Raw genomic sequence first — 144179 nt, forward strand, 5'->3', positions numbered from 1 at the left:
CTTCATTCTTCTCCTTATTATCTGCGACATCAACCTTTACTTTCTCCGGACTTCCAAAAAAAGAAAAAACCCTCTGCACCCAGTCAGATAAAAGGCAGTATATAGTGTCCTGACCTGTATAACGTATTCTCTCTGTCCTGTGTACTCAAAGCTCTTGATGCCACGTCTGTAATGACACCATTCCCCAATTTCTGTACAACACATACAGCATACACACTTGCATCCCAAAATGTATAACATTTGTGGACATTTATACCCGAGGGAAGACAGTCAAGCTGTCACAACTGATGAAGTCACAATCCAGAATTCGCTCATATCATAGGATTCTAAATGTATAACCTCTAATAAATAATTATATATATTATCTCTCTCACTCTCTCTCTATATATATATACCCATCCATCCATTCTCTTAACCACTTATCCTGCTCTCAGGGATACTGGAGCCTACTCCAGCAGTCATTGGGCAGCAGGTGGGGAGACACCCTGGACCGGCCGCTGGGCTCACACACACACACACACACACACACACACACACACATACATACATACATTCATTCATTCCTATCGACAATTTAGTACCGCCAATTCACCTGACTTACATGGCTTTGGACTGTGGGAAGAAACCGGCGCCCCTGGAGGAAACACACACAGACATGGGGAGAACATGCAAACTCCACACAGAGGACGACCCGGGACGACCCACCAAGGTTGGACTACCCCGGGGCTTGAACCCAGGACCTTCTTGCTGTGAGGCGACCGCACTTAACACTGCGCCACTGTGCCGCCAAAATATATACATCTATATAACTATATATATAACTATATCTATATATAGTTGTATATATAGTTGTATATATAGTTGTATATATATATATATATATATATATATATATATATATAAAACTTTGTTAAAAGAAACACTCAATGCTAGGGAAAGTGCTCAACAAATAAGGAGCAAAATAATCCAGTGAGTTGTCAAGTAAATTCTTTATGAGACAGTACAAGCCTGTTTCATGCCATAAGCAATCATCAGCTGTCAATAAAGCTTTATTGATAGCTGATGACAGCTGACATTTCACCACGACCAGTGGTAGGATTAATTATTAGATTATTGTGATTCACACATTTAGGAGAGGAGAGCTTGGGAGCAATACAGCAGGGTAGGGAGACATTCTCAATGTTGTAGACCAAGCTATCAGTCTCATAATCTACACTATGAGAAATTCCCTGACTAATCATATTAATTAAACTACTTGACTCCACATCCGCACTGGATGTAAACCTAGTTGTTGGTTGTAATTCGGCTCTTTAATTTTGGACTCAAGGGAATTTATCACTCATGCAATTTATGGATATGTGCTGTGTCATTTTCTTAGTAAACGTGCATTGTCTTTTTGGTAAACTTATGTCGAACTTGTTGCTTCACAATTGGTCTATTCTGTGTACTCCTTATGTCCTGTAGGTCAGTTCAGGGCCAGCTCAAGTATTTTTGGGACCCTAAGAAGAAACACAATATTTTTACTGACCTTTTTCATTAGCCTAACAGAAATGCATGCTTGTCTGGAATGGTACGCAGTGTTGTAGTCTTCTCAATAAATCACATTACTTTTTCTGTTATAATCAACAGTAGGTTATTTCAGACACTAGTTTTTGCATATTTGAAAACTTCTAAGTAGACCAACATATGTACAAACACAATAGGGATTATTAGCCTTTTATTTTATCCATGATGTTTTACAATATTTGCAGCATAGTTGAAAGCAAAACATGATGGCGCTACCTGTTTTGCCAACTTCCTTTGTTCCGTTGTATTGCTGTACATACAAATGTCTCTTGATTTTGTGTTCAATCGCAACTGTACTGTTAGAGCAATTTGCAATTAAAGCTATCCTGAATTAACGTTTGCGGCATGGCTTACTCTCTGTCACCTTTCGTGCAAGCCCTTGGGCCTCTCACAATATGAAAATATCACCGCTGCTTAAAAAGGACAGCTTAATTTGACTTGATGCTACATTTCACAAACAAGACGAGTTCAAAACCAAAACAATACGAGAAAAACGTCTCCACCCAGCCATTCTTAAATTACACACCAACTGTTACATTTTTTTTAAGAAATAGACTGAATTAACTAAACACTGTACATATTTGGCGGTACGTTGAGACAATAAATTAAGAAGGAGAGACATCTTAGTAAAGCATGGCTTGCTCCTGTAAATATGATTTGCATTGCTCTACAGCCAAGTGACTTTCTTCCCAGGTTAAATTTTGCATCCCTGTTTCAACAGAGCATCAGCAGCCGTTGCATAGCAACAGAGGAATTGTTCAAAGGGCTGACAAAGAAGGTTGTTTCACAATTAAACTGCGATGATTTGCAGACCAAGGACACAGGGACAAATAGATATTCTTGTTTTGATCTAATCTCAAAATGTTCCTCACAATTGTGTAAGAGTCTGGTGTGGTGCATGTTAATACAAAGGGAATCTAACAAGGCCAAATTACTTCTGAGTTGGATCTACGTGTTAACCAACAGGGCCTGCATATCTGATGGATTACAGTATATTCCCATTGTTGTCGAATCGAAGTCTGGTAAAATTTAGCAGTAGACACTATGTGTAAAGGTAGGATCTCTACTTATGGTCACATGAAGGCTTTGGTTAGCATTTCTTCTTGGAGATACTACAGCAGCATAGTCCAGTCTACAGCCGAAGGACTCAACAGGATAAAAGTTTTAATACTCCAGTCTAGGAAATTTCAACTGAATCTCTGCAATTGTACCCTGAATCACTAGGAGCCAATAAATGGGGTTTCTCTGTTAAGAAGCAAACACTAAGGGGATGTTTGATACAATGACCTTTAACACCACTCCTAATAAGCTCATTATGGGCTTAACATGCATGTCAAGTAAAATTGGATCCAAAACCTATTTTCTATTTCCACTTACAGTTGATGGTGTTTCAAACTTGGCTGTTATTTTCATTCTGGGAGATCACCTTAATGGAAGACACCACATCGATAGCAAGAGGCACTCACAATAACTGTTATTGAATCAATAAAACACTTTACAATGCTGCATATATGTATTAAAATGCAGTTAACACCTGAGATACAGTGGATAACTCCTTGCATGCTGTTACAGGGGATGACGATCATCTTGTATTTATTCAACAGGTATGAGTTGAAAGACTTTTTTTTTTACATCAATAATTGATTATTTACAGCTGGTCCTGCCCCTTGAATAAGATACCCAACACGGTACCGCTGTTTGCTGGACCAGAATCAATATGCTACTACATGATTGTCGATATTGCATTTTGTGCTATTGTTGCAACTGTTTCATTTTCACTTACTGTATGTGGATTATAAAGGGATGATAAGTTGGACTCTATAGTGTGTGTGTGTGTGTGTGTGTGTGTGTGTGTGTGTGTGTGTATATGTGTGTAGCCCTGGGAAACTCCTCGAGTGTGAACTCGGCATTCCCACCCCAGTAGGAATCACAACAACTATTGTGCCGTTTCTCAACCTTTCATCCGGCCTTGAGACTCAGAAATCAACAACCCTTGTGTGTGGTACTGAACATGTATGAGGAAAGCTGCTGTGCTGTCAAGGCAGTACTGTTCTGAATAGGCTAGCTTAGCAAGACAGATAGCATATATAGTCATACTCCAGCAATATATAAGAACAAGGTATAATCCAACAAGTTTTTACTTACAGGACACTTTACACCCTCTCATATTGCCTAGACCAACATTCCTCAGTTCTTTGTTCTCCGTATGCTGCAATCACACTTGATAGGAATAGTTAATGATAGTTTAAGCATTGCAAATGATTTAAGATAGCTCTTTTTCCCAATCCTTCGTGGACCCAGGAAAAGCTCCAAATCAGGGCAGGCAGCTATTTATTTGTCATGATGAAGCTGCCAAAATGTGTATACATAAGGTGACACATGTGAATGATCCAGTATTCGGAGGCTGAAAATCTGTCATTGCAGTCTGTGGGAGGGGGGTGGGCACATTATGGAGATGGGTGAGGGGTGAATGTCATTCCTGAAAAAGGGTTTCTCTCCAGTCAAAGCTGTGGTTAGGACCATGGGTGAGGGGAAGGATTGGCGGGTCCACTAACTGCCACACCCCTGTGTCGCCTTGCTCCTCGCACGAGCAAAAGCCCAGGTAGGGGACCTAAAGACAGACATTGGGAGGTGTTAATGTCACGTTTTCCTATTTAAAAAAATGTTTTGTGGCTTTTTCTGCCTCTTTATTAGTCAGTGATAGTCAAGAAAGGCAGGGGATGACATGCAGCAAAGAGCCCAAGCTGGACTCGAACCCAGGCCGCTGCGGTAAGGACTCAACCTTATGGGGTACATGCTCTACCAGGTGAGCCACCGGGGCACCCGAATGTCATATTTTTCTGACGAGGATCCCATGGGAAGTGATGCAGATTTCCTGGAAGACGGGATATATGCTGACAGAAGAAACTACTCAGGGTATGGGAAAGGAGCACGTCCTAAGGGGGCATGTGAAATGGGACAGAAGTCTAGCACATTTTTTTAACCGTTTTGTTGGAATGCTCCAAAAAAAAAAAATTCCACTTTCATCAGCATGGTTAAAGCATTTAAAAAATGTCCTACATGTGGCTTGTAGCCACATCAGAAAACAGATTCAAAAGAAAAATTGAGCATTTTAAGGATTTATTACCTTTAGGAAAGCTGTTATTGCTCTGTCATGTTAGATATGCAGGCCATACTTCAAACTGTCCAAAACTGAAGCAGTGCTTACATTATTTTCAGGAAGTTGCGGTGGACAGTTATTTTATGGACAGCCTTAAGTTACAAATTTCCCCCCCATCATTAATTTGACAAATGTGTATCCATTGCCGGTACACTGCACAATTTCTTCTCAGAAGGGTTTAAAGATTTTATGATTTGTCATTTTCCATTCAGCCATTCTCCTCTGATGTGTCAAAATTCGCTCTACAATACTTGAAAGGAGAGGGAGGACCATGGAGGAAACCAGAGAAAAATGGCAATGGAGTTAAACCCTGTGAAGGCATGTATGAGGGCGTACATCAGAGGAGAAATATGAGTAAATGTGTCCGGCAGACCTTTCGGACGACTTGGATGAAGTCCTTAGAGCTCTGTGGGCTACGGCCCTGGAGCTGACGTGTGCAGGCCTCCAGGGAGGAAGCATGGGCCACAATCAGCACATTGTTTCCTGTTGGGAGTCGGGGACCAGGGTACAATACAACATTAGCATTTGTCAGATAGACAGACTTATCAAACATCAACATGAATGTAATGGTGCACCCACACAGGCACTATGACTTCTACTAGAATCCCTCTCTGTTTCTGTCCTACCAGTGTTTTTGCAGTCTGACAGGATATCTTTGGTGACTTGGTAGCTCCTGCTAATGTAGTTCTCATAGGACTCAGACACAGTGAGCTTGCTGACTGGGATGAGAGGTCTATGGGGAAACAAACAGAAGTATTTAAGAGAACCAACAGCTGGTGTGATGTGATAACACTTATCTCAACTGTATGCTATAGTAAAGGCTTGTTCACTCAATTTCGCTTTTCAGTTCAAAAAGTGGTGCTTCAACCACATTTGGTTCATTTGAAAAAAACGAAGATATGGGTCATGTGACATGGATTCAGTTTTAATCTATTGCTGGCGATATCGTTCAAAATTAAATCTGCATATTAAAATTTAAGGATGGTTACATAAACGAACAAGAGATGCAAGTTGTTTAAACCACGGGGTTCACCTTTAGTGTACTTTGCTTGACTGTGCCAGTAAAATGATTGCTTTTCGCTGGCTTTGAGGATGGAGGCAAAGAAACCAGTTAAACCACAGCTATTACAGGAGATTTACTGCTTTAGCTCTCTAACAACTCGTCATTGGTTCACCTAATATAGTTTTTGGAGTCTTTCTGTCTGGTTGGCAGAGAGACTTCCATCCCATGTTGGTGAGTGGCATCAATATTATCAGTCAGTATTAACATTACAGAGTTGACCTGGAAAGTAGTTTTAAGTGCTGACATCTTCTCAAGGTAAATGCATGGCAAATATATACAAAGGGATGGATTCTTGTTGCCTTGTTCTGCTGCAAACTCATACTTTATGCATACTGTGTCCACAGTTGTGGCTGAGATTAGCTCTTGAATAAGTAGTGGCCATGCCATTACTGGGAATAAAGCTGATGGTTAATATTATATCTACACTCATTAAGTCACAGACAAACGTGATCTTTATCGAAAAAAAAACCAGATCAGTAAGTACTAACCATGCTGTTATATACAATTCAGTAAAATTCAATCCACAAGTGAATCCCTCACAGGACACACTTCACACAAATTGTCCAGAGTCCCATTCAGTCTGGTCTCTGTCAGTGAGAACACTACCATATTTGACCACAAGGAGCAGAATGTGGGTTTGTTTATGTGGCCTGCCTATGCATTTATACAATCTGTGGTCACGCTACCTTCTGCAGAAGTGTAAAAAAAAATCTTCCTCTCCTTCATCGTGATAAGCCTACTCACTAAAATACTTCATTTGGTTTGGACCTGTGAAAAGATCAACTTTTGGGAATGCTCAGTTCCCTCCCATAATTGTGCAGACACAATTCTGTTTTTCAAAAGATGCCACTCTCTGTGTTGCTGCACAGTGCTCTCAGAGTGGATGAGCATTCCCTGCTCTGGACACTTCGTTTTGAATTTAAGATCCTCACAAAAACACAGTGCTTTTGGAGAAGTCAGGCAAATGTGTCTTCCAAACAGAGGGCAGTGAGACGCTAGTATCACCTGTATGTTGTGTCTATGCTGAAGTGTGCTGTGGCCAGGTCACTAGGAGGTATCCATGCTGGCAGGGAGTTCCCAGATACCCACTTAGTCCACTCAAACAGCCCTGGTTCAACGCGCATCTTCAACTTGCCGTCCTGCTGCATACCTACATGGGGGGTAATGGACGGAGAGGCTTGACTGGTAAAGACAGACCCTCTGAGATGGATAAATGAATGCTGAAAATTCTAACGGTTAAGCAGTGATGCTGTGTCTGGTGGGTCTTTGCACTGTATAGCACAAACACGGTCTACTGGAGACTTGAGACTTGAGACTGTCCCTACCTTTGAGGATGTTTTGTGCAGTCTGAACACATCGAAGCGAGGGAGAACAGTACACAAATTCTACCACTGCGTTACTCTCAAGGAGGGCCTCACCTGGACACACATACACACACACACACACACACACACACACACACACACACACACACACACACACACACACACACACACACACACTGCCTGTGACCTTCAAGTCAATGCATATTTCTTTATTTAGATCTTGCGTTCATCTATCTTGATGACATACCCACAAGCTGCGCTTGTGCCGATCCAAACACAGTGATCGGGGCATCCATGTCGTAATCCCTCTGCCCTCCGCTCCATAGAGGCAGGCTGGTCGGCATGTTCAAATTGGAACGTATATATCGTCCTGTGGGGCCAATGACAAGCACACACATCCCAAACAGAAGGGTTTCATTGGTTAGATAACGTAAACTTTAAGCATGCGTAGTGAGACAACTGTCCATTTACAGTATCGCAGTGCTTTACTGATGATCCGGCGGTTAGGGAACATCAGATCATGGTCCGATGAGCCGTCTAAATAAATCTGACGGCAAATTGGCTACGGAAACCTCAGCTGATAAGATCTGCGATCGGCTGCACTCACCCTTGCTATCTGAGCAGAGGGACAGCCAGTGTTTGCCAAAGACCACGTCCATCCTCTCGCCATGACGGCAGACAAACAGTCTCCGTTTTGGTGATCGAGAGTGATTACTGCTGATTCGCAGCGCCTGATAGAATTTAAAAAATCATCAGTAAATTAATCATAAGCTTCAGTTCCATAAAATATTTGAATAAAACTTAATGGTCTAGTTTTAAACAGAATAACCAAGGCCCATGACTCAGGACAAGGTAATTAGCAGAAATGCAACAATCTAGCCAAAGTGTCAATTACATGAACACATGTGCTCGCGCGCGTGCGTGCGCGCGCACACACACACACACACACACACACACACACACACACACACACACACACACACACACACACACACACACACACACACCCCTCCGGTAAAGTACCATCTCTCATCATGACAAAAGTGGACACATTGAATGGAAGCATACGATCAAACCTCCAGCACTATACCACGGTAACGTGATGATAGTATGATTGTACTGGTTAAGTAAATTTGTAATGTTCAATTTTTACAATGGTTTTGATTTGGCTTTGCCGTACCACCATGGGGCACTCTGCTTACCATTGGTGGCACGCATACCACAGTTTGAGATTGACTGTTCAACCCATACTCTAAAGTAGGCACATTTATCCATTAAAATGTCTCATTTCAAACAGTTGTGAGAAAACACAAAATGTATATTAAAAGAAATCTGACAAGGCCTTTACTCTGAGTACCTGCATTGGATGGCAGATGAGACTGAGGGTGGGTGTGTCCCCGGGATTTGTGCTATCGGGGCGACGGCTGTCCAGCAGTCCGTTGAACATCCCTCTGTCCCTGCCGGCCTTGTCAAAGGGCCCGCAGCTGAAGAATGAATGGGATCTGCAGACAAGGAGAAAACGGTGACCCTACAAGCTACAATCGGCTTATTGTTAACGTCAGTCCTGGAGACGGTGGAGGTCGCTCAGCTCACCCGTGGAAGACCCAGGTGTCAGACTCGTCGGCCCTGCTGACGTAGTTCTCCGGCAGCAGGCCGGAAAGCCCCGTGGTCAGGGAGGTCCCATTCACCCAGCCCTCGCTGGCGCTGCTCTGGTCAACAGGAGACATGAAGACAAAGTCCCCAGGTACCAGCTCCAACTCATCGTCATTCTGGGGCATGTAGGGGTACATCACTCGCAGGGTCTGGATGTAGTTATGTATCGTTATTAGTATTTTCCCACAGTAATCTGTCGAAATGCTAGTGATGCATGATGTAACTCAGTACTGGAGGAAATTAATAATGGGAGTGATCGGGAGTAATGGCGTTTTGATTAACCATTGGTTGATTCATTGCACAAGAATACAAACGGTACACAGATTTCAGTGGTTTATGAACATAAATCCCTTTTTTTGGGGGGGGGGGGATTTTCCCCCCCTTTTCTCCCAGATTGTACCTGGCCAATCACCCCCTCCCCAAGCCATCCCGGTCGCTGCTCCACCCCCTCTGCCGATCCGGAGAGGGCTGCATACTACCACATGCCTCCTCCGATACATGTGGAGTCACCAGCCCCTTCTTTTCACCTGACAGTGAGGAGTTTCACCAGGTGGACGTAGCGTTTGGGAGGATCCCGCTATTCCCCCCAGTCCCCGCCCCCCCAAACAGGCCCCCGACTGACCAGAGGAGGCGCAAGTGCAGCGACCAGGACACATACCCACATTGGGCTTCCCACCCGCAAACACAGTCAATTGTGCCTGTAGGGCCGCTTAACCAAGCCGGAGGTAACAGGGGGATTCAAACTGGCGTTCCCTGTGTTGGTAGGCAATAGAATAGACCGCTATGCTACCCATATGCCCTGTAATTTATTTTCTAATGTGTATTATATAATTTTGTCACTGTGTATGTCCTTGTTTAATTAAGACTGTGTTGGAGGGGAGGGATGGGGGGGGGTGGAGTCAATCATGTGTTCTGTATGTAAGTTAAAGGTACAATACGTAGTCACAGCCACAGCTGTGTGGAGTACTGCAACTGCACGAGAGCTCTGTTGATAGCAAGGAACATTACATATCTCACTGATGGGTCAACGTTGCATATTTGTTTGTGAAATGGAGACAACTGAAAGCCTCAAAAGGAGTTGAAAGCAATGTGGAATTGGCTGGTTTTCTCATTAAGGACTTACTTTCCTTGCAATTAAGATTACCTCATGGTTTGCAAAGCGAATGTCCCGGGAAAAAAGGACGGCCAGCCAATCACAGCCTAGTTTGACTTCGATGCCCTTGGCCAGCTTCTCCAAGGAGGGCAGGTGGTCGGAGGGGAACTGGTAGGCCAATGTTACATGAAGCTGCTTCTTGTGAGGTTCAACATGAACCTCTGAAGGAGACAGGGTAGATGGATTAGTGAATGCTGAAGGACCATCAGCTGTTGTTTTCAAAATCCATTTTCTAGTGAATATAGTACACCCCAAACTTCATGCACTGATGTGCAATCTCAGTGGCTAAAACTATGTGACCTCAGCTAAAAATTATGTACAAGTATGCTATCTCCAGGAATGAATATATGATTTTAAGCTAAATTCCCAATTTTCCATGTCTTCCATAATATATCCTAGACATTTGATCAATTTGATAATTTTCATGTGTTTTCCATGACTGGCAAACTAGTCTATAAATTTCCAGGTCTCCAGGATGCCTGGAAACCCTGATACCATTCTGTTTTTTTTTCTGCTATCAGGGTATCAAAGGGAATAGTTTGGGGGAAAGAGACAAATCATTTGGGAAATAAAATCTTTTTTTTTCAATTTCCTTTTTGTGTAAAAGTGCAAAAAGCATTCCACCATGACTTTACAGTGGGGCTTAAATGGATAACATTAAAACTAGTAGTGATGGTGGAAGTTGCGTGCGATAGCTTTAACTCAGCATCATCAGGATTTTCATATCATATTCTGATAACATGTTTAATCTGTCTCTCGATGTGTCACTTTACTGTAAAGCTAAAAGCTATTTAAAATAACACATCATTACAATGTGCTAACGGCAATCCCAATCTGCCGTTTGGGATTTTGCATTTAGCCGCCATAAATACCTTTGGCAGCCAGTCTCAGTTTGCCCGTGTTTAACACTAACGGCAAAAACATTTGACAAAACATGACCACTATCAACACACACTGCATCATTTAGCTGTACAAAAAGATATCATTTGGTACACAGTAAAATCCTGGATATGACTATTGCTGATCCACCCTACATCACATATATAGTTATGATGCTAAATTTTGTTCCATGCTAGGTAGGCTACTACAGATTTCATGTTTTGATGGCATATAAATCCACATTACTTACATATAGTATATTCAGACTTGTATACTGCATATAGACTTTTATACTGATTGAAGTTAAAGTCACTTAACTTGGTGTGTACTGTTAAAAGCTGAAGTATACCTTAATCTTTTGGTGGTTCCCACCTGCTTTCCTTGTGGCCTCAGTGGCAAAGTCTGCCGCAAACTGCTTGAGCACGTCGGCTATCTCTTCCTCCACGAAAAGCCCGATGAAGTTGGAGGATGTGTAGAGCTCTAGGGGGAGAGGAGAGGGGAATCGACCCCTCCACTGGGCCACGGCACTCTGCAGAGCCTCACAGAGAAATTCCACTTTCTGGTCTTCACACTACAGAGAGGTGTGGAAAGTAGGGGGGTGCAGAAACACTCCGGGGTAAAAAAAAATAAAATTGATGGACATCGTAGAGCGTTCCCATTTTAGAAAGATCTAAATCTGACTAATCCTCAAACATTTCATATTTATAACCACAATGACATGGCAATCTTATACTGTATCTACAGTGTAGCTGACAAAGTGATCAGGATAATCCACGTGTGAACAAGGGCACGTGGAGGGGTTAGCCAAGGGCGGTCGAGGCTACTACCATCAATAAATACCCGGCCACCTCTTTTGCCATCGCACCACTGAAAGTAAAAAATAAATAGATACTTATATTGTGTTATGTTCAGGTCACACGACAATAAGCGCTTCATGATGATCTTACTGGTCTTAGATCAGCATTCATACAACTCTTACAAGGGACCTTACAATTAGAGGCCCAGGGTTTGTCGACATATTTCATTACGCCACCATAAAGCTGTCTGCAAATACTATAACTATCATACAGTAACGAGTACATGAGTACACAGTACGTTGTTACTGCAAAAATGTCCGGAGCACAATATTTTCAACTCTCTATGACTTCAAGCAGGTTTCTTATACGACTGTATCCAAATAGTCATTTGCATTAATTCACCTTTCATCAATTGCATTAATTATTTCAGCTCACCCAATTGTATCCGGCCAATCACCCCCTCCCCAAGCCATCCCGGTTGCTGCTCCACCCCCCCTGCCGATCCGGGGAGGGCTGCAGACTACCACATATCTCCTCCGATACATGTGGAGTCACCAGCTGCTTCTTTTCACCTGACAGTGAAGAGTTTCGCCAGGGGGAAGTAGCGTGAGGGGAAACACGTTATTCTCCCCCTGTCCCCCCATACAGGCGCCCCGACCAACCAGAGGAGGTGCTAATGCAGTGACCAGGACACATACCCACATCTGGCTTCCCACCCATAGACACGGCCAACTGTGTCTGTAGGTACGCCCGACCAAGCCAGAGGTAACATGGGGATTCGAACCAGTGATCCCTGTGTTGGTAGGCAACGGAATAGACCGCTACGCTACCCGGACGCCCTCTATACTCCAAATCTTAAAAGCAATTTGTGTCCCTCCCTCAAAAAAATAAATAAATCACTTGCTCCTCTTTGGCCAGTTCAAAATAATTTGGATCTGCATGGTAGGCACTCAGGTCCAGGACGGGGGATTCAGTGCAACATCTTTTTCAACTCACCATGAAGAACTGACAGAGAGTGATGTGAGGGAAGATGTTGTGGGCCTTGTTCTTGCCACAGGTGACCCGACTCTGCTGCCAGAAATGAGAGAGCTGATTCTGAAGGGGACCGCTGGGTCGCAGATACAGGACATACTCCCTGGGCAAGGGGTCATCCAGGAATGGGTCATCTACATGGGAGAACAGCCTGTGGCCAAGGTAAAATTCAAGTTCAACTTTAATGTTGTGTATTTGAATACAATGATATTCTTATGCTCTGGCTCTCTGCTTTAACACAAAGGACACATGGACACACGCCATTAAAAAAATAAAATAAAATACAGATCTACACAGACTATGTACACAGAATTTATACGACACGTGAGGTGTGTGGTCAAAGAGAGAAGTTGTTCATCTTTGTTTTCTCCCAGCTTCCACAATATACACAATATAGAAAAGTACATGATAACACAAGAGTGTAAGGTGCATATGGGTGCGTCAGCTGTTCAGCAACTTGACTGCCTGTGGGAAGAAACTATTACTGAGACAGGTGGTGTGCGATTCGATGCTCCGGTAATGTTTTGTAGAGTGAGGAACAGAACAGGAGTGGGGTGGCTGGTGTCCTCAATGCTTTTTTTGGTTTTTCCTTTTGCAGTGGGTGGTATAAATATTATGAAGTTGTGGTAGTTCAATGCCAATGATTTTTGCTGCTGTCTTTACAGTCCTTTGAGGCGGTCTGCAGTTCTGAGCGGTCAGGTTGCCAAACCACACTGTGATACAGCCTGTCAAGACACTCTCCATGGTACTACCATAAAAGTTCATAAGGGTTTTGGTACTCATACCAAAACTCTCGAGACACCTCAGAAAATACAGTCTCTGCTGTGCCTTCTTCAGGATGCAACTGGTATTGAGAGACCATGTGAGGGCGTCTGTGATGTGTAAACGGAGAAATCTAAAACTGTCCATAATTTCAACAGATGACCCATTGATGGAAATAGGAATGTGATTTCCGCTGATCTTTCTTTAGTCAACAATGATTTCTTTTGTCTTATTGACATTTAGAGAGGTTGTTATTCATGGCACCATATGGCTAAATCTCCCACTTCCTTCCTATCCGTGAGTGTCCTGGGGAGGGGGGGGGGGTCACTGGGGAAACAATTATGGGTAATACTTCCGGTGTTGGGCGGAAGCAATATCACAGACCGGCGGCAGATTTGGCTGAAGAAGTGTTAGCTATTGCTGTTCGTGTTTAAAAGAAGACGATAAAAGTTGCTAACCTACATACACAACGTCGTTACGGAGCTCGGGGACAACATGCGCTGTTCGTGGTTGCACTACATACAACCAGACGAAACTTAATGAGGGGCTTAAATAGGAGTGCTCCGATCATAAGCCTAATAAAACTAAATCAGACTTCCTGTCAGTGACGGTACACTTTCCATCGCCTCACACAAGACGACGAGGCAAAAAGAAATTGGCTAAAGAGCTTAAACTTTAAAAAGCCCCCTCAAACTCTTTGTTTGCTCGTTACACTTTGTTGGTAAGAAGCCAGCACTGGATAACCCTTACCCAACACTTTCCTGGGTTACGAGAGGCCACCTGAGGAGAAGAGACGCCGACTCATCAGGACTCATCAGGACTTATCAGGACTCATCAGGACTCATCATGTCACAACAGGTAAGTTAATGTGATGTCGACTAGTTTGCTAGCTTTGTTTACGCCATTTTTTTTCAGTTTTCAGAATCTGACTGTCCCTGACTATTCTTAACTTAAGCATTGTTTTCAAAAATATTATTAGTATAAGAAAAACCTGTCTGCCATGGTGACAGGCAGGTGACCTGAAATGTTTACTTGCCACGGACATTTAACATTACCCTTTATTTGGCAGGTGTTAATTTCATTCCCTGTTTTAACCAACAGATGCAGAATATTTATCTTGAAAATATTAAACCTAGACTATGTATCCTGATTTCTTTGTGTAAGTTAGATTCTGATTAGCTAACCCTCGTCCCCCATAAAACACCACTTGGTTTAGAGTGCTTATGTGCAGTAGAGAACAGTCTGACAACAGCTAGAAATAAGGCACAGTGTTAAAATTTGTTTATTTAAAGTAGCCATAATTTGTTATTATTATTTGCCTTTCTAGATCCGAGGTTTCCAGATCATGAACTAATCATTAATTCATATTATCTGAACATTGCGCTTTAAATTTGTGTACATTTAATTTCTGTAAATCTTTGTGCACTTTTCCATCTGCTTGAATTGCTAACTACTGAAGCAATACATCTCATGTTTTTTTGTGTTTTGTACTAACCAACCTGTGTGTCTGTAACTCAGTGTTGTATTTTATTGTTTATGTTTGTTCCAGGACACGTCTCTTGAAAATGAGACCCCGTTGTCTCAATGGGGATTACCTGTATAAATAAAGGTTAAATAAAAAAAAATGTCGTAACCTAAATATGCACTTTATGTATTACCCGCAGATGAGTCTGGGGAGATGGAGGTTTCTGAGGAGCCAGGTCCTATTTCAAAGACTTTTCATGATGCCCAAACACAGTGGGCAGACCCAGCAATGGAGGACTACAGCTACTCCAAAGGAGCAACCATCACATGTGGCTTGACAACAACACCATCCCCTGAGAGGTCGCTGTCTGTTGCAGATGTTACACTGAAAGATGATGCGGACCGCCTGCTTTACACAGGGATTCCCCTACTAGAGTTCAACACTCTTGTGTCTTGCTTACAAGGTTTTGCCCCCACATCATCATCAATGCCAGTTGTAGACCAAATCCTGTTGACGCTGATGAAACTTAGACAGAACTTTGTCATAGCTGATTTAGCAAGACGCTTTAAAAGGTCACTTGGTAAGGTCAGTAAAACACTGAGATTCTGGATAGATGTGATTGCTGAGCACACCAAGGATCTCATTCCATGGCTGCCTCGTGAAACGATAGAGGCCACCTTGCCACAGATTTTTAAGGACAATATTCCAAACACAACTTGTGTAATTGACTGCACAGAAAGTGTTTTGCAGAAAGCTGAAAATCTGGACTAAAGAACTGAATCTTACAGTCACTACTATGCCAATAATACTGTCAAGTATCTTGTAGCAACTGCTCCATCTGGAATTCTTATGTTCATTTCAGAGGCTTACGGTGGCAAATGCAATGATGGTTTCATTACACAGAACTCAGGGTTTCTTTTTTTCTTGCGTGCTGGAGATGAGGCGATGGGGGGCTGTGGCTTCACGATTAGGGACTTACTAGAGGAACAGAATGTATGCTTAATCATGCTTGCATTTACGCGCAAGAAATGCCAGCTGGCAAATGAGCAGGTCACTCACACACGACACATTGCAAATGTTTGCATTCATGTTGAACGAGCAATAAAGCATCTTAAAGTGTACAAGATCCTCTCACAAACTGTGTCAATTAATTTGGTCCCTAAAATGGACAAGATGCTAAAAATCTGTAAAGCTCTTGTAAATCTGAGAGGAGAGCTTATTTCTAGGATATAGACACAATGACTTAACACAGTCAACATGGCTAACCAACAGTGGTGTAAATTAACTAACTACTAAGTACAAATTTGAGGTATTTGTAATTTACTTGAGTATTTCTATGTTATGCAACTTTGTACTTCTACTCCAATACATCTCAGAGGCAAATATTGTAGTTTTTACTTCACTTCATTCGTCTGACAGTTTTAGTTACTAGTTACTTTTCAGATAATTGTTCATACATTCCTGCCCAGTGAAAACCAGATGTGTTGAATTTGAGTGTTTGTCATATACTGGAGGGTGAAGTGTTCCTTTATGGGTTGAGAAAATTCTTCTACTTCTTAATCTGAATAAACTATTTAAAACCCATATCAATCACAAAGCTGAAATAAGGCTGTTTTTCTGATTTTTTAGAGATACGTGATTCTCACAGGACAGCCATGCTACAAACATATGATGATCTTATAGAATATGATGCAATGCTGTAGATTAAAGTAACAAAGAGTATATAAAGTAATTCAACTGAGCTCCACTTTAAACATCTACAGCAGTAAAATGCAACATACACATTAATGCAGCAGTAATAGTAATCCAAAAACATCAAATATAATAGTAAAAACACAGACAGGGAACATTTTACTGTACGGCGTGTACTTTTACTTTTCAGACTTTAAGTAGATATTACTGATTATACTTTCTTACTTAAGGTATTCTTATTTCACCCTTTTTTAGCTCTGTGAGGTTGTGATCCCGCATCATTAGCTAATTTGGCTTGTTAGATCTTCATGAATGAATGAGACGCCGTACAAATCGCTCGAAGAAAGACGGTTAGCGTACTGTTGCCATGGAAAATGCTGGTGCCGGTTCAGTGACAGGACCCGCCAGAAGTCGCGCCCATAAATCACACAAGGTATCATGGGGGTTAGGAATAAGGTGGATAGGCCCTCTCATTACTGTCGCTTATTAGTCCAATCACTGTGGTGTCATCTGCGAATGTAATGTCATATTTGACAACACAGTTATGTGTAAACAGGCTGTACAATAGGGGGCTGAGACACCTGCCCTGAGGTGCACTGAGCCTAAGAACTAATGGATGAGTATATGTCTTTTTTTTATTTTTGGTTTTTTGTTTTATTTATCCCCTCCCCCCTTTTTTCTCCCCAATTGCACCTGGCCAATCACCCTGCTCTCTGAGCCATCCCGGTCGTTGCTCCACCCCCTCAATCCGCGGCGGGCATCAGACTACCACATGCCTCCTGTGATATATGTGGAGTCACCAGCCACTTCTTTTCATTTGAAAGTGAGGAGTTTTGCCAGGGGAAAATAGCGCGTGGAAGGATCACACTATTCCTCCCAGTCCCCCCGCCCCCCTGAAAAGGCGCCCCAACCGACCAGAAGAGGTGCTAGTGCAGCGACCAGGACACATACCCACATCAGGCTTCCAACCCGCAGACACGGCCAATTGTGTCTGTAGGGATGCCTGACCAAGCCAGAGGTAACACAGGGATTCGAACCGGTGATCCCTGTGTTGGTAGGCAACGGCCTAGACCGCTATGCTAACTGGATGCCCTGGGGATGAGTATGTTTCAACTATTCTCACAGTCTGGGGCCTGCCTGTCAAGAACTCAAATAGGCAATTACAGATAGAGCTGCCCAGACCAAGACCTCTGAGTTTCTACAGCAGTTTGGATGGTATAACTGTATTAAAAGCAGAGCTGTGATCAATAAACAACATTCCAACATCGGTATTTTTCTTTTCAAGGTGTAATAAAGCAGTATGCAGAGCAAATGAGATGGCATTATCTACAGATCTGATGATGGCAGAGGAGGCAAACTGTAATAGGTCAAGGGTAACAGGAATGTTACATTTGATATATGATGTAGCCAGTCTTTCCAGGCACTTCACAGTAACATAGGTCAAAGCAAACAGGTCAGTAATCATTAAGGCAAAAGACAGGTGTTTTCTTAGGTACAGGCATAACGGTAGTTTTCTTCTGATGAAGATGGATGGAGCAAAAGAGAGAGGGAAGAGGAATATCTTTTGTGCAGCATTTCATTAAAAAAAATACACACAATTTTTTAAAGTAGCTCAATGTAAAAAAAGGTATTTATAGTAAATATCTTCTTTTTTTTTTGGATGTGCCTTGGTACAGCAGAGGGCAGTGTGGTACATCTGACCTACAGTGTATAATTTGTGTGCATGTGTTTGTGATGGAGGGAGAGAAAAAAACCCAAAACCTTACCAGTCACATGCTGCCTGTACACTCCGACCTCCAGTTGATACCAGTGCTTTCAGTCTGTAAGACAGGGACAAAAATGTTTCTCAAAACGCAATTCAACCTCTTGCGAATGTCTTTTCATATTATATTCAAGGAATATTTCATGTTCATTTACAAGCTGCTGAGTTGTATGCCGTATTGTACTTGATGAAAAGGCACGACACAATCATGAATTTTGAAAGAGCCAATAAAGTATGACTTGCAAAGAGAAGTAATTTAATTTAGATTGTGACTGAGAGCAATATTTTCTGCTGCCTCGAGTTTCACTTCTCTACCCAAAGAAGCTGAGTGGCATTGGGTCACATTATTTTCTGTTTCAGTAGAGATCATTTATCCACAGGCGTGCATTTGGTGTGCATGAAATTTAAGAAAACAAAGGGATGAAAGCCGATCCCCACAACACTGTTGGAACAACTGACCATGAACAGTGTCAAACAACGATGTACCCATTATAGATGCACCCATATATCTTAGAAATATGAGGAGAGGAAATGACATGACATGAGTTCAGAGGTGTGGGTTCCAGTGATGCAATGTCGTAAAAGGAAGGTGTTTTTCTTTTGCTTTTCATTGGTCAGAGTCTTGAGATGAGCGTATGATTTCTGACAAGAAATCTTGATGTTGTGCAATGGGATAGATTTGTATCAGTTTTCGAAACTACAGAATCAGCAGAACTGTCCCACCATTGCTGTGAGCTCTGAAACGACATGCAAAAAAAAAAAATTGTATGACACAAGGTTTGATTCAAACAGAGATGACGAGCAAACATAGCTGTTTGGGTGAACAAAGGATCTTAAGTGAGACGAGCGAGAGGACGCATCAATTTTTAACAAACTCCTCCGTGGCCGTGTGGGGGAAGTTAAAGTTGTGCATAGGGGAAGATTTCAATTAGTTATTCTCAAAAGAACACAAACAACATGTGAGTTGGAGTAGATCATCAAAGGATGAGTCTTTTTAACCACAGCAAATGATTTCCAGCTACTTAGCTTGAAAAAGTGATTCATCTACAGTAAACTCTGCTTTGGAGGTCAGTCTGTCCTTCTCAGTTATGTGAATAAGTCTCAGTATGCATGTAGTGGTGGTTTTCCTGACTGTCCTGCCCTAGTCGGACCAAACGTTTGGCTTCCACTCATTAGGAAAGCGGGTTCATTCAGAGAATAAACTGAAACTACTGATCAGATATTAGAAATGAGAAGAATAATTTTCGTTAATGAATACTCAAAGCAAGCTCTCCTGGAACTGTTCTTTTTAGGTACAATAATGGGTTTAGTGTACACCGTGAACTGACATCTTGCTGCCCTGCCTTCTAACTACATCATCATACAGCAAAAGAGAAAAAATTAGTGATCTGCTTTCTAGAGCAAAGCTACTATATCATAGAGTTGACGCCACCCCCAACATACACACATCCCGCCACACCCAGTCTATATAAGTAACACCTGCAGACTTGGCTGACAAGCAGGAGAAGGAGCAGATTGATTACATTAACATGAAACAACACAGTGAATCTAATTACTGACTACTAATAAGGTCAAAATCCTGCATGCTGATGCAATTTTTCTCACGAGGGGTCAGTTGTTCTTCATGGCGTGCTCAGCGGCACTTTGATCTAGAACATGTTGGGTGTTGAGGTGCTGCATACACACACTCGCACATGCGAATGTGTGTATGCATTTTTGCAAAAAAAAAAAAAAAAAAAGAACCCCCTGAACACACGAGTTGTTAGCAGCAGCAGTTCACACCACAGTGGAGACACAAGTCAGCTTCGTGAGAGCTACTTGTTTTTTACATAAAGCGGTTGCCCACACAGTAAGACCTATACACCATGCATGTCGTGCGTTATGTGTGAGGCATTTCAAGCTTGTTGCCAGTGTGTGTGTGTAAGCAAGAGACAAGGAAGAGAGACCAACCCGAGGGGCAGTGGAGCGGATGTAACGTAAACCACCTCACACACCCACACAATTCACAGCAAATCAACCCATAGACAGAGCAAATGCATGAGAAACAACAGGGCCAGATCAGGTGCTTAACCAGCTGCGTCTTAACGAAAACAACGATACGTGACCAAAACACAGTGGGTCATCACAAAAGTGACAAAGGGCACCACAAGGCCATGTGACATTATGTCAGCCACAGGCCATATCTCAGCCAAGTTTGTCAGCTAGCAAGGCAGCGAGGTAGGCTGTCTATCAGCTCAGTAACTTACTCCAGTCAATTTCTGCTAAGGCCAACTTGTCACTCGAGCATCTTTTCAGGAAACATCACATCGACTATCCCACATTTCCATGTACGTGGAATTAGTCACTGGCCATTGTCCATGTACACCCGCCTACATGAAAGACCTTTGCCCTGCTTTTCTTTTGGAACACACTAATGAGGAACAGATTTCAGTGGGTTTGCAGGAGGCAGGATGTACAATGTTGGTGCATTTAGGAGGAAGATAGTCTGGCTTGTTCAGAAACAGAATAGTGTTATAACCTGCTCTGTATTACTATGTCATGGGGACTGGCATTGAGTATATTGGTAGACTGGCTGGACTGAAGCTATATCTATCTATAACATTGCATTGCATATTTTATATTACGAGATGTTGTTTTTCAAAGCACGGATGAGGTCGAGTCATTCAAGGTGATGAGAAGCTCATGTACAGTCTAGTAGGATCACATGCATAGAGTAAATCTGTGGAAACAATCAAATATCTCAGTTCAAGACATGAAAGAAAACAAACATAATCCATTCAGACACACACAGAGCTAGTGCATGCCCTGGGTCCGAGGTTTGTGGATCAAAGAAAGGACTGATGATCAGCCTGGTCTGGTGGGACAACCCTCTGTTTTAGCCTCAGATGACAAGCTATCCATCACGCTGTTCATGGCAACTGCAGTGCTACAATGCTGTGTTTCATCTCTACAGCTTATGTACGTGTTTATGTCTGCTTTTCAGTCAGTCCTCGGCACTCTGCAGTATTTGATTTCAACTGTGCTGAGTAGAGCCGAGAGTCTCTGTGCTGTCCAAACCAGAGCTTAATAAACACACGTCGGTGTTGTTCATGCTTTGCAGGGGTCCTAACGATATGTTTAACTCTCTGTGACATAACAAGACCAGATTTCTCTAGATAGTTTGATGAGTATGAAGCTTCTGTTGTTGGGAAAACTGACAATTTCTGTGTTTTGGGATACACCAAAATATTATTTTTAGCCGGTCCAATAGAAAACACTTTTTTTTTATCAATACCAAATACATTTTCTTCCCCACTTGTTTCAAACTTCCTACCAATGTATTGTAACCAGTGGCATAACCAGGAATATTTTTGTAGGTGGGCCTGAGTGAAAATGGGTGGGCCAAAATTTTCCAGTAATAATCCTTCAAACAAGACGCAAATTCGAACACATTACAGCAGTAAACACATAACACAGGTTTTTAGTACGTGACCAAGAAACATACTAAAACTTTAATAAAAACCCACTTAAACAAATACCACCCCAGTCATTCTCGCCAGGCTCTGCACAACCATTTAAACATCACTGAGGAAAACAGTCTAAAAGATCATGATACAACATGTAAGCTATAGGCCTATAGTACACGTTTTAGAGCACAATGTGTAGACGCCGAGGGCGAGCGTTGAAGATCGAGATTATTTCATCATAGTCCAAAGAGTCAGTAAGTTCCCTTTCAAAGGACAACAGGGATAGATTGTTGAGGCGTGCAGTTAGCATGGAAGATCTTAGACATGTTTTGATACGGCCTGTAGTGGAGAAGAGTCTTTCAACAGTACATGAAGTCAGGGGAATGGTGATCTTTGCCCTAAACAGTCTGTTAATGTTTGGGAAAACGTCAGAGTTGCAGCTGTCCAGCACTTCAATGAGGGATGGGTAACACTGACCCCTCTCCACTTTACGACGCAGTGCCTGAATGAAAACGGTCCATTCCGAACCCTCAAATTTACCAAGTGCAAGACAATGGGGTTTGCTAGCCTGATGTTTCGAGCATGCCTGGCGGAGGTGCTTCCAATCTACAAACCCGCTTCGAAAAAACGTGTTTTCCATATGGGGCTCGGGGAAATGCCTACACATTTTACAGAAAACAGCGTTCCTTGCTGAGCTGTATTCAAGCCACTTAAATTCTTCATACCACTTATGGGAAAAAGAACGTAATTTTCCTGAAATGTTGGTTGCGGGGAACACTAATTTAGGCTGCGTGGGTGGCTCATCCACAGCAGACAAATCTGACGGTGGCATGGTCAAGGGAATCGTGTCACCGTCGTCAGAGGGGGGAGGAGAAGCTGCCTGCAACGGAGAAGCTGTAGCCTCCTCTGTCGTTCTCTCCGGCGGTATCTCACTCTCATTGGGCGGCTCAGTCGGTGCTGGAGCAGGTGTGCTTTCCTCCTCTCCATCCGTGGCTTTTTAAAAAAGCGGAAGATCGAACTTTGTTTCGCCATTCCATAAGTTATGGCTAACTGTTGGCTATTGGCTAGCTAGCAGCAGTGAAAAATACAGAGCGTGATGGTATGCGCGCTCAGATTTCGCAGTTCTACGTACGTAAAAGGGGCTGGCCTACGTGCTTGTAAGCCAGCGTGATTGGGTGGGCCTGGGCTTGAAATGGGTGGGCCTGTGACAGGCCAGGCCCACCTGTGGTTACGCCCCTGATTGTAACGTGCATGGATTAGTAGACACGCTGGCCGCTGGCTGGCGAGTCTGACCCTTTAGTCGAGCGGTTAGCGATGTCTCCTGCGGTGCGGGCGATACGGGTTCGCTTCCCGGCCGCGGCAGTTCCTGTGGTTGCGTTGTCCCCGAATTCGCTACATTGGTGTCAGAAGTGGGATGGAGCGACCGTAAGGCCATCGGAAGCGTATGCGCCCTGAGGCGTGAAGGAACTGATATGCTTAAGCGCTTCGCGAAGGAGGGGGGTATTGTAACGTGCATGGATAAGTAGACACGCTGGCCGCTGGCTGGCTGGCGGGTCTGACCCTTTAGTCGAGCGGTTATAGCGATGTCTCCTGCGGTGCGGGCGATACGGGTTCGCTTCCCGGCCGCGGCAGTTCCTGTGGTTGCGTTGTCCCCCGAATTCACTACAGTATACATTTATTTTGGTTTGGATTTATGCTTTAAATGAAATCAAATAACTTAAACTCCAGGATTTTAAAAAAAACCTCGTAACATTATTGTATTCAATCCTTTCCAATGACATGGCCACGCAGGTTTGTTTGTTTTTGGGTTTTTTTTTGCATTTCTAAAGACTGAGCCCATCAACGGAGTGGCAATGGTGAAATCTGAGGTGACTGCTGTATCGTAATGAGGATGCTGATCAAAATGTCTTCAGACAGCAAATTAAATTTGTTGTGGAGAACCTAATTTGGCACTGTACCCCCGTCTTGATATTACGGTAGGATGCAGCGGACTCTATGCACATAACTTCCCATAATCGGTTCTGCGCTTACAAAGTGTTTCCGGGTTAACAGGGCGAGCTACGATGATGATTGGTTGGGGCAGCGCCATGTTGCTTGGGCTGTTGGCTTTGGCTAGAGAAATAAAAGACACACGCGTTCGTGTATTCAGTGAGAGAAATTGTCCGTCTCTTCTTTCCTGCAATTTCCACAAGGACGACTTTTACATGCTGCTGCTTTGTTGCTCTTACCGGAAATGTAAGAAACACCCCCGTTATTATTATTATTATTCTGCTGCCATTTACGCTATTGTTGGGCCTTGACAAGTGTCGTCATTCATTTACAGTACGTGTGACGCAGGCTAAGCAGGAAGCAGAAGTAGCGGAGAAGAGCCACGAAAATAAAAGTCCCCTCTAACAGAATAAGTCATTATTCCCATCGGTCACATGACCTTATCATTGCCGCCATGTTGGATCAGAACCTAGCTGTGGATTCGTGTAGCAACCTGCAACGTGTGTTCTCGCCGCTTCGTTTTTGTGCGTTTAAAAGTTAAGAAAAGTTCATTCTTACTTTGTAAATTCTTGTCTGCTGGAGGGAACAGTTTTTTTTAAAACTTTATAAGTACCTTGCTGGCTCTGACTTGCTAAAAGAAGTTTTGCTCTTTGCTTGCTATTTGAGATTCAATTATTTAGGCCTATGATGACATATCTAAAGAACTATTTTGATTCGCTCTAGCCAAAAGCAAAAAAAACAAAAACGATATTGAGAGAAGATAAGCTTAGTGAATGGCATGGATCCATATGCTGTTCCTAAAAAGAACTGGACCACAAGCCTGGCTGAATATCCTACAATAACATGTCCAGCTATTGTGAACTACCTGCTATCTACAGAGTGCCTACACCCATGAAGAACTTAAGAACTTCAAGAGTCTAGAGGCCTACAATCAATTTTTGTGTGGATGGGTTAAAGAAATATCATTGTTTAAAGCCTCTAATGGGAACATCCTTGTTCATTGCAGGGTAAGATAACTTGAGAAAATATTTCATTCTTCTGTACTATGTGTTCATTTGAAATGGACCCTGTCCAATAAAGCAGGGGTTAAAGTTATTGTCCAAACTTAAGCACACTTTGCTTTCATTGTTTATTTTGATATCATTTGCTTTATTAACAAGGAATGTGAAATTCATTTGATACTTTAGATGCCTACTTTAAATGCTATTCAATTATAATTTCTTATCTTAATTCTTTATACCACTCACAAAGAATGAATGAAACAGCCCTCCACCCCTGGATAATTTCAAAAAAGGATGGGCACATCTTAGCTGGACATTGCAATTGTATGGCAGGCCTTGGTGAGTCATGTACTCATGTTGCAGCTCTCCTGTTTGCCATAGAAGCAACAATTTGAAGACACGCACAGAGAAGAAGGCATACCGGACGCTTCCTCCATCTTTGGAAAAGGTACCCTACAGTACGGTGTCTGAGATAAGACTTCACTGCCCCTAAATCTAAGAAGAGAAACTTGGGCCTTACAGTCGATCAAAGGGAATGAGGCAAAGAAATACCCGGCCATCTTCCACTACTGCAGTACCTCCTCCAACACATGATGAAATTACAAAGTCTTACAAAAGTTTCAGTGGAAACACAGAGAAACCTGTTGTTCTTTCACTGATTGAGCCATATTCAGATAGCTACATCCCAGCGTCATTGAATAGATCGATGCCAAAGGTTTTATCAGAACTAAATGATGAAGAAACATATGCCATGACATATGAACAATTAATTGATCATTGTTGAAAGACTGACCTGAGTGCAACTGATGAGCAAATTAAATGTGCCAAAGAGCTAACTCAGGAACAGGAAAAATCTAAGCTTTGGCTACAATTCAAGGCAGGACGTATTTCCTCATCAACATTAAAATCTTGCTGTAGGACGAATATCAAGTGCCCTTCTCAAAGCCTCATCAAGAGAATTTGTTACCCTTACTTATATAGTTTCACTACTGCCTTCATCTTGGTTTGCCTGTTGTTGCTTCCATTTTTGACCTCCAATGATTCTTTTCAGTGATGAATCTGCAGGAGGCCTGAATTTGTTGTGTCCCAAGTTTAAAGTAGGTGCCCAGTCTATGTTCGCCTTGTCGAAAAGAGCAGCTGGTTTCCTGGAGACAACGTGATCTGAACAAACTCTGGTGTTGGGTTTGCTTCTCCGTGGTCAAATCTGATCTGCAACTACACAGCTTGTCTCTCTTCTGAAATTAATTTTACATCTTCATCTTGATGTGTGATAGCTTTTGGTAATCTGAAAAAAAAGATTTCATGTCCCTTCCAATTCTGTTTGAACACCCAACGATTGCACAAAAGTTAACCATGATTGATGAACTCCTTTTGATCGAGTAGGCTTATGGCCTAAAACAGTAGGCACTAACCTGAAGAATTTTTCCTACTTATGTCAGAGCCGGATACTTATCAAGTTTTAAAAAAACTGTTTCCCTAGATAACAAATGGCAGCAGGAAATAATTTTACGAAGTACGAATGAACTTTTCTTAACTTATAAACGCACTTTCGAGCAAAAACAAGCAGCGAGAACGCACGTTGCATAGAATAAACAAACGGTTGCTATCCACAGCTAGGTTGTGATCCAACATGGCGGGACGAGAAAGTCACGTGACCGATGGGAATAATGAATTGATCAGAAAAATATTTATACTAGTTACATTAATAGCTATTTGTTTTTTGTTTTTTTCATGTTACTTTGATATTGAAAGATGGAGGAAATTTAGTTGCACCTCTACCCATGTATCCTAAAGACAAAGCTAGTAGTTACCTCGTTTGTGGTGCTGTGAACTGTGCACCAGAGGAAGACAGACTATCCATAATACATTAAACATCAGAGTGTGTGGAGTTTGTCACTCAAAGGCAACTGATCAAAGCAGGAAGTCTTTGGTCTGCGCCTCTCAGCAGAGTGAGGAAGTTCTGACCAAAGTCTCGGGGTCAGAAGCTAATTACCAGTCCATGTGTCTCTATGATGATCTAGCTGCTACACAGCAGGGTCTTTGCCTGATAGTCCACACAAAATCTCTCAGAGACCGCCGGTATAAATTAGTCATCTCAGCCTGCAGACAAAAAAAAAAAAACATCCCTACTTGGTAATTATTCAGCATCAAAAGAATGAAAACTAAATGAGGCCTATGAGATTTTTCACCGGCCCTCTGCCTCAACCCTCAGACTGCAGGCGAGTACAGAGGATTTCCTTCTCCAGACCTTTATGACAGACACATCTGAGTCATATCTAAAATAAGGGTTCACCACTTCCAAACATCATCTTCTGAATGAAACATTCTAATATATATTACACATTCACTGACAAGTAAGGCAATGATTTTCCATTAAGAGGATAAAGAAAGTATTTAATATATGGTGGCTATAAAGTTTTCTTTATCAGATGGTCATGTGTTAATATTCTAACTCATTAACGTGAGAAGCTTAGAAACTAGTTTCTCACCCACAGAGATGTTATAATGAATTTTCCAACCATACAGAGATCCTCTGAGATGCTCAATACGCAGAAACAGGAAGAGGAACAGACAAGGCTATAACCAATACACCCACACAGTGTAACACTGCTTAAACATCATACATGTGCTCCTCTATGTACTACTGAAGGTGAAGACTTTCTGTGTTGACAGTTTGTTCTGCAGCAACACTGAAACATCACCTAAGCTCACAATAGGTAAAATGTAGATGAACATATAGCCAAGTCAATTTGTTGTAGTCAAGCAGGTTTACACCATGTGGCGTGAATGAGAGCTCACTTAACCAACAACCCGAGGAGAGAGACCGAAACTGCACACGGGCAGAAATGATACCCATCATCTTAATAAACGACCTGCCGTACTTGCAGAACATCTGCAAGGGTGGTCCACATAATGGGTTTTTTTTCCTACTTTCGTAATGTTTTTGAGTCAGGGTTTGTTTTTCATATTTCTAATTCAAATAACTTTAAACAGCTTAGGATTCGTGAACAAAAGATAAATTGGTGAATACAGTCAATGATGGTTCCCAAACACTTGCAATCATCTTATGCATATCGTTTCATGTTAGATACTTAAAGTTCTCTATATGTTGTAGGGGTAGCACTCCATTAGCAGCCATAATACTGAGCAGCCAGCCCTCTGTGGCCAACGCTGCCAAAATTGTGTTGAAAAGTGTCGGTTTTTATTTGCATTTTGAGATACAATGCAGAAGGTATGTCTTCACATTCATGGATTGTCTACCGGTGACATTTCAGCAGCAAAAGGAAAAAAAATACGGGGTGCTCACAGTTGTAAAGTAGTAAACTCCAGGTAAATGCAAGGTGCCCTTGAAGTCAAAACGGTCGACTATAGAAAAGGGAAGCCTCTGGGCTTACTTCAGGCACACTTGCACGAATCAAGGATGTAGTTAAAGGGCATATAAAAGTAAAAAAGAATATGAAATCACCAATGGAAAGTCAGGAGAACACTGACCGGTTTCGACCCACACTGGGTCTTCTTCACGGCGTGGCTAGAAAGAGGCGTCGACCAGCGTGGAAAGTCACGATTCCTTATACAGACAAATAGTGGCCAAGAGGCCAAACTGCACCTGCATATCATGCAGTAAATATACAACAAAGGCTATATGGAAAACAGATTAATCGTCACAGTAATAATTATAACCTTAACAATAAATGACCTCACTAACACCGACAACAATAATAAAAGGAGTAAGCCTGTTAAAAAAAAAAATCGTCTGAAGTCTTATTTCCTCATTGAGACCGGGTGTGCATCACCCTCTTTTGTGTAAAGCCTTTGTTGTATGTTTATTGTGTGGTGTGCGGGTGCAATTTGGCCTCTTGTTTCCCTTGAAGAGCATACACATGCAAGTGCATGCCAAAGGCTTATGCAACTATAATTTGTGGAAAATGTACGTAGCTACTTTGCATTGCAGGTGAGGGAGAAACTAATGTGATGTATGAGGGTACTCGGACCCTGTCCCAGTATTGTATGGGCTGTGAGACACTGCATTGTTTTGTATTGAGCCTTCGACCAGGTCAAAGGGCAAACCTCTGTTTCTGATCGCATTGGCGTATAATGTAGCTTTGATTTCCAAATCTGGTTTTGTTTTTGAAATTCCTAATCCCGTTTCCCCTACTTGGTATGTTCAATTCCCTCTCCTCCCAACCTCCCACGACGCATAACCCCTACAGTGGTTGGGGAGGGCGTAGACAACCATGTGCATCCACCGATACACATGGTGCCACCAACTGCTTCTTTTTATCGGCCAACTTCCCAGCTTTCCCGGGGGAAATGGGACGCATACCCGCGCTACCCATACTGTTTTCCCTGGCTCCACCCGTAGCTGGCGTCCCACCACCTGCAGGAGTCACTATTTACAGTGGCGAGACACATTAGCTTGGCATACAGGTTCCCCACTAAGGAACACAGCCAAATAGCTATATAGCCATTGTAAATATTGAAATATATCCATATATTATATGAATATATTATATCCTGTGACACCCGGCTGATTCCCAAATCCTTACCACTGAGAACTAAAGGGATCATACTGGCTTATTCTCAAACCTGTCTGGGCTCGCTGGCAGGTGGGCCTTCAGCACCAGCTCTACCTCACTCATTTTCAGTGAAGATGATATGACATCGCCATGCTACTTTAACCTCACAAGTGCGAAAATATCACTGTCAATGCAATGAATGAACCGATTACTGAAGATTTAGAGTTCAACACTCAAACGTTGTATGCAAGACATATCACTCAGTATAATGTATTAACTACTACTACTAGTACTACTTCTGGCTACTCCCGTCAGGGGTCGCCACAGCGGATCATCTCTTTCCATATGCTATTCATCCAAACCTATATATATATACACTACCGTTCAAAAGTTTGGGATCACCCAAACAATTTTGTGTTTTCCATGAAAAGTCACACTTATTCACCACCATATGTTGTGAAATGAATAGAAAATAGAGTCAAGACATTGACAAGGTTAGAAATAATGATTTGTATTTGAAATAAGATTTTTTTTACATCAAACTTTGCTTTCGTCAAAGAATCCTCCATTTGCAGCAATTACAGCATTGCAGACCTTTGGCATTCTAGCTGTTAATTTGTTGAGGTAATCTGGAGAAATTGCACCCCACGCTTCCAGAAGCAGCTCCCACAAGTTGGATTGGTTGGATGGGCACTTCTTTGAGCAGATTGAGTTTCTGGAGCATCACATTTGTGGGGTCAATTAAACGCTCAAAATGGCCAGAAAAAGAGAACTTTCATCTGAAACTCGACAGTCTATTCTTGTTCTTAGAAATGAAGGCTATTCCATGCGAGAAATTGCTAAGAAATTGAAGATTTCCTACACCGGTGTGTACTACTCCCTTCAGAGGACAGCACAAACAGGCTCTAACCAGAGTAGAAAAAGAAGTGGGAGGCCGCGTTGCACAACTGAGCAAGAAGATAAGTACATTAGAGTCTCTAGTTTGAGAAACAGACGCCTCACAGGTCCCCAACTGGCATCTTCATTAAATAGTACCTGTTAGAGCCTGTTTGTGCTGTCCTCTGAAGGGAGTAGTACACACCGGTGTAGGAAATCTTCAATTTCTTAGCAATTTCTCGCATGGAATAGCCTTCATTTCTAAGAACAAGAATAGACTGTCGAGTTTCAGATGAAAGTTCTCTTTTTCTGGCCATTTTGAGCGTTTAATTGACCCCACAAATGTGATGCTCCAGAAACTCAATCTGCTCAAAGAAGTGCCCATCCAACCAATCCAACTTGTGGGAGCTGCTTCTGGAAGCGTGGGGTGCAATTTCTCCAGATTACCTCAACAAATTAACAGCTAGAATGCCAAAGGTCTGCAATGCTGTAATTGCTGCAAATGGAGGATTCTTTGACGAAAGCAAAGTTTGATGTAAAAAAAATCTTATTTCAAATACAAATCATTATTTCTAACCTTGTCAATGTCTTGACTCTATTTTCTATTCATTTCACAACATATGGTGGTGAATAAGTGTGACTTTTCATGGAAAACACAAAATTGTTTGGGTGATCCCAAACTTTTGAACGGTAGTGTATGTGTGTGTGTGTGTGTATACATATATATATTTGTTGATATTCCGCTCCTCATTAGTTGAGCACTTGTAACACCATTGACGGTTTTGGGAAAAAAAACGCTCTATATATTTTTTTTTCTTTCTTATTTGTACATATAGTACAGGCCACATAATAATCTAACTGATAAGACAGAATCCTACACATGAGTCTTCTACAAAGTAATATATTGGATTTCCCACATGGCGGGACTTTGTTGACCAAAACAAAAAATACAATACAATACAAAACTAGAGGTCATATGTTGCTGTAATTTACTCCATCGGGGTGGGAAAATGAACCTGCTGCCCACCTTGGGCTGGATTTAGTCACAATTTACACCCTCAGTTTCTTTTTTTCGCTTATAATGCACAAACCCTCAAATATTCCACTGTCAAAGCAAAAAAAGAAGAAAAAAGAAAAGGTGAATCACATGAACAGTGGAAAATGAACAGTGAACAAATTGTGAATAAACGGTGAGAAATGGGGGTCACTCTGTGAATGACATGGAAAGCAGTGGGCACACACACACACACACACACACACACACACACACACACACACACACACACACACGCACACACACACACACACACACACAGATGGGCAGCTAAGGCTGAGAAATCACAACCAAAACCCAGCTTATCATATGAGCATGCATAAAGACAACTTATCACACGGGATGAAGAATATCGCCTAATATAAATAAACAAATCTAACGTAATTAAGTATAATGTAATTAGATTAAACTATTCTACTGTAACGGAATAAAGTCTAATTTAACAGTGTAACAACAACGGATGTGTAGACTCGCTAGCCCTTGGCTAACGGGTCGGACCCTTTAGTTGACTGGTTAGCGCAGTCGCCCACATGGTGCGGGGAACCCAGGTTCGATTCCCGGCTGCCCCCTGAATTCTTGCTACCCTGGTGGCAGCGGTGGGATGCATATGCACTCAGAGGCGTGAGGGAGCTGGTATGACTGCACTAACATATAAAGTGTTCCTGATTCCTGACTCATAACCAGTCAGCTAAAGGGTCCGACCCATTAGCCAAGGGCTAGCGAGTCTACACATCCGTGGTCGTCACACTGTTACACTGACTCTAAACCCTGAAACCAACCCAGCAACAGGATGGCAGGAGTTTGTAAAGAAAGGTGATCCTCCAAAACACTTATTTAACTCACTTATTTATCCTATTATAATAATAATAGGATTATAGTAATATAATCAGCATTTGAGAGCTTTAATTTTCACATGGCGGATATCCTCTTTTTTTCTTATCCTGCACCTGAACCCTCATTGGGCTGGGTGTGCACACTACTGCCTTTTCTTCTTCTTGTAAAAGAAAGCTATCGCCCGCTGGACGGACAGACAGATGGACAGACACGGCTCTCCCTGTTTCGAAGCCAGTAAGATAGGAAGCAGATGGACGCAACATAGGCACAAAACACCCACACACAAAGACACAGTCATCCTCCAAAACATACATCGCAATTCTTGGTGGGGACGTCTTCCACTCCCAGTAAGACTACTGCCCCCTCCCAGCCAACACACACACACACGTTTCACTATCCATATGAGGACCCCTCATTGACTACATTCATTTCCTAACCCTTAACCTAACCTAACCCTACTTCTAACCTTAACCCTAAAACCAAGTCCTAACCCTAAAATAGACCCTTTTACTTGTGAGGACCTCTAAAATGTCCACACAGGGTAGCGTACACACACACACACACACACACACACACACACACACACACACACACACACACACACACACACACACATCAGCCATTCTTAAGAATTCTCCCATTCATCCCATGTGAGCTTATCAGCAGACAGTTGAAGCAACTACTTATGGGCCCACCCATGTAAGAAAGAAAAAGACACACACACACACACACACACACACACACACACACACACACACACACACACACACACACACACACACACACACACACACACACACACACACACTAAAAACACGCCCCCACTCGGGAAACCCTCCCCTCCTCCCACGCACAGCTGAGTAGCTGTTAGCAGTGAAAGGTCACTGTGGGAAATCCCACAGCTTTAGCGCTTCTCGCTGTGCGCATCCTCACACATCCTGTTTACAAACCTGACAGCACACACACACACACGCACGCACGCACGCACGCACGCACGCACACACACACACACACACACACACACACACACACACACTCCAAACATACACTCATGTACATCAAATGATCAAACCTCACAGACATACAGGTTTTCTATAGAAAATACAGGAATATTCAAAAATAGAAAAGCACCCGCATGCTGCAGTGGAAACCGTATGAGGGACTAACGAGTGTTAGTGGAATGTTGATACAGTGTTACACACCGTGTTGTCTCTTACGCGCACTTGAAATTCTACATGTAATCCATAGGAAACCGGTTTCTCAGTGCTAGATCAGAAACATCCGTCACATTAATATGACATCAGACAGCACAAACTACCAATCACCAATTTCTGACTCATACATACACACGCACACGCACACACACATATATAGTATAGTGGATCCACAAACTCTCCTTAAATGTCTTAACTTTTTTTTAAATTGTACAACAACTCTCATTAAAAGAAATTTGTAAAATGACAAAATGTCTTTAAATCAAAGAATAAAGAACACATGTTGTCTGTTTTGGGGTGCGGGAGTTTCAAGGGGAGCTCTGTACAGAATATGAAATAAGATGGCACAGCTAGTTTAGGGCAAGCTTTAATCAATGCCTCATCCATCCCCATTCATCAACTACTAAGAAAGTCAACTGTAGTAACGTGTGTGTGTGTGTGTGTGTGTGTGTGTGTGTGTGTGTGTATATATATATATTTGTGTGTGTATATATATATATATGTGTGTGTATATATATATATATATATATATATATATATATATATATATAGTGCTTTTTTCCGAAACCGTCAATGTTGTTATAAGTGCTCAAACAGCGAGGAGCGGGATATCAACACAGATACAGGAAAAACAGTAATGATTCTTTGTTGAACCACATTAGCAGCTGATGAGTGCGCAACGCATGAAACAGGCCTGTACTGCAATGTATTAAAACTTTTTTTTCCTGTATCTGTGTACACACACACACACACACACACACATATATATATAGATATAGTATATATAAATAATGTGTGTGTGTGTTCGTGCGCGTAGGGACACACACACACATCTGTCCGTCTTCGAGCGGCACACTAAATGGGTCATTTTCGAGGTTTGCGCCTTCTGTAGCTGCGCTGATTCTATTGGAGGAACTGTGTGTTTGTTCTCAGAGACTTTGTGTCTCGGCCAACATTGTGCTGCCTGTGTAGGACACAAACTTCCGCCCACACAATAATAGACCTGATAGTCTTTTTCCTGTTCCACTGTGCATTGTTCTATGAATTTCCCAGCTTAGCCAGGCGCGCATGCGTGCACACACACACACACACACACCCACACACACACACACATGCGTGTGCGTGTGTACATACACGCACCCTGACACACACGTGAACCTGAGTACCAAGTCTCCGTTGTAGCTGTCTCTCAGATTCTGCAGAGAGAAAAGAGACACAAGGGGACCAGTGGCGATGACATCTAAACTGAATTCCTAATCTAAACTCTCATTTCAAGCATCCGAATGTTAAACCTAACCAACCTTTCAAGGCGTGAATGCTGTGAGGACCCTCAGCACAATGGCTGCAGCGTGCACTTGGTGTGTGTGTGTGTGTCAGCGCTGAACACTCTTGAGTGTGATTTAAAGTAAAATGGTCCACAAATGGGGCCTTCGCTTGTAAACCACACGATATGTTCGTGCGAGTGCCGGGAGCTTTTCGATATCGTGTTTTCACCACTGAAACTGACTGCGAGCAACAAACCTCAAGTGTTGTCCCATTCTGCTGCTCACTTTTACTGAGCACTAGGTGTACAACAGTGAATGGATAATTGATTTCTCGCTGATTGCTGGTAAAATGGTGCCCAGCCTCCAATCACGTTCTCTCTCCGTTCTTATTCTGTGTTTATCTTATAGGACTGTAGGGTGTAAATGTAGGCCAGGAGTGTAAATGTAATAGGTTTCGGGGTGCACGGGGTCCATTAATGCTGAAGCTTTGGATAATGGGAATGATACTAGAGAAAGTCCAAAATCTCTCACACACATGCACACACATACACACGCACACACATGCTCGGCACACTGTGAAAATAATGGTGGAACGCAGCATTTAGCTACCCATACAAACACACACACATGCATGCACACACACTCACGCACACCAAATTCACATCCGTGCATGACATGTGAACACACAAATACTCTGTCTGTCTTTCCAGCAGTCATCTTATTATTCCTAGTTGGAGCTCAGCTTAAACCCCTGAGAGGATTGGGCTGACAAAGCTTAACATACCACTTATCTTGTGTGTTTTTTTTTTTACAATATATGGTATTTTTAAAGGACAAAAACTGAGTAGTCTCGACTCCAAATTTTAAATGTGAACCCCCCCCCCCAAAAAAACCCCAACATGATCATGGTTTATGCCAAAATATCACACAGTGAGTCTACAGACAAAGGGGTGTTATTAAAAATGCATCGCCCCACTTCCTCCAATTCTACTTAGGTAACTCCTCAGTTAAATGCGTGCACGGCACAAAAGCTTTTCTTACACAATACCCTTCGGTAAAATGTCCTGTAACCAGCGTCTCTAAATACTGTTATTCGAGCCAAGTAGGGCAAGTTTTTTTTTCCTCCAAGGACAGAGGAATGAACTAGTTCAAGAAACAAAAACAAAACAAAACCAGAAAATCATCGCATGGGGGGTTTAATAAAAATCCTACATTTTCTCTCGTCTATGCATGTGTGAGCAAGCCGATGAGTGCTAAATTATTACCACTGCTGATTTCTCATTTTCTATAATCTCCTTTTTCTTTCTGCGTTCCATCCATAATGGAGGTATACCCTTTGCTGATATACATGCAGACTCTTCAAACAGTCGTGAATTAACAACACGGACATAAGTAATGAACTGAATCTAGCCGTAATTCATCACTGACTGCCCAGATAGTAAAATCGCTGTGGCCCGGACCAGTCCCACACCCGACACTTTCATCCGGCCCACACACCGCGTGGAACGATGGCACTTGAGCGGTTTGTTTGCCAGATCTGGGCCAGAACCAAGCCATAGCAATGCCGCATGTGCAATATATTTGCCAAAGGTGGCCCATATTTGTTCTGTGATATTTGGGCCATAGTCACCATTTACCACACGGGCCACTTCAGGGTCAAATCCAGATTACAAGTTGCCGAGAGCACCGCATCTTTGCCACAAAAAAAAAGGCCCAGTGTTTGATTTGGCATAATTGGGCCATATTTGCTATTAAATATGTGGGCCACTTCAGGCTCACATCCATTTTGTCAGGGCCAGAAGAAGACCATCAGTGCCGCATCATTGCCTGAAGTGGCCCACATCCGGATGCTACCTGGGTGTCATGTGTCACAGTAGGCTTCCATAGTGAGAAATTCAAGACTGTTATCAATACTTTAAAACTATATACATTCTGGGGCATTTGGGTAGTGTAGTGGTCTATTCTGTTGCCTACCAACATGGGCATCTCTGGTTCGAATCCCAATGTTACCTCCGGCTTGGTCGGGCGTCCCTACAGACACAATTGGCCGTGTCTACGGGTGGGAAGCCGGATGTGGGTATGTGTCCTGGATGCTGCACTAGTGCCTCTTCTGGTCGGTCGGGGCGCCTGTTCGGGGGGGAAGGGGAACTGTGTGGGGGGATAGCATGATTCTCCCATGCGCTACATCCCCCCTGGTGAAACTCCTCACTGTCAGGTGAAAAGAAGTGGCTGGTGACTCCACATGTATCAGAGGAGGCATGTGGTAGTCTGCAGCCCTCCCCAGATTGGCAGAGGGGGTGGACCAGCGACTGGGACGGCTCGGAAGAGTGGGATAATTGGCCAAGTATAGCTGGGAAGAAAAAAAGGGGGGGGGCCTACATAAATTCGTGCAAACAGGAGTTATCACTGATTTATTATGACTCGGCAAATTGAGGCAATGCAGAACATCCATGTTGGTGAGCTCACAGTTACCCGCCTGGAAGTGAATTTTAATTTCATTTTCACATCAGGGTAATGTGATGATTAGTACACTGGGGAAACCAAACAGATGCTAGCCAAGAGGATGGCACAACACAGAAGAGCTAATGTGTCAGACCAGGACTCCACAGTCTACACCCATCTACAGGCCAGTGGCCACTCTTTCAAGGATGAGGATGTGCACATCCTTGATAGGGAGGAATGCTGGTTTGAATGAGGAGTCAAAGAAGCCATCTATGTGAAGAGGAAACAACCATCCCTGAACCAAGGGGGGGCCTGTGTTTGCAACCATTCCCCAATCCTCTGTGACTAGTACACATGGCCATTGTAACTCGAGTTAATGGTCACGGCAATCTACATATAAAACTGATTGTAGGTTTTCGTCATTATGCCACTGTATTTTTTATAAGGGTTGGGGATAGCTGCAGTCAAGTTTAGGCTCAAGAGATCACTTAGATGAGTGATGAAACGTATCTCTCAATAAACGCTGTGTCCAGATGAACTGATTCAATTTTCTGGGATGTCCTTCACTGAATTATTGAGCATGCACCAAGACAATTCATCCATCCATTATCTGAACTGCTCATCCTGCTCTCAGGGTCCCGGGGATGCTGGAGCCTATTCTAGCAGTCATTGGGCAGCAGGCGGGAAGACAGGCCACCAGACCATCACAGGGCCCACACACACACACACACACTGAGGGACAATTTGGTATGGCCGATTCACCTAACTTTTATGTCTTTGGACTGTGGGAGGAAACTGGAGCCCCCGGAGGAAACCCAGGCAGACACGGGGAGAACATGCAAACGCCACACAGAGGACGACCCGGGATGACCCACCAAGGTTGGACTACCCGGGGCTCGAACCCAGGGTCACCTGCTTGTCAGTCTGGAACTTGAAGTCCCACAGGATTTAAGCTCTCCCATTCTCCACCCCCTTTTCCGGTGTCTCCCATTTGGACTTGGTGACTTCCAGTCTGTATTCAGTGTGCATGTGTATATAATATATATATATATATATATATATATATATATATATAGCATTTTTTTCCGAAACCGTCAATGGTGTTGTGAGTGCTCGACTAATGAGGAGCGGAATATAGTTTATATATATATATATATATATATATATAATATGTGTATGTGTGCGTGTGTATATAAAAGTGTGCAACAGTAAAGTAAGCCACTAATTTACAGAATGATAAAACTCTTGACAGAAGAGGGGCTCTTTATTTTAGAGACAATAAATAGACAAATATGAAATTCAGATAATGTTCCCATTTTTTCTGAAACGTATCATATTGAATAGCTTGATCATTTCACTTTATATTTCTTGTTTAAATAAGGAAAAGGTATAACCTTGTACACGCTATTCTTATTCAGCTTTAACAACTGTATCATAGAATTATTATTGTTTTGCTTCAAAATAGCCCAGAAACAGTAGACCATTTGTAGGTGGTGTAAACTGTTTCATACATAGTTTACATAATTCCCGGCTTTTCAGCCAAAAATATGGAAGAAAGTAAAAGGGCAGTCTGCGTTTGGATTTGCAATAGCACAGAAGAAGAGGCGATGGTAACAGGCCTCAGGAAAAAGTACCGTTTCTCCATTTTGTGTTTTGAGAGCGCTCTTGCAAAACATGACTATGTGGAAACCCTCTAAGATGTGCCTCGGCATGCCTTTTCTAGCTCTCCGATCAGGTTTGTTGGTTCAAATAGTAAAGGCAAACATGCTAGGACTGAATATTTCTACCGTTTTCTCCGGATCCTTCTTGATTTGCCTACGAGTACTACACAAATTTTGAGGGTGTAAAGTTTCCATTTCAGCCGGGCATGACATTACTTATTGTTTCCTTCCTTTAAGTCACCAAGTGTTTTAATGGCAGGCTCCAGACTTTATGTTGGAGTTCAGCTCTATATTTGACATGCAAGGCAAAAAATGTTGGCCTTGTCATTAAAGATCTGCAGCAAACTTTTGCAAATTAGTCCTTACTATATTCTATGGCGACTCCAGTGTGAGAATAAAACATTATGTAGTATTTCATATTCATAGATATTCTCATGATATCCCACACATTAAGGACTCATTCCAGTGACTCGTTTGTTCATTTGACATGTGTTTCCGATGAGTAGGTAGATTATACCCACATACGATTTCACCACATCTAGCTGCACTCTCAGCAAAATTGCTGTGACATTTTTTTTTTAAACAGATCTTTGTCAATAGCAAGTTTAACTCTGGAGGTGGCAGCATCTAAATTGCAAACACAGTACATTTCCCATGTACTCTCCATTTACTAAAATATAGATGCATAGAATATTGATGCATAGCCTTATCATGGGGGGGGGGGGCTATCAACTTCAAAATGCATAGCCGTGCGGTGGGGGCTCCAAAATGGTGACCCAAGTGAGAAGACAAAATGGCAAAAATATGTTTCAAACATGCCCACAAGGGCGTCCGGGTGGCATGGCAGTCTATTCCATTGCCTACCAACATGGGGATCGGCAGTTCGAATTCCCGTGTTACCTCCGGCTTGGCCGGGCGTCCCTACAAACACAATTGGCCATCTCTGTGGGTGGGAAGCCGGATGTGGTGGGTGTGTGTCCTGGTCACTGCACTAGTGCCTCCTCTGGTCAGTCGGGGCACCTGTTCAGAGGAGAGGGGGAACTGGGAGCGTGATCCTCCCCTGCGCTATGTCCCCCTGGCGAAAGTCCTCACTGTCAAGTGAAAAGAAGCGGCTGGCAACTCCACATGTATCAGAGGAAGCATGTGGCAGTCTGCAGCCCTCCCCGGATCGGCAGAGGGGATGGAGCCATGACCGGGACGGCTCAGAAGAGTGGGGTAATTGGCCAAGTACAGCTGGGGAGAAAAAGGGGCAAAAAAACCCACAAAAAAAGCATGCCCGCGTCATGTGGTTTACATGATAATGGCTCTGTGGTAATGCCTATTCCACAAATGAACACAGCATAGGATGAGCTGTCCACATCTGAAAAAACTAAATTCATGTTTGAAAAAGCGGATTGTTGCTCTCTATCGTTAGAGCCTACTGAAGGGAAATGCCCTGTGTGAACCTTACCCGCTTGGCAAATCCTAAATAAAAGTTGAGAATGCAATCCTTGTCGAAATAGAAACGCAGCATCTGTCTCAAACACTGCAGTCCCGTGTTTTCCAATGGAAGAGACCCGTGTATTCTATAAATCATCTTCTGTGGGATATTGTGCAAATTGACCTGGGGGGTTGGCTGACATGCAGGTATTGCACAAATACAGACAACAACAATGTCTAGTGAATGGACTATGAAAATACAGGCAGACTGCATCATTGAAAACAAAAAATATCCTGAGAGTACAGAGGGGTAAGGCAGGAAAAAAATAAAATGAATCTTATTATATATCAAATTTATGGTGTGAAAGATGTTGCAATTTTATAGAGAGAGAGTATCGATACCAGCCCACCATGCTTTTGGCAATTCCATGGTTTGTGGCCTGTGGATGTCGGCAAGCTCACTAAAGTGGTCTGGTGTTGTATCGCTACTCTTTAAAGAAGATATGTAGAAAATAGAAAATAATAATGATAATATTTTTGATAATAATGTCATGATAGTGATGATAGTGGTTCATAAGGTGCTTTGCATCTAAAAAATACAGAGGTCTGGACTATATCACTCAGTACATATAGCATGCATATATATATAGCAACCCTGAGAGCAGGATAAGCAGTTTGGATAATGGATGGATGGATGGCTATATACACACACATACACTGGGACACACAAAACCCCAAATTTTGATTTTAAATCACATTAATATACACTCATAAGCCCCCAAATTACTCAGATAACTAATCACAGGAATTGACCTTTAAATAAATTTGTGAGTGTCTTCTTCAGTAACTTGTCCTCTTGTGAACTGAAACACCCTCTGTTTGTTTCTGCTGGGGTAAAAAGGTCAACAGATGGTATCGGGAAAATGTAAAAAAGATTTCTTGATTCAGTGATCGGGGTAGTGTGAAAAGGTCTTAAAGGTCAAACTATTTTAGATTTTCACCTAAATCTCACACAAAATCCCTTCAGTAAGTCTAAAGGCATCCTTAAATTAGCATAACAAGTATGGACAAGACACTGTGGTAAACCCCCATCTGTTTGCTGTAAACTGGTTGTCCTCCAAATCGATCACCATCATCACATTTAGGGCTGTCTACGAAACTCAACAGGGGTGGATTTAAACGTTTTCCTCTCGCCCTTTTTTTTTTTTTTTTTTTTTGGTGTGTGTGTTTCTAGAGTGGTAATCCCCGAAAATCCCAGATAAAATGAAATGGCACTGAAACAAGGGGAGCTTTCTTCCTTACGTTACACAGCTTCTCTAATTTAAATGTCCTCCAAGGGAAATAATTATGAGTTAGGATTTCATATTCAAATACAAATTTGTGACTGCCAAATGATGGTGGGAAAAGATGCCAAATTATCCATCCCGCTGTGCCAGTATTAAATAAAATGGGATTTAGTGATTCTATACTCGGTCATGTAAATTTCCCACGGTGCATCTTTATCTAAGCACATGCATTTAGACTCACCACCCAGTTATATTGCAGCTTATTTGCATGGTTTAGTCATTTGGATATGTAATTTCATTAGACTTATATTTCTGGATCGATCCATCCATCCATAATAATAATCATAATAATAATCATAATAATAATAACAAGTGAAGCAGAAGGCAGAACACCATGGCCAGCAGCAACTGCAAAAAAACTGGGAGGACAAAGCAATGCATGGGAAGTACAGAAAAAGAATGAAAGACGCAGATGTGGACCAACAAAAGACACACCAGTGGCAGAGGAGCACTGGACTAAAAGCAGAGACGGAGGGCCTGATAACCACTGCACAAGACCAGAGTCTAGCAACCAGATCCTATCACCATCGCATCATCAAAGATGGAACAGACCCAAAATGCAGAATCTGTGGAATGTACGAAGAAAGCATCGACCACATTGTCTCAGGCTGCCCGGAACTGGCAAAGACCGAGTACATATACAACAGGCACAACAAGGCAGCAGCATACCTGCACTGGAAGAGCTGCAGGAGTTACAAGATCAAGACAACTGAGAAGTGGTACAAACATCAGCCAAAAACGGTCACTGAAAACAATGATGTCACCATCCTCTGGGACATGCCCATCCACACTGACAGAGAGATAAAAGCCAACAAGCCCAACATCGTTATCAAGGACAGGAAGCAAAAGAGGTGCGTGCTAACTGACATGGCAATACCATCCAAAAAAAAAAAAACACCTCAGTGAAAGTCACAGAAAAGCTGACCAAGTACAAAGACCTGGAGATTGAAATCAACAGGATGTGGGGTATCGGAGCTCTAGGACTCATGAAGAAGGGAACAGAAAAGTTCACCAACTGTATCCCAGGCAACATCAACATCCATGCAGTCCAGAAGATCACCCTACTCGGAACAGCCCACATATTACGACGAGTACTGTCAATCAAGTGACATCTGCCCTATAGTGCCTCAGGTCTATAGTTTGGACCCGGCTCTACAGGATGTAAAACAGGAAACATGAAAGAAATAATAATAATAATAATAATATTCATTCATTCATTCATTCATTCATTCATTCATTCATCAGCTGCTTCTCCGGGGTCGGGACGTGGTGGCAGCAAGCTAAGTAGGGCACTCCAGACGTCCCTCTCCCCAGTATCGCCCTCCAGCTCCTCCTGGGGGATCCCAAGGCGTTTCCAGGCCAGACTGGACATGTAGTCCTTCCAACAAGATCTGGGTCTACCCCAGGGTCTCCTCCCAGTTGGCCATGCCTGGTAAACCTCCAAAGGAAGGCGCCCAGGAGCCATCCTAATCAGGTGCTCAAACCATCTCAACTGGCTCCTTCTGACATGAAGAAGCAGCGGCTCTACTCCGAGCTCCCTCCGAATACCTGAGCTCCTCACCCTATCTCTAAGGCTGAGCCCAGACTCCCTACGGAGGAAACTCATTTCAGCCACTTGTATCCGTGATCTCACCCTTTCGGTCACTACCCAAAGCTCATGACCATAGGTGAGGGTTGGAACGAAGATTGACTGGTAAATTGAGAGCTTTGCCTTCCGGCTCAGTTCCTGCTTCACCACAATGGTCTGGTACAACATCCACATTACTGCTGATGCTGCACCAATCCGCCTGTCAATCTCCCGCTCCATCCTACCCTCACTCGTGAACAAGACCCCGAGATGCTTGAACTCCTTCACTTGAGGCAACAACTCATCCCCAACCCGGAGGGAACAATCCAACATTTTCCGGAACAGAACCATGGCCTCTGATTTGGAGGTACTGACTCATCCCAGCCATTTCACACTCAGCTGCAAACTGCCCCAGTGCGCGCTGGAGGTCACGTTCTGGTGAAGCCAACAAAACCACATCATCTGCGAAGAGCAGAGATATAATTCTGAAGTTCCCAAAACAGACACACTCCTCACCTTGGCTGCGCCTTGAGATCCTGTCCATGAAAATCACAAACAGAATCGGAGACAAGGGACAACCTTGGCGGAGTCCGACACCCACCGAAAATGTGTCTGACTTTGTGGCGAGAATGCGGACACAGCTCTCACTTTGGTTATACAAGGTTATTGGTTATTATTATCCTTGTAATAATAATCCATCCATCCATTATCTGAACCGCTTATCCTGCTCTCAGGGTCATGGGGATGCTGGAGCCTATTCCAGCAGTCATTAGGCAGCAGGCGGGGAGACACCCTGGACAGGCCGCCAGGCCATCACAGGGCGGACACACACACACACACACACCCACCCATTCATAGCTAGGGACAATTTAGTTTGGCCGATTCACCTGACCTGCATGTCTTTGGACTTTGGGAGGAAACCACAGCACCCGGAGGAAACCCACGCAGACATGGGGAGAACATGCAAACTCCACACAGAGGACGACCCAGGATGACCAACCAAGGTTGGACTACCCCGGGGCTCAAACCCAGGACCTTCTTGCTGTGAGGTGACTGGGCTAACCACTGCGCCACCGTGCCACCCCCTTGTAATAATAATAATAATAATAATTAATAATAATAATTGTTACATTAATATAGCGCTTTTCTAGACACCCAAAGTGCTTCACATTGAAGGGGGAGCCTCCATCTATCTATCTATCCATCCATCCACCTACCTATAAATACTATATTTATTTGGTCACTGGGCTCATTTGACTGAAGTCAGAGGATGTCCAGTTTTTCCTCTGATGTCAGCATTTTGCTATTATCAGGTCTACGGTGATTAAATCAGAATATTAATCTGGATTTTTCTGGTGATCCAAACAAAAATTGTATTTTTTTTTTACTAAGTAAATAAACTACATGACCAAAGAGGTAATACTACTTGAGGATTAATTTTCCTATCACATCAGAGTAAAGGCTGCTGTATGCACGTAATAACTAGTCAGATGTCTTTAAATATTAGAACGACCAGCATCTGACTCAGGATTAAGGGTATTGTTTTCTCTCTCTGTATTCAGCACAATCCCCCCCGACTCCCCGTATTCAGCAGATGGCTTTCATGAATATGACTTCCTTTCACAGATTTCATCTTGTCCTGTTTTGTTTGAAGAGAGATGTATGTGATGTGTGTTGTTCTTTGGTGGAAGAACAAAAAAAGTACTCTTGAAACCATGAATGGTTCCCACAACATTATTGATAAAACAAAAACAAAAAAAACAAGTAATAATGCAATGTCCTCACCCAGTGACCCCAAGCAGCGACCCCATGTCTTAATCAGTAACAATTAAAAAACAAGTTATCAATATAAATGAGCAGACCTTAACGATAACATCAGTGCAATGTGCCCAAAACTTTGTATAAATTAGCAGAAAATATAACTAGACAGAAATTAATGCATCTAAAGACAAAAATGTTCAGACAGCGGAAATGCATGGAAATGCAGGGCGCATCATTCCCCCGAGTTTTATCAAAACCGGACCAGTGGTGTCTTGGATATCATGGATGTGTGGACGGGCATAGGCGGATGGTCAGAGGCCGATCCATACTACCCCCTTTGATTGTCTTGATAAAATGACAATGAAATACATGAGGTGTGTGGAAAAAGAACGATGAAAAATGAGAGTTATGATCAGTAGAATGACAAGAGGACCATATTGTTCTCCATTAATGCTTCTATACTGTCTACTATCATTAAGTAACAGTCTTTTAACACCACCAGTGTCCCCATCAGTTGAAGCCTGTGACTAATGTCACGTCAAATCTATTTTCCTCTTCAATCTTTTAAACGAAGTCATCCAGAAAGTTTACTGGCCAGCAATCAGAACCCGTATTGAGAGAGAAATAGATCCAAGATGGAGTTGCTACCCATAGTTTCTTACTGAGGAGTATGTGAGGGAAGACAGCAGTGTGCTGGAAAGACACTGGCTTTTGGATCCAGTCCAGTTCTCTTTCTGGCAAAGGTAGTACAGTCACAGATGGCTCAGCCATCACTGAAAACACACACACACACACACATACACAAACACACATGTACACAAACACGCACATAGACAAACAGAGACTCAGAATTCTGCACAAGCAAAGATGTACACATAAATTGATGCACATTCACATACAACTACACATTCTTTAAAGAAATCCACAAATGGGTGCAGCAGCCTTGTGGTAGAAACCTATAAATGAACAGGCAGGCGTATATGAAAATGTGAATAAACAGACACACATATGTGCAGTTTGTACACTGTGCCTGCATTAAGTATTGCACGGGTTTGAATGCTACATAGAATCTGCTTTACTCACTATGCTACCCTCAATTGTCAAAATCAGGTGAGCAACTGTGTGTGTGTGTGTGTGTGTGTGTGTGTGTGTGTGTGTGTGTGTGTGTGTGTGTGTGTGTGTGTGTGTGTGTGTGTGTTGTAGGCATGTGTGTGAAACAGTGACATACAGAGGATCTGCAGAACAGGAGGGGCTCCATCCAATCATTTGGAGCATGCAGGCAGGGGGCTGAGGCTCCCATGACACTGACATAGGGCCAGTGATCTACTAGTGCAACTACTTTCAGCTGCTCCCATTAGCGGTTGCCACAGCAGATCATCCGTTTCCATCTCTTCCTGTCTTCTGCATCTTCCTCTGTCACACCAGCCACCTCCCTCACCACATCCATAAACCTCCTCTTTGGCCTTCCTCTTTTCCTCTTCCCTGGCAGCTCCATATTCAGCATCCTTCTCCCAGTATACCCAGCATCTCTCCTACACATATGTCCAAGCCATCTCAATCTCGCCTCTTTTGCTTTGTCTCCAAACCGTCCACCCAGAGCTGTCCCTCTAATATAATAGTTCCTAATCCTGTCCTTCTTCGTCACTCCCAGTGAAAGAAAATCTTAGCATCTTCAACTTTGCCACCTCCAGCTCCACCTCCTGTCTTTTCATCAGTGCCACTGTCTCCAAACCATATAACATAGCTGATCTCACAACCATCTTGAAAACCTTCCCTTTAACTCTTGCTGGTACCCTTCTGTCGCAAATCACTCCTGACACTCTTCTCCACCCACTCCACCCTGCCTGCACGCTCTTCTTCACCTCTCTCCGGCACTCCCCGTTACTTTGTACAGTTGACCCCAAGTATTTAAACTCATACGCCTTCGTCACCTCCACTCCTTGCATCCTCACTATTCCACTGTCCTCCCTCTCATTCACGCATAGGCATTCTGTCTTGCTCCTACTGACTTTCATTCCTCTTCTCTCCAGTGCATACCTCCACCTCTCCAGGCTCTCCTCAACCTGCAATCTACTCTCGGTACAGATCACAATGTCATCCGCAAACATCATAGTCCACAGACTCCTGCCTGATCTTGTCCATCAACCTGTCCATCACCATTGCAAACAAGAAAGAGCTCACAGCCAGTCCTTGATGTAATCCCACCTCCACCTTGAACCCATCTGTCTTCCCAACCGCACACCGCACCAGTGTCACACTTCCCTCATACATAACCTGCACCACTCCTACATACTCCTTTGCAACTCCTGACTTCCTCATACAATACCACACCTCCTCTCTCGGCACCCTGTCATATGCTTTCTATAAATCCACAAAGACACAATGTAACTCCTTCTGGTCTTCTCTATACTTCTCAATCAACATTCTCAAAGCAAATATCACATCTGTAGTGCTCTTTTGTGTCATGAAACCGTATTGCTGCTCGCACATAGGGCCAATGATAAGAGGGCTATCAGACTAGCACCACAGATTTAATAAAATACCACATTCCTCCATGACTTCATATGGATTCACCTTCACAGCGCTATATAACAAAATACCAATTAATTTTGCTCTCTTGTCTCTGAATTTCCAGAAACTGTTGCCTGCTGACGGTGCAGTGGCAGTAGCCAGAGCGTTTATGAATTTAAGCACAGCAATTTTTGCATAATAACCAATACAAATCTGAACAGAAAAGTAAAAATCTTCATCATTTAAAAATTCCCACTTGTGTACTCTCTTTTCTATTCACACAAAAAATAACAACAAAGAAAGAACATCATAATAACATAAATTTAAGGAATAGATATCACATATAAGACAGCAATAGTAAAATAGGGCTTTTGCAGGCGGATAATGTGCAAAATGGGAGCAACAGTTATAAACATCCAGTCCAGATTCCTGTAGCCCATTACCTGCATAGGTAAAATAAAAGGGTTCAATTAAGGTTTTGAACTCTTTGAGATACACCAAAACGGTCTGATTTAAGACCACTCTGGAGTTTGCTTTCATGTAATTGGTGCATGATATTTAACCCTTTAATGCACACCACAATTATCAGCCCAAAGATTGTCACCACCCTTGAATCTGATGGTATTAATGTGGTTTCATTTAGTGAGGTAGGGAGGAGAGAGGACTAGGATTAAATAGGATGAAAATAGATAAGATAGATCGATCGATTGATCTTTATTTCTGAGTTTTCTGAACAACGGCCATTCAGAAGATAGGTAAGCTGGCTGACTCTCACCCCAGCTTGTGTTGCTAATCTTGTTAACTTTGCAGAGACTGACAGAAAACCGAAGGTTTGGTCGATTTCCTACCCTTGGCCTTTTCAGCTGTGCACTGATAAATATTGAAAAATATCCCAGCACCCGATCAGTATCAGAAGATTGTAGATCATCAGCCCAGTTGCAATGGCTGAGATCACTTGAAAAAAGCATTAATTTTAAATTCCAAAAAAAATCATTTTTGTAATCAGACGAGATTAATATTTAGGAGTCTTTGTATCCGCTATGGGCAGCACGGTGGCGCAGTGGTTAGCGCGGTCGCCCTGGGGTAGTCCAACCTTGGGGGTCATCCCGGGTCGTCCTATGTGGAGTTTGCATGTTCTCTTCGTGTCTGCGTGGGTTTCCTCCGGGGGCTCTGGTTTCCTCCCACAGTCCAAAGACACGTAAGTCAGGTGAAACAGCCGTACTAAATTGTCCCTAGGTATGAATGTGTGTGGGTGTGTGTGTGTATGTCGGCCCTGTGTGATAGTCTGGCGGCCTGTCCAGGGTGTCTCCCTGCCTGCTGCCCAATGACTGCTGGAATAGGCTCCAGTATCCCCGCGACCCTGAGAGCAGGATAAGCGGTTCAGATAATGGATGGATGGATGGATGTATCCGCTATGCATACAACTGGTCAAAGATCACTAAAGTCATTTGTAAAGATATCAGTGACAGGGCATTTATGTGGTCTATGGGTCAACATAGTCATAGTCAAGGAGGACTTTGATGGATCTTGAAAATATAGTCATGTTGGCTTTGTGATCAATTGCAATCAATTGAGATTGCAATTGATCACAAAGATATCTGTCCAACACAAGTGACAAGTTGTGGGTGTGTGGATCCAAGTTTGGATCACCCTTACCAGCAATTGTGATGTGGATTAAAAAGCCGACAAGTTTGCAACATGGGTGGTTCACTTGTGGGAAGATGGTGGCACGAACTCACATTTGCAGTGGCCTGACCAAGTACCAGTGTGGGAGATGGCGGTGCGAACTTACATTTGCGGTGGCCTCACCCAGTACCGTCCATACAGTGTCTTTGTCCACATCTAAGTTGTGTCTTTGTCTGATGGCTGGGAGAGCTGGCGCTGGATCCGCTGGGAGAGCTTGGTCTGCTGCGTCCTGTGGGCCCAGGGACCATGGCCCTGTCCAGAGCTGTGCCCGAAGACGAAACACCGAGGGCGGTCCAACAGGACACAGAAGCGGGGCAGGCTAAGCTAACTGCTAGCCCATGCAGACCGGCAGTTCCGATAACATCGAGGGCGTTCTGGCAGCGGTTTCGCCTAGCGTTGATTGTTTTTGGTGTTGTCGTGTGGAGTGCGGGGAGGTGTGTCGAAGGTGTTTGGCTGGGAGGGCCTAGTCTCCTGCGTCCGGTGGGCCCAGGGACCACGGCCGTGCCCGGAGCTGTACCAAGAGAGGAAACACTGAGGGTGGTTGGACAGGATGTGGAAGCGGGGTAGGCTAAGCTAACTGCTAGCCCACGCAGACTGGCAGTTCCGACAGTCATCTTGGACGGCGTTCGTTCTTTTGAACAGTAATTTTTTTTGTTACTTAGTTTGCATATACTGTGTTTAGTTTGGATATATGTGTTCTTAGTTTGGATACATGTGTGTTCTAGTTTTGATATATGTGTTCTTGTAATTTTTGGATATGAGATTTTGTCTGAGTTGCACTACTGTGGGCTGGGGGAAACACTATTTCGTTTTATTTCATATGCAAGTGCATGAAGTGAAATGACAAAGTATTCCTGACTCCCGAACATCATCTATAGCACTCTGAGGGACAAAGGGTGGTAATATATATTCCTATTACCTTAATTTGGGTGCTTTGTACAATGCCGACATCACATAAACATCACGACATCACATTTGGGTGTCTAGAAAAGCACTATATAAACGTAATGATTATTATTATTATAAAATACATTAAAATTGCTGTGGAACAAATGTAGAGAATTTTCACGGTGAAATTTCTTATGTAAATGCACACCCAGGTCCTCTGCCATTCCTGTCTGCTCTGCAGACGTTGTAGCAGAATATACCAGTGTCAGGAATGAGCTCTGATAACCAGGACCTGACTACAATAAATATAACATGAGTTGTCTCTGAGCACCGAAGACTTAACAATACCCAATATCCAAGTCCATGGCTGAGTTTTTCATCAAACAATCACAATTTAAAAACCGAGAAGGATTTGGACAGTACGAGCCCCACAGGCAAATTGCTGAAGTCATTAGAGGAGCAGACATGACAGTCACTGATGAAGGGCGCTGGACTCTGGGGACATCATTGGCCGACGGACCAAACAGCATGCGAGTAGGGAACATTTATAATCAAGGTTGTGAGAGAGCAAATGAGCTCCCAGTATGCTTGGGTGCATGCCATAACTTATTAAAAAAGAAAAAAAAATTCCATAAAAACCAAGTTGTGTGTTCTGCAAACTGCCTGTAATCAGGCGTGAATGCTTGGAAGCGACTCAGACAAACCTCCCAATGATCAAACATGTTTACCACAGTCATTCATGATGTTAACGAGATGGGTTAAGTCATGCTTGGGCAACTCAGATAGCTGATGAGTAACTGGAGTCATTGGAGCCAATGTGGAGAACAACCTCAATAACACCAGGATGTGTTTTGCAGGATACTAGGCACTTTCTCAGAATATCTAAGACTTACTTCAGTAGTGCGTGAGATGTAGTAGGTCACAGCCATGTTAACCCTGATGTCCCTGACTTTCATGTCACCGAGTATCAGCGTTGTTGGGAATGGGGGGTCCAATTCCCGAAAGGAGGCTGCAAACCGTGAAACAGTCTATTTGATGCAATTGCATCAATGCAATTGCGCATAGTATGATAGTAGGGATGTGCATTTGACCTGATTTCCCTCTTCAACAACTCGCATGAAATTAGAAATGAGTAGCTACTCAAGTACTCACGTTCTTAAATAATACACATACTATATGTGCAAATTAGATACACTCACAACAGGTAAGTCTTAACATTTTATTAAACGTAAATGGCTCAGGTTTTCCATTCCGTGAATCCACAACATAAACATATGCAGTGCTGGACAACGCTGGGAAATGCCAGATTGCTTTTACATGATTTTCAAATACTAAGGTCTGAACAAGTACTCGAGCACTCATGCCCGTCTAAATATAATAGATGGACTTTTTATCCAAATGAGCCCTACCTTCTTCTCTTACCACTGGTAAAACAGTTTATATGAACAAGTCTGACAGTTTTAAAATCCCACAAGAATCATTTACTCATTAGGAACTGACTACGACCCGACCCGGAGAAGCGGCTGATGATGAGATGATGAACTGACTAAGTAAGAGTATTTATTACAATTTAAGAATATTTATCTTGGTTCAAGAAATCTTACCAAGTTGAAATATCTTACTCCTGTGGCAGATTATCTTGCTCGTTTGGGGAATTTTCTTACTTGGATGTGCTAAATTTGGTCTAATTTTTGACATGGTATTTTTGCAGTGTTGGGTTGTGGGAAGCGTTGAAGGGCGGGTTGGGTGGATGGGAGTCTTTGGACTAGCCACAAGAGGACAGGGAGAGATGATTTGCTGCGTGTTTGTACGTGCTATGAAAATGTGTGTCGGTGTGCGTGTAGATGGAGAAATCCTACAGGCGGGCGGGGCCAGAGGGGCAGTGAGAGAGAGAGAGAGAGAGAGAGAGCGAGAGAGAGAGAGGGAGGGAGAGTGGCAGAGAGAAGGAGAGTGAAGATGGGGGCAGGGAATGCTACATGGAGAGTTGGAGGAGGACAGCAGAGGGAGAAAGTGAGACAACAGCTGTGGATCCCCCAAGTCTCCACGACCAGAGACCTGCGACGGTGTTAGCAACTGGGGCCCCGGGCTGGCCCCGTTATCCGGACAGGCCAGACAACTGGCATGACCCAGACCAATTTGTGCTGCTTATGTGCTAGTTCTCATTTTTGCATGTGCACATTTGACTACAGGTTGATTAGGATGCAGATGGGCTACCACGGTGCTATCTCGAGTATGTGTGAAGTCCACTAGCTGAACACCACAGTCCGGCACTAGTGTTAAAAAAAAGAAGAACATATACTGTCACAGAATGTAGGGGGGAAGGTTAGACTCAGCTCTTTTTAAATATCTAAGACTTGATCGATAAAAACTTAAAAAAAGACAAGAAACCCAAAACCTCACCAGAGTAATCTGATGCTGGCTAGTTTTAAAACATTTTGTTAATGGCCCCGGCAGAGTGGCAGAGTTTGATCATAATTCACGACAAATAAGACATTTGTCACTGCATATAAGATAAGATACTTTAATTGCCTTTAAATTCTGAGCTGCACTCGCTAGATAAGCGACGGGAGACAACAGTCTTATAATCTGATAGTGGTCTCTCTCCCTGCTTCCGGACAGAGCTTCAAATGTACAATGATATGATCATTGAGCTGCAGTAGAAGTGGAAGTTGCTGTCGAGCGAACGTGGCAGCTATATCCAGACCATGATGCGCCTCTCCTATTTCAGGAAGGAGACTAATGACATTTCTATGACCTTGTTAGATACTCCCCGACTCCCAATTGAGTCAGACCTATACAGATGGCGCATCATGTGAAAAGGATAGGGAACTTCATTTTACGATTTGAAGCATCATCAAATAGCCCCCATGGCCAAAAAAACAAGTTTGTGAATGACGCCAGAATATTTGCAAAGCTACCGAAGAAGCTCGCGCTCATCTGCATTTCAAAGACACTTGCCAAAAAAAATAAAAAAATACAAGGAAATAACTCAATTATTCATGCGAGCTACAAGCTCCTAAGCACTTTAGTGTTCCCATAGCATATATAAAGGATACGGCTGAGTAGCTTTTATTAAAGTGCATTTGTCTTTAATTATATCTTTTTCAGATGTGAAGCGAGTTTCGACTGGAAAAAGCCAACTTGCTGTGCCACATCACAGCATCAACACTGCATCATGATTCATTCTAACAGTTGCCACAATAAAGGCTTGACATTTTGAGACCAAAACTGGTGTGTCTTATGAGACATATTTACGTATGTCTAAGTGGAAGCTTTAGATAGGCTGACACAGTTCAGCCATGGCAAATGAACCCACACTGTTGATTTCAGACCCGACAACACATGACATTAACACAGCCCTGATGGGACGGCTGTAGTTAAAATGAAAAGGGAATGCAGAGAGAGAGAGATTCTCCCTTTAACCGGTACAGGTCTATCAGTTACTGGGAAGCGGGGGGGGGGGGGCAGAGAAAGGAGAAAAGACCCCTAAGGGACATGAGCAATGATAATAAGTCTGGGGAATAAGAAACTGAAGTTGGTGCATAGTATGTTGCTGCTCAGCGAGCGTAACAGCGACGCATTGCTAGCTAAAATATAACCAGCTCCCGTGCTACTAGCAGCACTCTTGGCCTCCAGTTCTGCATGGAGGGGTGCAAACAGTGCAAGCAAAGTTGCAAGCGAAAACTTTCTTTGCCACAGTGGTACAAAATAAAATTCTAAATGCTCACATGTCCACCACAGCTTCGTGAATATCAGTTCAATGGTAGTGTCATTGCAAACCGATGAAATGGTTGGAGGCACGGTGGTTAGCTCTATCTCATCACAGCAAGAAGGTCCTGGGTTCGAACCCTGGGGTTGTACTCTGTGTGGAGTTTGCATGTTCTCCCCTGTGTCTGCGGTGGGTTTTCTCTATGTGCTCTGGTTTCCCTCCACCATCAAAAAAAAAAGAAAAAAAGACATGCATGTTAGGGTTTATACACCTGTCTGTGCCCTTGACTGAGGCATGGCAAGACGAACTGGAGTTGGTCCCCGGGTGCTGCACGGCGGCTGCCCCACCGCTCCTACCTACACAGCTAGGATGGGTTAAAGCGGAGTAAGAATTTCCCCACGGGGATTAATAAAGTATATAAAAAAAAAACCTCTAACTCGTACGGGACGACATGTGTTGCCGCCTCGCCTGTGTGCACAAATTCCAGTTGGTCTTGAATTAACTGCTACCAGAACGTTCTATGGCGCGTATTTTTCACGCTTATCTTTTTGTATTTACACGCAGTTTCTTGCTCCAAGAGGAGGTTTGGTTGTTTTTCCAAAACACAACAGAAGATATTCATACCACTCTACCTGTTTTATGCGTACATGGCCGAACTTCCCCGAAATGAATCAGACACCATTTTACTAAATTAGATAGGTACAGCTTATGACTCACCACCAGCTATTTATCCCCACGTTAACAGAGAAGTAGGTTGTGTTTTTCACTATCTGGGTGATTTATCTAGACCTGGTTTGAAGAGGATCTGACTGGACGTATAGGTACTAGATACCAACCGCTGTCAGCAGAGACCCTTCCCACCATAAACACACTCTGTTCTCACTCCTGCCACCAGTCTCTTTTCGCGAGCCAATCACACACATCCACACACCTGCAGCATGTCTCCTTCTCTGTCTCTCTGTCCTCTCTCTCCACTGCGTTGTGTTGCTGTACTTTTTTGTTATCACTGTTATGTAAAGTGAAGGGGGGGTGACATGAATAGGGATGTCATGTGTTTTCAAGCATGGCTGCTTTCAAACACATGACAAATAAACTTGAACTTGACTGACAGCCAGCCAACCCCCCCCCCCCAAAAAAAAAAACACAAAAACTGAATGAAGTTTCCCCTCCCTTCAAAATAGGTTTACTAGATCAGGTTCCTTGGCAGATTTAAATGGAAAGTCATCGCAAATCTAACACTAACGCTTTGTTAATGGGTAAATGTAAACACAGTGATGAGAATATTAAAATAGCATACCAATATATGACACAACAAGCCACCGGGTCATCCCAACAAAACACATAGTGTAATATCGACACAATAACAGTTGCCTAAAGAGAGAGAGAGAGAGAGAGGGAGAGAGAGAGAAAAACAAGATCTATGACAACTACTGGTAAATGGTAATTTAAAGATGAAATCCGTTGATGTTTATCTACTCATAAACACTCAGCTCGTGTTCCCTTTTCCATTTTCGAGATGTGGTGTACTGGTGTAAGCTTGACGGCACATTCTTGGCCATGACATGAGCATAAATACAGTATTTGGCTCCAACACAATAACTGAAAAACATCATGTCAGGGAGACTGATGAAACTCTATTATGTTGATTTTGCACTATATAAATTAACCCCCAACACCCCCCACCCCACACACACACACACAAAACAAAGAACTGACATAATTATAACAGCACATGTGACACTGCGTCGTGGCAGTAGTCTTTTGCCATTGATATTACATGGTGGTGCATGCAGCCATTATCTGCAATGGCTGGGTGTCTATTGTTAGCCCGGGACCCTCTGAACCAAAACAATGGATTGACAATGGCACCGGAGAGAATGAATCCTATTATAGAGGAACGGGGGCACCTGAAGTCGGTCAGGGAATTTTGTAGGTCAGTGTTTCAAAGACGAAGTAAACGCAGAGAGACAGAGAGAGAGAGAGAGAGAGAGAGAGAGAGAGAGAGAGAGAGAGAGAGAGAGAGAGAGAGAGAGAGAGAGAGAGAGAGAGAGAGAGAGAGAGAGAGAACAAGGGAGATAGAGTGGACACACACACACACACACACACACACACACACACACACACACACACACACACACACACACACACACTGGCCCGAGTGAAGGCCGAACAGTTGTGTGCTGTTGTGTAACGTTTAAGAGGTTGAGGCATCCCTGAGGGACACTGTACTCATCAAGGGTTAAGCTACCCGGGGGGCGTATTGTCGTCTGCTGTGTCCATTCAGCAAACCACAGAAGCCTTTCTCTGACACACACACACACACACACACACACACACACACACACACACACACACCTGTCTCGGGTAAACGATACGAGGAAGAAATGAAAATTGAAACTTCAAGCGGCGTTGAGCGAACAAATGGCAATACAAGCGCGGCTCTCGTGTGGGCTGGGGGCGTGCGGTCGAGAGCATGAGCGTGCTTCCCGGGCTCGGAGGGAGGGAGGGAGGCACGGTTTGTGAGCTCACACTGCAACGTGGAAACATTCAGTCAATTCATAACAGTCTTTCCATTCAGCACCAACACTAGACCGGAGAGGCTGATCCTTATGACAGCACGCAGTCAAGGAAATTTAAGTCCCCCCCCCCCCCGACTTCAATTCTTCTGCATAACATCAGTGGAAGAAGTGTGAAAGCAAAAAGCTAAGCCGATGGTGCGCCTCAACTATAGTAACGACCCATTGACTGCAACGACAACTGTAATAGCATAAATCGGAGTAACATCCTCCCCTGACTGCGATGACTGATGAAACGTCGTAAGTTAAGAGGCGAGGGTGATATCGGTGCCAAACATGAAAAATAATAATACTGCATCCTACAATAAAAACGCGAGTTTCGTTGCTCGAAGATGCTACAACTTCCCTACGGTACACGAGAGAATGAACGAGCCGCAACTGGGAACGGGACCGCAGCTTGAGCCTCTCTCTCCGCAAGTGATGCTCGTTAACTTCGCTATCACACTCGACCCCTATTCCCGACCAGCCTCCGAAATGCCTCTCGTGTAGATAGACGCGCGACTGTTTTCTGTGTCAAAAACTTATCATTTCAGTGAAGTCATTCCGTGTGGGCTACTTACGCCCTTGGTCGGGGGAAACCCATTGATAACAGGACGTCCAGATTGGAGCCGCATTTTACAGTCCCCGCTCGATTCTGCCGAAGTCTCCTCGGGAGGATTTTGCTGTAGATGTCCTCTTTCGCAGCCATGCTTCACCTTTCCATCGGGTCCCGCTGTGCCGGCGGCGTACGTGGAGGTAAAGCAGCAGTGAAGGCTCCGACAGATCACAGCTCGGCGGTGTGTGATGAACGGTGCTCCGCATCCCCGCCCCTTAAGGGAGGCGTCAACTTGTGTGCGTGTGTGTGTGCGTCTGTGTGTGCGTGTGCGTCTGTGTGTGCGTCTCTGTCTGTGTGTTATTTGGCTATAATGGTGAGGACCAGTTTGAGTTCTAAACCACAACAGTCCGGACAAACACACAAAATGAGAACATTTTGCCTGCTGCTCACTTCTTCATGGGTTGATTTTGAGGTTAGGAGTTGGGTTTAAGATTAGAATTAGGGTTAGGTTAAAGGTTAAGGAAGTGGTATGGGTTGAGGTTGGGCATGCAGCTCTGATGATAAAGGTTTAGGGATGGGGCGAGGGAATGACTGTAGTCAATGAAGTCCTCGCAGTTATAGAGAAACAAACGTGTGTGTGTGGGGGGGGGGTAGCTAAATGCTGCATTCAACCATTATTTTTTATCAATAGTGAGATGTGAACGGATCACCTGGTCACAGCGCGTCAAAACACAGAACACCATACAAATGCTGAAAAATTACCTTTAATTTATGTACAAAAAAACAAAATCCGTCATACGTAGATAATTACATTTTCATTAGCCTATATCTAACATTCACAATTGGCCAGCGCTTCATATGAGGAAATACAATTGGGTTTTCCATCCTTTAATACATTATAGACTATAAAGTAGACTGATTCAGTCATGATTAAATACTAGGAGGCGTTGGTAGAGTTAGTCTTGACCACTGCTGGTGCTGGCAGACGGACTGTAAGGCACAATGACACAGAAGACACAGCCTGCCTCCTGGAAGGCTTGTCTCATCTCCACCTAGTGGGCCAAACACAGCACAACCAAACACACAGCACAACCAAACACAGCACAACAAAACACACGGCACAACCAAACACACAGCACCAGCCATCAGAATATTGCTCTCCAAGCACAAATCCGTCATCCCACACCTTTGACATTCATGATCTCACAGAACTATAATTTGCCCACTTAACGAAGTCAAAAAAGCCATAAACAACCGACCCAAGGTCCTTGCACACGATGTAATCACGCAACACTTGCTGACTCTGTTCTACAGTGATAAACGCCTAAACTTCACGACCTTGTGTCAACACCCAAGTCCATTTCCTGAAAATATGGGCTGGGAGTGTTGTTTTTTTTTGTTTTCTTTTTTTTTTATTCAGACCTGCTTGCCCTACAGAGGTCGACCGATGGTGGATTTTTAAAGGCAGATTCATTAACGATATCTAGAAGCAGGGAAAAGCCAATAACCGATCAATCTGCCCGTTTTCTTGTTCTCCTCCCTAAACCATAGGTTTGCATGACGACCCTGGATGACACGCGAAACCTTTGAATTACAAATGGATAACAAGTAAATCGAACATCAGCTCAAAGTGACAAAATAGGCCTAATTATTTGACCTCTTATAAGTCATACACCTCAAAAAGTCAAACAAATAACTAACTTTTAATCTCCACTGCAGAAAATAAATCAAATATTATATTCATCCCATTCAATTTCCAACAGGTGTAGCCCGTTGGTCACAACAATTTGTTAATTCCGTTGGTTTTTTTTTAAACACTATCATTTCTTGCTCGTACAGTGCTGCTTGAAAGTATGTGAACCCCTTGAGCAGTTAAGATTTTTCTGTTGTTTTACCATGATTTTCTTATTCTATCCTCACCAGTTTTTATGTATGAAATGTCAGATATATGTTTATCAGTTGCATGTACTTGTTTAGTGGGACTTGTTTAAGTAGCCCAAAAACTACATGAAACATGGAATTAGTGTATGTGCAAAAGTAAGTGAACCCCCAGCTGCATTGGTTAAGTCAAGCAGGTAACAGACTCGAGTGAAACACATTTGGGTGCTTAATTAATCATTTAAGCAGACCAATGAAATGAGACATCCTTGGGAAAGGGTTTGGCCTGCACTAATTAAAAGAGAGAGGAAACCAACCAAACCACTGTGGTCCCATACAAATCAACAATGCCGAGAGCAAAGGAGATATCCGAGGACATGAAGAAGAGGGTAGTGATAGCCCATCAGTCTGGGGAAGGCTAGAAGACCATCTCCAAAAGATTCCAGCTCCATCCATCCACTGTAAGACAAATAATTTACAAATGGAAGGCCTTCAACATGACAGCAACTCTGCCTAGAAGTGGATGCCCATCAAAACTATCACCCAGAAGCACCAGAAAAATAATAAATCAGGTAAAGGCCAACCCACACATCACCTCTAGAGAGTTGCAGACCTCTCTGGTAGCATCTGGGACAAATGTGCATGCATCTACAATCAGGCGAAAATTGAATAGCCATGACATTCATGGGAGGGTTGCTAGAAGGAAGCCTCTGCTCTCAAAAAAGAACAAAGCTGCCCATTTCAACTTTGCCAGAGAGCACTTGGACAAACCAGAGACCTTCTGGAAGTCCATTCTCTGGACAGACGAGTCCAAAATAGAATTATTTGGTCACAATCAAAACCAACATGTTTGGAGAAAAGCCAACACTGCATATGAAGAAAAGAACCTCCTCCCAACAGTGAAGCATGGTGGTGCAAATGTGAAGGTCTGGGACTGCTTTTCTGCTTCTGGACCTGGACGACTCCATATTATCCAAGGAACCATGAATTCGCCGGCATATCAACAAATTCTTGACCAGAATCTCCTGCCATCAGTCAGGGAGTTGAAGCTGGGACGAAAATTGATTACGCAACAAGACAATGACCCAAAGCATTCCAGCAAAACTACAAAGGAATGGCTTCAGAGAAAGAGGATTCGTACTCTGGATAGGCCCAGTCAAAGTCTGGATCTTAATCCAATTGAAATGTTGTGGCGAGACCTGAAGAAGTTGGTACATACCAGATGTCCCTCCAACCTCTCTCAACTGGCTGAGTTCTGCAAGGAGGAGTGGGCAAAAAGCCCCATAAGCAGATGCGAGAGACTGGTTAGTGGTTACAGAAGACGTTTGGTTGAAGTAATGGCTGCAAAAGGAGGAGCCACAAGCTACTAATACAAGGGTTCACATACTTTTGCACACGTTAAATTTTCAGTTTTTGTGAAATAAACTACCTTTGTTGAATTAAATAATGAAAATATATCTCTTTTTGTGTGTGTGTCCATTATTTGGAAGGTGTGCTTTACAAATTGGGATTTGGATGTATGTGTAATAAGCTTATTTTAATGTTTTTTACAAAAACAGTGACCATGTCTGGAGGGTTCACAAACTTTCAAGCAGCACTGTACATATGTCTGGGATGAAGAGGATCCTGAAGTGTGTGGGTTCATATCATGACGGATGATTACATGTTGTCTTATTTGGATAGGAGGACCGCACCGGTGAATAAACGAACAGCTGGACCATTTCCTTTACTCTCTTCCTGTCTTATTCATTATGTGTGAAGGAGTTGCTGGTAGGCTCTGTGATGGCCTGGTGGCCTGTCCAGGGTGTCTCCCCGCCTGCCGCTCAATGACTGCTGGGATAGGCTCCAGCATCCCTGCGACCCTGAGAGCAGGATAAGCGGTTCGGATCATGGGATGGATGGAGTTGCTGGTAGTTTAACAGTTATAAGGTATCTTGCTTTTGTGAAAAAACAAAAACAAAAACAAATATGCGAATACTTTTCAAGGTTTCATTATAAAATCAGCTGTGCTGGGGCATCCGGGTAGTGTAGCGGTCTATTCCGTTGACTACCAACACGGGGTTCTCCGGTTCGAATCCCTGAGTTAAATCCAGCTTGGTCGGGCGTCCCTACAAACACAATTGGCTGTGTCTGCAGGTGAGAAGTCGGATGTGGGTATGTGTCCTGGTTGCTGCACTAGCGCATCCTCTCATTGGTCAGGGCGCCTGTTTGAGGGGGAGGGGGAACTGGGAGCAATAGCGTGATCCTCCCATGCGCTACGTCACCCTGGTGAAACTCCTCACTGTCAGGTGAAAAGAAGCGGCTGGTGACTCCACATGTATTGGAGGAGGCATGTGGTAGTATGCAGCCCACCCCAGATCGGCAGAGAGGGTGGAGCAGCGACCAGGATGGCTCGGAAGAGTGGGGTAATTGGAAGGGTAAATTGGGGTGTAAAAGAGGGAAAAATCACCCCCCCTAAAAAAAACCCAAATCAGCTGTTCTGATGTTTTCCCTGGGGTTAGGCTACTTTTTCATGACAGGAAATGCCTACTTTTCGAGAAAATATCTTTGATGAATTTTGACTAATGTTTTTGAATCTTTGGCACAGGCATCTATGGCTGCCTGCGTGTCATTATCTGAGTCTGAAGTGTCTTTAGGATACAGTTAATGTTTCAAAATGGTGTTGTTTAGATTATCAGCATACACATTCATCAACGGTGTAAGTTTGTATTGTGTTAACACACAAATGTCCAGCAAATAAACTTCTCATTTAAGGATAGCGGCAACGTAGACTGATATGAAATGCAACAATGCATGCACACTCACACACACACACACATATATATATATATATAGCTATAGATATATTTCCCCCTTTTTCTCCCCAATTGTATCCAGCCAATTACCCCACTCTACCGAACCATGCCGGTTGCTGCTCCACCCCCTCTGCTGATCTGGGGAGGGCTGCAGACTACCACATGTCTCCTCCGATAGATGTGGAGTCGCCAGCTGCTTCTTTTCACCTGACAGTATTCCACCCAGTTCCCCCTCCCCCCTGAACAGGCGCCCCGACCTACCAGAGGAGGCACCTCGACACATACCCACATCCGGCTTCCCATCCGCAGACACGGCCAATTGTGTCTGTAGGGATGCCTGACCAAGCCGGAGGTAACACGGGAATTCGAAACGGCAATCCCCGTGTTGGCAGGCAACAGAATAGACCACTATGCTACCTGGACGCCCGAAATACGAAATATTAAACACTATACTTCTATCTTGATTTGGAGACTCCCAATTGCTTGCTCACTTCACGACCTTGCCTGCCAAGGTTAGCAAAACTACACAGAGCATCCTTTCAATACATTTCAGCATATCTCAGCCTGCGGTGTCATCACACTAAATCATTAATAACGGCACACTATTTGTGCTTATCATTTCATAATAATACTTTCCTAATATAACTTTTATTTACATAAATAATACACATAATTTATCTTGACTTAGTGCTAAGCCTCTGTGCAAATGATGAGAAAGCTCTCACGCGACTCAACACCAGAGGGAGCGTGGCTATTGGCCACTATTGGGGCAAATTTACACGGATACCGACAGTGTCTAAAACCACCAATCAGCGAGTACTCGGTCGACCTCTATTTCAAGATTTGACTAAGGCAGTCTCCCATTCAATAGAGTTGTTGCAGGGTTTCTCACTACATCACTGGAATCTGAGTTTAATTTATTGTAATTTTAACATCCACATAAACTGACTGAGCTTTCTACAACCATAGAAATAAAAGGAACAAAATAGTGTAAACGTTTTAACTACATTAACTTATCTGTAATCTAGGTCATCTCAAGACATTGTTATATTCCCTGTTGTGAAGACAATCCAAGTCTCCTAAGTGTTAGCACGGACAGGGGTTGTTAATAACACATGGCACAATATATCAACAATAAAATCAACTGAAAAACCTTGGTTTCCAACCAAGACATTGGTCTTACTAGTCTTGCTTGGTCCAGACACAGGCCTACCACTGCCCCACCGCTGCCTGGTAACTTCACTGCTGAGCCAAACTGCAAAGAGGAAGAAAATCTTTACAACAAAAACAGTAAAACTACCCTCAAGCATGCAAATAGGGCTGGTGGAAAGCGTCCCTACCGTTTGAGGATCACATGACATACTAAATATAAAATGTAGTATAGTTGCCTTCACACCTTCATCACTTCGTCTGGATTCTCTACATTTTTGACAGCGGTGAATGCTCCATGAGGACTTTGGAGCACACCAAATTAGCCCAAAAAGGTAGCTAAAACTCAGGGGTCTTGGTCTGCCTCCAATCAGATGTGGTGCAGACCATTTCTAGTGTGAAAGCAGTTTCAATTGAGGAAATCACAGAAAGTTGAATCAGTTCATCTGGACACAACTTTTATTGAGAAAAACGTTTCGTCACTCATCTAAGTGACCTCTTCAGTCTCCATGGTCTGCAGGTATCTCCACCCTCATAAACAATACAGTGGCATAACGGTTGAAAACAACAATCGGTTTCAAATGCAAATTGCCGTGACCATTAACTAGAGTTACAATGGACATGTGTACTATTCACAGAGGATTGGGGAATGGTTGCAATCACAGCATTATAAGATGGCGACAGATGTACTTTTAGGCCCCCCGCCCTCGGTTCAGGGATGGTGGTTCCCTCTTCACATAGATGGCCTCTTTGACTCCCCGTTCAAACCAGCATTCTTCCTTATCAAGGATGTGCACATCCTCATCCTTGAAGGAGTGGCCACCGGCCTGTAGATGGGTGAAGACTGCGGAGTCCTGGCCTGACACGTTAGCTCTTCTGTGTTCTGCCATCTTCTTGGCCAGCATCTGTACATCTGTGGCCATCTTACAACGCTGCGATTGCAACCACTTCCCAATCACAATGGAAAGAAGAACTGGAGCGGGTCCCCGGGTGTTGCAGCTGCCCACTGCTCCTATACAATAGGATGGGTTAAATGCAGAAGACAAATTTCATTGTAGTTGTAAAATGACCAAATTAAATTCGCTTTAAACGTTACAGCCTTTTCTCACTAAGATGTGACTAATTTTTTTTTTGTACAGGTGATGCAAGTCATGTGGCTTGGGTCCTGGGCTGTTCCAATGGCATCTGGACACTGCTTGGCATCCTGGTCATCACATTCTTCATAAATTTTATAATTCCATTATAATTCTGTTATCCACTTTCAATATTGTATTCTTTAAATTGTGTAAACACAATATCCACTGCACGTTGTCCGTCTTGGGAGATCCCCCCCTCTGTTGCTCTCCCTGAGGTTTCTTCCTATTTTTTTCTCCCTGTTAAAGAGTTTTTTTAGGGAGTTGGTTCCTTATCCGATGCAAGGGTCTAAGGACAGGATGTTGTGTTGCTGTAAAGCCCCTTGAGGCAAATTTGTAATTTGTGATATTGGGCTATACAAATAAAACTGACTTGACTTTCTTCTTCATCATATGAAACCGACCGTTGTTTTCGGTCGTTATGCCACTGTATTGTTTATAAGGGTGGGGCTACTTGCAGTCGGTTGAGACTGAAGAGGTCACTTAGATGAGTGATGAAATGTTTCTCTCAATAAATGTTATCCAGATGAACTGATTCAACTTTCTGTGATTTTCTTACCTGGATTATTGAGCAGGCATGAAGACGTAATTGAGGAAATTATGACTTCATGCAATGAACTGAAGGTTCATGATGGGCTGTTTTGATCAGATCCAAAAACAGGGTTAACAGAACAAGATAAGACAGAGTATGCCCGGCAATATATAGCCACTTTGTCCATTTGAGCCCAGGACTCATGACAATAGATGAACGTTGCCTTCCTATTTTTCCGCAAAAGTTGTTCTCATCTGAATGTTATCATCTATTTAAACAATCACACAGTTCTGTAAACCCTGAGGAAGGCCCGTCTTGACCAAAATGTTAAGTTTCTGGTGAATTAAATGTGCGAAAATACAAGAATACCAGTGTTTGAGTTTTTTAGTCAACTAATGGATATATGTGCTGCTCTGAGAACCAAGCAAATCTAAGGTGAGAGCGTCATGCTGTGAACCCACAATGCATTGCTCTCATGTCTTTATTTCCTCTTAGGATTTTAGTTGAAAGTGGCACTTCGGTATTGTTAAATTAACCAGATTTACTACAAAAGGTTTATGGATTCCAGTTCTGACTTTTTAGAGACAGCTATATGTGAAAATATGTATACTGAGATCTTGACTACCTACCTGCCTTGCCAACTGAACCATTTTAAGATTCCCAGGTCCCAGACATTCGTCAGTGTAGACAGACCTAGAAGAAATGTGGTTATCAAAGGCTTGGGCTCTTAACCTAACCATACAGCAAATAATACAGACTAAAAAAATTGTTTACCTTCGCAGCTCAAAGTTCTGGTCCATCAGTTGTGCCAACTTGTTCCAGTCTTTGTCTTGCAGAGCTGTTCTGGAGGGCAAGGGAGCCAAAAGATTCATTCTCCCTAATTAACTCATCAATATCCATTCATTCATTATCCAAACCGCTTATCCTTACTCAGGGTTGTAGGAATGCTGGAGCCTATCCCAGCAGTCATTGGGCGGCAGGCGGGAGACCCCTTGGACAGGCCGCCAGTACATCACAGGGCCAACACACGCACGTGCATGCACACACACACACACACACACACACCTAGGGACAATTTAGTATGGCCGATTCACCTGACTATACATATCTTTGGACTATGGGAGGAAACCCGAGCACCCGGAGGAAACTCACACAGACATAGGGAGAACATGCAAACTCCACAGAGGACAACCCCCAAGGTTGGACTACCCCGGGGCTCGAACCCAAGACCTTCTTGCTGTGAGGCGACTACACTAGCCACTGCGCCGCCCCTCATCAATATGACGACGTTAAAAAGATTTGAGCATAACTGCACGAATATAAACATGCAGCCAAAAACCACTTAGACTAACTTACCTGGCTTGATCTGTGAGCTCAGCGAAAGATTTCATGGCATCAACAACCACGGGCTCCCCTGTGCAAAAACAGATTAGGTTAAAAGTTGTTAAATGAGACAAAGTCACATGTATACATTTTGTGACTTGTTGGAAAACAACTAGCAGTAATTAGAGCAATTATCTAAACTGTATAAACTATAGAAAGGACTGAAGAGGATCCTTTTGTTAATTTAAACAAAGCAATTGAAATTTGTCATTCTGCATATTCTTTCTAGATAATCGGTGCTCTTACACTTTTTAAAAAAAATAAATAACAGAGTAAAGAGTCATCTTGCCAATATGGGCTCAGTGACTTGCTCAAGGATACTTAAGAACGTATGGTAGCTCAGTACTGGAACAAATCCTCCTGTTGGAGGGAGGATTGAACCATCAACCCTTTAATTACAAGCCATCTTAATGACTTCTAAACCAATCTGAGGTCTTGTTACTGGCTAGGGTAGCGTTGTTGGTGCCTAGGATGAGAGAAAATGCAATATAGCATTGGTGCCTCCTCTCCAACCACTACTACCAATGCATACAGCAAACATCTATGGCAAAAAATAAATTCTTAACACCCTCATCCTAAGCTATAGTCTAGGCCAACCTCTGTGGTAGTGGAGTGTGGTTAAGCCTCAGCTGCAAGTAGAGCGGGAGGGGGCGTGGGTTGTGGGAGAACAGATGCAATAGTGGTTGATTAGTGATCAGCCTCAGGTGTCCTCACACTGACATGCAATGTTTTATGTTCTGCAGTGAGGCTGGGTCCTGGACTGACACACTGACATATGAACGAAACACAGGTTGGTGGGGAAAAAAATATGCTCTGAAAGAGATGTGGGAAAAGATGCTCCTAGAGATGCCGACGCTCCACGAGAGATGCTGAGCAAACAGAGAGGGAGCCCAGCGTTAGAGGCTGCATGCAGCATGGCCGAGTACCGGTCCGTACGACGCGCTGACCAGAGACATTGATGTTGTAAATAGTTCTGTAAATAAAACCTTGTGTTTCATTAAACCTGTCTGTCCTCCATACCAAACCAGTCATCGTGGCAACAGACTTGCCACACACAAAACTTACAACTTAAACACAAATTAAAAACACTATGATAAGACTGAAGAGAATGTGGGCAAAGTAACAAACGGCCTACATCATGAAGCTCTAATTCATAATTTTAACCACAATGGAAATATAAAAAACCAGTGAACGGTCAAGCACTGAACTAGAGCAGGACCCAGAATGCAAACATATTCAAGGATAGGGCAAAAAAATTAAGTCCTTTATTCAGCAGAAGGTTCGGTACACAGAGGTCAATCAGCTCAACAAAGGTATCCAAACACGACAGGCAAAAGGCAAAGTCCAAAAACACTCAGGTCTGATCTAGAACACTCATGGGGAAAACACAAGGGGGAAAATGCTGGAACGCTGTCACGCAAGGATCAAGACCGGCACAGAACACAGTGAGCACAGAGACTAAATACACTAGGGAGGGAGACAATCAGACACATGTGCAACACATGTGGGGAACACAGGAGGGCAGGAAATGAAGGTATTAAGATGGACTGTGACACTAACTGTCTTAATTGTTCAAAAAAAGGTCTTATTTATAGGCAGAACTATATTGGCTATGCCATGGGCGGTCACCACTAGCCCTTAGGAAGAAGAAGGACCCTAACTAAACAATTCTGGTCTGTATTAAAATGAATTGGAAAAGCCTACCATTAAGCCAGCGTTGTCGGACATTGCTATGAATACGTCCAGAGTCACTGGGGTCACTCAGATAACCTAGCCAGAATGTGGGGAGACTGCTCATGTCCAAAGAGACGTACTCTCCTGTGCAGTGGGAGACACACATACACATTAAAAAAAGCCTTTAATTTCTTCGAGTTATTCTTAGCTGATAGAAAGCAGTTGAGCTACCATAGCCTCGATCTTCCATGAGCGCCTTGCTGAAATCCATGTAGACCAAGCCTTCATACACCTGTAGTGGCAAAGTAAGAGTCACTTTCTGCCATTGCTGGTTTACAGCAAAGAACTGGCTGGATCTTGGACTCCCATGTGTTTGAGGTATAAAGCAGGCTGCTGACCTGAACAACTCTGTCTTGAAGGCCAGCTGTGATGAACAACTCATCAGTCTCCACATTGAGGATGAAGTTGGCTCGGATGGCCTTAGGGAGGTCCTGGGATATGAAAGCATTAAAATATATATTGTTTACACCAAAAACATGGAAAGTAAGTTAAATCATGAGTGTAATGAAGTCAACAGCAGGAGAAAATTGGGAACATGGCATTAATGGTAATGCAATTAAGTTAATATTACTTTTGGTACAGTTAATATTACAATGCAGCTTCTTTTAATGAGATAAATTTGATGGATTTAGAATTGCCCTGAGCCATACCATGCATACTTAGTCATTAGAAGGAGCATAAGAAGAATTCAGGGTACACACCCAGCACCCTTACACTGTCTGTGATGTTATAGAATTTCATAAGACACTTCAGGGTAGCTGAGACAATTGCACTGTAAATGGCAGAATATTAATAACAGATTATGAATGGAAAATTGTTACAGAATAACTTATTTTAATTTGACACTTTACATTACAAGGACAATGACGGAATAAGTTACCTGCTTCCAGCAAGGCCCTGCGGTAAGACAGAAAGACATGGAGATTTTGTCTCTAGATAAAGGGGTTTGCGCTCAAACAGCATCACAAATATAAAACAAAAAACACTTGAGCAGGTTTCAAATAGTAATACTTGATAAGTTGTTATACACAAAACCATCAGTCTTAGAAACAAACATCTGCTGAACATAGATCCTTACCACTTGCCGAGGAATGTTGGTGTCATACTTCAGCGTGAAGTTCTGCTTTGTCAGAGCAATACTGCCAGTGTGCAAGACAAAAGAGAGACAGAAAGTGAGACTAAAAAGTTTGAGGGTGCTTCATGCACAAGCGAGAAGCTCTTCTAGGTGCCAGCCAGCACAGGAAAAAGATGTGCAGATGAGCAAAATGCATTTTGTGTTGTTGCTTCAGAGTGAATCAGATGGAGCAACAAGGCAAAACGCATTCCTGGCTGCTCTTGTTTTACTGCTTGCCATGTTAACCTTCTTTACTAAAGAATCATGTTCGGTCCTTCTCGTGTGTTTTATATCAGTTGCATCTTTTAGAAACAAAAGGGTACTTGGGTCCCCCCCCCCTTTTTCTCCCCAATTTTTCCTGGCCAATCACTCCACTCTGAGCCGTCCCAGTCGCTGCTCCACCCCCTCTGCTGATCCGGGGAGGGCTGCAGACTACCACACGCCTCCTCCGATACATGTGGAGTCGTCAGCTGTAACTTTTCACCTGACAGTGAGGCGCTTCGCCAGGGGAGACGTAACGCATGGGAGGATCACGCTATTCCCCCCAGTTCCCCCCTAAACAGGTGCTCCAACCGATCAGAGGAGGCACTAGTGCAGCGACCAGGACACATGCCCACATCCGGCTTCCCACCCGCAGACACGGCCAGTTGTGTCTGTAGGGACGCCTGACCAAGCCGGAGGTAACATGGGGATTTGAACCGGTGAGCTCAGTGTTTATTAGGCAATGGAATAGACTGCTATGTTATCCGGACGCCCCAGGTACTTGGGTTTTGACAATGGATGAAAACTACATTACAAATATTGTCAGTGTTAATTGGACAAAAGGCCCAGGCACAACAAATATTTATAATTCTATTGGGATTCTTACTTAAATAGTGTAAATCCTATTTTCAAAATCAGGAGTATGGCTGCTGATGTACGTGGACAATTCTTTTTCTACATTTTAAAAACTGAAAAGGAAAAATGAGACACTGACTTTTAGTGCTGCTATTTCATGACTTTATGCCATACTTGCCAAATAGAATTACCTGCAGTCTCAAGAGGACCACAGCGGTAATAGGACTCTGACTTTATTGTGTTACCCTCCACTTTTTAATTCATGATCACATTTGTGTATGAGGGCTTGTTTCAAGTTGTCAAATCAAAAAAATATATGCAAATATAATGACATATTCTCTCTAATGCACATCTTGAATTGCAGGCCAGGGATTCACCAGAGAAATACAGCTACCTCTGATAAATATGCAGTCTTTTAGTTTTATGAAACTGCATTTGTAAACACTGAATATTTAGTTGTTGTTCATCTACGCAATTATGTAGCACTGTGGACAAATAATGCGCACAATTATTATACGTATATCACCGGTCTCACCCTTGTTTAGAGCAGAATTGGTAGAACTTCTTACAGGTAGCCTGAAGTAACCGCAGACCTCCTAAGTACCTGCAAAATCAATAAACATAATCAGCAAAGCTCAAACTTCCCCTCAGTACTACATTGCATTTTAGCAGTTGACACTTTTTCTGTACAGACCCTTCTTTTCTGCTGATACAAAACAGATCTTGCAAGCTTCCAAACTCTGTGGGGTCATTCAGTGGGTGAGGCAATAAAACCTAGAGATACCATAAAAATGCTAGTAGGTGGATACAGGAGGGGTTTTGTACATACATACTATATACATGTATACATTTTTTAAATGAAACACTGATTTATTTGAATCACCGGATTTTATATATATACCGCTCCTTATTTGTTGAGCACTTTTATCAACACCACTGACAGTTTGTGAAAACAAAATGCTATATATACACTACCGTTCAAAAGTTTGGGATCACCCAAACAATTTTGTGTTTTCCATGAAAAGTCACACTTATTCACCACCATATGTTGTGAAATGAATAGAAAATAGAGTCAAGACATTGACAAGGTTAGAAATAATGATTTGTATTTGAAATAAGATTTTTTTTACATCAAACTTTGCTTTCGTCAAAGAATCCTCCATTTGCAGCAATTACAGCATTGCAGACCTTTGGCATTCTAGCTGTTAATTTGTTGAGGTAATCTGGAGGAATTGCACCCCACGCTTCCAGAAGCAGCTCCCACAAGTTGGATTGGTTGGATGGGCACTTCTTTGAGCAGATTGAGTTTCTGGAGCATCACATTTGTGGGGTCAATTAAACGCTCAAAATGGCCAGAAAAAGAGAACTTTCATCTGAAACTCGACAGTCTATTCTTGTTCTTAGAAATGAAGGCTATTCCATGCGAGAAATTGCTAAGAAATTGAAGATTTCCTACACCGGTGTGTACTACTCCCTTCAGAGGACAGCACAAACAGGCTCTAACCAGAGTAGAAAAAGAAGTGGGAGGCCGCGTTGCACAACTGAGCAAGAAGATAAGTACATTAGAGTCTCTAGTTTGAGAAACAGACGCCTCACAGGTCCCCAACTGGCATCTTCATTAAATAGTACCTGTTAGAGCCTGTTTGTGCTGTCCTCTGAAGGGAGTAGTACACACCGGTGTAGGAAATCTTCAATTTCTTAGCAATTTCTCGCATGGAATAGCCTTCATTTCTAAGAACAAGAATAGACTGTCGAGTTTCAGATGAAAGTTCTCTTTTTCTGGCCATTTTGAGCGTTTAATTGACCCCACAAATGTGATGCTCCAGAAACTCAATCTGCTCAAAGAAGTGCCCATCCAACCAATCCAACTTGTGGGAGCTGCTTCTGGAAGCGTGGGGTGCAATTTCTCCAGATTACCTCAACAAATTAACAGCTAGAATGCCAAAGGTCTGCAATGCTGTAATTGCTGCAAATGGAGGATTCTTTGACGAAAGCAAAGTTTGATGTAAAAAAAATCTTATTTCAAATACAAATCATTATTTCTAACCTTGTCAATGTCTTGACTCTATTTTCTATTCATTTCACAACATATGGTGGTGAATAAGTGTGACTTTTCATGGAAAACACGAAATTGTTTGGGTGATCCCAAACTTTTGAACGGTAGTGTATATATATATATATATATATATATATGTGTGTGTGTGTGTGTGTGTGTGTGTGTGTGTGTGTGTGTGTGTGTGTGTGTGTGTGTGTGTGTGTGTGTGAGCTACCAAAGCCTGGCTCTCCACCAAGGTAACTTCTGCCCAGAAGTTAGAGATGGTCATAGCAATGGTTTTTCCATTGAATCCATCAGAGGGGTTCCCCATCAATCCAACCCTACACACAATCATGCAGATTTACAGTTCCAACAGGAAAAAACTTGTACTGTCAACCAATATGATCTGATATGCAATCTCAAGGCTCACTCTTTATAACAACGAAGTGGCCTCAGTTTCCAGATCATGTATTTTCCATGCAAAAGAAGTACATTTGCTGCACACTAAAACATTACACCAACTTTTCTGATATTACTATCATCTCATGGCAAGTAAAAACCACAGTGAGAACAACACATTTGGCACCCTTGCTATATTAGATTCACTCGTTGAATCATTAATTTATGACCAAGCCTGACAAAGTGTGAATGCAAAACGTGACATTCACTTGAAGGACTTTGCTCACCATGACAAAATACTTGTATAAATGTACAGTAAGGGGGCATCTGGGTGGCATGGCAGTCTATTCCGTTGCCTACCAACAAGGGGCTCGCTGGTTCGAATCCCCGTGTTACCTCCGGCTTGGTCGGGCATCCCTACAGACACAATTGGCCGTGTCTGTGGGTGGGAAGCCAGATGGGGATACGTGTCCTGGTCGCTGCACTAGCGTCTCCTCTGGTCAGTCGGGGCGCCTGTTCGGGGGGGAGGGGGAACTGGGGGGAGTAGTACGACCCTCCCATGCGCTACGTCCCACTGGTGAAACTCCTCACTGTCAGGTGAAAAGAAGCAGCTGCCGACTCCACATGTATCGGAGCAGGCATGTGGTAGTCTGCAGCCCTCCCTGGATCAGCAGAGGGGGTGTGCCCAAACCGGCGCACCAGGAGGAAACCCACGCAGACACGGGAGAACATGCAAACTCCACACAGGACAACCCCCAAGTTTGGACTACCCTAGGGCTCGAACCCAGGACCTTCTTGCGGTGAAGCGACTGCGTTAACCACAGCGCCACCATGCCGCTCTGTATTATTGTCACGAAAAATCAAACAACAAAAGGAAGCTAGCTCAAATCTTGGTGTTGTTAGCTACTGTCGGGCATTTTCAGGCCACTGCCAGCCCACTACTTTGCTATGAAATCCAAACTGCAAGAGCTGTTGAAAGGAAGGAAACTGTGTGCTGTTCTCTTATAAGAAACATTACATGAAGGGTGTTAAGTCTGTATGTCCATGATGAACATGGATAAAGACAAATCATCGAAGCTTTGACCAAAGTGGCTATTTAGTAACCTTCTTCTGCTTAAGCACCAACATCGACAATCTTCTCTAATCACTTTTAACCAAGTGGATTGTTAAAGTATTTTTTGGTACTGCATTCTTACCTGGCATATGACCGGCATGTGAATGTGTTGTTAGGCTTGTCTCTTTGCTTGGCAGAGTAGTGACTAAGCCACTTGGTGTAATCTGAAAATCCCTTAGATATCGAGAGAGGGAACATGTTGCCATTAAAACAAACTACTCAAAATCCTTTGAGACCTTAGCCCAAGATTTTAGTTTACCCAGGACACAGTTTTGGCAATACTTACAACTTAGGCATTTACTAGTGGAAATCTTTGGCACAACTAGAATGACGCCACCTAGCTCGGATTTGCTTAGCAACACAATCAAAATATTTAGTCTAAGTCATGAAGCGTCACATTATTACTCTATAATCTTTAGTCGAGTCCATAAAGGGACATCAGCGTTAAGGCAGGTCTGGGAACATGATCTAAACTTCTCATTCAGTGAGAAGGAATGTCTAGGGATATTAAGATCAAACTTATTCAATTCAAAATACTTAATTGGTTCTATTGGACTCCAGTAAGGTTGCATAGACTAGGACTGAAAGAGTGCTGGAGGTCAGTGGGTACTCTTTTACATGCGTTATGGGCATGCCCTATTCTCCAAGATTTTTGGCTCCAAGTTCACCAGAAAATCTGTGACATTATGAATGTTGCTTTTACCTTTAGCCCCAGACTTTATGTGTTGGGGGACCCTGTGCTGCTCACCCACTGTTTGGGGCATGTTGCAGAGCGGATCAAGACTAGCATCATGATGGTGAGGCAGATCATAATGAGAGGGTGGAAGGCAACAGGGGGACCTTCCATGCAGGAATGGATTACGGAACTGGGAAGAGTTGCGGGGTATGAGCGTCTGTCTTATAGGACACATAATAGATCAGAGGATCATGCATTGAAATGGGGGACATTTCTAGCCTATATTAATAATTGAGAAAGACTTGTATGGATAGCGTGGCACAACAATCTGTTAGAGGAGTAGACTATGGATGGACCGAGTGCAACATATAGATTTTTGAATTGTGCAAATACAAGAATGTATGTTTCTATTATTATTCTGTGTCTATTGTGGTGTGTTTTTTTTACTACGTTTCTCGTCGTTTTGTTTTTCTTCTGTGTCTTTTTATTGTATGCTGTTAATTGAGTATATGTCTGATACACTTTTGTATTGAAAAGTTGAATAAACTATAAATCATTAAAAAAAATCCATTTGGATAAAACAGTCTGATAATTTTTAAAACAATGTCAAAACCCCATTGAACTCTAGCGGTGTAGGATATGTTGGCATGATACATTTCCATTTTTGCATATAGCTGATGCTCATTAGAAGAAGGAAGAAAGCCACTTTATTTTTTTGTCATTGTGCCGGTTACAACGAATCGGTTCTCTGCATTTAACCCATCCTGTTGTATAGGAGCAGTGGGCAGCTGCAGCACCTGGGGACCAATTCCAGTTCTTTCCATTGCCTTGGTCAGGGGCACAGACAGGAATATTAACCCTAACATGCATGTCTTTTTGATGGTGGGAGGAAACCGGAGCATGCGGAGGAAACCCACGCAGACATGGGGAGAACATGTAAGGATGGCCTGGGGTTCGAACCCAGGACCTTCTTGTTATGAGGCATCAGTGCTCACCACTGGGCCACCATGCAGCCCATGAGAAAAAACTGCAGTGTCATAACTCTGGCTTTTGCCCTTAAAGATTTGCACATGGGTAAAAGTAAGGCCGTGCCGGGTGGCTTGACATGCAATATGATAAGATGAAATGTTGATCAAATCAGATAAAGGTACTTACCACCTGTCCGATGAGTTGGAAGCCTGTGGGCAGCTTCATCCCAAAGACTTGAAGATGCTTTTCATTGATAAGCCACTCCTGGAAAAGAAGGAGCCATATGAGACCAATGTCTCTTTTATTTTAATAACAATAAAGATAATTAATTCACTTTTGTTACAATCACAATATCTGAGAGTATCACGAGTGTCTCCCAAGTGTCCCTTGGGTCACATTTAATTAAAAATATCAGGAATCAGGAACACTGTCATCTCATTGTATGTACTTGCAAACATGAAATGAAATGAAATATCGTTCCCCCCAGCCCACAGCAGTGCAACACAAAGACAAAAACACATATCCAAAAATTACAAGAACACATATATCAAACTACAAAGAAAAAAACCCACTGTCCAAGAGAATGAACACATGATGACTGTCGGAACTGTCGGTCTGCGTTGGGTTAGCAGTTAGTTTAGCCTGCCCCACTTTCTGTCAGACCGCCCTCGGTGTTTCCTCCTCGGGCGCAGCTCCAGTAGGGCCGTGGTCCCTGGACCCATCGGACGCAGCAGACCAGATTCCCCCCAGCCGATCGAACACCAGCTCTCCCAGCCAGACACCTTAGACACATCTCCCCGCTCTCCACACGACGACACCAAAAACACAGTCAACACTAGGCAAGGCCACCGCCAGACTGCCCTCAGTGTTATCGGAACTGCTGGGCTGCATGGGCTAGCAGTTGGTTTAGCCTGCCCTGCTCCTGCGTCCTGTTAGACCGCCCTTGGTGTTTCCTCTTCTGGCACAGCTCCAAGTAGGGCCATGATCCCTGGGCCAGCCGATCCAGTGCCAGCTCTCCCAGCCATCAAACGAAGACACAAACTTGGATGCAGACGTGGACAAAGACACTGCATGGAAAGTACTGGGTGAGGCCGCTGCAAACATGAATTCGCGCCACCATCTTCCCACGATGGCTAATGTATTTTTAATTCATATAACAACATTAACAGAAATACAAACAATATCTCAATATAGCCTTTTCATGGAAAACTTTTTAACATGAACAAGTGCCAAACACCAAAGCAAATCAGAAATCCAAAAGGCTTCTTCCAAATCTGTTGATGCTTTTGCTTCCGCACTTAAAGCTAAGAAATGTTTCGTCTCCTCATCTGATTCATCTTCACGGGGACCACTTTCTTTGTTGGCCTTTACTGTGCTCAAAAACTTACCCAGTTTCACATCTTTAATCTCATCCAAGTCCGGTTTTATCTCCACAGCATTCAGCATTTTGACAGCAGTGGATTCTGCCTTCTCCCCACTCCTGCGGGCATTAGAACTAAAGAATGGTTCCAGTGGACAATGCTGAGAATGGTAGAAACTATTTACAGCTGTAAGTCTCCCCTGGCAAGCACTGCATTCTACACCAAAGGTCTTCTTCAGCTCCAAGGCTGTGTGTGTTGTGTGGACATGAGTCTTAATCTTTGCAAAGCAGGACACCGATATGCCACAAGGGGCACACACATACTGACATTTTCCCTCAGCAGCCAGGTTCTTCATGCAATTTGTGTATACAGCCTTCCTTTCATCTTTGCAAATCTCTGACCCCCTGCATGGGCAAATGCATTCAACCTGACTGGGGACATAAGTAACAGTAGGCCGATCATCATCATCCATGAAGTAAGTCCTTACTATGAAGGCTTTCATAATGTCCCAAGAATTCTCCCTCAGAGTCAAACGGCATTGCTGTCACAGAGGCCACAGAAGTGGGACAATTTTATCTGCCCACTGTGCTCGTTCATACAATGCCTGTGCACTGTGGACTCCTTGAAGAATTTTTAGGGGCAGTAGAGTGGCAGCAGGCAAATCTCTGGAAACTGTGACTGGTCATATCACTGCAATATCTGTGGAAGGCTGCTTTGGAGTCAAAGATGTCCTCACATATCCTACACATCCATTTCGGCTTCGATTTTGCAGCAGGTACCGCTGCTGTAGTAGGCTGGACTGTGGACTTGGAGTAAGCACATAGATTGAGACAGCCGCTGGTGGAGGGCATGGCATCGCTGACTGCATTCAGCATCTCGGGAACTGCTCTTTCAACAAAGTAGGTGTCCAGTATGAGCTTCTGACATGTGATAGAATGTCTTTGTAGTGTGGCATGTCGACTTTGCACAGGCGGCATCTGTAAAGTAAGTTAGAGAGATGTGCCCCTCCATGGAAGCGACTCATGTGCAGTCACGTAATTGAGGACTCGCCCATGAGCTTGCCACACACGTCACACTGATGGAAAATCTGGTTTACAGCCAAGCGATGTTTATTGGCTGCGGCCTCTTTTGAGAAGCGCAGACACTCACAGAACCATGCTAGTACCAATTCACAGGCACTGCTAATGGACAAATTTTCACTTGGGCGAAGCCTCTGTCGCTTGTTCAGGAATTCTGGGGATTCTTGTTTTTGTTTTGTTTTTTTTCTCCTGTGGTGTGATGTGTCAGGGCCTGTGGACAATCTTTTCTTCAGTCTCTCTTTTGCCTTTTTGCTATGCTGAATTTCACTGAACCTGCAGTACTGCAGAATTGTCTTCTGCATAGTTTCATTGACTGCCACGTCATGCTGGGTTGAACCTTTGTGTCTCTCAATTTCATCTTGACTGAAAAAGATCTTATAGCAAAGAAGCACTGCCCCCACACTTGGAACTGCTTCATTACCTGGACTACTGTTTTGTTAGCTTTGGCAATGTCACAGCCCTGCTTGCAATACACATTGAAATGTGCTTGAGCCATCTGATGTGAGTTAAGTACTTTGTGGCACATTGAGCAGCAGACATTGAAATGTACATCCTTGCACAAGGTGACAAGACGATTTTTGGCATACTGTGGAACGAGGATTGGCAGTGCTTTTCCTGAGGTTGCGTTCATAGACTGTGTGAAATTATTTTTGGTGGATATATGTTAGAGGCACTCATCCCTGGTGTTAAAGAGGAGGTAGCAGGCAGGACAGGCAAAGCACACAATCAGCTGATCGGTCTGAGTGATGGTGTGACACTCTGCTTTGGAAGAAGACACCTTAGACTCCATACGAACTCTCCATGCTTTTGGTTTCAAAATGCTGACCACATGCGATGCACGCAAAGAGCTCGGATGAGCCTCCTTTAAGGTTGATGGTTGGATCACAAGGGGACTGCTCAAACCTTTTTAGGTGACCTTCAAGGAGATGCATATTGTCATAAACTCTTCTACATTTGAGGACTGGGCAGGTGAAACTGGTTGAAAATGTTGCTGGGGTAAGAGGTAGTATGACTGCGTCTTTCTTTTGAACCAACGATGGTCACTCCAGGTTGAACACCTTGCATCTTCAACCACATGTCCACACAACGCTTTGCATCCTGACTGGTTCCATTTTCAGAGCTCAAAGCAATTTCCTGTTACCCATGAGTTCTTTGGGAGATTTGTTTTTCCTTGAAAGCTCTGAATTTATCGGCTTTTTCGTTTTTCCCTTCAGCCACTTGGCGGGCTAATCTTTCCAGAGTAGATGTAACTTGTGCTTTCTGACGGTTGACCTGATCTTCAATCACATCTGTTGTCAGTGTACTTACAGTGTACTTCCTCACCATCACTCAGTAGATTACTAAATTCTAATACTGGCCTGACAGGACCTTCTGATACAAACTCCATCTCTTCTTCGGCTTCATCCTCATCCATTTAATTTCATTTGGGCATAACATCCACTGTCTCTATGACCGACTGTTCCCTTTTTTTCTTTTTCTTATATTTTATTTTTTTGACCCTCCTGATGTCCGGGTCACTTGTCACCTGTGTCTTCTTGGCCGGTCGCCACTTAGACACTATGTCTTCTGGGCGGGGATGATTGGCAGTCCACCCACCCCTCCTCACTGATAAACTTTGCCACCTTCTGAAAAGTTGGTGCACATCTTGAACATTTGGACAAGAGATATTCCTCCCAGTTGTGAAAATGGCGGTGTGGAATATGACTTAATTGTGCCTGATGGAGGTATATCTAATCATAAGCATGAAAATGTGTCCCCAGAAAATGCTTCAACATTTAGACTGAATATGTAAATAAACAGAGCCATTTAAAAGCAACATTTTAACTTTAACTTGCTACAGTTTAACTACACACTTTAACTTGTCACACGCAAGATATACTGCGAGTGGGGCGAGATTCAACTTCTGTTGTTGGCTTCCCTCTATATCATCACCAACACTGGCTTATTTTCATTTGTAAAAGTTTAAAGCTGTTTCCAGAACATGTATGGTGCCGTTCCCTAGTGTGCATGCTGAAAGCTGAAAGCTATTCTGTCTAATTGGGATGTTGGTTTATGATCATTTGACGAACCCAGAATTGTCCAAAGGACCTGTCCTCGGCTTGCAGCTGCAGATTTAGGAATTCAGAAATGCAGGGTAGTGTGTTGCTACGCAAACAGTAGAACACGACGCTGGCCAGTCGGGACTCAGTCAAACCGTTCTGGGGCTTCTCCAAGAAGCGTGTTACCCTGATACACAAAAACAAAAGACGTTAAGGTCAGTCTGACAAAGAGTGTAACAGTGTCATGTCCAAATCAAACTACCAAGGCAGACATTTCTGCTCTCACCTGTGGGTGTCAGGACAGACCTCCACAATACCCCTTGAGCTGCTTTCCTCCCCCTCCTCCAGTTCATAGTATATGGCCAGCTCTCCAGGCTACATCACAGACAAAGAAGACTGCTCTAGTACATGGCAAAAACATAGTGATTACTACAGTCATAAAATTCTCACAACCTCACAGATTACCAGGTAGCTTCCTGAACCTTCCAACAACTGGACAAAGAATGATGACAAAATGAGGGAGGAAGTCTAGATTCTTAAGTCATAAAAGGCTGCATCTGAGATATCCAAAGATATTGGGCTATACAAATAAAATTGACTTGACTTAATCATTGTTCAAGTCAGGTCTGGCAACTTTAGAAATTATGCTTGTTATAAACTAATTACATATACACTGTATGTATGTTATGTATGTCTATATGCATATGCATGGTCAGATTTTATATAGACACTTTGAAAGTAGAGTGGATAACCCTAATAAAGTGAACAGTTAGTCTAACAAACAAATCATGTGAAACTTTTACCTTTGACTTGAAGAAGCGAATAACTTGAGCAATGTCAAAATTTTGGTCTGCACAAAGCATATCCCCTGCAATCTGTTTACAAAGACAACATCCTAGTAAGATATCAGACACTCGTTCAATGCTAGAGAAAAATACACAGCCGACACAGAGAAATGTAAAGTGAATTAAGTTTAGGTGAGGACATCCTCCAACATGCATAGACATCCTCCAAAACTATGAGAGAGAGAGAGAGAGAGAGAGAGAGAGAGAGAGAGAGAGAGAGAGAGAGAGAGAGAGAGAGAGAGAGAGAGAGAGAGAGAGAGATTACAAAAAACAGCAAAACAGACAAAAGCTAAAGCAAAGGGAGATTGGCATACCACCATGATGTTGTCGTTCAACTTGCGACTGCGTATGGCAAGTTCCAAGTCCGCCACGGCTCCCAGACGGTCATCTAAGGTGGTGCTCCCATCATTTACCACATTTTCCACCGGAAAGTCATTAGCTGTCGCCCAGCGCTCATAGTGCTTATACCTACATAATATAATGGAATATTATTGGGATTTATCAACATCCTGCTATCTAGTCAGATATAAGAAGTGAGATCGAAAGTGGGGAGGGGGGTAATACATGCAATTTTTGCACTTACTTGTCTGCATTGGTGACCAGGTAGACTTCAGTAAACAACTGTCGCCTACAAAAAAATATGAGACATAAAGTTGGAAATTATTGTGTAATTTACAGGTTTTGGATATACTCTTCAAAAATATTAAATTCATCATGAGGTCTTTTAACCCAGGAACGCACGTGTTGACTGTTTCCCACCAAAAGTCCAATATTTTTTTTCCTCCTATTCCTGGAAGCAAGGCCTTTGGGACTCCTGTCAGCTGACTATACAAGCCTGTACTGTCATTCTGCAAAAGAATAATAATGAAAAAAAGGATAGGTATCTCTCCAGATACAGGTTAGCATTTCATTTATGGTGATGGTACTGGTATTACTGGACAACAAAGATATTGCTTCCTGAACACGTTGGGGTGCATTTAATGGATTTTAGACTGCTGATCACGAAAATCACCTTAAAATTTTCCTATCACATATCATTTTGTAGATATAACCAATTTTGGTGATTTCCCATTATATTTTAAGTCTACTAGTATATTGCCGACAAAGCAAGCTGTTTTGGTCAGTCCAAGTATGCCTGGGCATGCACTCAGTGTAGGTGCTATGCAAATGTTGTCTTAGGCATGCTTAGTCAGGTTAGATGCTGGCAGACAGGCTATAAAAGCTGCTCACATTTACAGATGCTGTTTGGATGCATGTTGATGCACATGTTCTTCAGGCAATAGCATACTGAGTATACTTAACAATAGGATTTATTGTTTTCAGGGAGATTTAATTGTTGTGCAACATGTGCAGTCAACCTGAGAACTTGGCTCAGAGGTACTCGGAAGTCAATGCCATTTGGAGTCCCAATGATATGTCGAGAACAGAAGGATCACATGTCAGACTGTTACTTCTGTCTGACCAATGTATCTGGCTTCTCTACTAAAAATAAGAAATCTACTGAATACCCTAATCTGCCTTCAGCCATGAGACCAGTGCCACTTGATGACAGTTTGCCAGTACTGAAGCCACCAGAGACATGGAGCCTAGATGAGGCAGATGAAGATGCCACAACCCATGAACCAGATATGGAAAATGACACTGATCCAGATGTTGACCCCTTTATGCCTGGTTATCCTCATCTGATAACACAGCCAGAGTTAAATGACCTTGTCAGGGACTTAGATTTGTCAAAACCTAAAGCGGAATGACTTTGTTCAAGATTTCATGGATGGGGTTTGCGGTGACCAGGTACAACATTTTTTATCTTTCAGAACCATCAAGAACATTTGAAAAACTTCTTTACGCAGGTTGACAACCTCTGTTTCTGCACTGCCACTGATGGATTGTTCAGGGCTATGGGTTGTGTGCATGTACCACAAACAATGGTGTATTTTTATAGATTCATCAAAGTTAAGCCTGAAAGCTGTCAGCAATGTCCACCCTTCAGTACCCATTGGCTATGCAGTACATAATAAAGAAAACTAAAATAACATGGAACTGTTGTTGAAACACATACAGTACAACAAATACAACTGGAACATCTGTGGTGATCTAAAAGTATTGGCACTGTTACTAGGAATGATGCAGCTCAGATATAAAAAGTACTGTTGTTTGCTTTGTAAATGGGATAGCCATGCTAAAGAGTCACATTACATTAAAAAGAGCTGGCCGCTCTGTAAGCATTTCATTCCAGAGCAGAAAGGTGTGGTCCATAAACCACTTGTCGCCCCAACAAAGATATTTCTGCCCCCTCTTCATATAAAACTTGGGACTGATGAAAATTTTTGTGAAAGCAATGAACAAAGAAGGTGATGGGTTTCACTATTTGAGACAGATGTTTCCAAGAATAACTGATGCCAAGATTAAGGAAGGCATTTTTGTTGGTCCACAAATCAGACAGGTCATCGATGACAGGGAGTTAGAAGATCTGCTAGTGGGCCAGAGAAAATAACATGGAAGGCATTTCAGGATGTTGTGGAGAATTTTCTTGGCAACTACAGAGCACCAAACTATACTGAAAGCTGATTGACAATATGCTTAAAGCATACAAAACCATGAAGTGCAACATGTCATTGAAAATTCATTTTCTGCATTCACACTTGGACTTCTTCCCTGCTGATCTTGGTGCAGTCCGTGATGAACAAGGACATGTCAGCCATGGCAAAGAGGTATCAGGGCAACTGGAATCCATCAGTGCTGGCCGACTACGGTTGGACACTGACACATGAAGCACCAGATGCTGAGTAAAAACGAAAATCAGCTGCAAAACATTTCATACACGGTTGAACACAACGTGTCAAACGTCATTATGCGATTAACCCTGTTTTAATGTTTCTCCAAATTCCTAGGTAATACCGCAAATCCGAAAGTATTTTTGTGTTCAGCATGACATCGTCTATCCTAATCTCTAAAAAATGTTCAGGAAACAAAACGTTTGAAAATTTTTGTTGGTCCAGTAATTCTGTTGACTCAATAAAGAAAATGGTGCTCCTATTGCAACAACAGAGAAGATGCTTTGCCATGACTCGAGGGTTAAGTTGATAGCTAAAACATACTTTTTCTGTGTCCATAGGACGCAGGGGGAACACAACATATAAACTAGAGTAGACTTGTGGCAAACTGCATTCCTCCGGATCTGAGTTTACGCGTATATGAAGCCCTAGCGGTCCTTGGTTTCTAGCGAAGCTAAATGAAGTCAGTGTCTTACGAAATGAAATTTAACACCCCGATGACTCCCTCTGAGCAAATCTGCTATTTGAACGCTACGCCGTGCAAGCGAACTTTGCACCCGTTAAAAATCACCTGAATTCCGCTTCTATAAACATATGAACCAAATTACCTTTATTTGTGTCTCTAAAAGGGTACCGTGGCCAGCCACCAGTAGTATACAAATCATTGCAAGATGTCGAGCTCGCCTTTTGTTCGCTGACACGCAGAATTGGTGTGGACGTTAAAGTCCGCTCAGTAGGTCCTGCCCGCAACACAGCCGCAGGGACGCAGGGAACAGTGAGAGGGTTGCCAGATCTCGCGAGAAAAATAAGCAAACGTGAGCTCAGGAAGCAAGATTTGTGGGTAGGCTTTGCGAGGCCAGCTCGGTAACAAGATGCCCCCCGTTTTTATTTTCTAAAACCCACAAGTTAATGAATTTATCCACCCCTTACCGGATTACATTTTTACAACGTGGAAATATAATCTAATTCGTTGCATTTAATAAATTGTCTTTTCTAGTAGAGGCTCTCAATTTTTTAGAGCGATAATTGCCCCCAGCTAAGCGTCTATTTCCCATAAAGTTGAATCTGCAAAACCTGTATTACCTTTGCTGCTAGGAATCGGTGAAAGCAGATTCACTCAGAATGACTTGGAGTCTATCGGGATCAAATGCTAAAAAGACTTTATGACATACATTAATTGAAGTTTAGTTATCATTAGAACCCATATTAACTGGTATCCGGTACGCTCTTTTCTCTTTTTTGTCAGCCCGTCTCATGTGTACACAATTTCAAGTGTGGCAGTGCTAGTATTAGAGCTAGCTGACAATGACTGGTTGTGATGCTCGTTAATATTAAAATATACAGCCAACGTATGCCCTAAAACTCCCGAATATGAATCAGCGAAAGCATCAAATTAAGAGGCATGACCACCTCTTAATAATACAGCAATTTTCAAGAATACATATCACTTCACAATTATGTGGATAGTATGGACTGTCCAGGGTGTCTCCCCGCCTGCCGCCCAATGGCTGCTGAGATATGCTCCAGCATGTAGCTTTACTGACAGCTGATGATTACGTATGGCTTGAAACAGGCTTGTACTGTCCATTAAAGAATTTACTTGAATCACTGGATTATTTTGCTCCTTATTTGCTGAGCACTTTCCCTACCGTTGAGTGTTTCATTTAACGAATATATATATATATATATATTGTAACGTGCATGGATAAGTAGACACGTTGGTCCTTGGCTCGCGGGTCGGACCCTTTAGTCGACTGGTTAACGTTGTCGCTTGCGGAGCGGGAGACACAGGTTCGCGTCCCGGCCATGGCGACGGTCTCCCAGACTGCCCCCCGAATTCGCTACATTGGTGTCAGAAGTGGGATAGGGCGACCGTAAGGCCATCGGAAGCGTATGCGCTCTGAGGCGTGAAGGAGCTGATATGCTTAAGCGCGGGGACGCGCTTCCCGAAGGAGGGGGGTAGTGTAACGTGCATGGATAAGTAGACACGTTGGTCCTTGGCTCGCGGATCGGACCCTTTAGTCGACTGGTTAACGTTGTCGCTTGCGGAGCGGGAAACACAGGTTCGCGTCCCGGCCATGGCGACGGCCTCCCAGACTGCCCCCCCCCCGAATTTGATACAATATCAGTACAGATGCAGGAAGAAAGTTTATATATATATAAAAAAACTTTGTTAAAAGAAACACTCATAGCACTCATTTCTCAAATAATTTCCTTGAGTTGCTGGATTATTATATAATATAGCATTTGACAGCTGATTATTGCTTATAGCATGAAACAGGCTTGTACTGTCTCAGAGAATTGACTTGACTAACTGGATTACACATATACAGTGCATCCGAAAAGTATTCACACCCCTTCACTTTCCCCACATTTTGTTATGTTACAGCCTTATTCCAAAATGGATTAAATTCCTTTTTTTCTCATCAATCTACACACAATACCCCATAATGACAAAGTGAAAAAGGTTTTGTAGACATTTTTGCAAATTTATTAAAAATAAAAAACGGAAATATTGCATGTACGTAAGTATTCACACCCTTTGCTATGACACTCAAAATTGAGCTCAGGTTCATCCTGTTTCCACTGACATCTTTGGGTTCGCGAAGCGAACCCTAGTTATATGAACAACGACAAAATGGCTGAGAGGGTTATTGCATTGTGACATCATCCACAATAGCTCGCTGGAAAAAAGAAAAACGATGGAGGTGCATTCCCCGTGCCAATCCCGGACAATATGACCCCCTGTGGTCATATGTCCTCCGACCGACCCCGTATTGGCACGCCCACCGGAAGCGCTATTCCTCTTTGTAAGTCGAACCATCTCCAACTAAATGTGCACCACACCTGTGGCCCGGGTAGGAGGAGAACGGCTCTATTCTCAGCCATTTTGTCGTTGTTCATATAACTAGGGTTCGCTTCGCGAACCCAAAGTTACATTTCACGTACTCCAAAATGGCTGAGAGGGTTATTGCATTGAACAACGACAGGATTCGTGCCTCCGTTCCCTAGCCGTCCAATGAACCCTTCAAACCCCTGGTGGGAAGGGGTACGCGTTCTGAGGAGAGCATCCTAAGAGGCCTGCTCCAGAACAGCGTCGGCAACCGACCGCACCTTAACGTGCCGGTAATAATGCCGTAAGAAAGTGGTCTCACCACTCCAAACCGCCGCCTGGCGGATGACCTCCCAGTCGATACCTGACAACACAGCTATCGACGTAGCAGTCCATCGGGTAGAATGCGCCTTCAGCTTAGGAGCTGTTTTACCCGCTTTGGTATACGCCTCCGTAATACCATCCACCAGCCAGTGTGCTAGCCTCTGGGTGGAAAGGGCATAACCTGGTTTGCTCACTATGTAGGTCAACAGCAGCCTGTCAGACCTACGAATACCTGCTGTGCGCCGCATGTAAATGCGTAAAGCCCGTACAGGACACGAGAGGTGCAAGCGTTTCTCATCCCTAGTCACCGGTGACGGATAAAACGCGTGTATCACCACCGGGGCCCTACTCGTCAGGACAGACACAGTTTTGGGCACGAAGCTGGGGTCTGTAAAGAGCGTGACGATCAGATCACCAGAAAACACCAACCCCTTGATGGTGAGTGCAGTGAGCTCACAACTCCTCGCTGCGGTGGTAAGTGCCAAGAGCACAGCCAGCTTAGCCGAGACATAACGCATGTCTGCCGTAGACATGGGTTCAAAGGGATCGTTCTCTAGTGCGCGCAGAACAAGGGAAGCATCCCAAGTTTCAGCTCTTGTAAGCTCCTTAGCTGAGAGCTTCTTAGCACCCAACAGGTACTGCGTCATGAGCGGGTGCGTGAAAACCGTGCTACCCTCGATCTTCCTGTAGCACACTTGATAAGAATGACACTTACAAGGGCTGGTGTTTTTGTTGTTTTACTCCATCTGTCAAATAGACATTACAGAGGACACGTTTTCAGAGCACGGCTCACTATACGAACGGCAACACTCATCTGACGACTCTACCCGAATGCCCCAGAGTGCACCGCGGGAGCCAGCACTACGTCACACAGGCTAGAAGCAATTAACCTGCAGTGCCCTCCTGTGGCGAGAACCGGCTATCACAACAACACAGCAGACAATTCTCCTCTTTACTAGTAGTGAGTGGTCAATGAAGGTAAGTATATAAAATAAAAAATAGATGGGGGGCTACTAAATCCCAAGTACCCCACACTCTCCCCTCAAAAAGATAATGGCGTCCCGACATAACAAATCTACCAGTCCACATTGCATAACTTTTCATTGAAAAGATAGGTTATTACTAAGCAGGAGTCAATCTGGATACTGTACTGTAATCAGTCATAACATATAACACACATCTCCTATTAATGGTATATGTTTGCAGTAAATAATGTGCACTTGAATCCACTGCTTCGTCCGTCTTGAGGCCGGGGAGCTATAGTATCTGACTAAAAGCAAATAACTTTGTAATAGTAATATCCCTGGTGGTAACAGGTGTGTTCTAAAACACCAATGCTACAGTAACTCTATGTCTGGTGATCCCAGGACAACTAAAATCACATAGCTATAACAATTGTAACATGTCAAAAGTTTTTTTTTTGGTTTTTTAAAAAAAAAAAAAAAAAATTTTTCATTTATTTATTTATACTGACTTGTCTGATTTGCTTATCTACCAGACACACTAGGCTGCCCTAGTCTGTGATAAGTAAACACTGGTGTAGGTTTTCTATTTCTCAAAGGATATGCTTTTTCTCTGGCAGGCTGCACAGCTTCCCCTGGAGGAGGCTGCAAGGCATCTTCTGGTGGAGGCTGCAAGGCATCTTCCGGGCTCTTGTCGTCATCGGGCTCATCCTCTTCTTCAGCTCCAGATGTCTCGCCATTCTCTGACACTGTCCCATTGTCCTCTATTGTTGCAGGCTGCTCCGCAAAATCCTCTTCATCTTGACCGTCTCTTTCCTCCGGATAGAACTCCAAGGCGTCTGGGCTCAGCTGACTCTGGATCCGCTCACTGGCTCTGACTGTTGGTCGTCCCACGATGCATCTCCAGTTATCCTCATCATCTGAGTCACTGTCCTGTTCCTGGTTCCACTGCATTTGTCTGTCTGTCTTCTTTCTCTCCCGTCTAGGTTTCACAGGTAAGTCCTCTTCTCTTGGTTCCACCGGCAGGAAGTCGCATGGCAGAAGAAGGTTCCTATGCATGATTCTGGTTCGTCCTTTTCCATTCTCCGGCTTCAGCTCATACACAGGGCTGTCGGCGTGCTTCCTCTGTGTTACTACATGCACCTGGTCCTCCCAGAATGGTCTTAATTTCCCCGGTCCTCCTTTCTCGTTCAGGTTGCGGATGAGAACCCTGCATCCGGGATACAGCTCTGTCCCGTGGGCCTTTTTGTCGTATAGTGTTTTCTTTCTGGCCCCCTCCTTCCGTGCTGTCTCTGATGCTAGGCGATAGGCGTCATTCATGCGGGCCTTCCACTTCTCTGCATATTCTTGATGGGATAGTGCCTGGTCCTTTGCTCTAAGGCCAAACATCAGGTCAATGGGAAGTCTTGGATTTCTGCCGAACAACAGATAGTAAGGTGCAAATCCGGTCGCTTCATTTCGGGTGCAGTTGTATGCATGTATCACCTTTGGGAGTGACGCTTTCCAATCCGTTTTCGCAACCGCTGGCAGGTTTCTCAGCATCGCCAGAACCGTTCTGTTGAAACGCTCGACCTGACCATTTCCTTGCGGGTGATACGGTGTTGTGTGAGAACCCCTGACTCCACTGTACTCCTGCAGCTTGGCGAAGAGCTTATTGTCAAACTCCTTCCCTTGGTCATGGTGCAGCGTCGCCGGGAAACCAAATCTCAGCACAAAGTCCCCGAATACCTTCTCTGCGGCGGTCTTGGCAGCTTTGTTTCTGCATGCATAGGCTTGAACAAAACGGGTAAAGTGGTCCATAACCACCAGTATATACTCGTACCCTCCCTTACACTTCTCTAAGTGTAAGAAGTCAATGGAGACCATCTCAAATGGGTGTGTGGTCACGATGTTGGTGAGAGGGGCTCTGGTTGGTTTGTTGGGGCGCTTGGTCTTCAGGCAGCTACACACCTGTGTGATGTAATGTTCCACATCTTTCTGCATGTGAGGCCAATAGAAACGGTCCCTCAACAGGTGCAACACCCTCTCCACGCCTAGATGGCCCAGGTCTCTGTGCAGTTCTTTATACACCAGCTCATGGAACTTTTTCGGCAGGACTAGCTGAGTTCGGGTAGCTGTTTTCCGGCGCAGGATGCCATCATCATCAAGGCACAGCCGATGCTTCTCTCTCATGAGTGTCGCAACACCCCTGCTCGCACACTGTGTTTTTCCCCGAGGCCACTGATTGGAGGTTATGTACTTCAGCACCTCACCAATGACAGCGTCCTCCCTCTGGGCGTCTCTCACCGTCTGACTGGGTATCTCTGCCACAGGTGATGTATGTTCCTTCTCAAACTCGGCTAGTGCTGTGGCTATGGTTACCGGACACATCCAAGGCTCAGCTCTCTCCAGCTGTACTGACAGCGCCTGGGTCACACTGTTCATGACCTCGGGGTGTACTTCTTGTGAACAGGTCTGCATGTACTGCTCCATCGGCATGCGTGAGAGGCCATCTGCGTCCCCATTGGCTCGTCCAGGCCGGTACTTGATAGAGAACTGGAAATCGGCTAACTCTGCTACCCACCTGTGGGTGGTCGCATTCAGTTTGGCTGTCGTGAGCACATAGGTGAGGGGATTATTGTCTGTGTAGACAGTGAATGATGGAGCGTGGTAGAGGTAATCTCTAAATCTCTCACATATGGCCCATTTCATCGCGAGGAACTCCAACTTCCCTGAGTGGAGATGGTAGTTCTTCTCAGGAGTTGTCAGTGTCCTAGACCCGTACGCGATGACTGCCAGCCCACCCTGTGACTGTCTTTGATACAATACTGCCCCGAGGCCCTCTCGTGATGCGTCGCAGTGAAGGATAAAGGGCTGTTCAAAGTCTGGGTAGCCCAACACTGGTGGCTGGATGAGGAATTCAATCAACTGACAGAGGACCTGTTGGTGTTCAGCTGTCCACTTAACTGGGTGGGAGGAGGGCAGATGGTCTCGGGAGCCCTTCCTCCCCTTGTCCTTTCTCTTTTGTTTGAGCTTCCCCGCTGCTGTCTTCTCTGGGGTGAGGAGGTCATAGAGAGGCCTTGCGATTCGGGAGAAGTTAGGTATGTAGGGCCGGTAATACGAGATGAATCCCAGCATCTTCCTGAGCTCTCCGATGGTCGTAGGTTCTCTCTCCTTCAGTGCCTGGACCGGGGCCACATCAGCGGGGTCCATTGTGTATCCATCCTTGGTCACAAGCCTTCCCAGGAACCTTACTTGGTTTTTGAAGAGTTCACATTTTCTTGCCGTCAGCTTGATTCCATGGCTTCTGTAGCGGTGCAGTACTCTTCTCAGGTGCTGGAGGTGTTCGTCGAATGTGGTTGAGTGGACCAGGTTGTCATCTAAATACGGCTGACAAATGTCGTCCCTCAGCCCAATCAAACATTCCTCCATGGACCTCTGGAACTCTGCTGGTGCTGAGGACAGTCCGAAGGGAATTCTCACCCATTCATATAATCCCCACGGGGTGATGAATGCAGTCAGTGGGCGGCTGGACTCCTCAAGAAACCCCTGGTGATATGCCTTCCCCTGATCCAAGACAGAAAACCAGGCACTCCCCTTCAGGCTGTCGAGCATATCCTGGATGCGTGGTATTGGATGGCGGTCTGGGATGGACCTCTTGTTCAACTCACGGTAGTCACAGCAGAGGCGGAGGCTCCCATCCTTTTTCCGCACACACACGATTGGGCTTGAGTAGGGTGATTTTGACTTAGTTATCCAGCCTCTGTTCAGTAAATCCTCGAGGTATTCCTTCACTTCTTTATGAAGAGGCTTTGGGACTGATGTGTATGTCCGCTTCACCGGTGTGGTGTCACTCAGGCGGATCTTGAGCTGGAGTGATGGAATAGTCCCCACATCATGGTCATCGCGTGCGAACACACTACTCTCCTCCCGCAGTAGCTCTCTCACCTGCAGTTGTTGTTCAGGTGTCAGGTGGTTCAGAGGGACAGGCGGGTCCCATAGATCTTCCTCCTGGTGTTCCGTCTTGACATCACCTGGCCCTTTCAGCTTTGTTGTGTCTCTAATCACAGGTCTTCGTTCTGTACCTGTTGTGGAGGTCCCTGGGATGACTGGGTTCACTGTACTAGTCCCATCCACATCCAACGGCTTCACGGCGGCAGGGTAGATGGCACTAGTTCTTTGGGTCTGCCCCAGGGGAGTCCGTGGCGGCAGTGTGATGTCATGAGCTGTGACGTTAGTCACTGGGACAGCGATGCGTGACCAGGTTCCCTTCTGTAAACATACAATGTTTTCATCCACCTTCAGGCCCTCTGGCCACTTTGGGTTCACATTAGGCTCAAAGAGGACGTTCTGGTCTGCTTGGAGGGGCCCTGCTCTAACACCACACTTAACAGTCTTTGTCTGGCCCGCCGGAATAGTCATGCTTTCTCGGCCCACTTTAACCATCCCCTCACCTTCCATATCATCTCGGCTCTTTATCAGCTTCACGAGGACTTCAGCCTTCTTGTAGTCAACCGCGAACGCAATGCTTAGTGCCTTTGTGATTACACTTGATGGCTGTCCAGCTCCAGACTCTAACAGGTGTTCAATTACATTGTAACCGATGATCGGTTCTTCTGCGGTGCCCTGGTGTGTGGTTACTAGTATTGGCACAGTGAGTTCCATTGGTGGGGTCTGAGTGGTGCTATTCGGTGCTAACTGGACAGTCACTTCCACCCATCCAGAGAAAGGAATGGTTGTCTGGTTTGCTGCTTTACCAGTAAGGGTGCCAGGGCCAAGGATCTCTTCTGTGCTTCTCACCTTGGTGTGTGGGAGATGTTTTCTCCTCCATTCTTCACTGATTAGGCAGACCTGCGACCCGGTATCCCACAATGCCTGTGTGGCTACACCATCAATGTAACAGTTTATCATGTATTTCTTTCCAATTAGGTTCAGCAGCTGTGACTGGCGTTTTGAGGAGATATGACTCACTGTGGGTGCTTGCTGTTCCCGCCCTGCCTCGTCTCGCTGTCGGGCAGACACTCTGGCTTCTAGTAGCTGAATACTGTCGTCGATGAGCTTGCTGGTGACAGTACAGCTAGATGTGTCTACCTGCTCCGATTTTTCAGGCCTCTGAGCTCTACACCCTCTTGAAAGATGGCCACGCTGTCCGCATTTGAAACAGTGGTTGCACTGGTCGCCCCTTTCACTGTCTTGACAGGCTTTGCATCCGCGCTTCCTCACAGGCTGCTGCTGACGAGAAGGTCTTTGGCCAGAGGAGTGGTTCATGGCTTTTCTCATCTGTTCCATTTCTCCTTTCAGCTGTTGGATTATCTCGTAGAACGCAGACTCCTTTTGGTTCCCTGCCTGTGTCTTAAGGGCTTTCACACTCGCGGATGTTGATGGCGACGACTCCTGACCCCCGACCACTGCAGCTTCCGCTTCTAGATACTGATGTGCCTCAGCTCGCACTTCCCGCACTCTGGTTTCCTTACTGTGGGAGCTCTTCTTGAATTTCCGCTGTCTCTCAGACTCGAAACTTGCGGCCTCTATCATCTTAACAATGAGAACATCATCAGTAGTTGCTTGATCATCGAGATAGCTCTTGAGCTGATATTTTACCTGGTCATTCACTAGCCCAGTTCCCACAGCTCTTACGAACTTCTTCTGTATCAGTTCAGGGCTGTATTGTTCATCAGAGCCAGGCTCTCTCGCTGCTGCTAAGAGTCTCTCTTTACATGCTATGGCTCAGAACAGGAAGTTCTGTGGTGACTCCTGACTGTCCTGTGTGATGTTGATTAGTCGGTGATATAGGTCCACAGAGCTATCCTCTTTGAAATGGCCTTTCAGAATGGTCCTCAGCTGAGGGAGTGTGAGTTCAGTTTTGATCTCTAACAAGTCACGGAGAGTCAGCCCAGGGCTGATGGCTCGGATTACAGCCTCTATTATCTCCAACTCGCTGTGGCCTTTTCTCACCCCCATATCAATCTGATGCGTAAGATTTATATAAGACAACTTGTCTATCTGCCCCCGTTCTCCTATTTGGCCATTTATCTTAAAGTCTCTGCGTATGGTCACTTCAGGGGGTTGGATTACTGACGGGATTGGGTTTGAAGGTTGACTAGGTCTACTGGGTTCTTTAAGACTTAGTTTTTCACTGAGGCGTGATATCTCTTCCTCAAGCGCTTTTGTGGATGCAGTAAAGCTGGACTGTAAGGCCTGATATTGTTCATGTAAGCTTGCCAATTCAGCAGCATCCTTGTTAGTACTGTCTGCACCTGCACCAGTATGTGACTCCGCCCCTCTCTGCTTCATTTCACTAGAGAGGTCCACTAGTCTGGACAGAAACTGACGTGCTACCTCTTCATCCTCCTTCTCAATTGCTTCATCCACAGTTTCACTAATAAGTCTGATCAGCGCATGCCTCTTTGTCTGGTTTTCAGTGGGGACTTTAGCAATAACACACACCTCTTTTAACTGGTCCAGCCCTAACTGCAGGAGGGTCTCACTCAGCCTGTCTTGCAGTTGCTCAAGCTCCAGTTCCATTGTTGGTCACGTGTTCTCACTCCGCTCCCCACTTCTTCTCCTGACAATGGTGGCAATGGCGCTGATCCCGGGTTTCGGCACCAATATTTGTAGCACACTTGATAAGAATGACACTTACAAGGGCTGGTGTTTTTGTTGTTTTACTCCATCTGTCAAATAGACATTACAGAGGACACGTTTTCAGAGCACGGCTCACTATACGAACGGCAACACTCATCTGACGACTCTACCCGAATGCCCCAGAGTGCACCGCGGGAGCCAGCACTACGTCACACAGGCTAGAAGCAATTAACCTGCAGTGCCCTCCTGTGGCGAGAACCGGCTATCACAACAACACAGCAGACAATTCTCCTCTTTACTAGTAGTGAGTGGTCAATGAAGGTAAGTATATAAAATAAAAAATAGATGGGGGGCTACTAAATCCCAAGTACCCCACATTCCCCCCGGAAGAACGTGAGAGCCGATACACAGACTTTGACCGAGGAGAAAGACCATAGTCTATCACTCCTACAGACCTCCACAAAAGTCAGTATAGGGCCAATCCCTACTGACAAAGGGTCCATGTCGCGTTCAGCGCAAAATTGGTCAAATCGATTCCAGTACCCCTGGTACCTGGAATACGTGGAGTCTTTACACGCCGCTAAGATGACACGAATCACTTGCGCACTAAGTCCCATAGCTAAGAGCCTGGCTTTGTAAGCATCCACGCCGCTAATCGGGAGCCTTCTATCCAGGGGCCCTCCCGTAGCAGCCCTCCTGCTTGCGTGAGCGTGTCCGCCCACTCCGGGACGTCGAACCGCTCGCCTACTATCCAGGGCACTATTCGCGGAAACCACGGGGTGCTCGGTTCGTACGGGGCCACGAGAACTAACCGACCCCCTGTGCGCTCGAACTTGACCACCAGGTCTAGGAGGCACCTGCGCGGGGGGAATGCGTAAAGCATCTCCTCGGGCCATGGATCTAGTCCAAGCGCGTTGACCCCCAACGGCGCTAGGTCGGACGGGAGCATCGAGTACCAACGAGGGCACTTGTAATTAAGTTTCGATGCGAACAGATCCACTTGAGCTACCCCGAACCTCTCCCAGATCATAGCCACTATGGCTGGGTTGAGGCTCCAATTGTCCGCATGCGGGCCGCCTCTCGAGAGGATGTCCGCTGCTTCGTTGTCCTTCCCAGGAACATGAAGCGCCCTGATTGATAGTGCGTTGCTGTTGACCCAAATCCAAATTTGCATGGCCAACTCTCTGCAACGCTTGGACTTCATACCGCCTTGGCGGTTGATGTAGGCCTTGGCCGTCATGCTGTCTGTCATTATCAGTATGTGACGGCCTACGAGATCCTGAGCGAAATGCTGGATAGCCAGCCAAATCGTCTCCGTCTCGTGCGCGTTGATGTGGACCTTCTCCCCAGACGGCCACACTCCTCGCGCTGTTTTGTAGCCAAGGATGGCCCCCCAACCCGAGAGGGACGCATCCGTATAAATCGTTACCTCGGGTCCCCTGGGGCCCATAGGGACCCCAGACATGTCCACGCAGTCTCTGTTCCAGTGGTCTAGGTCCTGCGCTACTATGCGCGGGACCAGGATAAGATGGTTGTTGTACCGGCGTTCGTTGCCGTATTTCAAGAAGTGAACTGCGAACCACAATTGCAGTCTCCTCATGAACAACAGACCTAAAGGAACAACTTGGTGAGCCGATGCCAGAAGGCCCAGCAGCCTCCTGATCATCCGATAAGTGACATATGTCCCCGGGACAAAATGTGCTAACGTGGTCCTGGTGGAATGCCATCTCTCTTGCGTAAGGGTTGCGCGCATGGATACCGTATCCAAACTCAGTCCCAGATACGTTGCCTGGCACGGAGGCCATGGCGCGCTCTTCTTTATGTTGATAGTGAAACCCATGTACTCCATGAATTCCATCAACTCCTGAGTATGGAGTATTGCTTGTTCCGGCGACCGGGCCAACACCAACAGGTCGTCTAGGAACCATGCCAAGCGCATACCTTTGCGCATCAACACTCAGAGCGCTGCTTTCAAACACCTTGTGAATGTCAGAGGAGAGAGGCGATATCCGAACGGGAGGCAAGACTGACCCCGGTAACAGAACCGAAGATGCTTTCTGTGTCTTTCCGCAATCGGACAATGATAGAAAGCATCTTTTAGGTCGACCGAAGTTAGCCAATCGGACTGTGTTACCATTGACAGCAGAACCGGTGTGCGTAGCATTTTGAAACTGACCTTCTCTACGTACTTGTTGAAGGGTTTCAAATCTAGGATTGGGCGCATGCCCCCATCCTTCTTCGGGACCAGAAAGTAACGGCTGTAAAACCCGTCTTCTCTTTCTAGGGGAGGAACCACCGTGATTGCCCCTTTCAAGAGTAACTCTGTGAGTTCGTTGTCTAGGATTTGTGCTTCGGCCACCGACCCCGGTTCCGTATGCACTATTCCCAAGTACGGGGGTACAATACCGTTCTCGAAAAGGATTTGGTGTCCGTGGGCTATCTGATCCAAAACAGAAGCCGACGGGACCAATTCCTTCCACCTGTGTAACATGCGTGACAGAGGTCTCGTTGCCTCCTGTACCTTGCTGTTCAGGTAGCGCGCGTAAGTTGCGCGTAAAGGGTCTGGGGAAGCCCCGCCCGCCATGCCGTGCATCCATGGGGGGGGGGGGGGCTTCGTCCTTGTAAAGGAGACCCAGATGGGGGAATTGGCGTTTTGAACCTTTCCAAATTACCATTTGACCCATCAGAGACACTAAACATTGTCGCATCATAGTCCCCTCCCAGGGGCTCATTTGCGCTCATGTCATTATTATCCAATATTTCCAGCAGGGATGTTATTACATTGTTATCATCATCTTTACCTAAAGATTCAGACAGACAATCAGACTTGCGTTTCAAACCTTTTAAAACGCAATCACCATCATCACCAACATAAAAACTTTTATTCACATTCACAACCTTTGGAATAGAACAAGTAGACTGTGCATCAGAAACCAAAATAAAAGGCGCAGTGTTTAGCCCTGCGCACGCTGTGTCCCCTGAACAAGCGTCTATATCGCCGGAGACGGCTCTGGAATCAGTCTGTTGGTGTGGGTCGTAACATCCTGCCGAAACACGTCACTTGGCAGCTCCCTTCTTGGAAGTGTATGTTCTGTCCGGCTTGGCCGCTGGATCTGTGGAAGACTGGGAGTTTGGACGTGAGCCCTGTCCACGCCCGCGCCCCACTTTACCACCTCTTTTTGGATAAGTCTCTCTCCATTTCTGCTTGCGCGCAGGCTTGTCCCCCTGCCCTGTGCCCACCGCGGGCTTAGGGGTAGGCGGGTTCTTCATCATCGGGAGAAGCTCCTTGTGCAAGGTTTCGCGCTCGGCCTGGGCGGCCTTGTATTTGCTGATAATGTCCGGGGTCGTTCCAAACAGGCCCTGGTTCCCTGCGCAGGAGTGGGCCATCCACTCCTTGCAGAATCCTCTTTTACCCCGGCTGTCTCTAGCCAGAGACGTCTGCGCGAAAGGGTGGAGGCAGCTGCGCTAGAACCGCACTCTAGAGCGATGGAATACAGCAGCGATCCCAGGGAGTCAGCTGTGCGTTCCATTTCCAAGATGTACTCACAACCTGCTTCGCTGGCCACTACGTCACCGAACTCGGCCCCGTCGATACCTGCTGTAGCGATGGCGGCTTTGCTTTGCTCGACGTTTGATAGGCTGCAGAGCTTGCGCATGTACGCCGTTATCATCCCAGCCGTTGAGACGAGTCCAGCTGCGCGTGTACTGGCGTGCCATGCATCACACGCGTAACGATCCACCTGTTGGCCCCACTGCGAAGGGTGTTTGGGAGTATCGCGAGACCCCACTTTGATGTTAAGGTTGAACGATAAAACGTCCCTCTCTGGTTGCGGAATTTTCCAGTCTTTGTAGTTGAGGTTCCTAACCTCGACTGCTAAGACGTCAACCCCCTTCTGACTGAACTTTGAGGACGATTTAAGAAGCGGATCCGCCTCCGCCCGCTTAAACGCTCGTTCGATGTGAGGATAAGGCGGTAGAGTGGAGTCCCTGACTCTCTCTGCCATTCGTGGAAAATCGGCTACCACCGGATCTTGAGGATTGCCCGGCTCGGTAACGATGTCGGCAGACTTGACCGCTCGCGCGAACAGATCGCGGAAACTGGCGAGGAATGTTTCGGACCCACGTTGCATGGCGTCGCCATCTTTGTTTGGTTGAGACGAACTTGGCTGGTCGTCTTCCACGCCCTGATCGTCTACTTCCTCAGGCAGTGAATCCTCGGGTTCCGCGCCCGCCGAATAACATGCCACGGATTCACCAGGGAGAGATAGGATCTCATTGATCCAGTCCTCTCTAACTATCCCGGATGGTGGGATAGCCTCTGGCTCCGGAGGGATGCTAATGCTAGCCGCCGTCCCGTGACTGTAGCTAGGAAGCATCGGAGAGATGTTGCTAGCCTCCGCCCCATGGCTATAGCTAGGTAGCACCATGCTAGCCGCCTCGTTAGCAGGTGCGAAGGGATCTGCAAGTACCCATCTTTGACGGTACAGGGCAGCCCACCTTTGGCGCCCCGATCCTCTGATGGTTTTACAGAAATTGCAGTCGATCTCATTACGGTCTACATCCCTCAAGTAGCCCGTGCAGTGAACATGCGGGATATGGGAGACACAGTCCGGATGGGGGTCCCATTGGAGCGTCGCCGGTTTAACACACCCGCACCAAGCGTAGAATCCGGCCACATCGACCGGATTAACGAACATCTTGGCGATAAAAGGTAAGCTAACTATAAGTTAGTATCTAATATACCAGTAGATCACTAGATTACTTGCGTATTTGCAGTTTTCCTCTTAGTCCCAGCGAGAGAGAAACAGCCATCGACCGATCTCATTTAGTTGGAGATGGAAAGAGGAATAGCGCTTCCGGTGGGCGTGCCAATACGGGGTCGGTGGGAGGACATATGACCACAGGGGGTCATATTGTCCGGGATTGGCACGGGGAATGCACCTCCATCGTTTTTCTTTTTTCCAGCGAGCTATTGTGGATGATGTCACAATGCAATAACCCTCTCAGCCATTTTGGAGTACGTGAAATGTAACCTTGAGATATTTCTACATCTTGATTGGAGTCCACCTCTAGTAAATTCAATTGATTGGACATGATTTGGAAAGGCACACACCTGTCTATATAAGGTCCCACTGTTGACAGTGCATGTCAGAGCAGAAACCAAGCCATGCAGTCAAAGGAATTGTCCGTGGACCTCTGAGACAGGATTTTATCGAGGCACAGATCTGGGGAAGGGTACAAAAAATTTTCTACAGCTTTGAAAGTCCCGAAGAGCACAGTGGTCTCCATCATTCGTAAATGGAAGAAGTTTGGATCCACCAGGACTCTTCCTAGAGCTGGCCGCCCAGCCAAACTGAGCAATCGGGGGGGGGAAGGGCCTTGGTCAGGGAGGTGACCAAGAACCCGATGGTCACTCTGACAGAGCTCAAGCGTTCCTCTGTGGAGATAGGAGAACCTCCCATAGAGACAACCATCTCTGCAGCACTCCATCAATCAGGCCTTTATGGTAGAGTGGCCAGATGGAAGCCTCTGCTCAGTAAAATGCACATGACAGCCCGCTTGGAGTTTGCCAGAAAGCACCTAAAGGACTCTCAGACCATGAGAAACAAGATTCTCTGGTCTGATGAAACCAAGATTGAACTCTTTGGCCTGAATGCCAAATGTCACGTCTGGAGGAAACCAGGCACCTCTCATCACCTCGCTAATACCATTCCTACAGTGAAGCATGGTGGTGGCAGCATCATGCTGTGGGGATGTTTTTCAGCGGCAGGAACTGGGAGACTAGTCAGGATCAAGGGAAAGATGGATGGAGCAAAGTACAGAGATATCCTTGATGAAAACCTGCTCCAAAGTGCTCAGGACCTCAGACTGGGGCGAAGGTTTACCTTTCAACACGGCAACGACCCTAAGCACATAGCCAAAACAACGAAGGAGTGGCTTCGGGACAAGTCTGTGAATGTCCTTGAGTGGCCCAGCCAGAGCCCAGACTTGAACCCAATTGAACATCTCTGGAAAGACCTGAAAATAGCTGTGCAGCGACACTCCCCATCTAACCTTACAGAGCTCGAGAGTATCTGCAGAGAAGAATGGGAGAAATACCCCAAATATAGGTGTACCAAGCTTGTAGCTTCATCCCCAAGAAGACTTGAGGCTGTAATCGCTGCCAAGGGTGCCTCAACCAAGTACTGAGTAAAAGGTGTGAATACTTATGTACATGCAATATTTCCGTTTTTTATTTTTAATAAATTTGCAAAAATGTCTACAAAACCTTTTTCGCTTTGTCATTATGGGGTATTGTATGTAGATTGATGAGAAACAAAGGGATTTAATCCATTTCGGAATAAGGCTGTAACATAACAAAATGTGGGGAAAGTGAAGGGGTGTGAATACTTTCCGGATGCACTGTATATATATATTATATATATATAGTATATAAACGGATGTTTTGGGGGTTACTCTACAATGTCTAGGGTCATTCTGCACTGCCTGTGCTAAACAGCGCCAGTAGAGAGTTACTTTGGTATGATTTCATCAGATTTTATTAGATATAATTTAGTAGATATTCATAATTGTCTATTTACTGTAGTAACCAGCGAGATAACAGTTAATCACCATAAATTCTTACATATTATCTCACTGTACTAACCTCTGAAGTATGAACTAACAGAGAACCCAAACAATTCATTCACTTTGTAAAGGGACCTCCTGGCTTTGCACACAATGCAGTTTGAAGCAATTGGGGAGATGCAAACTCTATAAGGGTACTGGGCTTTAGTGCAGTAAGTAGACTTGAACAGCACATGAGGATGTTTGACCACTTATTTTCCATTTACAATAGACTCACTCTGCTTCGATGTACAGCCAAGCATAAGCAAACCTAAAAAAAAGCAAAACAAGCCCAAAAAAAATGCAGCCTGCAACTGATAATATTTTCAAGTTAAATGATGGAATAGGCTCCAGCATCCCCGCGACCCTGAGAGCAGAATAAGCAGTTTGGATAATGGATGGATGGATTTATGGGGAGGTAAAAGTTGTTTTTTTTCCACAACAAACATAGTAACTGTATCCACATTCTAAATTATAAATACTATAGGCCGGAAGTCAATTATAAAAATCAAGAAAAAAATTTACCTGCATTTTCAATTTCACGAGTTTAGCAGGACCAATATCAAAACAATTTTTATAGCACTGACGATTTATTTTTTTCCCACTCTTTATTTTTATAAAGACATACATTGGCTACCTACAATACAATGCTTATGAACTTTGTTTCATTTAGTTAGTTAGTTACATTGTTGCAATGCAAATGTACTTGTCTCCAGTTAGGCTTAATGGAAAGACATACAAAAATACAAAGCAAAATATTACTGGATGAAATATCTTGCATCATCTGGTCAAAAGGAAAGTAATAAAAATTAACAAAGTCAAAGAGTAAATAAAATATGTTGGAGACTTCAAAATGACTGCATTTAATACAGCAAAGCACAGCATTTGAAAAGGTTAAGAAAAAAACATTTACAGGAAAAATTGTTCATATAAGAGCTTGTTGAATGTTAATGGAACACTCATAATATGTTCATTGAATGAGGCATTCAATTAGGGCTTCAACAAAAAAAAATGTTGACTTTTGAAAAAAAAAAAGTTGATCACTTTTTTAGCTAGTTTAAGTCAAACGTTAGGGTTACTCGATCAGGGAAAATTTGCACTTTCAAAATCTTTGGAAGAAATGTGCAATTGTCTAATTCAGCAAAGTATTTGGATCTCAGTTGCTTTCAAACCCCAAAACATGCGGCACCAGAAATTGGTCCACTCCAAGGACCGGGTCCCCCGGCATAAACAGGGCAATATAGTGTACGTTGTTAAATGCCGGGAGGATTGCCATGACTTGCACATTGGGGAAACCAAACAGACGCTGGCCAAGAAGATGGCACAAGTCAAGTCAAGTCAATTTTATTTGTATAGCTCAATAGCACAGGCCAGGACTCCACAGTCTACACCCATCTACCGGCCAGTGGCCAAAGATGAGGATGTGCACATTCTTGACAGGGAGGAATGCTCGTTTGAACGGGGAGTCAAAGAGGCCATCTATGTGAAGAGGGAATGACCATCCCTGAACCACGGGGGGACATAGAGTACATCTGTCACCATCTTACAATGCTGTGATTGCAAACATTCCCAGTTCCCAAATCCTCTGCGAATAGTACATATGGCCATTGAAACTCTAGTTAATGATCACGCCTATTTGTATATGAAACTGGTCGTTGGTTTCGGTCATTATGCCACTGTATTGTTTATAAGGGTGGGGATACCTGCAGTCAGTTGAGACTGAAGAGGTCACTTAGATGAGTTATGAAACGTTTCTCTCTCAATAAATGTTGTGTCCAGATGAACTGATTCAACTTTCTTTGATATTTGGATTTAAATTTTCAAGGGATTATTTTGCTATTTGCCCCTATTTCATGCACACTCAATCAATTGCATACAACATATTTGAAAGCATTTGAAGTATTATGTTCGCCTTGATATGGTTGCTGTCAAACCCCACTGTCAATAAAACTCACTGGGGGTCTGTGCCAGACGATCCCACAATGCCATGTTGTCTCAGTAGGTTCCTCAGGATCTGGTTCTTTGACTTCCAGTCTTCTACCTGGTTGAGCATGATGACAAAAATACAGCGTTAGCATGATTTCATCATTTGTGTTTGAACACTAGTCAAAGGTGATAAACATCTGACTATACCTCCTGCCTAAGGAGCTGGTTGTCAACCCTGAGCCGGTCAAGAGTGCCAATATCTTCCCCTAGCTTCAGGTTCTTCTGTCGTAGTTCCTTTATGTAATCACAGGCTTTGGACAAGATCCCTCCTTTACTCTGTCCAAACGAGACAATTCTTAAGGTTAGATAAAGAATAAATACTTGTCAATCCCCTCCTGGAAAAAAAAAATTACTGGTAACACTTTCTATGAAGCTTGCAAACACTTTCTATGAATCTTGCATCTATAACGCCCTATAAGCATCTATAATGCACTATAAGCATGTATTGCATCTATAATGCCCATACTTTCCCATTATGTGTATTACAATGACTTAATGGCTATGGTTGAAGACTGTGAACTAGCACTGAAGTCTCATTATGCATCTCTACAAAAGTTCAGCAAAACAAGTTCGCTATGATGATGACATCTGACAGATAAACAGGCTAATGATGACATATTTAGAATGCATAAATCCGTTTTAAATTGACAATGTATCATAAAGGTGGTTGTGAGGTGTTGTGAGGGCGTATACATGGTTATAATGAATCTTACAATGACTTATAGCTACACGTATAGGGCGTTATAGAAGCTTATAGGGCGTTATAGAGGCAAGCTTCATAGAAAGTGTTACCAAATTACCTTCTTTCTTTTTTTAAAATACTCTTCTTCTGGAGGAATTTAACGGTAATGATTGTCAATTCAAGGAGTTTCCATTCATCTAATTTGCGAGATATTGCCCAGGGACTGTACCCAAACCTGAAGCCTGTCGTTAGTTGGTTGACAGAGACTAAATTATACTCACCTGACCTGTTTTAGTGTAATCTACATTACAGTCTGGGATGGCCTTTGAAAGCTGCACAATCCAGTTATTGATCTTGTCTCTGCGTCGGCGTTCAACTATGAGACACATAAATTCTTATTTCAGGCTCTAAAAACTGGAGATGTGGGGACGTGTTTTGTTGAATTAGATTTGAGCCCCTTTGAGGCTCTTGAGCTTTTGAGTTCTAACCTTCATTATGCTGGGCTCGCCTTTTCTCATCTCTGGAAGCCCGAGGAGCCTCTTGTTTCCTACAGGAACAAGATGAATAAGGATGTTATATTTCAAAACATTAAGCTACTTAATTTGTACTACTTGTTTTCCGAAAAAAAAGGCTCATATTTTCACATTTAGTATTTCCGTCTTAATGAATACTATATCATAATATAACATTACGCTATGTATGGCTGTGTGCGTGGTGCTATTGTCCTCTGACTAGCGCCTGTCAAAACTTCCTGGGGTGACATCATCACATATAGCTGCCCTGTAGAATAAAAAGAGAATATCAATTCAGGAGAAACATAATGAGCATAACATTTTATCACAACAATCTCATAGCAGTCTGCAAGAATGTTAATAGTATTTACTGCGTTGTCTCTGACAAGGTGATAATTTAAGAGGTCATTTCATGGTTCGGTTCATGGCTCTATTTCTTCATGTTTAGGTCAGTGTAACCCTCCTCGCTCCTGTTTAAGTCTTAGGTTAACCGGATTAAAATGCTTTAGCAGGGGTGTTCGGGTGGTGTGGCGGCCTATTCCGTTGCCTGCCAGCACAGGAATCATCGGTTCGAATCCCCGTGTTGCCTCTGGCTTGGTCGGGTGTCCCTACAGACACAAATGCCCGTGTCCGTGGGTGGGAAGCCGGATGTGGGTATGTGCCCTAGTTGCTGCAATAGCACCTCCTCTGGTCAGTCAGGGCACCTGTTCGGGGGGGGGGGGGTAGCGTGATCCTCCCATGCGCTACAGCCCCCTGGCAAAACTTGTCACTCTCAGGTGAAAAGAAGCGGCTGGTGACTCCACATGAATCGGAGGAGACACGTGATAGTCTGCAGTCTGCAGCCCTCCCCAGCTCGGCAGAGGGTGTGGAGCAGCAACCGCGATGGCTCGGAAGAGTGGGGTAATTGGCCAGATACAATTGGGGAGAAAAAGAGGGGGAAAAAGCCCCCCCCCCCAAAAAAAAGCTTCAGCAAAGCTTTTAACCCCAGTGTAATAGTTGCAAATGATTTGATTTCAGCCATACTTGATGGCCTTTAATTGTAGTTGAAGAACATAAATTCCACACACACCCCATCTGAGCATCCTCCCCCCACCCCCTACCACAGTGAAGGTCCAAGTCTGTGGAAAACACCAGCAACTATGTGTGATGTGAAGAAGTGAAACCTAGAAATGATAAGTGACGTAATATGAAGGCATCACTCATGACAAAGAAAAAAAAACACAAACACTCCAGCTACTTCCAAAACACACACTTCTTGTCCAAGGTTTTTTTTAAAGCTTCTTTTGGTTAATTCTGTTTCCTCGTTAAGTACGTCGCCACTATTATAATTTCTACATTCATTACTATAATTTCACAAACCCAGTCAAGGCTTTATCAAATAAAAATACAAGAGAAAATTTATCTAATTTTTGATAATCAAAGAAAGTTGAATCAGTTCATCTGGATACAACGTTTATTGACAAATAACGTTTCATCACTCATCTAAGTGACCTCTTCAGTCTAAACTGACTGCAGGTATCCCCACCCTTATAAACCATACAGTTGCACAACAACCGAAACCAACGACCAGTTTCATGTGCAAATATGGGTGTGATCATTATTTAGAGTTACAATGGCCGTGTGTACTATTCACAGAGGATTTGGGAATGTTTGCAATCACAGCACTGCAAGATGGTGAGAGATGTCTCTTCGCCCTCCTCAGCTCAGGGATGGTCGTTCCCTCTTCACAAACCAGCGTTCCTCCCTATCAAGGATGTGCACATCCTCATCCTTGAAAGACTGGCCACTGGCCTGTAGATAGTTCTGTCGCCCATCTTACAATGCTGTGATTGCAAACATTCCCAAATCTTCTGTGAATAGTACACATTGCCATTGTAACTCTAGTTAATGGTCATGCCCTTATTTGCATATGAACTGATTCAACTTTCTTTGATTTTCTTACCTGGATTATTGAGCATGCATCAATACTTTTTTTTATAATGTTACGCCCCTTGCTTTTCCTCACCTGTAGGAGTGGTCTGTCCTAGCAGTGTGTCAGATGCCTGTACAGTGGTAACCATGGTGCCTGTTGTGGCATCAGCAATGGTGGCGGGGTAGTAGGTGTATTGTGTGTCTGTGCTCTCTCCCTCCAATCCCTCCGACTGAGAGAACACAGCCTGAACGCAAGAGACATATTAGTCTGTGGGTGCCTCCTAGTTTAAGTCAAGTCAAGTCAATTTTATTTTTGTAGCCCGATATCACAAATTACAAATTTGCCTCAGTGGGCTTAACAGCAACACAACATCCGGTCCTTAGACCCTCTCATCGGATAAGGAACAACTCCCTACAAAAAAAAACCCTTTAACAGGGAGAAAAAATAGGAAGAAACCTCAGGGAGAGCAACAAAGGAGGGATCTCTCTCCCAAGACAGACAATGTGCAATGGATGTTGCGTTTACACAATACAACATTAAAAGAGGGTAAACACAATTATAATGGACTTATAAAATTTATGAAGAATACGATGTGCAGGGTGCCAAGCAGTGTCCAGGCGGCACCAGAACAGTCCAGGACCCAAGCTACGTGACCAGCATCATCATGTAAAAAAAAAAAAATGGATTTATAAGATAAAAAAAGAAAATGTGACGAGGGGAATGCCAGGCAGCGTCCAAGTGGCAACCACAGAGACCTGGGAGGAGAACCGACTGCACGTGCACACAAGGGAGACTCACATGACACAAAAAAGATGCCAAGAAAATGCTAAGAAATCAATTGGCATGTTTAAATGAATAACCCCATCGTTTATGATAAATATTGAAACTTGTCGAGTTCTTCTGTATGTGTGGCAGACTAAACAGAAGATGAACAGTTGCTTAAATTCAGTTTGCAGGAAGTCTGCAGCATTTGTATCTCAGACCTTTGCAGACTGAATCCGAATTCAGTTGACAAATTGCTTTTATCAGTCTTATGCTCACTTGTGTCACAGACTGTGTCGCTGCTGGGAACCCAGTGACCAGGCTGACTGCTGCAGCTCCATCCGTCTGACCTTCCAACTGACCATCTGAGACTTGGATCACCCTGTAGGTCACCTGGGTCACAAAACAATGCATTGCTTATTGAGACTACACCTCACAGAAACAATACTATACCAGCAGTTTACCGACACATACCGCAGTTGTGATATGAATTGGCAAATAGTGTTTTCACACCCGAGTTTAAAAATTACACTGCATCAACTAGTTCTTGCACAGAATGTCATGCATATATGGCATTGGTTCAAGTTTTTGTGTGTTTTGTGTTTCGATCTCAACATGAGGAACTGTAGTTTGGAGGCTGGAAAAAAGTTAACTGGCCTGATTTTGCCTACCTGGCCACCTGCACCTTCTGTCTTAAAGAGATATTTTATTGGCTGATCGGAGAAAGTAGAAGCAGACTGAATGGTGGCAATAGCTGCGGGGTCCTCTGCAGTGGCTACTGACCCTAAGAAAGCACAAAAACAAAAATAATTAACTTTACCCTTCTTTGTTTAAAGCATGTTTGATGAATTTTAAATAATTTTAAATTGAAACACTGCACATAAGCCTTTCATCCATTCATCTATACATTCACCCATCTATCCATCCATCCATCTTCTTCCTGCTTCTCCAGTCAGGGTCACAGTGGCAACAGAGAAAACAGAGCTGCCCAGTTTCGTCTTTTGAAAGAATCATCCTCCAGCTCCTCACGAAGGACTCCCAGGTGCTCCCTCCAGCATGCCCTGGGACAGCCCCTGCAAGCCTGGTATACCCCCAACAGGGAGTATACTAGGTATGCATCCTTAACAGATGTCTGAACCACCCCAGCTCACACATATAACAACACTTTCAATATAACAAGAATGTGCAAAAACTATCATCAATTTGACTTTGTGGTGTTTTTTTTTTTTTACCTTCCTCATTGACAGGAATGGAGCCATCTGGGTCAGGGCTCTTCTGTTGACTACATACCAAAGACATCAGGGGGATTTATCAAGTTAGCTTCGAGGAAACCGGCAATGAGTCAGTAGCTTAGGTTAATATTCGGCTTCTTGATGAATGTATTCCTTTTAATAAATTACAGTTGCGTTTATGTGCATCCCACTAACCTCTTCATTTTTTTTCACCAAGAGTCTTGAATGAGGAGACCGCCTTCACTCACTCCGGAGCCAGACTATGAAAAAAAAAGTTGACAAGTTTGAAAAGCGAGGGAGGAGGTCTATAAATAAATGGTCGTTCGTAGAGCTTTGGCGGTGATCACCGCAAGGATTCTCCCGACAGTGGGGCCTGAAATGAGGACTATATCACACAGTGTAGCCAAGTTAAGATGTTGGCTGTTTCACTGCAGCAGCCAGCTCGTTTAAACTGGGCAGGCTACTGCTACAGTATCCTATACAATGCTACTCGGGCCCCAGCGGTTTCTGCAGATGTTCAACAAAGCGTTTCCCTTTGCCTTACTCTCCAGATGAAATGCATGCCCAGACTGGCAGATATATTTTCAAGTGATATTTTGTTAACTACATTTCACGCACAGAATTCAATTATTAACACGTATATTACAGTCGGAACAAAGATCTACTTACGGCGTAATGGTCCCTCCCCCAGTATTTGTCAACAGACCTGGATTACTGTCTGGTGTGCGCATGCCCAATCTAAAACGCGACAAAACATTGAAACATGCTCAGATCCTGGATCAGTGCATGAATTCCCAACAAGACAGTTCACAGTGTACAAGTAAAGAGCAGATCTGACTCAGAATCGAATTGTCTCGCTGTCATTGAAATTACAACCGAAATTTTAGCAGGCTGTACTGCAATTTGTCGTCTTCGCCATTGCCGTGGGGGATCACTGTTGAGGCCAGTTACGTGTACACATTGTCCGAAGTGACCGTGTCGCCAGTTCACTGCACAATAAACTGAGGACGGACTAATTCAGGGTTCACTAATTAGCGGACGGTGGTTCGGGTCCAGCTCGAGCAATGGCTGTATCGAGACCGCGACCCATTTCTGAAAAATTATTGAAAAATTTTTTTATAACGTTGTCAACGGATCGTTTTTAGATACGGGCGCAACTTCTCCAGTTTTTACGGTACTGGTTTAGCCGGAGCAAGGAGGCCCCAGCCCAATCACACGCAGTTATTTAAATCACGTGGTTCCTGCACCTCAGCCAATCAAAGTGATTTATCTGACAGGCCATAAGGTGGTGTCCTGCCGAATTCTGCCTCCCCGCCGAGAATTGCATGCACCACGCGGGATACCACCCCGCCGAATAATGCATCCACACTGCATCTTTATTTCTGGAGATTTACGCTTCAAATGGTTTCACCAGCACACATTTTGGGCCGTGTTGGCTCGGCAGTGTGAATTTCTTTTAATAATGACCTAAGCTGAAATATGGTTGTGAAGGATGAAAGAAAGGAGACGAGACCACGTCTGCTTTTGACCACACAGCCGTAGGGTCGTTAATTTCCTCCAACAAAATTTAAGTAAACAATTTTTAATCATCAAAACCACAGCCTCATGTCTACCCAGGATTCCCCCTGCTAACCCCTGAACCCAGTCTTTAAAGGGACCGTCTCTTGCACATGGTGAGTATCTAACCTGCAAGTAGGTCACTACACCCCCCCCCTCCCACAATTAACCATAACAAAAAGAGAAAAAAAACAACGCGGTGGGGGACGAATAATGCGGCCAAAACTACTCCTCTTGAAGGTTAGGGGCAGGTGGGCATCCACGCCAAGGAGGCTGGGCCAGTTGAACGGGCCTGTCCCAAGTTCCAGCCGATGAGGACTGGAAGTCTTCCTTAGGGACGGTCCGCAGGCCAAGCACGAACAATAGGAGACGGTCGACCCAGCTGCTGTCTGTGAGGCTGGCCCGAAGACTGGCCTTCATCAAACGATAAAACCGCTCACATAAACGGTTGCCCTGCGGGTTGTACGGCATGGTGCGGTGGAACTTCACCCCTAGGCGTTCAGCGACTGCAGTCCAGAGCTTGGGTGTGAACTGTGGGCCCCGGTCAGAAGTGAGGTCAGATGGCGTGCCAAACCGGGCTACCCAGGACCCGATGAACACCCGGGCCACCTCAGCAGACATGGTAGATGACAATGGAATAGCCTCCGGCCACCTGGTGGTCCTTTCCACCATGGTGAGGAGGTGAGGGAAACCACGGGAGGAAGGAAGGGGTCCCACTAGGTCCACATTGACATGGTCGAAACGCCTCCCAGGCAACAGGAACAGCGCCAGGGGTGGTGTGGTGGTGAACCTTGGAGCGCTGACACGCTACGCAGGTACCTGCCCAGTCCTTGACATCCTTCCTGACGCCATGCCACACGAACTTGGCCCCCACCAACTTCGTAGACGCCTTCACGCCTGGGTGTAAAAGGCCATGGATGGCGTCGAAAACCCGCTGCCGCCAGCCAGTGGGCACCATAGGCCGGGGTTTACCCATGGAGATGTCACAGAGAAGTGTGGCCTCGGCGTCATTGAACACAACATCCTTCAACTGCAGCCCAGTGTCAGCTGTCCGGTAGGCCTGCACTTATGTGTCAGCAGCCTAGTCTGCAGCCATGGCAGAGTAGTCAAGTCCCAAGTGGACAGCCCCCACCATCGCCCGGGAGAGTCAGTCGGTGACAAAGTTGTCCTTGCCGACGCCAGCTAGCAACATAATCCGTGATGTCATATGTAGTCGAAAGACCCCGAGTCGATATTGTACCCGAGCAGAAATGGAACCCACACCGGATGTCCGTGGTGAACTCCGAGATGTAAAATAGCTCAGCGTTTCTCAAACCTCTTCTGGAGGACCACTTGTCCTGCATGTTTTAGATCTCTCTCTGCTCCAAACACAGCTGATTTAAATTATCAGTTTTATTAGGCAGCTTCGGGAGCTCATAACGAGTTGATCATTTGAATCAGCTGTGTTGGAGCAGGGAGAGATCTAAAACATGCAGGACAAGTGGTCCTCCAGGAGAGGTTTGAGAAACGCTGACGCTGCTGGCGCCCAGACCACGGCTCGATGGCTTTGGCCATGGCGAACGTCAGCGGCTTGTGGTCACGGATGTATTACAGTAGAACTGGATACCGAATCTAAAAATGGCGCCTTACCATTCGTAGTTTAGACGATATTATGACAGAAAGGTATAAACAGGAAGTACGATATGCTGGACATGATCCTTGTTATGAAGAGTGACTTGTTTTTGTTTTTTTGACGAAGTGGTCACTGCACACAGCGCGTTATCCGACTTCGCTCCTCCCGACCGCAGACGACGGTTCGCAAGCCATTTTTTTCCGACGTTTTCGGTCAATTTCTTGCACCCCCCCCCCCCCGAGCAACAACTTTTGGTACTCAATGAAAACTCCTTGTGGTTTCTAATGTTAATGACGCCAAACATAGGCATTTCGAAAGTTTGTGATAGTGTTTCCTATTGTAACGTGCATGGATAAGAAGACACGCTGGCCGCTGGCTCGCGGGTCTGACCCCTTAGTCGAGCGGTTAGCGATGCCTTCTGCGGTGCGGGCGATACGGGTTCGCTTCCCGGCCGCGGCAGTTCCTGTGGTTGCGTTGTCCCCCGAATTCGCTACACTATGTAGAAAATCACTTCATGCCCTTGTAACGGAGGCAGTCCTATGGTGTTCTTTGCTGGTCAGCCTGCTGCACGCCCGTCACTCTCATCATTAGCTCTGCGTTGTGTTCTAGTTGGGTGGGGCCCCAGGTGTTGTGGGGGGCCCTCAGTCTCTCATCATCATGATCAAGGAAGGAGGGGGGACACACAGGACTCTATTTGGCCCACCTTGCCATTTATTTTGGTTTCAAACCCTTCGACAAACGTCCAGTCCTCCAGCGGGAGCGATGTTTCTTACGGACGTGGGGGTCGAAGTTCAACCACTGCCCGGACTTCACTTGTGTGCGTTAGAAGGAGAAACCGTCCACGGGACTCCGATGTAAGAAAGGATAAACAAGTATTTTATCCCACAGCTTGCAGTATCTTCTTACAGGGATACTCAAGGTTACGTTCTCCTCAACCAGCAAAACTGTCCTACGGTAAGAAACACGCGTGGCTCGGCTCGATCGCTGCTTGACACTCCCCCCACAAAACAAAAATGGCCTCTCCCGCGTTCCCTCTTCCGTGTACCCACAAGACCTCTCTCTTAAAGCGACAGTACATGTATATGACGGTCGTTGTAAAACATACATAAAAGTAAATAATGACATAAAATAAAATGTAGTAAACACAAATAACAGCACACAGACAGGATTTGGTGATATTTCATACTCAAACAAAATAAAATAAAAACATTAATTTTAACCTGGTTACACCCTCCATCTGTAGTTCGTGACGTCACATTCAAACAACCTATTGCGCGCCTGGCGCATACGCCGAAAAGTTTCTGGCTTCCCGGTTACTTCCGGGTACATGTGGCTCACTGAAGTTGCGCAGTAGTGTTACTCCCATCATGCCTCTAGGCTATGAGAACGAGCGAACCGCGTTCAGGATCCGGCGCTGTGCGTTCATGAATCCTATGCTAGCGGACTTCCTAGATGCATAAGACTACTACAGGACTTGGGACTTGAAACAGGCGGCTCCGGACAAATTTCTCGGGGGCGGGGGGGGGGGATTGTTACGATGATGACTAAGGTGACCCGTTCAATGGGTAAATTAATAGGTAGTTAGACAATTGTTACAATTTCTTTTTTTTCCTGGTCAACTCACATAGCAATACAACATGTAACCACTAGATGGCAACACACAACACAAAGATTTTCCCTTTAGCTAGATAAGCTACATAATATATGCTAGGCCTATTTGTGGAACGTTGCTTCCAGGAGTCATCATAAATAAAAAAATCTTGGCTCTACAATGAATATGATCAATCCACTATGGTCATCAACGGATAAATTGTCATCAGTCAGTTTACCTTCAAATACCTTTGAACATGGAGAGAGATATCTGCTTTACCATTAATAAAGAAGGGGACTACATATAAGTCAAACACATTAGAAGTATTTATTTACAGTTCTTGAAAGTATTGTTTCCCCCCCCCCCCCATTACAAATGGCCTACAAAAGCACTGGCACAATAACTAAGTTACCAGATAGAAAATATTTAGTATCTAGTGCTGGTAAATTGCGTGGGGAGAACATTCATATAACTAACCTATGAAAAGTGACAATGGTATGGTATGATTGTAAACATGATAACAAACAACATAAATAAACTGCAAGTACACAATAGTTTATAAAAACGCAAGTAATAAAGGGGTAGTATATTCAAATTCCTCAACACTGCAAAAACAATAATCTGTATTTACAGAAACAAACAGTAAATACAAAGTCTGATTATTTGAACAGATTGCCTGAACATTTTGAAGATTTTGTGCAGTTTAATTATCTTTAAGTGCAAATGAATGAGCACACATTCAACAATGAACTATAAATAGTAATAGAATGGCAATAGCAATAGGATAGAATACAAAATAGAATAGTGAAGTGGATCTTCACATCTTAAAATTTCTGTTATTTATCAAGGATACCACCGGAGGGCTATTTACTGTAACAAAAGCAGAATAAAGAAATCCCAAAAGAGGAAAAAGTGAGGCTTGACCTAGTGTTGTCAGTGCATCTTGGCTTTACACATTTCACAAAGACCAAACCAGAAGGATGAGGTGCTACTAGGTCAAACCAGGTATAAGCAATTCTGATAGTTACACATTCACAGCTTATTTCAAAAGACCTCATGGTTGAAATGGAAAAGACATGCATCACAGCCTAATTCACACCAACAGCTTTTGGTGAAGACTAATGAAGAAAGTGAAGCTTATAATTTGTAAAAAGGGAAACAGCAATTTGTATATATAAGTAAAAATGAACACCCAACCTCTGGCCACTTGTATAGATTTGTAAAAATGAACACCCATCTTCTGGCCACTTGTATAGATTTGTAAAAATGAACAAACATGAACAGAGATGAACATATTGCCTGAAAAACAGCAATTGAATGAGAAAAAAAAACTATTAAAAATCAACATCAACACTTAACCGATTTTGTGTGTGTGTGAGAGAGAGAGAGAGACGGAGAGAGGCAGAGACAGAAACAGAGACAGAGACAGAGAGACAGAGACAGAGATTGAGAATGTGTCACTATCTAAACTACACTACTTATATTGAAATTTTGCTCGTCTCTCTTTCAAAGCAGCAAAGTGATCAATAACCCAATAACTCAAAATACAGGGCTCCTGTGTGTACCCAAAGTTAAAAAGAAGTCAGCTGGTGGCAGGGCCTTTTCCTATCGGGCTCCATTTTTGTGGAATAAACTGCCTGCTGCCATCAGACAATCGGAGTCTGTTGTACTTTAAATCCAAACTTAAAACTCATCTTTTTGCCTTAGTTTACAATTAGTTGCCTTTAAGTTGAGTGCTTCACAACCTGTACTGGATGGCGGGTTGGTTTTCTGTCTCAATGAATTTACCAACCACTCTTCTGCCGACGAGATTATCAAGTATAGATTGTGACGAATTGATGACTTAATTGATTATGGCTAATGACTATTGCAAACTGTTCTCTTCTCTAACATGTCTTTTCTCTCTCTCTCTGAATGATGTCTTCTCCTTTCTCTTTTTCTGTGTTTGAATGGTGTCATGTGAGTCTCTCTTGCATGCATGTGCAGTCAGTTCTCCTCCCAGGTCTCCGTGGTGATGGTGGCCGCCATTTGGATGCTGCCTGCCCTTCCACTCCTCACCTAAGTTTTTCTTATTACATGATGATGCTGGTCGCGTGGCTTGGGTCCTGGACTGCTCCGTTGGCACGTGGACACTGCTTGGCATCCTGTGCATCATGTTCTTCATAAATTTTATGTCCATTATAATTCTGTTATCCTCTTTCAATGTTGTATTATGTAAATTGCATGAACACAACATCCATTGCACGCTGTCCGTCTTGGGAGAGAGATCCCTCCTCTGTTGCTCTCCCTGACGTTTCTTCCTATTTTTTCTCCCTGTTAAAGGGTTTTTTTTAGGGAGTTTTTCCTTATCCGATGAGAGGGTCTAAGGACAGGATGTTGTGTTGCTGTTAAGCCCACTGAGGCAAATTTGTAATTTGTGATATTGGGCTATACAAATAAAATTGATTTGATGTGATTTGATTTGAACCCTCTCATTGAAATCAGACATGTTCCTGACTAGTTCCCTCTCCATGGAAAGCATGGCCAGTGCATTCAGATGTTCCTGGCCCATTGCATTTCGCAGGAACGTCTTAATTCTCTTTAATGTTGAGAAACACCTCTCAGCTTCAGCAGTCGTCATGGGAGTGGTTATGAGGATGTTCAACAGAGCCACAGTCTCAGAAAATGTCTCCTGGAGGTTGTATCTCAGTAGAACCTGGTACAGTGCCAGTGCACCACAGCAGCCCTTGAATTCTGGATTCTTGTAGATAAGAGATAGTTCTGTCTTGAGCTTTGCCTTGTTCAACATGGAATATGCCTTCACAGTGGCATTCAGAGCCTCAACAGGAAATGTATGACAGTGCTGTTCAAACTTGTAGTAGTGTGGCACATACAAGGTGGTCAGTGAAGGAGAACCTTTCTTTGGCGTGAGCCAGGATGGTATCACAGACCTCTTTAGACAGCCTCTGCTTCTCCTCTTCTCCTAAGGCCCTCCTTGGTCTTGTGGTTCCTGTCACTACTTGCTGCTGCTGTTGAGATGAGTCCCTGAGGGCAAGCAGATCAACAGTGTTTGTTAGTACATGAAAATATGAGGACCTGATAGAATTTAGAAATGAGAAAAAATGCTAATTTCCAACACTAATATAGCTTTACTTCATGTATACATTTCGTTATGGCAAGGTTCTGTATTGAGAAGGATGGCACAATATTATTTAATCTTACCTTATGGCCTGCACACTGCTTGTGAAGCTCTGGAGGGCACGTTTGATGAAGACTCCATCAGTGTCCTTCTTCTGCAGCTGATGGTACAGTATGTAAACGTGAAGCATGATTTGATGAAATAACTGCAGAAAAAACTGGAAGTCATCATCCTGCAGCATCCTCAGAAAGCCAGATGCCTCCCTCAACATGGTGTTGTCAAATGAACCCGCTGCCCTGATGGATTCGAAACACTGTATGAGGTCATCTAGGTTCTCGTACACGGTGTTGACGATTCTGCAGCTGAAGTTCCATCTTGTGGATGAAGCTCTTGGCAGCCTTCGTGCATTTATTAAGGAGAAATGGCATTGTTTGCCTGAAATCAAGTTATGATAGAGAATATTAGCATGGCCCCTGCGCAAGGATGACTTGCAGACGGCAGTCCGGACTTTGAAAAGCCTGGCTGCCTACTTTCTGTCCCCTCACATCTGGCTTGTGCTAGCTAGCTAGGGAATTTAGCTGAGATACAGAGAGCAAAGCCAAAGTACCCGTTTGATTAATAAACTGCAACAGGGAAGCACCATTTAACTAGCATAACTAGGCAATCTGGGTTTTTTTTTGGGGGGGGGGTTTACCAGACAGAATGGCGAGTGGTCTTAAAACAGTACTACAGAACATCTAGATTTTAGGCGATTTTTAGTGGACTGGCGCCACCCAGTGGATGCTTGTGAAACTACACTCAATTGATTTCCATTCACTCGCGAAAACTGGCTGAAAGTTACATACTGTAGTCCCTAGAACCAGGCATTGGGGATAGAGGAAAGGGGCTCGATTCTCCCTATTACAAGGCAGTGTTCCATCAAAATAATTTTGAAGCTGTTATTTTAAGATAAAAATGTTACCTGGTGCTTCAATTTACTCGCCAATGACTAAATTTACCTGCCATTAGCAAGTAAATAGGGTTCATTTTCAACCCTGGCTTCTGTATTCCTGGAGGAGCTTTGTTGAAATTTCGTAGTGGGCCCCCACCCCCAGCTGATGTGACAACTCAGCCACCTCCCCAAGTGTCTCCTACTACTGCTGTTGGTGAGTAATGTTTCAAAATACTGTGTTATTTGTGTGATACTGCAGATATCCAGTATGTCCGTTTTAGGTAAAGGTCTTCTGGTTATTATATATTATCTCATACTGTATGTCTGCTTGAAGGTCCTTCCACTCAAAAGGACCCTGACCCAGGTCCTTCTACTCAAGGGGACCCTGAGCCAAGTCCTTCTACTCAAGGGGACCCTGACCCAGGTCCTTCCACTGAAGTTTGTCCTACTACTGCTGGTAAGAGAAAAATAATGTTTCATAGTCTACACTGTGTTATATCATGTCGTGTGTGACATTGCAGGACATTTATAGTGTCTTATATGTCTGCTTGTAGGTCCTTCTACTCAAAAGGACCCTGACCCTGGTCCTTCTACTCAAGGGGACCCTGACCCAGGTCCTTCTCAAGTTTGTCCTACAACTGCTGGTAAGAGAAAAATAATGTTTCATAGTCTACACTGTGTTATTTCATGTCATGTGTGACATTGCAGGACATTTATAGTGTCTTATGTCTGCTTGAAGGTCCTTCTACTCAGGCTGTACCTGAAACAGACTTCACCCACCCACCTCCTGTCCCAGCTGCCAGCCAAGCTCCAGCTTCTGACCCAGCTGACTGGCCCTCTGTCTTATCAGACACAGTAAGAACTGATATTGTAAGCAGAGGTCCACTACAGCCTAAATCTGACTACACCTTCCCCAAAAGAGAAGATGGCAGAGCATGCCGCCACCACTACTTCTTTAGAACATTGTTAAATGGTGAGAAAATGAGTAGAAGCTGGTTAACTTATTCCCCTAAAAGCAATGCACTTTTCTGTTTTTGCTGCAAATTGTTTTCTCCAAAAGAGTATAATTTAGTCAAATGGGGGGGGGGGTAAGTGATTGGAAGAATGCACAATCTATCTTGAAAACCCATGAGAGCTCTTCTGAACACACCAAGCATATCATATGGCAGCATGGAAGGAATTAGAGTTGCGTCTCAAAAAGGGGAAGACTATAGACAGGCAGGAAATGTTACTACTAAAGGCTGAGAAGAGGCGTTGGAGGGACGTTTTTACTCGTTTAGTGGCCATCATCCAATCTCTAGCACAGAGAAACCTCACTTTAAGAGGATAAAGTGACACATTGTACCAGCCAGATAATGGTAACTTTTTTGAAAGATGTGGAACTTCTTGCTAAGTTTGATCCTGTAATACAGCAACATATTGCAAGGGTGCAAAGTGCAGTTGGATATCATCCACATTACATGGGGAAAACTGTTCAGAATGAACTAATTGCAGCAATAAGTGGCAAAGGAATGGAAGAAATTGTGACCGAAATCATAACAGCCAAATACTTCTCAATCATATTAGATTGTACCCCAGATTTAAGCCACCAAGAACAAATGCCAGCAATCATTCGAATAGTCAGTTTCAATGACATGCCAGAGATCAAGGAACATTTCACTGGTTTTCTTGTGGCAGATGAAATCACTGGTGAAAGTTTGGCAAACCTCATACTCAAAAAGTTGAAGGAACACAATCTCCCATTTGGCGACTGCAGAGGTCAGGCTTACGATAATGGAGCAAACATGCGTGGGAAACACAAGGGTGTACAGGCCAGACTCTTAGAAGTTAATCCCTGAGCCTTTTTTTGTGCCTTGTGGGACACATACCCTGAACTTAGTTGTTTCTGATGCAGCCAAAGCCTCCACAGATGCAACTACTTACTTTGGATACCTACAAAAGATTTATGTCCTTTATTCAGCAAGTGTTCAGAGATGGGCAATCCTGAAAAACATGTTCCGATTAGTGTGAAATCCTGGGCAGAAACTAGGTGGGAGAGCAGAATCAAAAGTGTAGCGGCTCTGCGCTATCAGACTGCAGAGGTAAGGGAGGCCCTCTTGGAGGTGAGGGATAAGGCCACTGATGGAGAAATCAGGATTGAAACTCAGTCTTTGGCAGAAGAGGTGGGCTCATACCGTTTTTCTGTTTGCTCAGATGTGTGGTATGACATTCTAGCAAAGATCCAGCATGTCAGCAAACTCATGCAGTCATCTGAAATGCAGTTATATGTAGCTGTTGATCTGCTCAGGGACACACAGAGTTTCCTTACTGACTACAGAGTCACTGGTTTCGCAGCAGCTCAAGCAACAGCTAAAGCAAAAGCTAAAGAAATCTGTGATGGGATTAATGTGGATGCCACACTAAAGCAGAAGCGGCTGAGGAGCACCAAACAGCAGTTTGTCTATGAATCATGTGGTGAGCCTTTCAGAGATGCGTTAAAGAGGTTAAAGGTGACATTCTTTAACACTATTGTAGATGTGGCCAAATCGTCTATTGAGGAAAGGTTTGACTGTCTGTCTGTCTGTCTGTCTGTCTGTCTGTCTGTCTGTCTGTCTGTCTGTCTGTCTGTCTGTCTGTCTGTCTGTCTGTCTGTCTGTCTGAGGTGAAAGACAAATTCAGTGTGCTGAAAAACTTTACTAATCTGACAAAGGATGAACTGTCAACTCAGTGTGAGACACTTAGTGCTGCTCTAACAACAAATCATGATCATGACATCAATGGTAGGGAGCTAGCCCAGGAGTTAAGAAGCTTACCACAGTTGCCTTCACCCAATATGTCCCTGCTGGACTTCCTATTATTCATTCACACCCAGCATTTGAAAGAGGTTTACCCCAATCTCTGGACAGCTCTTCATATTGTATTAACCCTACCAGTAACTGTGGCCAGTGCAGAGAGAAGCTTTTCGAAGCTAAAACTAATTACAACGTACTTACGATCCACAATGTCATAGGAGCGCCTCACTGGCCTTGCGATTCTCAGTGTGAATCATAAAATAAGTGCGAGAATCACATACAATGATGTAATCAATGATTTTGCTGCTGTGAAAGTCATGTAGAGTCAAGATTTAAAAGACACGTAGAGCCAAGATCTAAAAGATACTCTACTGTGAGCTATACTGGTAACTCTACTGAGAACTACACTGTCTGTGAGCAGAGAAATGTACTGTGAGTTATACTGAGAAATATACTGTGAGTTATACTGAGAGATATACTGAGAAATATACTGTGATTTATACTGAGCGATATACTGTGAAATATACTGAGAAATATACTGCGAGTTATACTGACAGATATACTGTGAGTTAGCTAGGGTTTAGATGGAGGAAATTAAGGGACATCTAGTTTTTGGTGGCAGCTAAGCAATCATGGAGGGAGGACAGGTGATTCAGGTTATTGAGTTTGGCAGAGAAATAGATCTAAATATCATCAGCATAACTGTGGTATGACATGTCTTGAAAGTGACTAAACAAATGACCCCAGAGGAAACATGTATAAAGAGAAGAGGATTGGTCCAAGGACAGACCCCTGAGGGACTCCACACAGTAGGGATGCTGACGAGGATACAAAGTTGTTAATACAAACATTAAAATATCTATTAGTCAGATAAGAGCGAAACCGTTTTAACGCTGTACCAGAAATGCCAACCCAGTTCTCCAGCCTATCAGGTAAGATGGCATAATCAATGGTATCGAAGGCGGCAGTTAAATCTAGGAGAATAAGTATAGTGTATTCACCTTAATCAGCATGCATAAGAATGTCATTGGACACTCTTAGTAATGCATTTTTAGTACTATGCTTGTGACGAAAGCCGGATAAATTTATCAAAAATGTTATGACCATTTCAGTCAGCTGCAGGATTTCGTCTGCAACAATGATGTCATGATCATCCACTATTGCATATCCAACTTCATTTTGCCCTGTAATTGGATTTTTCCTAGCAGATCCATCAACATACCATACATAGTCAGAGTTAATGAGAGGTGTTTCCTTTAAATCCACTCCCAGGCTACATACTTGCACTACCATGGCCAAACAATCATGAAGTTCTCCATCTTCAGCAGTAGGGAGCAGGGTGGCAGGATTTGGATTTATGCAACGTTTGACCTCAACATTAGGCAGAGATAAGAGAATGTTGTTTTAATCTCAGCCAGCATGCTGGAGACAAGTGGGCTGTTTTCTGCTCTAGCAGAGTAGAGGCCACTGAATGAGGTACTAATAGTGTGACTTTCTGATACCTGACTATATCCCGTGATGCAACTATGGCTTTTTCTGCTGCTGCTTTTGCTCTTGGACAGAAAGGCAAACCTAATGCCACACTATCTAGTTTTGAGGAAAAATTTGCCATTAGCCACTGCTTTCCCCCATGTTCTTATAACAGAAAAGAAGTCATAAAGCCCACCTTTTCATCCACAGTCTGTGTAAATAGTCTGTCAGGGTCAGGCAGTTACAACATAGGCGTAGTAGTCAAAGTCTATTTCAGTCAAATGAAAGCTGCGTCAGCAGCCTCTATGTCACATTATCAGTCGGTTTTAGTCCATGGCCATGCATAACAGTCAATAGTGGGGCCTTCATACACTCACACACACACACACACACACACACACACACACACAGAAGATTCACATATCCACATGTAATCACAGATCCACTGTCTGCAATAGGCTGTCATCCCCCAATTTGACATCAATTGTTTCTTACTGCAAGGTTTTTTGAATTTTGAGGTTGGCCTCCATTAGTTTTGAGCTCAATGTTCTACCCTTTTTTCCATCCATCCATTATCTTAACCGCTTAGCCTTTTCTCAGGGTCGCGAGGGTTCCTGGAGCCTATTCCAGCAGTCATTGGGCGGCAGGCAGGGAGACACTCTGGACAGGCCGCCAGGCCATCACAAGGCCCCCCCCCACACACACACACGCACACACACACACGCACACACACACACACACACACGCACACACACGCACACACACACACACACACACACACACGCACACACACGCACACACGCACACACACACATTCATTCCTACGGACAATTTAGTACGGCCAGTTCACCTGACTTACATGTCTTTGGACTGTGGGAGGAAACCGGAGCCTCCGGAGGAAACCCATGCAAACACGGGGAGAACATGCAAACTCCACACAGAGGACGACCTGGGATGACCCACCAAGGTTGGACTACCCCGGGGCTCAAACCCAGGACCTTCTTGCTGTGAGGCGACTGCGCTAACCACTGTGCCATCGTGCCGCCCCTACCCTTTTTTTATTTTTGTTTATTTTTAGAGATCTCATGTCCTAGAAAGGCAACTTTTCCTAGACGAATTGCAATTTACTCAGACTGGTCTTGTTCTGCTAGATGTTTAGCAATGCAATGGTACCCATCTCACAAGCTTGTTTGTTGATGAACAGATGATCAAATCATCAACACGCTGTATCAGTGCGCTCCCTGCTGGAAGATCTAAACTGTCCAGACTTGCATGCAAAACCTGCGAGTCGACTGCTGGGGACTCTACATAACCTTGTGGCATCCTGATCCATATCCTTGTTTTACCCTGAAACGTGACAGCAAACCAGTACTGAGAGTCTGGGGGCACACGGACACTGCTGCATTTACTGTGCATAAATCTTGCATGAATCGCCTCTCTGCTGGCTGATTCTCCGGCCTTTTCAACTGGTAAAATAGGCGTCCTCACTGGTGAATGAGCACATGGGATAATGACTCCTGGTGCCAGCAAACTGTTAAACACTGGTGTTTTACCTATTACTGCCTCTGGTTTGAGTGGATATTGTGCCTGACATGGATGGTATGTGCTCTTGGGTGTCACATGGAGGGGTTCAGCTTCTTTAACTAATCCCCACATCGTAATTATATGTAGCCCATAAAAATTTGTGGCACTTTTGCAACTCTGGTGAGTCAGTGGTTAACTGGGGGAAATTTCTCCATCCTCTCAAGTTGAATTTACTGCTCTGTGCTAAATGCACAGTCCGTTTCCCCATAAAAGTGCCCTGAAATGGGCATCTATATGCTTACATTAGGGGTGAGTATTGCACTCCTTCTCCCCTAGTCTCCCACATGTGGTCTTGTGAACACTGAGTGACCCATGGCCCTAAATCCTTCCTCCCACTGGGTGTCAACTGTATTGACTAGAGGCACATGTGGTGTCGAGTTACACACCCAGTGGAGCTGGGTTACGGAGGGGGTCGGCACAACCATTAATTCGCACATATAATCATCCCAACACATCCAATTACTAGTCATAAGTCACTTTTTTTCCCCTTGCCTGAACCAAACTTTCTCAAATTCGTCATCAACTCATTCACTTACATTGGCTATAACATGCAAATCAGAATCTTCTATGAATGTGTGCTGTGTGACTATGCGCTATTTTAAGTAAATCAGAGGTTATTGATCTCAGTCCCAATGGTGGCAGATCCCATTGGTATATGTACAATGGATTGCCATGCCCTAATCGTACATACTGACCTGGGATGTCTGATACTCTGATGACCTTAATTCTTTCCTCTGTAAAATGCAATACCAAGCCCAATGCACACATCAAATCTCTAGCAAGCAGATTTACAGGGCAACATCTGGAAAAGATAAGAGTGTTTTTTTGTTTTTTTTTGGTCACCGTCTTCTGTGACGACTGACAATGGCGTGGTATATAATTCTCTTACTACAACACCTGATGCTCCAACAGTGTCAACATATCTACCACTCAATTTCGGGGGCATTTGAAATTCATTTTGTTTTATTACTGAAACCTTAGCTCTGGAGCCAACCAATGTTTTTTTTTTATCACTTCTAAAATCATTTCAGGTAAATTCTCAATTGTGCTCACTTTTGTCAAATTGAATGCCCTTTGGCTGTCATGTGTTGGTGTGTCTGTGTAATGTGGGTGCATTCACCAGACTCTGGAATCTCCCCCGTCCCCACTGCCAGTCATGCTTCATCTTCGGTGTACAAGTCAAGTCAGTGTTATTTGTGTCCAGTGGGTTCCAGTCTCTTTCTTGGTTTGGTACAGTCTTTTGCCCAGTGATTAGGGGTCCCAAAGTTCCAACACCCCTCGTCTTGAGGGCCTGCATTGCGGGGTCCTCTACTTGGAGCTTGGATTCTGCACTGAGGGGGACTGCTGCGCTCTGCTTCTCCCTCTGCCTTTGTTGAGGCTCTGCTGAGTCTGAACCTGTGCCAGCTGCACCATTTGAAGCTTGTTAAGTCAACCAAACCTTTGGTTCATTGTGTTTTTTTTCTCTGAAAGTTTCATACTATTTCAACATGGATGGCATGCTCTTAAACAGCAGCCAAATATCTTCTGTCCCAGCCCACACAGTGTTTGCACACTTGACGGCTGATTTCTTCCTCCATCTCTTCCGTTCCGGAAACAGGTCTTGAACTGCCATTCATACGGGGAGTCATTTTGTTCATTTGGCGGTGCTAGACCGCTGTTTTCCGTGAAAACTTTATTCAGTCTAACTAAAAAGTCAGACACAGTCTCTTCAGGCTGCTGTCTACAGACGCTTATTGTCCCCCATTTCATGGTGGCCGGGAAACGGTCTCTCATTCTGTCACATAGTCCCTCTACATGGCACCAATAATCGGCATAGTCTGCCAGTTATAATGGTCAGTTTCATCCTGGCTGTACCCGCCTGGTGTGGAGGCAGAGCGTTCGCTGGGCTCTGCGTGATGGGCTCTGCTGCTGCAGCCAGCTGTTCTCGGGCCTCTGGATATAGATGGGCAGGCTGCCGTTGGTCTGCAGCTCTCTGATGAGCAGTTGAGATGGGGAAGAGATCCAGGTCCTTCTGTGGAAGCTGAGGACAGGGATTGATTGTCCCCCCTCACCCTTATATCTCTTCTCACTATTCCTTTGCCTATTTCTTTTCTCAGCCTCCTCTTTCCACATCTTCAATGCTCTCCAATCTACTTTTGCTGTCCTTTTTGAGTCATCACGATTGTCATGGCACACATTCTGTGGCCTTTAAATTCATACTTTTTTTATTACAATATTTTATTAGGACAAGCATGTAGCACAACAGCACAACCACAAAAATGGTAGTTTGTTGTAAAAAAAAACCAAACAAACAAAAAAACGGTGATAAATTTAAAGTGTTTTCTCAGTGGTTAGTTCAGATCATGTTAGAGGTCAACCAGGAAAAGAGGGCAGGTTGCAAGAATTTCTCCATGCGTCAGACAAAGTTCCGCTTCATTTTTCTTTATGTTTGTGCCTTGGAGAGCCTTTGCTTGTAAATTTACCTTTTCTGTGTTTTGTGCAAATGAGCATATTAATCATTTGGAATTCAAACGTTTGGATTAACAATGCTATTTGTGATAATTTCATTTGCTAAGGTTAAAAATGGTAAGCTAAGCTAAATGTAGCTTGTTGTCGTAGCACGTGCATTTAGGCTATTTGTAAGTAATGAGAATTCATTTGTGCTGTACTTTGAGAGCAGTTTGTAACCAAAGCATTGTAACTTTGCATTTATTTCAGTTTTACAAAAAAGGAAAAAAGAAAAAGAAGCGAAACGAGGACTCAGTAAAACACCTTAACTTCACTCCCATGTTTGACTTTTCCCTAAATCTTGTTTGTTAGCTATCTGTTCGTTTTTGCATAGATGAAACGCTCATCAGGGACAGAATAGTAAAAAAGCAACCTCACGGCAGGTACAACAATTCAAGGAAATAAAGCTTCACTTCAAGCATTCCTCGCTCATTATCATGCTTCATCTGGACAGCATCAGCATTACATGATGGCAGAGGAAACGCTTGAGATTGAAGATGCAATGGAGCAAAGACGAACATTGGAGACAAGATCCTTTGCCTCCATTTCAACAAATGGATCAAAAAGCTCATCAGCTAGCATACCAGCTGCCAAGGCTCGTGCCAAGCTGGAGGCTGCTCGAGCCAGGGCTGAATTCCTCAAGAAGGAATCTGGGTATGATTGAAAAGGCTCAATTAAAAGTGACAGCTTCTCTTATACACATCGTCCAGTCTTATAAGGCAACAGATGGTCAGGAGAGAACCTGCAGATCATGGCACCACTGCACAAGGCCTCACACAGTGGAGGAACTGTTGCAAGCAGAAGCAGTCATAATCAAGTGTGTGCAGAGAAAGGCTAACAGTGAAGAGCTTACCTGCATTGCCACTGGAAAAGAAATTCCAAGGAACAGTGCTTTGAAAAAACGGAACCCTTACCTGGACGATGGAGGCCTTCTCAGGATAGGAGGCCGGCTTAAGCTTGCTGCTCTGGACTTCAAAGAGAAATTCCCTGTGATTTTTCCAGTCTGCAGCCATGTCGCAAAATTGCTTGTGGAACACTACCATGATTGAGTCGAGCATCAGGGTCATGTGTTCACTGAAGCCGCTGTTCACACTGCAGGGTATTGGATTGTTGGTGTTAGGAAGTGTATACACAGCATCCTTCACAAGTGTGTGATGTGCAACAAGCTACATGAGAAATTAACTGAGCAGAAGATGGCGGACTTACCTGTCGATCGCCTGAGCACTGAACCACCGTTCACATGGATTGGGCTAGACATGTTTGGCCCTTGGACAGCATCGCAAGACGTATGTGAGGGGGGCAAGCACAATGCAAGAGATGGGCCATTCTCTTCACCTGTATGAGCACTCGTGCTATACTCATCGAGCTGATTGACTGCATGGATTCATCTACCTTTATAAATGCCTTGAGAAGTTTTTTTGCTCTGCGAGGACCTGCCAAGCAAATTTGTTCAGATTGCGGGACCAACTTTATAGGGGCCTATAAAGAGTTGGAAATCCTACTGGCTGATCCCTGTGAACCCAGAGTGAGGAAGTACCTTAGTGAAGAGGGCTATTCATGGGTCTTCAATCCGCCTCATGCATCTCACATGGAAGGAGCCTGGGAGCGGATGATAGATATCTCCAGACGCATACTAGATTCCATGTTGCAGCAGACCAGCCCCTGATTCCATGTTACAGCAGACCAGCCCCTCTCGCTTGACACATGATGTGCTGTCTACTCTGATGGAGGAAGTCACAGGAATCATCAATTCAAGACCTCTTACTCCTATCTCAACGGACCCAGACTCACCTTTCTTGTTGACACCAGCCATGCTCCTCACTCAAAAGGTCTGCACTCTCCTTCCCCCTCCAGGCCACTTCAAGGAATCTGACCTCCACAGACAACAATGGAGGCAAGTGCCGCAGCTTGCAAACACCTTCTGGAGCAGATGGAGGCGTGAATACCTGGCAACGCTTCAGAGCCGAAGCAAATGGCAAGAGGAACGACAAAACCTGAAGGGGGGTGATGTGGTTCTTCTTAAAGAGGCTCAAGCCAAGCGCAATGAATGGCCCATGGCTCTTGTGACCAAGGCATTTGCTTGCATTGATGGAAGAGTCAGAAAGGTCGAGCTCAGGGTCGCAAGACATGGAACAATCAAGGTGTTCTTCAGACCTGTTTCAGAAATGGTTCTTCTTATGTCAACCAAAGACTAAGTTTTTCCTGTGGACATTTCCTATAATCTCAGTTGGCTACATAGTGGTATCTAATTAATACCAGGCAGGGAGTGTCATGGCACACATTCTGTGGCCTTTAAATTCATATTCTTTAGCACCCCTTGTGGTATTTTGTTTTAGAATAACGGTGATAAATGTAAAGTGTTTTTGCAGTGGTCAGTTCAGATCATGTGACTCGTAGGTTAGAGGTCAACCAGGAAAAGATGGCAGATTGCAAGGATTTCTCCATGTGTCAGACAAAGTTCAGCCCCGTTTTTTTACGTTTGTGCCTTGGAGAGCCTTTGCTTGTACGTTTGTTACCTTCATTTATTTTATATTGTATTTTAAGCTTGTGCAGCACTTTGGTTCAACTGTGGTTGTTTTAAATGTGCTATATAAATAAACTTGACTTGACTTTTCCGTGTTTTGTCAAACTGTGCATATTAATCATTTGGAATTCAAACGTTTGGATTAACAACTATTTGTGATCATTTCATTCGCTAAGGTTAAAAATGGTAAGCTAAGCTAAATGTAGCTTCTTGTCGTAGCGTGTGCATGTAGGCTATTTGTAGACAATGATAATTCATTTGTGCTGTACTCTGAGAACAGTTTGTAACCAAAGCAGTGTAATTGTGCATTTATTTCAGTTTTGCAAAAAAAGGAAAAATGGAAAAGAAGAGAAACGAGGACTCAGTAAAACACCTTAACTTCACTCCCATGTTCAACTTTTCCCTAAATCCTGTTTGTTAGCTATCTGTCAGTTTTTGCGTAGATGAAACGCACACCAGGGACAGAATAACCATGTCTTTCACACATAATTTTTACACATCCTGTCAGACAAGACTTGTCAGTTAAAAGTTTGCTTTGTTTCTTCCCTATTTTCTAACCTGCAGTCACTCTTACCTGGAAATTTCCTGTCATGACCATTCAATTGACATTATTCATGATTTCCTTTGCCAATGGGTCATCACCCCTAAGTGAATGCCATTACCGTCAGACGTCTTCACATGGTCCTCAATACTGTATCGCCATTTAAATAAAAAGTCATATCACATAATTCCTCTCCCCACAATCCCACAACATTCTCTTCTCAACCCTGGGAGTTCGCTACAAGCTGTCCTCAGGGGAGGTAGACTTCCTGGATCTTAGGTGATTTTTCAATCCCTTCACCAGACTGGCCAGCCAGATTTAATCCGTGCAGAGTGGGTCAAAGAAGAATATGAGTTAGACATCCCGGATGAGCCCCCAAATTGTCGTGGCAATTATTTAATACCTCTCTGACATTAAATGAGGAGCGATACAAAAACTTCTTACAGTATTGTCACACGACTTTAATATATGTTCAATGAACAGATGCACAAGCGTCTGAGAGGGAACAGAGGTGGTATCCGAGTTGAAGACAGGGTCTGCTGTCTGACCAGCCTGTGGTCTACTCACCCCCTGGGAGAGCGAAAGATCCTTCACCGCAACACAAGGAAATACATCTGCCACTCTTGCATTGCCATGCAGTGTCACAGGTCTTTTTGTTGGGTTTAGGATCTTTATTGAGACCCAGCGATATCCCCACATAGGTACCACAACCCATCCGATAATGATGTCTTTAGGAGCTGAACAGGAAGAGGTGGGCTCCACAGCGGTAGTGCTCCCAGGTGACACGGGGGCACTACTGGGCAACTTTCCCCATACAACATGCTCCTGTTGTAGTGCAAGGGTGACAGCCTGTCGTAGCCTAACAGTGCCAACCCTGTCAGGCATTTCAGCACCAGACCAACGAGTGATGCAACTGAGTAACTGAAGAAACTGCTCACACTCTGGGTCCGAGGTGTTGGAGCAGATAAGCTCCTCATACTTCTCATCAGATTTCATCCTCTGTATTATGGGCCCGATAACGTAGCTTCCAATGATAAGTTCATCCCTCTGCCCCGTAACAAAGAAAGTCCGGACAATGGAGCTTCAAGCCATAAATCTTAATGTCCAAGTCATAGATACATAAAGGTTGTGTCGCAAGGCCACCACAGTCAACAAGGACCACTTTCTCGGGCACACAGGAGAACACCAGTGCCTCTAAGCTTGGACTCTGCCTCTACACTGAGCATGCATGCCATGCTACCTGTATCAATCATCCCCTTCAAAGAAGACTGGCCCCCAATGGTCACTGGAGCATAGAACGGGTCACTAGCTCCTTCCACTCTATGCGACCCCACAACAATCACTGTTTGGTCATCAGAAAGAGTACTACAGCAGTTCACGTAGGTTGACTGCAAGGCCGTTTCTTCATGGAGGGTGTCACCAGCACCGCCTATGCTACCCCTCTCACTACATGGGCAGGTATAACAAAGTTAAAATTAATGTTTTTATTTTATTTTGTTTGAGTATGAAATATCACCAAATCCTGTCTGTGTGCTGTTATTTGTGTTTACTACATTTTATTTTATGTCATTATTTACTTTTATGTATGTTTTACAACGACCGTCATATACATGTACTGTCGCTTTAAGAGCGAGGTCTTGTGGGTACACGGAAGAGGGAACGCGGGAGAGGCCATTTTTTGTTTTGTGGAGGGAGTCTCAAGCAGCGATCGAGCCGAGCCACGTGTGTTTCTTACCGTAGGACAGTTTTGCTGGTTGAGGAGAACGTAACCTTGAGTATCCCTGTAAGAAGATACTGCAAACTGTGGGATAAAATACTTGTTTATCCTTTCTTACATCGGAGTCCCGTGGACGGTTTCTCCTTCTAACGCACACGAGTGAAGTCCGGGCAGTGGTTGAGCTTCGACCCCCACGTCTGTAAGAAACACCGCTCCAGCTGGAGGACTGGACGTTTGTTGAAGGGTTTGAAACCAAAATAAATGGCAAGGTGGGCCAAATAGAGTCCTGTGTGTCCCCCCTCCTTCCTTGATCATGATGATGATGATGATGACAGACTGAGGGCCCCCCACAACACCTGGGGCCCCACCCAAAATAGAACACAACGCAGAGCTAATGATGAGAGTGATGGGCGTGCAGCAGGCTGACCAGCATAGAACAGCATAGGACTGCCCCCGTTACACAGGCTAGTTTAAATCAGCATTGGAGGGAGAAGGGGTGGCATGGCTGGGGAATGGGAGGTCTGCAGGCACTCATGTCTCATATGACCGTGACTGAAGCAGTTGAGGCACATTCTATAAAGTCTATATTGTGCATGGGTTGAGTGGTCCCTGGAACCACAAAGTCTGCATGTTAAGGGCTCAGAACCCTGCTGGTTACAGGGCTGGCCGGCCTGATGGCGGACTGGCTGATGTTTGACTGGGTGATGGCTGCCTGGCCTTTGCCTGGTTGCAAGGGAGGTGATGCACAGGGACAGAACCTTGCCAAACATAGCTACGACCTGTTGAACACCAGGCTCAGTAGCTGGAGTTGAATCTGAGACAGCAGAGGGAGGTATGGACAAGGAGGCAGGGCTGCATGGGTTCACCATCATGTTGTCTGACCAAGGCTGACTGCAAGCCAGGGCAGAAGCAGGCAGAGTGGTAGGTGGGGGCTGTTGCTGATTTACCACCGATGCAGCTTGAGACGTGCCAGGATCATAAAGGTGAAAGGAATCAGTCACCGGGCTCTGACTGTCAGCTGACAAACCCACTGTGTATCGTGTTTGGGCTGTTGTCTTCCTCACATTTCTCATGTGACTATTCAGATGCTCCTGAACCTCAGCTGGGGTCCACTGCTTAGGTGCCTTCAGCTGGAATGTCATGGCGAGACTGGGTTTGGGACAGTGATTAATGAACATCATGACTACTTCAGCACTGGGGTCCTCCACAGACTTACCTCGCCTCCGGAGACACTCGGCAGCAGCATCAATGGACTTATTAAGGCAAATCCAATAGTCAATGGCACCCTCATCAGCTCAAGGAATGGTGCTATAGAAATCTTTCATGGCCAAGTTTGAGTACGACAGCTCACTAAAGTGACCTTTCAGTATGTCAAACGCAGCTGTGGCCAGTTCATCTGCATGCAGCCCAGGGTGGCTGCGGAGTGACATCTTCACCACATCCCTAGCTTTGCCTGTTTAGTCTTGACATTATCAGGTCAAACTTTTCAGCATTAGTGTCACATTTAACCCTATTCAGATAACATTTCATCATGTCCTCCCATTCGTGAACAGAGAACGTATCAGCATGGTCACCCCTGAAGTAAGGCGGAGCTTTGGTGTCAGACAGCACAACGACCTTCAACTGTGACAAATCAGTGTGACTGGATGACTGACTCGTAGGAGACAGACCGGACGATACTAGGCTGGTGCATAGTGCTATGGCTGGCAGAGATGTTATATCCAATCTGTCCAGCCAAATCTGTAATCAAGTCCACAAAAGCTTCAACAGAGATGACTTGTGTGGGCTTAAGTTTCGATTGGGCAATTGGTGTGTAACTAGCAGTGGGGGCTAATGGTGGGTCAACAACAGACTGGTGGACTGTGTAGTTGGGACCACTGAGGGACACAGACCTACCTCTACGAGCAATCTTTGGTTCTCCCCTCCCCACTTCGAGTGACATCATGCCTGCAACCAGCCATATTACGAACCTCGAAAGTATCTTCTTCTGTCATTACAAACTAGCAGCAGTATTGGCAGAACCAGGAAAAATTAAGAGAAAATGTATATATATATATATATATATATATATATATATATATATATATATATATATATATATATATATATAAACACTTTAAACTCAAGGCACACTATAAACAGCAATGTGCAATTCAACAATATGAGCCTCGCATTGCAGAGCATAAAAAACTGGCGCCTAAAACCCTTAAAATTATATAACACATATTGCAATTTCAATGTGTGACAGTGGCTCCTCAGACTAATTAGCAGTCCTTCAGCTGGAAAACTTTTACAATTTACAAGGCCAACCACAAGGGGGCGCAGTTCCAGACCCGTAGAGCAGGAAGGCAGGAGAGAGGAGTCGGGCGTTAGCATAGTCCATGGGCCAGAGCCCAAAATTTCCTATTTCGGTACACTCAAGGTGGCAAAACTTACTTATAATTTTTGAAAGGATCCATGTCTGTAGATGATATTTTGGTATGATAACCATTCCTGAGTGGCAGCTGTATCACAGTTATCAGCTCATGAAGTTAACCACCCCCTAAAGTAAATTGCATTTTAGACGCTGGTGCATATCCTGGTTTAGCCTCATGGTCAGGACATTTTTCAATGTTCTATAATATTGTCTTTGGTATCATTTTAAAGGGGACCTTCTTAGCTTTCATTCAAGCCCTGTTGTGGATATTTCTCACAAATATAGAGGTCACTTGAGCTCTTCAACCCGTCAATAACACACATCTTTCTGCAATGTTCGCCTAAACTATATACTTTCTTTTCGCCCTGTGGCATCTAGGAATATCAGGGACACAAAACACAAAAACTGGAATACTCACAGGACTGTAAAGATTCAGGAAATGTATAATATACACATACTATTTCATTGTGTGAGGTGATTGTGAACCTTAAATTAGAAGGGCATTATTACTAAGAAACTAACTAGACCAAAGCCAGTTAGTCCATGGGTCAGACCAGATATCGATATCACCCAAGGTGACACAACTTCACTGGTGCCATTTTATTTGGTACACTAACAGAAGTAAAATAATACATGATAACCTTTCCAAATGAGCAGCTATTTCATTTTTCTTTCAGGAAACCTGTTTCTGTGCCTCTCACGATTGTGTATTTGCCCAGATTTTTACAAATATAGCATTTCAACACCCCTGGTACTGATTAGCCTAGCTTAAACTCTGGGGCAGTTCTTAGTTGGCCAACAACCAAGGATAACCAGTACTGTGTACTTCCATCCATTGTGCTAAGCTAGGCTAACGTGCAGCCAGATAGCTTTCTACTAAACACATATAGAGGAAACTGGTATCTATCTTCTTGTCTCACTCTGGAGAAGATTGTAAGCTAATTTCCCATAATGTTAGCATGTTCTTTTAATGTATATGTTAATATGATTAGTTAAAGTGGCTACGAGGAACTTTCATCTTGTGTTGATTTTAGCGGCCTCATGTGGACAAAATACAGCTGTTGCATAGCAACTAGGTAATGTATCTATTTGTGGCTATGTAAGATAAATAATGGTAATATGACGCTGGTGAAGCAAAGTAAACTTTGTTTTAATAGTGTTCATACACCTAAGTTACATGTATTTGTTTGTATGTGGCAGGTGAAAACTGACTGAATATGGCCACTGGTTAACAAGCAAGTTTTTACCCAATACCAAAGCGCCCACGGGTGGAGTGCATTATCCACTGTTCTGATGATACAGATAAGCTGGTTTCACTACAAAGTGTCGACTCATGGAGAACTCTGCTCAGGGCAGCTCAGATACGAAATCATGCACCAGTTTTGAAACTGGCAAAAGACATTCCTGAGGGACAGATTCCAGCAATCTACTACCACAGAAAGTGTCGCAGTATCTTCACTATGAAGCAAATTCTTGATGGCCTCCTTGCAAAAGAAAAGAAAAGTTGTGTCTCTTCTGAAGAGAAACAATCTAAGAGAGTAGCTCGAATGCTCCAAGTACATCTAGGACTTATGATGCAGAGTGCATATTTTGTCAGAAAAACAGCAAATATTCCAAGAGACAGAATACGAGAGAAGTACTGGTGCAGTGTCGAGAACTGCGAGCTGATGCAAAGATCAGGAGTGCAGCCACAAAGAAAAGGGACAGCAGAATCCTTGCCATTGTGAGTAGAGACCTTGTAGCAGCTGAAGGGCACTACCACAGGTCATGCTATAGACTTTACACCAAAGAAGAGGTTTCCAAAGGAGAGGTTGCCAGCAATGAAGATGATGATGCTGCAGCCCAGTATGAAGCTGCTGTGAATAAGGCATACAATGAGCTGTTCCTCTTCATCAGGATGGAGCTTTTTGGCAATCCTCAAGTGATGACAATGACTGATCTCTCTTCTAGACTGGTAGCTTCAATGAACTCCCAAGGCATTGCCCAAGTCAAGGAATCAACCACGAAGCACATAAGGCGAAACCTGGAGAGTGAGTTTGCTGGAGCCTTGCAGATATTCCCTGATGAGAAAGGAAAATTCCTCCTCTATCCCGATAACTTGTCCATGAGGGAACTTGCCAAAGAAAATCAGTCTCTCAAAAGGGAGCTGCAGACCCTGAAAAGTGTCAGTGCACAAGATGTTCTAGCCAAAGCAGCCATCAAATTGAGAGCAGACATTAAAAGTCAAGATGTTCCTCAAACCTGGCCGCCTGAAGTCAAACCAGAAGCAGAATGTCCTACCATTCCAGAGTCGCTCATTATCTTCCTGTACTCTCTACTCACAGACTCAAATGATCCTGATCATGCATCCCAGAGAGTGCAGTGCCTTCTGCAGTCATTTGGCCATGACATAGTATATGCAGTGACATGTGGAAATACCAAGCCTTCCAAGCACATTGTTCTGCCATTCAGTGTCAAATCGTTGACAGGAAATGTAGAGTTGATAAACATCCTCAAGCAACTTGGTCACAGTGTGTCCTATTCACAGATGGAAGAGATCAACACTGCCCTGTGTCTCCAGAAACTCTCATCATCAAGGAGTGGCATTGCCCTTCCAGCTAACATCCATCCTGGCATATTCACAACTTTAGCCTGGGACAATATCGACCGTCTTGAAGAAACTGTCAGTGGTGAGGGAACATCTCACAGAGTCAATGGGATTGCTGTGCAAGCAAAGCCAGTCAACCCACTTCCTGTCCAACCCATGCCCACTGTTCCCAAAACAAAGAAGAGTAGCATTGATGGACCCCCACCAATGTTAGCAACTTACAATGCTGGACAACGGGTAGGGCCACCACAAAGCAAAAAGTCAGATGCCGATACTGCAGCCAATACTAAGCTTGCCAGAGAGAAAAACCTTCTTCGGGTCCTAGCACGCATGTCACAACAAGAAGAACAGTCAGTCAGCAGCTGGACAGGCTTCAACATCCTGACTCGAGGAGAGATGACGGTCATCCCCGACAATATAGGCTATCTGCCTACCATCAATGCTCCAGCGACACAAATGTCTACTGTCAACGAGGTGCTTAACCAGTCACTGAGCATCATGCAGTGCTTAGGCCTGAGGAAGATTGTCTGTTTCTTTGACCAAGCCCTGTATGCGAAGGCTGTCGAGATCACATGGAAACACCATGACAAGTTCCATGATATCATCGTTAGGCTTGGGGTATTCCACACCATCTGCACACTGCTTGCAATAATAGGAAAGCGTTTCCAAGATGCTGGACTCAAAGACCTCTGCATTGAGTCTGGCATGATTGCAGAAGGCTCAATTGCTGGTGTTATGGATGGCCACAAGTACAACAGGGCAGTGCGACTACACAAGCTCCTGTATGAGGCTCTCATGCGACTGACCTTGAATGGTTTCCTGTCCTGGTTGGAAGAAACTCACAGGAATGACATGGTTCACCTGAATGAGACACTGAAGACCATTGACAGCCTTGGGAAAGAAGTCTCACAACATGCTTTGAAGGAGGTCCTCGAGAACAGCTCTTGTACACGCATCATGGATCTATTTGAAGTCTACCGTGAGTTCCTTAGAGGTGGAAACGGCAGCCTCTCGAACTTCTGGATGTCCTATTTGGACATGGTTGAAATCTTGTTGGGGCTCATCCGAGCATCCAGAGAGGGAGACTGGATGCTACACTTGGCTAGCATTCGAGCAATGATCCCATGGTGCTTTGCTTATGACAGGATGAATTATGCACGCTACCTCCCCTACAACTACGCCCAGATGTCTGAGCTGCCCATCACACACCCAGATGTGTACACAGAATTCATGGAAGGAGGCTTCTCAGTCCAACTGGGCTCCACCAATCCCTTTGGCCGAATCCCTGTTGACCAAGCTATAGAAGAAACGGTGAACAAAGACACCCAAACAGCTGGAGGGACAAAGGGATTCAGCTTGAAGCCAGGAGCTGTGACCAAATATTATCTCACAGCTGAGTATAGAAGCATGTACCTCAGACAGCTGAGAGACCTGACAGGTCAAGGCAGGTGCAAATGGTCTCATCCAGATCTACAGAGTCCAAGGATCAAGAGAGATGAAGCAGATGTCCAGTCTCTCATGGACCTTATGGAGAATAACTGGCTCAATCCTATGTCCCCTGATGAGATTGATTTGGTTAGCCTCTCCACTGGCAACGTGGCTCCACCTGATGTGACCATAGATCTCTTGAGAGCTCTTGAGAAAGGAGAAGAGGCCTACCAAGCATTCCAGCAAACAAGGTTAGATGCAGACCCACCACCTGTGAAATTCCACGACAAGATGACCAAGCAAAGTCTGAAAACATTCTCCAATGTCAGCACAAAACAAGCTCATGGAAAGAAAGCACAGGATGTGGTTCTGAAGGCAGATAGAAACCTTTTCAGTCACATGATCCTGGTGGCTGAAAGCAGGAAGGTGAATCTGAAGGATGTCCTTGCCTACCCATTGGGCCCACTACCGTGGGCACTGGCAAATGCTGATGGGTCCTTATGAAAAACAAATAAGGCTGCACTTGCCAGAGAGCTTGAAAAGAATGTATCTCCTGCAGAAGACATCCCAATCCCATCTACTTCCATCATTGATGGGATGAGCCTGGTCCAAAAAATGAATGGCAACAACAAAACCTTTGCACAGGTGGCAGAGTCAGCCTTGACCCAGGTCCTCCATGAGGGAGCACAGAGTGGGAGGATTGATGTTGTTTTTGATGTCTATCACCAGACCTCGATCAAAGATGCTGAACGACTGAACCGGGGTGGAGACATCACTCTCCAGTACAAGAATCTTGCAGGGGGACACCACGTCCAGCAGTGGAGAAAATTTCTGTGCAGTTCCTCCAACAAGACCAGTCTCATCAAGTTTCTGGTGGAAGAGTGGAAACTCCCACGATACAGAGCTATGCTGCATGGCAAGGTGTTGTACATGACCTATGAGGAAACCTGCTACAAGTTGACAGAAGATGGGTGTGAGGAAGCAGCAGAACTGCACTCCACACATGAAGAAGCTGACACCCGTCTGCTCCTGCATGCATTGCATGCAGTAAATGCGGGCTCAAAGTCAGTTATCATCACAGCTGAGGACACTGATGTCATGGTGCTTTGTCTTGGCTTCCAGAAGGACATCACCTGTCCCATCTACCAGAAGTGTGGGACTCAGAACCGCACACGGTTTGTCGACATCACCAAACTGGCAAGTTCACTTGGAGACAGCATCTGTGACAGCCTAATTGGCTTACATGCCTTCACAGGCTGCGACACTGTCAGTGCATTCGCTGGTCGAGGGAAGCTGAATGCCCTGAAGATAGTGAGAAAGCACACTTCCTGCCAAGAGACTTTTAGTCAACTGGGACAGACATGGAATGTGAGTGATGAGCTGTTCCAGAAAATTGAGCAGTTCACCTGTCGGATGTATGTTGCTAATAGCAGCACTGCTGAGGTGAACAAACTGCGTTACCAGCTCTTCTGCACCAAAAGGGGAGAGGTTGAGTCCAGCCAGCTGCCACCATGTAGAGACTGTCTCTTTATACATGTTCAACGAGCCAACTATCAGGCAGCAATATGGAAGTGCTGTCTGCAGGCTAACCCTGTGGTGCCAAGCCCTACTGAGTATGGACAGACGATGAAGGCAAGCTGGCCATTTACTGGATGCGCTCCCCACCTGCACCAGATGTGGTCTTGGAAATGCTACCATGCAAGTGTGTGCATTCATGCAAAATGCCAAGCTGCATGTGCCTGTCAAATGGACTTCCATGCACAGACATGTGCAGGTTACAGACCTGCAGTAACCAAAAACAGCAGGATGGTCCAGAACTGGACTTTGAACTTGGGGAGTCAGATGATGAGAGAAACGAGCAGTTTGATGAATGACAGTGTGATGATTCTGATGGTATTACTGTGGTAGTAGTCTATTGATGCACAGGATGTTGATTCTGGACTTGGTTACCCAGAGCTTGATAACAATAATGTAACCATATTCACATATACCCATTACCCTACCCATTACCATTACATATACCCACTAATGATATGGGATTACATGTATCATTGACTAAGTATATGTAAATGTCAATGTTGTTTAAAATATTAAAATAGTTCATTACCTCACTATGGTATTCCTTTTTATCATGTATTTTGATTGTGTATTTAAACAAATGTATAGAGACCAGTTTGTGACCTAACTGGCTTTGGTCTAGTTCTCATTTAAGGCTCACAATCACCTCACACAATGAAATAGTATGGGTATATTATACATTTTCTGAATCTTTACAGTCCTGTGAGTATTCCAGTTTTTGTGTTTTGTGTCCCTGATATTCCTAGATGCCACAGGGCGAAAAGAAATATATAGTTTAGGCGAAAATTGCAGAAAGATGTGTGTTATTGACGGGTTGAAGAGCTCAAGTGACCTCTATATTTGTGAGAAATATCCACAACAGGGCTTGAATGAAAGCTAAGAAGGTCCCCTTTAAAATGATACCAAAGACAATATTATAGAACATTGAAAAATGTCCTGACCATGAGGCTAAACCAGGATATGCACCAGCGTCTAAAATGCAATTTAGTTTAGCGGGTGGTTAACTTCATGAGCTGATAACTGTGATACAGCTGCCACTCAGGAATGGTTATCATACCAAAATATCATCTACAGACATGGGTCCTTTCAAAAATTATAAGTAAGTTTTGCCACCTTGAGTGTACCGAAATATCGTCTGGCCCATGGACTAGCAACCGTGTCCCGGGGACCAGACAGGCGCTGATCGTCGATGCAACGGGTCGGACGGCACCAAGTGTAACCGGTGGTGTCTTGCGTGCGTTGTGTTTGAAGAATTGGCCCAGACCAGGATATCTTTGGAGGCAATCTCCGTTTAGTCTGACAACGTTAAAATAAAAAGAACCAAAATCCTCCGGTCAGTAGTGACGTATACTCTTCAGCCCCTTTCTCATGTACAACACAAAAAGCCGATAATGTTGCAGTCAATAGATTAAAATATATAAAACATACCTGACAAAGTTAGAATAAAAAGAACTAAAATCCTCTGGTAAATAGTGACATACTCTTCAGCCCCTACACAAATTAAATGACACAGGAATATGTTAGCATGCTACACAGTAAGTTTAAGCTAGCAAATAATTTACAGAAAAACAGTGCCGTTTACTTCTGGCATGTACAATACAAAAGCTCGCAATTAAGGCGGGAGGCATACGAGGGGGACCCACGGAAGTGACCGTGGGGGAACGCGAACTGAACAAACGTTCCACACATTGACTCTGGAGGCATAGCGTGTTAGGTTAACAACAGTTTAGTAACTATACACAGATTTTTTAAAATTATAATACCACATATTACGACAGTATAAATGACTCTGTTACAATTGCAATTATTCCCCAATCCTCTGTTAATAGTATACATGGCCATTGTAACTCTAGCTTACAGAGTTGGGCAAGTTACTTCCAAAATGTAATATATTACTAGTTACTTTCATTTAAAAGTAATAAGTTACACTGCAATATTACTTTATGTGTAGAGTAATTAGTTACTGATTACATATTACTTTGAGTTACTTTCACCAACCTAAACACCGAAACCTAGGCATTAAAAAATCAAAGCACATACTACTTCTTTCATGGTGAATAATGGAAGCACAGAAGCTCAGATTAACTGGAGCTGATTACACAGAATTACATCACAACAAACAAATACATGACAAGACACAAAATATATTTTTCTATGCTTTTTTTAATTGCTTGGACTTCAACAACTTCATGTTAGAGCGTCACTAAACGTACAGCCACCAGAAGGGCATTCATTTTTTTCCATCCCTGAAATAGTATGGAACCAACAGCAACAAATATTAGTGCATCATTCATTAATTATAAAATATGGTTCATTTCAGTCCTGGATGAAGAAAAAAATAATACATAACCTCAACTTCATTAAATAAACAAGTGCATAGCTTGTAGTGTAGGCTATTACTTCAACAACAAAAAAACACTACAGCCAAAAAGGGTAGACCTGCAGTACAAGCAAGGGAAACATACAGCCTTATAAAGGCTGATAGCAATAATAAATAATAAATAAAAATACACTATAGAAGCCAATTAGCCTTGACCTAAGGCTTTACTACATACTGCTAAAGAACTTGTTAAAACGCAGCTGGAGTAGACGCTGAAAGCGGGCTTCACTGAGACGGTTTCTCTTTGGAGTGAGAACAAGTCCCCCAAGACTGAAAAGTCTTTCCACTGGTGCACTGGATGGTGTTGCTGTGTTATAGCGGAGTGCCACTTTTTTAATTCGTGGAAACTTGTGCAGGCTTTCCATCACAGGATCAGCTTTGAGATAGTCCACCACCTCTGTTTCCACTGACATATCTGCACTGGTTACATTGGCCTCTGCATCAAAGGAAAAAAGTCATACTCATTGGAGGCAGCAACAGGTGGATGAGGATTAGGCGTCAGGGCTGCTGGTTCTTCTGTAAAGGAGCGGCACTCCGTAATGAGCAGCAGCTTAATGTTGTCTTTTCTCATTTCCTCTTTCAACCAGCAGAGCCTAAACTTGAGGAGCGAGACAGCAGCCAGCAAAGCCTCCTTGGAGTCAAGAGTTGTTGCAAACCGATTTTTGATTGTGGTCACAACGATGTCTGGCAGTCCACTGGTCATCTGCGATAGGCCATGTTTAATTGCGAGGGTTTTGGCCATAAGAATTTCTAATGTTGGCTGAAATGTTCCATAAAAACATTTCTCCCCACCCTGCAAAATGTCTAAAGCAGCTGTGAAAAGTCTCATTAAAGAACAGTATTCTTTTAGAAACTGGTACTCTCTGTTGTTCATACATTTAATCTGAAGCTTTGTGCAAAGGTTATTGATGACAGTGAGGGGCATTTCTGTAATGCGGGCATATGCCTCATAGAATGAGTTCCACCTGGTTACAGTAGGAACAATCAACTCTTTACTGCTGACCTCTTCCAGGTACTCTGATGCTATTGTAGAGCGGCTGGCCTTTGTCCATAGTGCAGAACATTTGCCTGTAGCACTACGATACACAGCCTCATCCCAGTACAGGGATGACGTCACCCAGTAAGGAGAAGTTCCGCCTGAGCTGTAGGTGTTCGGCTGAAGGTACGGGTAAACGTTAGGTTAGGGTAACCCTAAATGTTAGGTGAGGGTACCCCTGCATGGTAGGTGAGGGTAACCCTAAGCGGTAGGTGAGGGTAAACCTAAATGGCAGGTAAGGGTAACCCTAGGGGTACCCTCACCTACCCTTTAGGGTTACCCTCATCTGCCATGTAGGGTTACCCTCACCTACCGTTTAGGGTTACCCTTACCTACCATGTAGGGCCTGCATGGTAGGTAAGGGTAACCCTAAACGGTAGGTGAGGGTAACCCTCATAGAATGAGTTCCACCTGGTTACAGTAGGAACAATCAACTTTTTACTGCTGACCTCTTCCGGGTACTCTGATGCTATTGTAGAGCGGCTGGCCTTTGTCCACAGTGCAGAACATTTGCCTGTAGCACTACAATACACAGCCTTGGATTCTGAATTAGATGACAGCCATTTATTACCTCATTGTTTGCAATTAGATTTAGTGTATGGGCTGCACATCTAAAGTGGGGAGGTAGTTCACATGTACTGTTTTTAGCATTTTCATTGGTGGTGGAGAGCACACTGTGCAGGTCTGTAAAGGTCAACTCACCACCTTCCTCCATCTCCTCCTCATCAGACTCAGACTGTGCTTGCTGCTGTTGAAACTCCTTGAACGCCTTTACAAAATTACTCCCATTGTCTGTCACACATGCAGTCACTTTGTTGTTGGTCAGCCCATATTGGGAAAAATTTTCATCCAGCTCTGTTGCAATTGCATCATACGTGTGTCGGCCCCTGAATCTTCTACAAGCTATAACTGCCTTTTCTCGTTGTAAGGTACCCGTCATAAGAAACGGCGAAATAGTTGAGTTTGCTTTATCAAAATAATCCAGTCATCTTGTACACCAAACATGTGACTGCTCTCCTGAATGTCTAGTTGAACTGACTCACATGTGTGCTGTGTATCTACATCACTATCTACAGTAGGATATTTACCAATGAACCTGTCAATCAACATAAATATTAATAATAACATAACAACAATAATAATACCAGTATTTATAGAGCTCTTTTCCATCAAAAAGATGCTCAAAACTCTGTGGGAGAGGGGGAAGGGCACACCTCATCACAACCAAATACATTGACTGTACCTTCATCGATCCAGTGAACAGTCACTCCCAGGAAACTCTCGTTATTGCTGCTCCATATATCAGCTGTTGCTGACACATAGTCCTGGGCATCTAATTTATTCTTCAGCTGTTTTTCCATCGCTGCATAGGCCTTGTCCAAATCCTTGGCAAAGGTTTTTCGATCTGGTAGTACATGCTGAAAAATAAGAAGATGGCAAACACTACACGTTACCCTTTTTGTTTGTTTCCCAAGAACTCAGTGCCTTCAGCTACAGTTAGCTAGCTAACGTTGGCTAGCCTAGCACAGCAAGGCTAGTTCCATTGCACGCTGTGTTGGTTGGGGCAAGTTAGCCAACTAACGTTAGCAACTTCATCACCTCAACCCAACTCCCGCTTCTTTGGAAACAGCATGAACGTTTGGTTACGTTAGAGTAAGCTAACGTTAGCTAGCTAGCTACCGTTTTACACCAGTTTTGCAATCCCTTTAGTTTTTAGCTAGTAGTTCATCCCCTCTTCTAGCTAGCCAGCTAGTGTAAACTACTTATAAGACACGTTGATGTCGCCTTGTGGTGCAGTACACCCCGTATCGAATCCCGCACCGGGCAAGAAAATAACCGGTTACATTGGTGGCAGCGGTGAGATCCAGAAGTGTGCAGATCCTCAGAAGTCTCTTCGGAGCGCGGAATGACAAAGCGCGAGGGCGCGCTTCCGGGGAGGGCGACGACTGTAAACTACTAATAAGACACGTTAGCCCCTAGCTAACGGGTCTGACCCTTTAGCCGAGCGGTTAGTGATGTCGCCTTGTGGTGCAGTACACCCCGTATCGAATCCCGCACCGGGCAAGAAAATAACCGGTTACACTAGGTTAGCTAATTGATGTGAGCCAAGTCCGAATATTAAGGGTGACATTAGGTAGCTAGCTAAGCTAACGATAGGCTATGTTTATTAGGACTTATTTAGCAATGCATTAGGGGGACTAGCTAACGTTAGTGTAACCGGTTATTTTCTTGCCTGGTGCGGGATTCGATACGGGGCGTACTGCACCACAAGGTGACATCACTAACCGCTCGGCTAGAGGGTCAGATCCGTTAGCTAGGGACCAACGTGTCTTGTTAGTAGTTTACATTAGCTAACTAACGTCACGGTTTTTACCTTGTGAGTTGATCTGACAAGGATCATGGATACAAGTTTTCGGAACGCTGGTGATTCCACCGTAGCAAGAGGCAGCATGTCCTCCACGACATACTCCGCCACCAGCCTTCGCACTTCTCCTGGGTCCACCAACTTTGACTCGGGTCTGGAAAATCCAGCTTTAGTTGTTTCGATGTACTCGCGCCATCCTCCTGGTCACTCTGCTTGCGGTCGTTAGTAGCAACTCTCCAGGTGCTTCTTCAGGTTGCTTGTGCTATTTCTAGCAGTAGATAGCTCCTGATCGGCAGTACATAAAGTACACTTTACAGTGATGTTCTTCTCTTTTGCTCGGACAAACTGAAAGTAGTGGGAGTATATCCGTTTTGAAAAAGTCGACTCGGGCTCTGCTGTTGTCGCCATTGCACGCTTCTAAAGGAACAGTATTCTTCCGTGACAGTAGAATTCAAATCAACAAGACATGCGCGCGGCGCTATAGCGTCAGATAGCGTCTCGTGCTGACTGGTGTTGACGCTGACTGCGGAAGTGGCATTTCGTTCAGAAACTCGTGAAATAAAAGATGAAATAGAAGACGGTAACGCGTTACATGGGCACAGTAACTGTAATAATATTACCGATGTTGTATCAGTAACGTGTTATATTACTCCGTTACTGCCTAAATGTAACACATTACTGTAACGCGTTACCCCCAACACTGCTAGTTTATGGTCACCGCAATCTGCGGATGAACCAAATCGTTGGGTCGGTCGTTATGCAACTGTGCTGTTTATAAGGTTGGGGAATACCTGCATCATAGGCCGCGGAACCAGTATGGCCAGTAGGGCCGTGGCCATACCTACTGTAAACTACTAATAAGACCCTAACGGGTCTGACCTTTTAGCCGAGCGGTTAGTGATGTCGCCTTGTGGCGCAGTCCAGCCGTATCGAATCCCGCACCGGGCGAGAAAATAGCTCGGTTACACTACTTTGGCGTGCATCAAACATAAACATGTGTAAAAATTCAAATCGCAAATACGTTACATTCTTAAAGTATTGCACTTTTGCGCGCTTCCCGGGCTAATTTCCACTACTTGTAAGCCTACGTACAGTACGTAGCCTATCACAAGCAACAAACTCTGTTTCCTAATGATTGATTGGTTATTTGTGTCACATGTGCTTAGCGTCACACGGACGTGAATTTCACAGAACAAAATACCAGCGCTCTATGTAAGTAGACTAACTGCCAGTGTGTTCGCTAAATTTAAGCAATAGTAACGTTAAAATGAATGACGAAGCGTCGAAAAACAACTGATTTCTTCGGGTCAAAGTTAACCAGGGTAGCTGAGACAACCACCGTCACTCCAGCTCACAATGAGCCCTCTGAGGAACCAGAAGTAGAAAATCTAACTGTCGCTGCTCCAACTAGCCCCTCTGCCGCCGCTACCCTCAACGTTATGAGCCTCGCCCCAGCTGACAATGAGCCCTCTGAGCTTGAGGAACCAGCAGTAGAATTGCTAATTAGCCCTGTAATATATTCTCTATATTATCTGGATGTATCTTATACTGCTAATATATCCATAACAGTGATTTGAGCCGTAGACCAATTCCCAACGTCTGGTCCTCTTTATTGTAGCTCTCCGACTGGCGCAGCAGTCAACATCCGGGGTATATGAG

At 44.2% G+C, this 144179-nt stretch overlaps 4 protein-coding genes across 8 annotated transcripts in view; all 4 read right to left on the bottom strand.

The window, feature by feature from the left end:
* Positions 1 to 1704: 1704 nt before the first annotated feature.
* LOC130115504 (ubiquitin-associated and SH3 domain-containing protein B-like) lies at positions 1705 to 56816 on the bottom strand. 2 transcript variants are annotated; one of them, XM_056283192.1, is made up of 14 exons: positions 56632 to 56816; positions 18314 to 18367; positions 12593 to 12779; positions 11172 to 11370; positions 9912 to 10081; positions 8708 to 8916; positions 8472 to 8616; positions 7722 to 7845; positions 7362 to 7484; positions 7115 to 7207; positions 6795 to 6939; positions 5353 to 5459; positions 5100 to 5209; positions 1705 to 4177 (listed from the first exon to the last, which is right to left on the bottom strand). In XM_056283192.1, the coding sequence occupies exons 1-14, from the start codon at positions 56757 to 56759 to the stop codon at positions 4040 to 4042; spliced, it is 1932 nt and encodes a 643-aa protein (XP_056139167.1). In that variant the 5' UTR covers positions 56760 to 56816; the 3' UTR covers positions 1705 to 4039. The 2 variants fall into 2 exon arrangements, with proteins under 2 accessions (XP_056139167.1, XP_056139168.1); XM_056283193.1 differs by lacking the exon at positions 5100 to 5209.
* A 487-nt stretch (positions 56817 to 57303) lies between these two features.
* Positions 57304 to 83198, bottom strand: gkup (glucuronokinase with putative uridyl pyrophosphorylase). 4 transcript variants are annotated; one of them, XR_008810494.1, is made up of 23 exons: positions 83061 to 83198; positions 80420 to 80526; positions 80262 to 80306; positions 79993 to 80146; positions 79637 to 79708; positions 79120 to 79208; positions 78864 to 79020; positions 74541 to 74618; positions 72792 to 72883; positions 71432 to 71537; positions 69856 to 69935; positions 69697 to 69765; positions 68289 to 68349; positions 68091 to 68107; positions 67925 to 67982; positions 67549 to 67641; positions 67382 to 67442; positions 67181 to 67294; positions 65450 to 65507; positions 64868 to 64936; positions 64727 to 64786; positions 62463 to 62534; positions 57304 to 57658 (listed from the first exon to the last, which is right to left on the bottom strand). XR_008810494.1 is itself a non-coding variant. In XM_056283100.1 (23 exons), the coding sequence occupies exons 1-23, from the start codon at positions 83115 to 83117 to the stop codon at positions 57563 to 57565; spliced, it is 1869 nt and encodes a 622-aa protein (XP_056139075.1). In that variant the 5' UTR covers positions 83118 to 83198; the 3' UTR covers positions 57304 to 57562. The 4 variants fall into 4 exon arrangements, 1 of the variants encoding a protein (XP_056139075.1); XM_056283100.1 differs by having other exon boundaries at positions 64723 to 64786; XR_008810495.1 differs by lacking the exon at positions 57304 to 57658 and having other exon boundaries at positions 62464 to 62534; positions 64723 to 64786; positions 64868 to 64931.
* Positions 83199 to 100344: 17146 nt separating this feature from the next.
* On the bottom strand, positions 100345 to 107524 carry usf1 (upstream transcription factor 1). Its single transcript, XM_056283102.1, has 11 exons — positions 107497 to 107524; positions 107023 to 107087; positions 106828 to 106877; positions 106267 to 106379; positions 105875 to 105988; positions 104927 to 105077; positions 103102 to 103189; positions 102898 to 102956; positions 102691 to 102785; positions 101875 to 102003; positions 100345 to 101782 (listed from the first exon to the last, which is right to left on the bottom strand). Exons 2-11 carry the CDS (start codon positions 107028 to 107030, stop codon positions 101693 to 101695), a joined length of 897 nt encoding a protein of 298 aa, XP_056139077.1. The 5' UTR covers positions 107031 to 107087; positions 107497 to 107524; the 3' UTR covers positions 100345 to 101692.
* A 17154-nt stretch (positions 107525 to 124678) lies between these two features.
* Positions 124679 to 144179, bottom strand: part of LOC130115188 (uncharacterized protein K02A2.6-like) — a gene marked incomplete at its 5' end in the record, with an annotated part of 22583 nt that continues 3082 nt past the window's right edge. The window contains 6 exons of the mRNA XM_056282806.1: positions 124679 to 124690; positions 124863 to 125040; positions 125740 to 125866; positions 127952 to 128060; positions 129389 to 129453; positions 141399 to 141573. Of these exons, the coding sequence (XP_056138781.1) occupies positions 124679 to 124690; positions 124863 to 125040; positions 125740 to 125866; positions 127952 to 128060; positions 129389 to 129453; positions 141399 to 141573 (666 nt within the window). The remainder of the gene's footprint in view (positions 124691 to 124862; positions 125041 to 125739; positions 125867 to 127951; positions 128061 to 129388; positions 129454 to 141398; positions 141574 to 144179) is intronic.

Source organism: Lampris incognitus, chromosome 7 (genome assembly GCF_029633865.1).
Source record: "Lampris incognitus isolate fLamInc1 chromosome 7, fLamInc1.hap2, whole genome shotgun sequence".
Lineage (NCBI taxonomy): Eukaryota > Metazoa > Chordata > Actinopteri > Lampriformes > Lampridae > Lampris > Lampris incognitus.

Excerpts from the sequence above, each read along its gene's own strand:
- LOC130115504 (XM_056283192.1), bottom strand. The coding sequence starts at position 56,759 with ATGGCTGCGAAAGAGGACATCTACAGCAAAATCCTCCCGAGGAGACTT. Across the intron at positions 8,917-9,911 it reads TTCGCTTTGCAAACCATGAG|ACCCTGCGAGTGATGTACCC; the intron begins GTAATCTTAATT and ends AACTACATCCAG. Across the intron at positions 8,617-8,707 it reads GACACCTGGGTCTTCCACGG|ATCCCATTCATTCTTCAGCT; the intron begins GTGAGCTGAGCG and ends CCTTGTCTGCAG.
- usf1 (XM_056283102.1), bottom strand. Across the intron at positions 105,989-106,266 it reads CAGAAGGTGCAGGTGGCCAG|GTGACCTACAGGGTGATCCA; the intron begins GTAGGCAAAATC and ends TTTGTGACCCAG. Across the intron at positions 102,786-102,897 it reads GCGAGCCCAGCATAATGAAG|TTGAACGCCGACGCAGAGAC; the intron begins GTTAGAACTCAA and ends TGTGTCTCATAG.
- gkup (XM_056283100.1), bottom strand. The coding sequence starts at position 83,117 with ATGATTTGTATACTACTGGTGGCTGGCCACGGTACCCTTTTAGAGACA. Across the intron at positions 80,147-80,261 it reads CTGGTCACCAATGCAGACAA|GTATAAGCACTATGAGCGCT; the intron begins GTAAGTGCAAAA and ends TATATTATGTAG. Across the intron at positions 57,659-62,462 it reads GTCTGGACCAAGCAAGACTA|GTGGAGATGAGACAAGCCTT; the intron begins GTAAGACCAATG and ends TTGGCCCACTAG.